Raw genomic sequence first — 144179 nt, 5'->3', positions numbered from 1 at the left:
GCTTGTCTGTATTTAGAATGCTATGTATGTCATAGAATGCTTGCTAAGAGATGGGTCTTCACTTGGTGATGGAAGGCTGAGCTTCCAGGAGGACAGCTCCTGGTGGGGCTAACTTACCTACTTACTTGACCATTTAACTACCATCTTGGTTCACCTATACCATCTGTAACTTCAACTACAATAAATACTAACTTGGAACTACACCTTGACTCCATGGAGATTATTACTTTATTTCATTGGCGACGTTTTGGACTTCAAACCCTGCGTGGATGCTACTTTAAAGGATTTCTACATTGATTTTTTACTCTTTCAAAGTCTTCAACTACATCTAAGAACTCTAACTCTACAACCCAAGCACTTACTTGCAATTATACATTGTTGGCTGCCCGTGCCCCACCAGTGACCAACTGTCAACGGTCAGCTTCACCTGGGCTTGCCAACATCAACTTAAGCTTGGTGAGTTCTCTGCTTATTTCAAAGTTTTAAATTATTTACTGCTGCACCTGATTTTAAAGCCGCTGCTCCTGTTTTAAAACTCATTCTCCTGATTGAAAAGAGACTGCCTGACTGTGCTTGATTAGCCTACAAGCTAATGTTTTATAAGCCATCATCACAAACCTGTTCCTGTTTTTAAAACGTTAATTCAGTTTGCACTGTGCTGATTTATAAGCCTGCAGTGTGTTTTATGTCCGTGGATTCCTGCAACTTAAAGAGTTAACTGCCCGGACACCGGCTTAATTTTCTAAAAAGGAAAGGCTTCATTATTACATTATTACAAGGCATTTGGAGAGCTTTTCACTTCGTGCGTGATATCTATTTCCTATTTGCAGCGTGATATGGAAAATGAATGTGCACTTCAACCATTTGGATTACGAACTTTTTTTTTTTTAGTTGATAAATAAAAGATTTATTTTTACCTTGCCTCTATAACGCAGCAGTTCAACGGTCTTATTTCCATTCAAAATTGGCTAGAGCGTGCAGCCAGCGCGTTCAGTAAGCCCGTGCAGCCTCCAAGTAGCGGAACATTCTTTCATGTCTTTGTGTGGTATGACGCTAATTCTACGTCAAAGACACTGCGCAGTAGCTTTGGGGTGCATATGTGTGCCTGTAACCACCCTGCACAACGCAGAAAACGTGCCGCCATCTTTATTTGGCACAATGCTTCAAAGTGTTATTTTACCATTCAGCACGACTTTACAATTGGTCATCTTCTCTACCGGATGTTACTTCATCAATTTCAGCGCCTCTGCTTAGTTCTGTTTTAAATCTTTGAAGGTTCAATTTTGTCTGCACAAAATAAATAAAATAAGGTTAGCGCCACATATGATCTTCATACTAAAATGTTGTGCTGTTTCTTCAATGTGTTTCATGGTATTCAGAATCACAATTTCTTCACGAGGAAAAATGCAAGGAGTGCTCTTATGATCGTCATATTTCAGCGCAGGTACTGTTTCAATTCTACTTGAACTACAATGCCAAGCATGTTTTCCGTTTTTCAGTTTACAGTTGTCAGGTTCTATCAGCACCAATTATTTATTAATATCATCACTCAACTGCGAAACCTCTGCGCTGATTCGCACAGCTTGTATCTTCTTTTAATGTGTTTAAGTGCTTTGACAATGGTGACAACTTTATTTATTTTAATTTATTGTTTAATTATTAATCATCACATTTTATAGTGAGATTTCTTCCAGTTATTTCTGCTTCAAATGTATTTGAGTATGATATGTTGTCATATGAACTAGTCTTCATGTGTGATGCCTTTTAAAATGAAATGTTGCATTGTAATGTTAGGTTGCAGCAGGTATAATTATAAATTAATTATATGAATTTTTTTCACGGTTTAACATAGTGATGTTTATTGAATTTCATGATGAATTCAGCTTTTTATGGGTGTTTTATGAGTGCTCGCTATTGGTTTACACCTATCAGTTTAAAATGATATGTTTTGTCATTATTACGTTTATGCATATTTTATGAGTGGACACTGTCTACGCCTATGGGTTTAAAATGATATTTATGTCATTATTCAATTGATACATGTTTTATGAATGGGCAATATTTTTGTCTACATTTACCGGTTTAAAATACGTTTTTTCTGATGTCATTCATTCAATTCAGTACTGTTTATGATAGTTTTGCTCGAGCTCTATTAATTTATTATCTTCTTTTTGCGCAAAATAGTTTTACTACTCCTGATTGTTTCCTGTGCGTAGACGTACGTCACATGGAATTTTGTTTTATTATATTCGTGATACTTAAGTTTTAATGTTTTTCTTATATTCTTGCTGATATGTTCTTGTTAGGTGTTATTCTTTCACCTTTACTTGAATTCCTTCTTATATTTATTCATTCTTGTTCTATCTTTCACTACTGGGTTTCACAATTACGCCAGTCTGGCCAATTGGTGTGGTTGACGATCCCGTGGACTTTGTGTTCGATGTTCATCTTCTTATTAATGTTTTTTTTTTTTTTCTTCTCTAGTGTAAGGAAAGGGGATGTGTGTCTTGTGTCTTGTGTTTTAATTCATTACCTTTTTCTATATTATTCCATTTCTAGACATATCTGTTCTTGATTCTTATTAGTTCTATTTTTCTACATTATCATTTCTTCCTGTTATTTGTATACCGTTATTTACATTTCTTATGCTTCATTCTTTTCTGATTCCTGCTTTTGCTTCTCTTCTCTAGTGAAAGGAAAGGGGATGTGTTGTAAAGTGTATCTTAATCTCCTTATCTGTCATCGGTCTTCTCATGCTTTCCAGCTTGTCTGTATTTAGAATGTCATGTATGTCATAGAATGCTTGCTAAGAGATGGGTCTTCACTTGGTGATGGAAGGCTGAGCTTCCAGGAGGACAGCTCCTGGTGGGGCTAACTTACCTACTTACTTGACCATTTAACTACCATCTTGGTTCACCTATACCATCTGTAACTTCAACTACAATAAATACTAACTTGGAACTACACCTTGACTCCATGAAGATTATTACTTTATTTCAGTTAGCAGCACAGCAACAAGACTGTACATCTCCAAAGAGCCAGCGCAACTGACTCCAAGGTGTTAAACATTTTTAAGCAGAGTTCCAATGGAACTGGAACACTGAATAAATACAAACACTTGTACATAAAAATGTTGGCAATATAACAGTACACTTCAGGAAAGTGGACTTCTATATTCACATCCTGCTTTTATTCTTACTGCAGTGGGTGATAATCACAGCAACTTCTCTGATGATTTTTTTTTTCCTACTTCATCAGTGTTTGAAGGCCTTTTATCGTTCACTACAACCTATCTTTGGTCTTCTCTAGTTTTATCGGTTTGGTTTTTGACATTTTCACCATCTGGACTCCTATCTAGTTTTGATACATTTTTGGGCCACATTATGGCTGCTGTAACTCTCACGAAGTAATGTTTAAAATTTACTGTAAGAACTTTGTTTATATAAACTATATGTATGATATTTATTGTTCCAGCCTTGAAAAAGTTTATGAGTAGACGAAACATGTGTTGGCAAATTGGCAAATTACATGCTGGAATAAATCTTCAATTTGAATTTTTGGACTTTTTGGGACTCTGTCTACTTTGTGCAAAGACATTATTGGTCTCCTCGGAGATACTGTCCGTTAAATTGATTCTGAATATGAAATCTGTGATGGTTATATTTATCCAATACACTCTGGATATTGGAATTACTAAGGGGAGTGCTGAGTATAGCTCTAAGTTTATATGTATGTACACATGTTAGTTTTTAATGTGTAAATAGCACTTTTGGTAGTAGGTGTGATTGAGCTAAGAGACCACCCCAACTTAACTATAAGTAAACAACTCATTGATTCACCCAACATTGATGTATTTTGACATTCTATATTTATTGATTGTGCTGTAATTTCCCAAATAGGGACCACTACTACCGACTCAAACTTAGTGAATGTTATGTGGTTACCAGCACTCAAGTTCTTTTGAGAATGTGATCTGATATTAAACTATATCAGAGTAATTAAAAAGAAAAGCTACTACAGGAGAATGGCAGGATTTGAAGATGACCGGGACAAAGCTTTCAATTACATCTTTTCAGGACAAAGTATTCAGAATAAGAAATCAACTGCAACGGAGGCTAAACCTCAGGGATTAAAACAATTGTTCATCCGACTAGAAAGGATACAAAAGCAGGAACTTTCACATTGGTAGGACTTAACAACATTGAAAAAATATATTGAGATATAACAGGTACCAAGAGGTCTCAGGGTCATTATCTTTCCCTCTATTGAGGATTTAGACCCAGATTTGTTAAGTGAATGGGAGAACCTGATACTATCATCATCCTTCGGTATGATGGATTTATTAATAAGGCATGCAAAAAGGAAAAGATCCAAATTAATGAATGAGATTGGCCTAATAGAGGGGGAGATGAAAGCCCTAAATCTTAAAGAAGCAACAGAAAAAAATTACAAGATTCTGAAGGAGTTACTCAGCACACATCAAAACTATATCAGAGACAAAAATACGTAAACTAAAAAGTAACGAGAATGACTACAAAAACGGCAGAATATTCATGTTCACAAAAAAATTTATGAATTTAAACCGAAAGGGGGGGGTTTGATAAACCAAGTGAATTAAGACCAGTAGTCTCATTATCGGCAAGCGAATCAGATTTGTCCAGCATTACTAGTGAATTAAGCGAAGCCTGAACTGAAACACACATACCCATAGGTGGAAATGAAAACACTATTTTGGCCTCGTCTTTTTTAGTGGAGCTCGAAAGATACGGGAAGGAAACCAGATCAGGGTTCTACAAAAAGAAGGTAGGAGGAAAAGAACAAGACAAGGGGGGAGAAAACAGGCACCAATCAGGAGAAAAGAGTTATACGGCCAACGTCATGCACTCAAAAGAACTGAATGCTGGAGGGAGGGGTGAATCTAATGATAAATCTCTGTTGACAATGTCAATGTCTATGACTACTACTGCGACTGATGATGTTTCTATTGTTAATTTGTCACAGCATGTTGTATCTTGTGCTGAGGAAACTGTGCTCAAGAAAGGCTTCAGTTTTTGCGCTATGTTGAAACCCAATTTCACACAAATTCATACTGATTTCTTCAAATTTGTTTTTAGATTGAAATTAAAAAAAGATACTTTGATGCAAACCACAAGTTGTGTCCAATGCTGATTTATACAGTCAGCACGAGCAACAAAACAATCAATGCTATTCAGGACCTACAATTACTACTGTCACTTGACGAGAGTTTGGGACCAGCACCCAGTATGGGCGATATCTTACAAGATCTCGATATAGCCACCAATTAAGTCTTGATAGTGGGCTTAGAACAAAATAAACAATTGTACCCATGTTACCACCAGAAAATATGATTGATTGTTTCTATAAAGCAGTAACAAATGATCTATATAGACTAGAAGACAAATTACAACGGAAACATGTTTCTATAAAGCAGTAACAAATGATCTATATAGACTAGAAGACAAATTAAAACGGAAATATATCGGATTTAAAGATAATCTCAGTAGGGAAGAACGAGTAGCGCTACAAAAACTAATGACCTACTCTGATGTAGCAATCAAGGAGGCTGACAAGGGGGGCAACATTGTCCTGATGGACATAGACTATTACATTAAGGAGATTTATCACCAATTGATAGATACTGGCTAATACATCAAAATATCCCACAACCCTATGAAAGAGGTCACCAAACTTATTGAAAAAACATTAAGGCACTGGCTCAATGCCTGTCTTCTGACTGATATAGAATTTAAATATTTGTTCATCCCTACAGCTGCATGTATTTATACTTTACCAAAGGTATATAAGAACCATGCAGCCCCTCCAGGAGTTTGGGGCACCAACTGAGCATATCTCAGATTAGAATACATTGATATTTTTCTACAGCCAATTGTAAGTAACCTGCTGGCATTTGTTGAGGACACCAAAGATTTTTTGAATAAGTTGAAGGACCTTACGTGGTCAGATGAGTTCACTTTTGTCTCCCTAGATGTCAGTGCATTTTACACCAGCATCCCTCAGAACAAAGGCATGGAAGCCCTAACATACTATCTATCTAAGCGAGAAGCCACCCTATATGAACACACAGAAATGATCCTAGAGCTCACACGTCTGACATTAGATAACAACTACTTTACACACAATGGTACGTGGTATTGGCAATCATCTAGGGTTGCAATGGGTTCTAAATTTTCCCCTTCGTTTGCTAACATATAAATGGGTTTCTTTGAACAGCACCACATTTGGAGATGCTGCCCACACAATATGACAGGATCCATCATCTATTGGGGCTCTTCATAGACGATATCCTCAAGATTTGGGGTGGTGACAATGACACTCCTATGGAGTTTTTAAGATATCGTAACACCAATAAATACAATCTGACATTTACACACAAGATCAGTAAAAATTAAATTGACTTCCTAGACATTACACTTTGTAAAGAGAAAGATAAGCTAGACTCTAGGCTTTACTGAAAACCACCAGCTTGCATCTCTGTGCTGCGTGCTAAGAGTGCACACCCTGATACACAATTGAGGGCCGTCCCCTTTGGGGAAATCACGCGTTTGAGGAAGAACTGTAGCAATGACGTAGTGTTCCAACAGGAATTGCATGAAAAAACGCTTCATGATCAGGGGTTATGACGGAACCACCTTAGAAAGAGCCCAGACCAGGATCAACAAAATACACTGTACGAGGCTTCTGAAAACGAACAGGAAGAAGCATAGACAAAGGAACAATATTGCGTTCATTACGCCGTACAATTCCCTCAGCCAGGATATCTTTAAAACCCTACACTACCGCTGGCACCTTTTGAAACTGGATCATAGTTTAGATCCATATGTAACAAAGAAACCTCATATTACATACAGTGGAGGAAAAACTCTTTGGAACATATTATGTCCATCCATTGTGAGCAATAACACAATAGGACAGGCACAAACTTATTTACCCAAGAAACCTCTGGGTTTCTACAATGCTCGACATGCAATGTTTGTCAATTTGCTGCAAACAAGACCACCAGTTTCAGCTACAATACAGGACAAACACGTAAGATCTGCCACTTTATAAATTGTAATACGAAATTTACAGTATATTGTGTGATCTGCCAGTGTGGTCTAATTTATGTGGGTAGCACTATCAGACCCCTTAGGGAACGTGTGCAAGAGCACATTAGGGCAGTCCGCAATGGAAACACAAACTACCCACTGGCAGTGCACTATAACAGTGTCCACACTACTGAAATAATAAATATCCGATATCAAGGTATTGCTGTATCAGAAGATAACCCATGAGGTGGGAATAGAACTTTAGCATTGAGGAAATTGGAAGCAAGGTGGCTAATACAACTCAGAGCTGTAGATCTAGGATTGAATATAGCTATAAAATTACGTTTTCCTACAGGATTAATAATCTGCATTGTGTTTTGTGAATATACTGGTTCTAACTGTGTAATATCAGCAGAACTGTGAGGCAGCCTAATTGGAAAGCTACACATTGTGCACTATGTACTATTTTGGTGTCCTTGCTGTGTTACTCCCTGTGTTCCAAATTGTTGAATATCAGATGTACTTAGAGGTAGACATACTGGTTGATTACGTATATTGTATTATGTATTAGGTAATATATGCGTGTTCATATATGCCACGCATCAGATGTACTTTGAGGTAGATATACTGGCGGAGTGTATATATTGAATTATGTATTATCTATTATATACTGTGTTTATATATGCTACGCTTTCTCTGGACTTTCTCTTAACCTGGTGATGGGGACACAGTTTACGATTTATTGACCCTTCATTTATGTTAGAGGTGTATGACCAGTTCACCAAGAGAACAAGTTTCAACTATAATATACTTGCATCGCTTACCCTCTTCTAAGGTGGCGACGTCCCTAGCACTTTTGAGTACCCTACGATCTTCAGGATTTTGTAACTGATCACATGCGGGTGGATCAAGTGACCCTAACCTGATGATCAAATTTTTTGGATCAGATAGTAAGTAAATTAATTTATTTGTTGATTACTTAAAATCATTACAAAAAGTACATATCTAAAACAAAATCTGAGTGAACATATACAGATACAATGCCTTAACATGAGATGATCAACATTAGTTTAACAAGTTTCCAATATCCAATAGCAACAAAAAGAAAGGTGCATTGTACTTTCAGCACCAAGACTAAAGTGAATTTTGCTAGCAGCAAATATTAACCGTTTTTTTCTCATTTATCAATAACAGTTAACCACAACAGAATAAAGTGCGTTGTGTTCGCGGCACCCAAACTAAAGTGCATTGTGCTAGCAGCAAATAATAACAGTTTTTCAATAACAAGTAGCAGCAAAAAAAATAAGTGCACTCACTTGCTCGCTACTCCCCGGTCCACCACAGCTGCTGTGCTGCTTGAGTGGAGGGAAATTGCAGCGTTAGTCACTTCCTGGTTGGCCCATTCTCGGGCGGCAATCTTGGGAGGTTGACGTTTCAGCTTCCTATTATCCCGGATTATTTAAATCTCGCATTCGCGCCGACGCTCAGGTAAAGGAAAGGAGATACTGCCTGTCTTACTGCGCTAGCACCAAACGCGATTTATAGAATTGACAGCCATAGAATTTTAAAAGCACTGTTTGTAATTAAGTTTTAATCTGTGACACTCACTTGCTCGCTACTCCCCGGTCCATCACAGCTGCTGTGCTGCTTGAGTGGAGGGAGATTGCAGCGTTAGTCACTTCCTGGTTGGGCCATTCTCGGGCGGCCATCTTGGGAGGTTGACGTTTCAGCTTCCTAGCATCCCGGGTTATTTAAATCTAGCATTCGCGCCGACGCGCAGATAAAGGAAAGGAGATACTGCCTGTCTTACTGCTCTAGCGCCAAACGCGATTTATAGAATTGACAGCCATAGAATTTTAAAATCACTGTTTGTAATTAAGTTTTAATCTGTGACACTCACTTGCTCGCTACTCCCCGGTCCACCACAGCTGCTGTGCTGCTTGAATGGAGGGAGATTGCAGCGATAGTCACTTCCTGGTTGGGCCATTCTCGGGCGGCCATCTTGGGAGGTAGACGTTTCGGCTTCCTAGCATCCCGGGTTGTTTAAATCTCGCATTCGCGCCGACGCGCAGGTAAAGGAAAGGAGATACTGCCTGTCTTACTGCGCTAGCGCCAAACGCGATTTATAGAATTGACAGCCATAGAATTTTAAAAGCACTGTTTGTAATTAAGTTTTAATCTGTGACACTCACTGGCTCGCTACTCCCCGGTCCACCACAGCTGCTGTGCTGCTTGAGAGGAGGGAGATCACAGCGTTAATCACTTCCTGGTTGGGCCATTCTCGGGCGGCCATCTTGGGAGGTTGACGTTTCAGCTTCCTAACATCCTCATCTATATTGGACAATGACAACAACGCGCAGCGGACGCGCGCACTGGGCGCACCGGTGGCGCCCCCGTCTGCGACCGGCTGGGTCCAGGGGCCACAAACCCTGGCCCTCGTACTGGCAGTCCCATAAAATATAGTTCTGCCAGTCCGCATGAATTGAGACCAGGTAGTAAAATTGAATGCAGTCACGTTCTAAATCCTGCTTAACACCCTCTATACTGTCGCTACTGCCATCAACACTTTAAGTCATCAGATCACTTAGACCGAGACTTTTCAGCCACCACACTACGAAACTTGGCTCTGCTAAATTTCAGATCTCTCCCAAAACACTGTATCGAAATAGCACTATTAATTGATGAATACAAATTAGATGTCTTGTTTTTGACCGAAACGTGGCTGCAGACTGAGAATGATCCCGACATTAATCAGGCTCTTCCCATGGGATATGGAATATGTAGAAGGGACCATGGGTCGGGTAGAGGCGGGGGCTTAGCTATCATTTACAAGGACATCTAAAAATGTCGACTGCTACCCTCCTCACCTGAGGACTGTGAAAGTCTGGCTTTCTCAATTGAGTTTTCACCTACCGACACCCTCTCCGGTCTACTGATTTATCGTCCTCCAGAAGCTCTAAAACAATTCATCCCCAAACTTATTGAAACGGCCACAGAATCGGCATTGGCAATGGCAAATTTTATAATATTGGCGGATATTAACATACATTTAGAGGACCAGTCAAATCCCATAGCCACTAATCTTTTATCGAGTCTTCAGGCATTAGGTCTCTATCAAAAGTGTTTTCTCCCAACGAATGACAAAGGCCATCTCCTGGACCCAGTCTTTAGCAATTTTGATAACCTTAGCTCCGGGGACCCTATCCCTCTTCCCTGGTCGGACCATTCTTTAATTCCTTTATTTTGGGTTACGAGGATTGCTCCACGTGCTCAGGTTCCAACTATAGCTTGGGACAGGAAATGGTGTAGGCTCCCCCTGGCAGAATGGAAGATGGCCCTAGAGGCCTCAAAGCCCCCAATGGGAAAGAACACGGAGGAAGCAAACAACAATTTGAATAACTGGATCCAGGACTCGCTTGATAAAACTCTCCCCAAGAACATTATACATAAACAAATTAGGAAAAATGCAGCCCCTTGGTTCAGTTCTGAACTCAGGGTTTTAAAACAACCTTGTCGGAAATCAGAAAGGGCCTGGAGACAGGATCCCACTCAGCACAAGAAGGAAGACTATAGGAAAGCCATCAGGCTATATAAAACTGAGATTAAAACTGCTCAAGCCCACTTTTACTTATTGAAAATCAGTACAGCTGCCAACTCGCCAAAAGAAATTTTTCGAATAGCAAAATCCCTGATCTCCCCGCCTCAAATATCTCCATCACGGGAAGGGGCTTTGACATGCTGCAATAAATTAGCAGTGTTCTTTCAACAAAAGATTCAAGCCATCTATACAATCTTATCCCTTAATTAGTCTGAGATAGATAAATCTGAGGCAACGGACCAGGTCCAGGCCTAAGTGCCGGAACAACTCTGTCATCTGGACGTAGATACGCTAGACCAGGTCATTGGCAGGGTGTCGTCGGGTTCCCCGTCGGACCCTGCACCGCCCCAACATCTTGTGGCAGTAATGGACTCCATCCGTTTAACAATCATGGAGATATTAAACTCTTCAATAACAACTAGCACTGTCCCCTCACAGTGGAAGTGCGTGATGGTTAGAGCCTTACTGAAAAAGCCCAGTCTTACCAACTACCATCCAATCTCGCTTCTGCCCTGGCTGAGCAAGCTGTTGGAGAAACATATCAATAACATCCTGGTCGACCATTTAGAATCTAACAGCTTGCTAGATACCACGCAGACCAGCTTCCGTCCTCAGCATGGGACGGAGACCGCTCTGTTAATGGTAACAGAAGAGGCAAGGAAGTTGGTGGAAGAGTGGGGAATGGCTGCCATCATTCTTTTGGACCTAAGTGCAGCGTTTGACACAGTCAATCATACCATCCTGGCCGACCGACTTGAGAGTGTCGGGTAAGAGGCGCTGCACTGGCATGGTTTTCCTCCTTCCTCAGCAACCGCCACTTCCAGGTTTTTGAGGGGGACGTGGCCTCTTCTAGCCTACCTCTAGAATGTGGAGTTCCACAGGGCTTGGCTTTAAGTCCGACGCTCTTTAATGTATACTTGAGGCCGCTGGCGAGGATTATCCATCCATTTGACATTAAAATCGTCAGCTATGCTGACGATACCCAGTTAGTGGTATCTCTCCACCACGTTAATTGTTCATCTAGCACCTTGGTTCCCTGCCTTGAAACAGTGGCCAAGTGGATGGAACGTTCCTACCTCCGCCTCAATGGAGACAAGACAGAGATCATGCTGTTGGGTAATCCCTCCCCCACTGCCCTTGTCCCCATCTGGCCAAAATGTCTGGGTCGTGCACCATCTCCAAAGCCACAAATAAAGAGCTTGGGCATTTGGCTTGACAATTCCATCAACTTTGGACACCAGGCCACCGTGCTCTCATCAACTTGCTATGGATTGCTAAGAATGCTCCGCAAAATTATCCCCCTTCTTCCATTTGAGGCTAGAAGGATAATGGTCCAGGCACTTATATTGTCCCGGCTGGACTATGGGAACATCTTGTATCTGGGAGCCCCTCAGGCCACAATAAACAAACTGCAGGTGGTCCAGAATAGTGCAGCAAGGATGCTCTTGCAGGTTCCACGGCGTCAATCAGCAAAACCAGCCCTACGACTGCTACACTGGCTGTCTATGGCAGCCAGAATACAATTTAAGGCCATGTGCCTGGCGCACAAAGCCATGTGGAAGTCCGGTCCATCAATTCTACACATTATTAACACCCTATATGCCACCTAGAGCTCTACGTTCTAGCTCCCTTCATCTGGCCACCACCAAGAAAATAAGGAAGGCAAGATGGGGAGGGCGCTCCTTCTCATTCACGGCGGCCAAACTGTGGAACTCTCTTCCACAAGCTATACGAGGGAACAGCAACCTATCGATCTTCCGCAAGCTCCTAAAAACTCACCTGTTTGGAATGCCTTCTCAGTGGTGAAAACTGGCGTGTCCTTTCTCCTTTCTGCAAGCGCTACGAGGCCTCCAGATTGTCAGTAACAATTAGCAGCAGGATAAATTGTGCATTAGATTTTCAACAACAGGGCTGAAGGGTAGCAGTATTACAGTATTAGCAATGACAGTATTAGTTGGAAAATATACGACGCCCGTACCGGAAATAAAGTGCACATGTGCTGATCTCTAGGATCATAGACATTGATTATACTTAAAGTGCCATCAACAGTTATGAGATTCCCTTTAAAATACAACATTACAAAGGGTAAACATACAACATAAATTATGCAAATTTTACACAAATTCAGAATGAATTAAAAATACAATAAAATAGCCCACCTACTCCCTAAAAGCTATTGATATCATTACCATAACAGATATATTAATTGCTTAAAATGTCAGCTCTACGTAATTTATTTTCCGCTATAAGGATAAACTTAACAAATTGGTGTATAATGCGAGTATTGACACCTCTCAAACAGAATATAGTTGCAGTCCTACAAGTTCTAAATCCCAATTCTTTAAAAATAGGCTTTAGAAAAGTCTTCCGCTCCTGAAACATTTTTGGGCATAAAGTTACAATGTGCTGTAAGGTTTCATCACACAGCCCACAAAGCCTACAAATATTCGACGACCATTTATTCTCCCATTTTGGGATTCCGTCTTTAGTTGGATATATGCAAAACCTTAGTAGCATGAATTTATTTTTAATCAAAGGTTTTAAATGAAAAAGCAGATAAGGTTGGACTAACAATTTATCAAAAGAGTTAGCTATGGACCAGAAGTGATTTTTTTTCCCTCAATTCGTCTTTATCTGTTATTTTAGACAGTAGAGCAACAGTTTGGTTAATTGATTTTTTATAAACCATTTTACTCCTCTCTTCATCTACTAAATGTGGGCATTCAAAATTGCACATACACTCGGTTAAATAGTTCTGCCAACAACTCAAATATTCGCTCGTCAAAATCTCAAGCCAGAATAGGTACATGCCTAAACCGACCCTTCTTTAACTGTGTTACAACTGACCCGCAAGTATTCGGGCGATGTTTTTCATTGTTAAGGAATAGGTGAGTGTCAAGCTCACCAAAGAGGTTATGCACTATGCTCCTTGCAAATATAGCCCTTTTCCTATATGGTGATACCTATAGCACTTTTGAGTACCGTACAATCCTCAGGATCGCATGCAGGTGGGTCTTGTGACCGTAACCTGCTGAGTTTAAAAAAAGAACTTGGCGACCGCACTTAGACACTCGGTACAGGAAGAAGGAACACACGTTTGGCTCCAGACACATTCTTGGTGATGTGGTGAGTGTTTGTGATGGGATTAGCCTAACCTGGCTTTGTTTGCGATACGCACTGTATTGCGTCCCATGTTATTGTCCATGGACTGGGTCTTATTTTACAGGATGGGAACTTATCAGGGTTTCCAACATAGAGGAACATGTACATTTTAAATTCACGGAAGAAGCAGGAATTGCATGTTCGGGGTAAGATGCTCCCCTGGGGGATCCTTACTTTGAATAAGCACTTATCGGAAGTACTTTTACTTTTACTCCGGCTGGTTGTTGGTCGGTTGTATGTAATATCTCTCTATATATTGTAGGTTTCAGTTAACGTGGACCGTCACAGACGGGCGTATGTTTGACGTGGATTCTAATCAACACACAAGCCGTTTATGACGTATTTCTCTAAGAGGGAACTTTACTGGAGTTTACTATGCTAATGTATGGAAGCATGATGCACTGCTTGGTCACTCCCTCAAATACCTTAGAGGGATCGCTTGCATTTATTTCTGTGGAGAGGTTTACTTACGGTCAGCAATTTTCATTTTTATTTTTATAGATATACTATTGCCCGGACGGAGGCAAATTACTTGAGACTGAAATGTGGATGTTACACACATCTTTGGACTAATTTTCACATTATAACACATACGTTTCCCGTACATTTTACGATATATTTGTCTGGACAATGTCAAACCTAGGGGACATATCTCAAGCCATGAATTTTAGAGCGTCATTTAAGAAAGCTCGGATTACTGATGCAATATGAGGTGTTAAAAAAATAAAAAAAATAAAAATATGCTCTAATCTAACTTCTGTTTACTCTAAACAGACTTCTGTGGATGCTTGCATAGTACCAAGCCCTTACAGGACATGCTTCACATTTTAAAGTTGACATCTTTTTTTTAACATTGACATTTGACACACATTTGTTTACATGCTTCTATAGGATAATATTGTCTTAAATGGATTTGCTTACATTTAAATTTATTTTTCGTAGGCATTTTATCACAAGCCTTGAACAATCTGTACAAGGGCTAAGTTTACTATGGCACAATGTTGTTGTTCGATATTGTACGCTTGGCGACAGCTCTGTGGACATAGAATCAATAATTGCAGCCTGACCAGGGCTTCGGCATAGTAACATGAGTGTCGTTTATTATATAAACAACATGGAGTAGCCGCGCACTCTACAAATACCTCATCACTTCACATCACATCACATTGTGCTCCTTTGATTAGTTAGAGGAGTACTTCACTGACACTGTTGTGGTCGCCCCATGCTGGAATTCCAACCCAGCTGTTTCCTTGTTTACCTCCTGAGAGGGAGGGTACCCAGCTCTACACCAAGATGGGCTCCCTGATGAAACACACCCACAGGTAACAGGGGAGTAAGGTCATCCTAAAGGGATTCTGGCACCCTAGATACACTAGTGTAGGGAGCGCTAGGGAGGGGCATAAGCATAACCACACACCTATGCAAATATATAATCTATGTATCAGCACGATGGTTGCATTGTTCATTTTCTTTACCATGCTTATGATGCTAACTACTCTGCTTTGTTTTCTTCTATTAATAATCGCAACATATTTATTTTACATGAGAATCATATTGATTCAATAAATATTTGAAATGCCAATTGGAGTATTTCTTGTGTCTCCCTTTGGAAATGCAAGAGTTACTAAATAAAAGGATTCTAGATCAGTTTCCACGATTTCCTTGGTGAGTCAGGGTTGTCATGTTCTGAGGGTGCACATTCCACCTGTTACCTTACTAGGTTAGGGGTACAGATGGTGCACTGTGAGCTAGCCAGGACTAAGGTCAACATATCATGATTGTGCGCACGCAGTTTTTATGTTTATGTTTTGTCCACAAACGCACAGTTTTACTAACAAAGCACAACATGGTGCCACCAACATTCTAGTTTGGGTACTTATTTAATGGGTCTCCAAAGTACTTTTCTTTTTTTGTGTTCCTAAAGCACTAACTTACTGGAGACGTCCGTGGTGTTAGGGAACAATCCTCCTCAGCTAAGTAGGGAACCCCTATTTTTGCTGCAGGTTGTTTAAGCTTGATCCTTTAAAGGGATCACCCGACAGAGGATCCATCTCTGAATCCCACATATTCAAATGACTAAGGCAGCACCAGTAAACATATTTGTAAACTGTGGATATTTTGAATGAGTTGGCCTAACGGCTAGGGCGGTCAAACTCAAATCTGAGGAACCGGGTTTGAGTCTAAGCAATGACGCTGAACATCCTGTGATTCTGGGCAAATCACTTAATCGCCCCGCGCCTATCAAAAATGAATGTGTCCTCATCTAATACAACTGGTGCTATGTAAGGGCTATGTAAAGGGCTCTGATACCCAATACCTTCGGGGCAAGTTTGTGATATATAAAACTCCATAATTTTTTTTAGATTAAATGTAGTCACACAGATGCTGCAACAAAAGGGGAGACGTTACCTTTGTGGTAGAGGCCCACAAAGCATAAAGAACAGCAGTATTCTATTCATGGGTCACATTCCCAGCAGTAAATGCATAATCAAGACACTTTCACACTTACAACGTAGCTGCAGCTCCTTAAAACTACACAGCTTATGAAGCATTAGAAATACCATTAAAATGTCAAGAACACCAAAATTGGGGTGAAGGCCCCCTACCACATACAAGAAACAATGTTAGACTGGGATCTCTCTGCAATGTAGGAGCAACATGGTCAGTCTTAGCTGGTCACACACCTTACCAAGATATAGTAAATCTTACATCACCAGAGTAACGTACCCTGGACAAGTCTTGTCAGAATATATAGATGTTTGACACAATACGTGATGTAAACAATAACCATAAACTTAGCAAGGGCTGCTCAAGCTGCAAAACCACAAGTGACCATTAATGCAATAATAGGTAAGATTCCCATCAGAAAGGAAGAGAGTCCATTCTGGATTGCTAAATAAAATGAATCAGCTTAAAGCAGTGTTTCCCCATATGGGACCCCAAGAAAAACATAGAATTCCCACAGTTTGCTTGCCAGTGGGGATGGCTACCCATGTGGAGGACTGCACCACTTGAGGCACAGTCCTTGCTCAGGTATATACCCGAACTCATGGTACACCCTCATTAGCTGTTTTGCCAGCAGTGCTTTAACAGATTTAAAATGAGTACAGGGCAGCCCCTACCCTGGATTTCGGAATGAAATTGTTTTTGCCACAGTATCCACAATCATACTAAGTAATATAAAAGGGGAAGCAGTAGTGTTGGCTATACACCAGCTGTTCACACAGGTTGTTCTGGTAGATCAGGTGCACAAACTACCTGAAATTATTGATGAAACCTATGCATCAATAGGTAGCGATAATTTGGGAGCCAGACATAATAAACCACAGCCTAAGTGTAATTCGGAAAAGGATAACTCAAAGCAGGCACCTAAGTCTTCTAATAAGAAGTAGGATACTAAGAAAAACAAAGAAAAGACTAAACGCATGGGGTGGATCACCTCAGGATACTGATACACAGAATGTATGATGTTACAACGCATACAATCACAACGCATACCATCACAACGCAACTTTTACAACGCAGGATCCATTAAAACGCATGCCATTACTACGCATGCCATTACAACTCAGATGCTATTTCAACGCCTGCCATTACAACGTAAGTATAGGTAAGTATATAACTTTATTAATATTAATTTGATTACAATTTTTGCAAAGGAGGTAACTAGGGCTTGCATGGCCAACGGGGTTCGGGCCATCAGGACAGCATCATCGGCGTACAACAATGCGGGCACTGATCTTTCTCCTGCCGTAGGCAAATCCCTACATTCCTTCAAGAGAATTTTCTCCACGTAGCTTATATTGAGTGTGCAGAGAAGTGGGGCCAGCACGCAACCTTGTTGTACGCCCCTAGCTATGCCAAAAGAATCGGTACATTCACTGTTTTTCCGAAATCTGATTCTTGCAGATGCGCCCTGATACAATTCCCTTAAGAAATTTATAATTAATATGTTTACCCCCATGTTGCTCAAGACCAACCAAAGTTTGCTGTGTGACACGCAGTCAAATGCAGAAGTTAAATCTATAAAAGTTTAAAATAGTTGACCCTCTTTAGCCTTTGTATATTTCTCTATTAAAATATAGGTTCAAACACTGGTCAATTGTACTAAGCCCTTTTTGGAACCCATATTGTAAATCGCTGATTATCTTGTTTTCATCCACCCATATTTGAAGCCTATTTAGGATAACCCTTCTAAAAACTTTGATAGTGCTATCCAGAAGTGAAATAGGACGGTAACATTGACAACTGAGTCTGTCCCCTTTTTTAAATATAGGAACGATTAGTGATTCACGCCATGATGGAAGTGGACCATTCTGAAAAGTAAAATTAATAACTCTTGCCAAAATCGGGGCCCAGAAGTCGACATCATTTTTATATAGATCTACCAAAACCCCATCAGGGCCTGGTGCTTTGCCCCCCAAACTTGCCTTGATGCTGGTGCTGACTTCTTCTACAGAGAAGTCATGTGCCAGAGTATTCTTTAAATGGAGCTCTTCTCTATTAGGAGTTTTAAGGGGTGAACAATCACTTGGCGGGCTTTCAACAGAGTATAAATCTCCAAAATGTTTCACCCACTCCGGTGCAGATATTGCTACCTCTATTGTGGCAGTACTGATATAGTTCGAAAAAGGAGAGTTTACAACTTTCCAGAATGCAGCTGAATCTCGTCTTAGCGAGTCCTCGCACAGAGCATCCCAAGTTGCCAGTTTTATGATGTCTTTCCTCTTTCTTAACGCCTGTTTATAGATATATCTACATTCCTTAATTAACGTCCTATCTTTATCTGGCGCGTGTAGCGCATGTTTTAAATTTGAGTATGCTTTAGTGCACGCTGAATCAAACCATCTTTCTCGGGGCTTTTTAGAACCTTTTATTTTAACCCAGAGTAGTTTTTTAATTTGTTTGACGATTAATCAAAATTATTCACAACCACAGCATCGTCAATGTTTGCGTCAGTGCATGCCTCGAACTGGGGCAACGTGCTCCTCACTAGTTTTTTAAGACAATCCTCCGGGACTATTTTTGACCATTTTAAGGAATAGCCATTTTTCCTGTTTATAGTGATGTTATCCACTCGTACGTTGGGAGTTCATAACAGACGTAAAGTACTATGAGTGCTTTGCAGTACTATGCTAAGAGGGTAATGGTCGCTCAGTGAATTATCAAGAGTACTAAATGACTGAATCATCCCCCCATGCCTCACAGTCCTGATTATATAATCAATCGTAGTTGTAGCACCTCTCCCGCAAAAAGTGGGGACGAATGGGCATTCTGAGCTGATCAAACTGTTTGCAAACCCCATATCTGACCCGAACATGATCTCATTTAGGTGGTCTCCACACTTTGTATGTTCAAAGTGGGACAAGATGATATCTTTGTTGAGTATAACACCACATGTGCCTCTTACGGCTCTTGCACATAGGGAGAAGTTAAAGTCTCCTGCCCAAATTACGCAAACATCTCTAGATCTTCGTGTCACCATGGTTTTTATGTTCCTTCCTAAACGTTTAAAAGTTTTATCCATATCCGCCATCTGGACATTATTATAAAAATTCACTATAACCAAGGAGAACATCAGAGTCAATGGTAATATGGAGAATATAATACCTGTCACTGAAAACAAAATCAATTTTAGTATATGACAGCATGTTTGATTTGTATGTGCTTTTATGAGTATATTCCTCGAATAAAGCCTTGAAATCGATATGTATTTGCATAATCCTCCTTTTGCCCTTCCATGGGGCGAACTAATGGCTGGGGAGAAATTGGTCCTAAAGCCGTTAACATGGTCTGGATCTATAGTCCAGGTTTCTTGTAAACACATAACGTCCTGAGCATTCACAAGATTAATCCAGTTTTCATTTCCCAACTTTGTCCTTAGACCAGCTATGTTCCAGCTCACCAATGCCAGTATGCCCTTCTTCTTTAGACTAGCCAGCATGTCCGGGGTACTCTCAGAATCCAGAATAGCCTCTCGGGCTAGATCTTTGTCTGGAGTACTAAATATGCTTTACATACTTGAGGGCTGCTCCTTTATCATGGAGTCTGTAGATCCTTCTTTATCCTTACTCTCTAACGCCTTTGGATCTATCAGATCAGAAACAGAACCTGTTCCGATTGAGGTTAAAGATGTTCCAGGATTTAGGGTAGTAGTAACTTCACGGAGTCAGTCAATGTCCTCCATCCCCTGCAAAGCAGCGAATTAATTGAGTGTTGGGACATTAAACCTGACCCCCTGCCTTTCCCAATCCCCTCCCTGCCAGGAAGGATTTGATCTAAATGCATTGCGGCTAGTTAATGGATAAAAGTAGGACAGATCCCGGGTTTGAATCCCTACATTCCCTCCAAATGGATTCCACCCACAAATGTGTCTAACAGTGCGTTAGTCTAAAAAAAATTACAATTATACAGTCCCCCGGTAAGTCTTTATGTGTATGTTCAATCCAGCCCACTCTACGGACATTTATGATTTCTGCTTGTACGTACCCTGGAAGGGGTCTATATGTGTTTAGCCAATGAACCACCTTACTTTTTTTAAGTTACATGGGATTCCTCTCCATCATTCTGCAACTCCTGGGCACCCGTCAGTACCACAGTGTAAGGCATTGACTCAGGTGGTAAATCTATGCGTGGATGTCTGACCTTCTGAATGTCGATACTGTTTTTAACTGTGTCTCTGACAGGGTTTTCCCCTGTTTTATCCATTAAGACCTCTCTTTCCACCGTTTTATTGGCAATATTATTAATTAACTGGGCTCTATTGTCTGGGACTAAAGGTTGCTGTTTTGGTCGGTTTCCACCCTCTATCACTAATGTATTATTATTTTGAGTTTTGTATAGCGCGTAGTTACCCTAGAGCATCCCAGCGCTTGTTCAAGAGCAACAGAAAGGTAGCAGTCAAGCGTATTCAGAGGCATCAGTTAGGAAAGAGGTGCGTTTTGAGGAGTTTGCGAAACCGGAGAAGACAAGTCTCCGAACGCAGACTCAGGGAGAGTGCGTTCCAAAGAATCGCTGTGTTCACTGAGAATCTTGCACCCCCCCGGTACGTGCCTTTTTAACTTTAGGAAATTTGAGCAAATGTTTCTGATCTGAGCGCAGCTCTATTGGCGTTGTAGGGCACAACTAAGTTCTTCAGGATAGGAGGTCCCTTGTCCTGAAGAATTTTATGCGCAATGCAAAGGGACTTAAATTTGACCCTTTCGCGCACCGGGAGCCAATATAGCGCATTCAATGCTGGTTTAGCTGACCGCGTCATTGAGGTACTCTTAAGAAGCCGTGTTGCAGCGTTTTGAATCTGTTGGAGTTTGTTGAACGTTGCTTCAGGGGCACCGAGAAAGATAGCATTTCTATAATCCAATATTGATACGATCAGCCCCTGAATAAGCAGCTTTCTGGATAGCGGTGGAAGGAGGGGCAGAACTTTCCGAGCTGAGCGGAGAAGACCAAAGCAGACTCCCGCCATTTTTTTTCGCTTGGGTCCTGAAAGAGAGATCTTGTTCCAGCCAGACCACAAGACTCTTAATCTCCTCCTTTGGACTCGGGAGCTCGCCCAAACAACTGGGCCAGATAGTCGGGGGGAGTGAGGGTCCTTTGTGTCCTAAAAGCATTATTTCGGTCTTTGAGCCATTCAGCTTCAATGCCGATTCAAACATCCAAGTATAGACTTTGGACATGCAGGAGTGCAGCGTGTCTGGACTTTTAGCAAGCTGGGATAAGGCGACCACCAGCTGAGTATTATCAGCGTAGCTCACGATTTTGATACCAAATGGGGCGATCACATCCTCCAGGGGGGCCATATACACATTAAACAATGTGGGGCTTAGGGATGAGCCCTGTGGCACACCACAATGGAGGGGGATTGACGCTGATCATGCGCTGCCTTCCCATACCTGGTAAGTCCGGTCGCTAAGGAATGACGTGAGCCATTTCAAAGCCATCCCTGTCACTCCTACATCTGACAGCCGTTGAATTAGCACTTGGTGATTAACAGTGTCGAAAGCCGCACTGAGATCCAGGAGGATCACTGCCACTGATCCTCCTGAATCCAAGATGCTTCTGGCTTCCTCAACGACTGCCAGAAGAGCGATGTCGGTGCCCTGACCCGGCCGAAAGCCTGTTTGCGAATTACGCAACAGGCCATTGGACTCAAGAAAGTGTGATAGATGTTGGTTCACCAAGTTTTCCGCGATTTTACTGAGTCCAGGAAGCAGAGAAATAGGCCTGAAATTCGCCAGATCCGATGGATCTAGGTGAGGCTTTTTCAGGAGGGCTTTCACAACTGCTCCCTTCCAGCTCGGTGGCACCAGACCCCGTGCAAAGGATGCGTTGATTAAAATCGGTAACAGGGGTGGCAATAGTGGTTCCTACCTGTTACAATGTAGATGTTTTTTGGGGAGGTTTAGAAACGCTACTGGCTGTAATATGAGTTTTAACAGGGCCTGTTGTATCCTTGTTTAGGTCATTCATATTGAGTTGTTTCAGTATGTCCGAATTGCCCAGTGCCAGTTTTTTTAGATTCTCTATTTTGTTGGTCAGAACTTTTGTTCTTTCAAACAGTGGTAAGATTAGGGATCTAAGCAACTATTATAAGTGAGTCATAAATCCTACGGGGTTAGGTGGTAATGTTTCCAGGTCAACCGTAGCACTCTATGCGCTATTATGAATCTCAGAGGTGGTTAAGTGTTAGTCCTTCCATAACCACCTATACATGTCCTGCTCCTTCCATGGCCTCTTTTACATGTACTCTTCCTTCCATGACCTCCTTTACATGTCCTGCTCCCCATGACCTCCTTTACATGTCCTGCGCATTCCATGACCTCCTTTACATGTGCTGGTCCTTCCATGTCCCCCTTTACATGTGCTAGTCCTTCCATGACCTCCTGTACATGCCCTCCTCCTTCCATGACCTCTTGTACATGAACCACTTCAGAACAGGTTAATAGGCCTATGGCATCGCTTGGACTACACTGAACAACCACAGTTTAGGAATTAGGAGTCTCACAGGATGCGTGTGCAGTGTCTAAACACACACGCGGGTTCTCATAGACTTTCAATGGGAACGTAAAAGTTAGAAACTAGTTGATTTCGGACAGTCTGGGTGGACTTGCGGGGAAACCCAGTTAGAACAGGACACTTGGATAGGTATTACCCACGGGAGCACCGGAGTACTTGAGTTACCTCACCCAGGGAGGCCGGGTGCATAGGTGTGAAGTTGTGTCCGGTTTCGTCGTCGATTCCTATGGAGAACTGCAAGAAGATGCTGCAGGCGTCCAGGAGGAAGATGTCCGGATGGATCCAAGGATGGATCGGAGAAGTGAAGAACCTGAAAGTAGAGGGGACAGAGTCTGGGTCACTAGCCAGTGACCAGGAAGGAACCAGGACAAAACCAGGCGATGTCGAGCTGCAAACAGGTGAAGAAGTGAAGCTTGTCTCTGCAGCCACATGGACCAGAAGGCGTCAACAATGACCAGGAGCTGGATACGGACTTTCCCACAAAGGCTCTCCCTGCTTCTTGTACAGACTAGCAAGGTGTGGGGAGCTCCCCCTTTATAGGAAAGCAAGAACAAGCATAGAGCAACCAGCCAAGTAGTGTTGTTTCAAAATGGAGTCTTCAAGATGGCCACTAGCCAGCGGGCTAACAACCGGGAACACACGTCAGGAGGAAATGCAAGAGCAGGCCCCACGTGGCACTCGTGGAGTGTGGAGGGCTGAGCTTCGGTGCACTTACAAATCGGTGTTGGGGCTTCTCAAGTCCCAATGCACAACTTCGAGGACACCTCCGAAACTGCACAGTTTAGCAAAGAGCAAAATGGCCAGGTGTCCGGTCCCACGTCTCTCGTGTCCGCCATGGGTCTCAGCTTTGCTGGAGGTGTGGGTGGGGTTGGAGAAGCCTGGAAGTCCAATCCTGTGAAGCAGGGTCGTCTGGATCCTTCGGGAGTGGCAACAAAGCAAACCGGCAATTCGCTAGGTGGTGCCTGTTTGCACATGGTGGTCACTCCTTGACCACAAGGGAGATTCTTCAGTCTTCTAGTTGCAGTAGAATGTCGAAGGTCCAGAGTTTTATGTCAGAGTTTCAGTTCAGGATAATCTAAAGTCTCTAGACTGAGCTCCTAGCTTTATACGAATTAAAGGGGCTGGATTACCTGCTAGGTCCCTCCTATGGGTGGGACCAGGGAAGGGGGTGGTTACACCCCTTTCCCTTTGTCCAGTTTCACAACAGAGCTGGAGTGCCCCAGCAACTGGTTTGAACCGGGCTATGCATGGAGCATCTTGTGTCCTCCAGGCAGTGTCTCATTTCATTCAACCCACCCTGCCCCCAATACACTATAGCCTGTCTGGGGAGGTGCTAGCACCTCCCAAGGCAGGAACCCTATTGCCCAGGCCTCCCTCGCTGGAAGGACTCCCAGCTGCAGGAGGTCAGACTTGTGTCTGTGGCAGCAGCATCCATTTTGTGATGCTGAGGCTCTGTTTAACTTTAACCGGGTAAAGCTACAACTACATGTCTTCTCCCTCTAGAAGGGTGGAATGCTACCCCCAACGCCAGAACTGGCGAGGGGGTAGTATTCCAAGGCGTATGACACCTTACACGACATGTTTTGAAAAAGCCAAACCAAAGTTAGCATTAACCGCAATGATTATACTGCACTTAAGAGTATATGGTATGGCTATATCGTAGAACAGCTATAAGGACATGGTGTCGAAAGCTGCAGATAGGCTCAGCTCATGCTATAGCACCATCTCACATAAAACCAAGCACTCTGCCTTCAGGATTGTTAAGGCCTGCCATAGGAGTGACTTATAGGTATATATGTGTCTATATGTAATGGTAGGAATAGGGATATTATACCTAAGCAAGGGGTGATTACACGACCTTGCCCCAGCTGAGTGATCAGCCAGTTGTGTCAATGTGGATGGCCAGCAAGGGGTGGCATAATACATGCTGCAGCCCCTATTAGGCCATGGATGCACCTATGCCCCGGGTACCTATGGTACTCTATACAGGGGCTTATAAGGGGAGCCAATATCCAATTGGAGATGTACCTAATGTACATGGAGTCCATTTTACAGTGAGAGCAGATAGCCTGGGGCCCTGATTAGCAGGATCCCAGGCCAACTAAGTCGAAAACCATCTAAACACTTGGCAAAAAGTTGGGGTAACCATATAGTCAGATATCCACCTTCCTACACTGCTCCTTCCATGACCTCCTTTACATGTCCCTGTCCCACTGCCCACCAAAACACAACTGAAATCTCCTCCCCACCCCATTTGGCATGATTGTAGAGGGCAGTCAGTTTTAACAGCGTATGATAATACAGTGTATGTTCTATGTTGGGACATATATGTGTACTAAAGAAACCTCTTGAGCATCCAGGACTCCAAACTGCAATAAATGTCTACCCACCGTATCCACTTCAAAGTCTGCTTTTTAGGAATGTTACCCCTGGTGCCACCGGGTCATTCCCGCTCTCATAATCAGGAAGTGCTCAATGCAGAATTGGCCTCTCCATTTGTATGTCTTTTCTGTGTGTCCTGTGGGAGTAGATGAATTCCCCGCAGCATCCTCCATGAGATCTCTAAGTCTGAGTGCGTCCTGTGCCCATGGCAACACTGTAATCTATATACAAGTATTGTTTTCAGACTCTGATGCCTTTACCTTTGTATTATTTACCTGCAAAAGGTAGTTTTTTTATTCAAACAGATTAGCAAGCTTCTGAAATTAAACATGAGGACATTTTTTGAACCAAATGTTGTACCAGCTGATCAGATCTGGGTGTGTATTATTAAAGTGACCGGTGGAAAAGGGGCAAAGGGCCCATGCATCTGTTTTATACACCCTGAGGGCACTTTGGCATCACTGAAGCAGCCGCTTCTGCTGCCCCTTCTGTAATATGGATCGCGGCAGCGCTTCAAGAGCGCAGTGTGATCCCAAGGACGTGCTCTCTCGTGAATGAGGGAATCCTTTGTGCATGTGCCGTATTACAGATGTGGGCACAGAGGCAGGTATCACTGCCCCCAGCAACAGCAGGATCTCTGTAGCCCCAGCCCCCCCTTTGAGACTGAGACTAGGCTGCTGCCTTCAATGCAAGGCCGACCAACAGCTTCACACAGTGGGTCGAACTTTTACTAATTCATGTTGAGGAAAACACAACAAGAAAAGGATACAAAATAGTATTACAGATTGATCAAATCTAACATTTCGATGAAACATATGGCCTGCAAGGGGACACAAAAGGTATCAGAGACAGATCCAGAAGGGAAGTAAAACTAAATATCAAACAAAGTTTCCAGTGACTCATATACCCAAGAAATGGATATAAGCAGGCAGAAAATATCACGCACCAAGTAAAGGAAAAATGTTACAATAGCAAACAATAGTAGGAATTACATATAAACACATAGTTATGCTTAGGAAAAATAGTAATAATTAATACACAATTAAGATAAGCTACTGAAAAGGGGACTGAAAGAGAATGTCTCCTGGTATCAGAGACTTTTTTAAAATATGAAATCAGGAATGATTTTCAATGTTCATGCTGGAAGATTTGCTACTAAGTGGGAATTTAAATGTAATAGTGGACTCCTGACTGTAATGGCATCTTTATTTTCTCTAAGGAGTCTAGAAAAACCTCAATCAGCTAAACAACAATCAGGTATAAACCCTTCCCATCCTCGTCGCCATAAAATTGTAGTTGTCACTCTATGCATGTAGATGAAGTTCAAGAGGATTTATTCAAGTAATGCAGCCCCACCAGGAGCAGCCAGCAAGGCGCTCAGACCGTCTCCAACTGTGGATTTCATACACCAACATTCTATGTTACGTCATCTGTAGAGGGTTCCAGTGTTGGAGCAGTGGATGACATGAAAAGCACAATAACCAAGATACTACAACCCCACCCCCACTACACCCAGGATACCCTTTATGTTTCAAAAGCTCATGCCAGATCATGCGCATCTACAGGAAATGTGTTATGATCTGACCTTTCACAGTAGCATTCATGCTGCCTCACTATTGCAAACATAGCTTTACCTGACACTGAATTGAGGGGATTGGGGAAGGGAAGGGGGTAAGTATACAAGGCGCAGCTGCCATGAAGGCAACAATTTCATGTCTCGCTGTATAAGATCTTAATTAAGAATCCCTGAGTAACTGCAAATGTAATGTGGCTGCATCATGTAAACATCACAAGTGCTGAGCAATTTTACACTATAGTCGAGCTTACAATTGCACCAACAGACTTGCATAAAAGATGGTTTTTCTAGTCTTGTTTTTAGTGTAAATGTATGGACAAAACTATCTGTCTCATGGGTAAAACTGCCTAGAAAGCTCAGCATTGCCTCGCACCACTGCAATATATGTGATGTGGCGGATTGTGTTGCATAGCTATAGAGTTGCAACAGTGCTGTTACGGAACACCTTTCGGTTACAACAGGCCAGTGGGCAACCTGATGACCAGTGTCCGAGCCGATGGACTTCTGCTAATTGCCTACGGGACAGTGCTAATTCCAGCATTTGAAAGGCATGTAAATGTAAAAGCCATTGATTTTGTAAAAATAGTGACACTTATTGGCTTTGCCAATGCTTCTTGCTGTGGGTATCAGTACACTTGTCGTTTTTGCATTGGCCATTGATGCAAATGTTGCAGCAAAATTGTCTCGGGTGCACAATTGATTACAAAGCACAACATTGTATGGCACCGCAGCAAAATATGTGATGTGTCTCATTATGGTACGGTGGCCATCGAGGACCATACTTCATAGTTTGCTCCTAAGCATGAGATTTGCCCCCACTCTGAGTATTTCCTGCAGGACAACATCGCTGGTCTCAAGGTCCTAACTAGAGCTGTAAGGACCCACTATAAAGAGGGCAAGACTCAATGATGGATGTCTCTTTGATGTGATCCATAATCAATAGGCTGGACATAGAGTTAATTGAATGCTATACACAAGGTAGGGCAGACGTTATAGGTCAAGAATACGTTTCTCGCCACCTATAAGTAGATAATATTAACTAGGATGTGTGGGTGGGGGGGTAACACCATGTGTAATTCTAATATAACGTTACTGAGGTTGTGATGTCATATGACTGGTTAATGGTGCACTGCTAACGTTTGATTAAATATTTGTTGCTTTCATCAATTATTATCTCAAATAAAATGTATGTGGTTGACTAGAGTTTGTCCCTCTTGTTGGCTTGCCCCTTCTCAGCTCTTCTGTTTTTAAACCTGTTGAGCTCAGCTTTGATTCAAGGAGGTCCCTGTGCGTGGAACGATTTCTTGGGCAGAACGAGCTTGCCAAGGGAGTAGAGGATCCTAGAGTACCAGTGCATGCCCTCTGACTGCACCCCCAGTCTGACAACCCTTTGGTAAAGCCGCAGTGGCCAGAAGACCAGCTGCGCTAGGTGATGGCTTTGGACCACGGCAAAGCAGGACACCACTACGTCATCTACTATCAACGTGCCATGACTAGTAAGAGGGGCATAGGCCCCAGAGTCAGTCTGGGTGGTGACAGAAACCACCCTAGCAGGCTGTGGAACAGGTGCTCCAACTGTGAGGATGTACTGTTCAGGCTGCACAAGGCTGGCAAACATAGGATTGAAATCCTTCGGTGGCACGCTAGAGTCATCCGCCACAAAGACCAAGTGGGATGCAGTCAAGCTAAGTCGGCGGGGTGGATTCTGTGTCTCTATTTTGCAAAACTCTCTCACAGCTGCGGAGTCTCTGTCCAGGTAGGTTAAGAAGTCACTGTGGATGAAGTATCCCTCCTCATCCATGCACAGGACCCGTTGACCACTCCTCAGCGCAGACACAGGGACCTTCTCGCCACTCTCTAGTGTTACCAGGGCCCTCGCGGGGAAGCATCCATCGTCCCATTCCGCAGAGCCAGGGTCTAGAACAAGAGATGGTAAGAGTCAGCCAAGAGCAATAATGCTTGGATTCATAATCAAAAAGACTGTCATTCTCAAGATTAACAGCGGGATTCATATTAAATCAGCTAATTTGTATTGATACCTGTGAGACTTCGGTGATATGCACATTTCAATATCCAAATAAAAATAGTGAGTAGTGAAGGGTCAGAAGCTCAGTGTTCAAAGCGAGAAAACATAGGGAGCTCAGTTGAATGTAAGCTTATGCTTATGGATGTGCCTAAACGTAGTTCGGCCAAATCTGCATTACATTAGTTGCACTGGCTTCCAGTGCAGCAAAGGATTTGGTTCAAAGCTATGTGCACTGTCCATAAGTCCATTTCTGACTCTGGACCTGCCTTGCTCCAACCCATGTTTCAGCTCCATTATATCCCACGTACCCTCAGATCAAACCATAAGAAGCTGCTAACAATCCCCAGGATTAAAAGGACAAGGATGGGTGGCCGCTGTTTCTCCCTTCACGCTGCAAAATTTTGGAACCAGCTTCCGGATGCCATCCGACGGGAATCTAATCATCTCACATTCAGGAAACTGCTTAAAACCATCCTGTTTCCTTGAGCTGGAGGAATGACTAGGTAATTAATGCGCTGGGATGCCTAAGGGTAGCCATGCGCTATACAAATGCGTAATCATTCATTCATTCAAGCTGAGGACATAGCACACCAAGGGCCAGATGTAGGTGGCCATTTACCGACCGGTAACGGCCGATTTCGGCCGTTACCGACCGATAAATGGTCATTCCTGATGTAGGGGGCCTATTTTACCGATTCGGTAAATTTACCGAATCGGTAAAATACCGCTTCGGTATTTATACCGATTCGGTAACTTCCATATTTAGGTGGGACTCTTCTGAGTCCCAAATGCCAGTCAGATTCGGTATTTTACCACCCAATCCTATTGGGTGGTAAAATACGGAATACAGGTGTGCATGCACATCTGTGCATGCACACCTGTGCAATGTGACACACAGAAATGCCCTTAGAGCATGTCTGTGTGCCACATGGCACACAAGTCCGGAATTGGGGTGCTAGAGGGTGTCAAAGTGACACCCCCTGCACCCTTGCAAAATTCGGAATTTACCGAATCGGTAAATACCGATTCGGTATTCCACATTGATTCCTATGGGCTTCAAGGCCCATAGGTATCAATGGGGGATACCGATTCGGTATTTACAGAATCAGTAAATACCGAATCTTACCGATTCGGTATTTACCGATTCTGAATTACCTACATTTCCCCCCCTCTAATTTACCACTTCTTAAATACCGAATCGGTATGATTCGGTATTTTAGAAGTGGTAAATTAGAATTACCTACATCTGGCCACAAGTGAGGTACACGGGGGTAGGGTATGTTTAGGAAAGCACGTAAACCTTAGCAGCTTGTTTGAGTCTCACTCACTGAAATGAGATGCCCTTTGTCAATCACTGAATGTGAGTCTTATGTCTTAGAGAACAGTCTCAATCACTGAAGCAAGATGCACTTTGTCAATCCAAGAAAGAGAGTCTTGTGTCTTGGAGCACAGTCTCAATCACTGGAAGGGAGATGCACTTTGTCAATCACCGAGTGCTAGTCTTAAGAGTAGGAACAAAGTATTGTTGCAGGGATTCTGCGCATACTCAGAACTATGCACAGGAAAACAGGACCTCAGTGTATAGTGGTGTACCATCCTACTACATTAGTGCCCAAAATCCCAATACCGACTAGCTACTGTGTCTCATTTGTTCTCCAAATATCACAAAGCTACAAATGATTAGACAACCAAGAACACAACACTCCCAACTCTCCCAGGAATCGCGGGAGCAAGACCTACTCGAAAAGCAACCCGTTCTCATGTGTAAGACACAAACAGAGTCCTGCAAAAACAAAGTCATGTAGAAGCGTGCGCAAAAGCAGCCTCATGGCAGCGAAGCTCATGCTAACTTAGCACTGTTGACAATATCCCTAAGGGCCATATAACACCCTCCCCCTGGTAAAGTCATAGGACACAGCATAAGGATCAAATCAGAGTTCAAAGCGCTGTCAAAAAAAAAACTAAATTGGGAAAAAAATTATATATATACAAAGTGTTCAAAACATTATTTGTTTGTAGTGTTAAAGCGTGATCTCCAGGATACTGTTGGGAGGGAGGAGGTGATTAATCTATCAAATTACATGAACTCAAGAATGCAATTCCCTCCAAAAGATCATCCCTGGCATTAGTAGAAATATGGGATGCCATCCAATCAAGTAGGTCGAAGGAATAAACGGGCTCCTCGTAACCTGACGCTTCCAAAAGCATAACAGGAGAACTTGTGTGATATTCGATGAAACTCCGATGCAGTAAGTTCTGCGCAGTAGCAAAGATATCCCATTCGGCCATCCCCAGAACAAGCCTGGTCATGAGCCTTTTAAGGGACCCATATACGGATTAAAATCTGGGACTGGGCGGGACGTATTGGAGAGGCATTTATCCATTGCCCAATAGATGAGGCATCACCGACAGTAAAACACTGGTTGCATGCAAGTAAAGTAAGGAAAGCGAAAAGTCAATCCATAACGGATGCCAAGCGTGGCGAAAGGCAAGCATCCAAAAACTTGTTGCATGCGATAACGGTACTGCTGCAACTGGCATGGTTTGTGCATTACCACAAGAAGAGCAGCCATTGCACAGCAGGGACAGAAGGAGCAGCATTCCAGCACCTAACACCAAAACTAAGGGGAACCCTCCGAAGACGCTGGAAAAAAATAGAATGAATAAAAGCCGGTATTACTCCAAATATCATCTAGAAAGAAGTCACAAGGCCAGATCCCAAATGTTTAATAAAATGTGCAAGGCCTTTGGTGTCAAACGCATTGAATATTTGATGGTTAAGCTCCCCAAAATGAAGTGGGAAGTTGGTATTCAGAAGGGACTGTATCGCCCTAGATGTACTAGCCACCTGTAACTCCAAGATCTTGCGAGCCGAAGTAGAGCTACTTCTTGTTGGAATAATATAGCTTTGAGCCTCCTCAAATTGTTTCCCATGCCTGGTGGGAAAAGCACTTTGCTACAAGTTACATTGTAAAAGTCCAAATAAAGAAATAAATCCTTAGATATAGGCTTGGTTTATGGTTTATTGTAAAAGAGCACAGTACATCTGTTCATGCTGAGATGCAGTTCAATAATGCCTAAACACATTCTGATAGTGATCTCATACAAACTGCAATGTCAGTGCACAGATTAAATGAATACACATTCTATATTAAAAGGGCAAGACAATAAAAAGGGAAACAGGAAAAATCGATTACAAGATATAACACACATGCTGGGAAACTGTTACTAAATATGGGACTTCCGCACGTAGACCACAGCAGTCTTGGTTGTTCAAAATAAGATAACTGCTGTTAGAAAGCAAACTAAACGCGGGAATTATTGACAGAACTGGCGTCCCTTTAAAAAACCAAGCTAGGTTAGGCGCTGAAATGTTACAAGCGCTGTGCAATTTAACATGTTTGCAAACCAGGGAATGTCCAAATTACAGACCTCCCCTGTAAGAAAAACTTCCTTACCCTCCCTCTGACATCTGTAAGTGAAAGATAGGGACCACAATTCATGTAGAAATGCACTACCTAATGGTTCAAAATGGCCAATCTGAAAATGTTGCATGCATGATTCAAATTGAAACAGTGAAAACGGGAGAGAGATAACTCCATGAATTAACCAAACAGCAGAGTCCGTTTCCGCTTCCGAGAACGGCAAGAGCTCCCATTGTTCAATATGCAAGAGTGTATATGCAGCATCTTTCATGGACATAAATCTCTGTTTATCAGTTAGATGAAATGGCAAAAACAAAGCAGTGGCATTCAAATAATCCCAGGGCACTTTTCCCATTTTAAAAAGTTTGCAAGTCCAAGCAAATTGCATAACAGATCTTAACTGATTTTGACAATGATATAACATAGATAGATCACTTTGAACAATATCAATAACAGATGAAACAATATTATACAACGTATAAATGCGTGAGGCAAGTGTGTTGATGCTAATGTCTACTACAGCAAGGACTTTTTCTAAATTGGCTTGATCAATTTGGTGCAGACGAAGACCAGCCTCAATCTACGAAAGTTTCCAAATGTAATTGTAAGCGGCATAAATAATCCTCTTAGATCTAGGATTCCTAAGTCCTAAGAGGAAATCAGCCAGATTATTCTCATTTGACAAAAGTGAAAGGTGTTGTTTCACTGATGCCAACGTGGCGTGTTCCAACTATTGTTGGTATAATTTACCCACCGAGTATCTGGTGACTGAATGTGTAAGGGGATAACGAGAATCAGGTCTCTTCTAAATGAAACCGGATGTAACATTTTAAAAACGTAATTGCCATGCATTTGTATTTGTTTGCCACACCAACCACCCGGAAGAATCAACTTCAGAGACATTGAAAGTGTCATTTGGAAGCTAAGCTTGCAGTGCCCCAATAGTATAATTTGTTTGAGTAAGCCAATCGTCGTATTCTGCTAAAGACGGAATGGATGGGGTATTCAAATTCAGTCGGACCTTGGATTTCGAAGGCTACTTGGACCCAAACGATGACATCTGCAAATGAGAATGCTGAAATGTTCACAAGTGTCTGCTCACGTTTCATGATATGGGACGATGTGTAAGGGGCCAGAATTCCACCACCCAAGTTGACATGAAGAAGAAAATTAGTATAAGCACCAACCAAATGTAGGTCCATGGAAAGACCAGGTATGTCTTTTTTCAACCAAGAGAAGAACATACTTAATTTAAGCGGTGGGTCTGCCAAACTGGATGTCGAAGAGGATGAGCGGAAGAGTGGCTGGCATGATCTCTATACTAGACACTCGTAGGTCTATTAGTCTGATGTTCTCGAGAACTGTTCAGCACCTCACTCACGGACTCATCAGCATGATATATATACACGACATCCATAGTGGAAGAGAGAGGTTGGGCGGGTGAAAGATCAATTACAGTATCCTTCACTTTCTTAGCCACACGCGGACCAATAGAAGTTGATGAAGTCAGTGGATCCAATGAAATTGCATTGCACTAAACTGCAGGCGTGACACTATTCAGAATCGGAACATTGGTGTAACTTGACATTGTCCATTGATATGTATCTGTGTCTTTGCGACCAGGTAACAGTGGTAAAATGACTGTATGAGTACCCTTTTGGCCAAGCACTGGAACTGGTGCACTATAAGAGGGACCAAATTCGTTTTTGTTCTCCAGTTTTCTCGTAACAGATATCAGATTTTTGGAAGCCAACTGGCAACAGGAATCAGCAGTTCTGCATCTGTGGAAGAGGGTAAATGTTCAGTTGCATAGCTGTCACATGTCTTATGTAGATCATGTTACACATTAAAATGATTATCTACATCAAAGTTTGCGGCAGCTGCCACAACATCTAGACCATCAAGGTCTGGCACAAACATTGTAATGCCAAAGAGCATTTCGTATGGGGTCCACCCACCAATAGATCTTCTAGGGAGATTATTAAGTGCACATTGAACCCCATACAAGTGGGCCAGCCTGTTCCTGTCAGTACCTAAGACTCTAGCCTTTAAGGATTGCTTTAAGTCATGGTTCATTCTCTCCACAATTGAATTGCCCTCAAGCCTGTATGGAGATGAAAACTGCACCAGCACCCCAATTGACTTAATCGCATCCTTGTACGCTTTAGAGGCGAATGCTGGACCTTGGTCAGAATCGAAGGTGCCACAGGCAAACATCCTGACAAAGGCATGCAAATCCCTGATGACATTTCGAGTGTCAGCACTGCGTTGTAGCCAAACCCAAAGGAATCTAGTGTACAAATCAACTGCAACAAATATATATTTATACGCAGTATCAGAAGAGAGAGGACTAAAGTGATCAAGATAGATGCAGCCAAAAGGTTGATTAGAAATACACAGCTGTGCTTGCAGTTGGTGTGTGACCGTAGACTGCTTAATTAGCTGACAAATGTCACAAGAAAGTACATAATTACGGGTTTGTTTGTATAAACTACGCCACCAGTAACGCTGCTGTGAAATAGAGACTGTCGCCGACACACCGACATGTGCAGACATAATGCCTTGGTGTGCAGCTTTGATCAAAGCAGGTCTGCGGGCCATTTTGGGAATCATCCGATCCCCAACTGAAGGAATGACAGTATAAGGAACCTGTTCAGGAGTTATATGATAAGAGTGTTTCGAAGGGAAACCCTGAGGATAAGCAATTTCCTCCCTCGTTCCAGCTACCCCTGCCAGAATATCATTATCTATTTTAGTCATGGACCTTGAAACTGCTGCTACGGAACACATGGCTACTGCAGATTTGGCTGCTTCATCACCGAAAGAATTACCAAGAGCATGTGCTCCCACACGCTGATGGCCAAGGTTATGTATAACATGTATGAGGGGCAGATGTTGTTTAAGATCTGCCACTCAAACCCAAAGCGTTTTATGCTTAATTGTGCTGCCTTTTGAGTCTCGATAGTCATTCCTAGACCAAACAAATAAGTTGTCATTAAAAGACTGGACACAGTAATAAGAATCGCATTCGATAATAGTTTTCACATTTGGATTAGAAAAACTCAAGAGCAGTAAAAAGAGCACCCAGCTCCGCCAATTAAGCCGTACAGTCTCCAAGTGCCTGAGTGTGCACAATGGAAGACTTACACTCTCCATTAACATTTGCGCAACCTGCAGAATGAGCATGTTTGGAATCTGTGGTCGGTTGAGACATGCCATCAGTATAAATGATGCAGCTGTACTCATGCAGAGAAAGCAGAGACAAGGGAGGAGGATGAATGTGTTCATGTTGCAAAAACTCCTGTGTCTGAAGAGCAGCGTCAAAGATAAACGTGACATCAGCCGATGTCAAAGAAGTAGCCCATTGTATCCAATGGGGGTGTAGTGCTTTCAAGTTAGACACTCTCCTTAGTCACTGCTTCAGAATCGCCATCTGCACTGCTGTAAAAAAAAATTCAACAGTGGTGAAACGCATTTCCGCTGCAGTGTATAAATGTGATTTGTATGCAATAGGTATCGTGTCTCCCTCATTGAACATCAAGTAAGTGAAACCCACTGTCCCGGAAGCAATACTTATTACCAGGTTTGTGTTGTTATTACGCGTCAACAAGTAATTAGTCGCAAGCAAGTCAGATTGCAGAGAATGTAGAATAGAGGTATGTTCTGGAAGCCAGCTGGCAGAAGAAAATGTGGGTTGTATCAACGCATAAAGGGGTTTGATACGCTGGGCATAATTGGAAATGTATGCCCTCCCGAAATTCAAAAATCTCAGCAAGGACTGAAGTTTCTTCAGTGTAGAAGGGGGTTACAATTGCGCACATTTCTCCAAGAAGTGGGGGACTAACCCCTGTCCTTCATTATTGAGCTCATAGCCCAAAAAAAGCACCGCAAAATGGGCGATGTGTGACTTTGCAAAATTAAAATTGTATCCATAGCCGGCAAAGGACAAAATAATATTTTTGACTTGGACTAGATGGACATAAACTCGTCTGTCAGGTAAATGTCCTCAAGGTACGAGAACGCATTTGGTTCTATGTCATTTAACAAAGAAACAATACATGCCGCAAATACCCCGGGGCTATCCTTAAACCCCATAGGCAAACGCATTACCGACTGCATTAAATGCGGTCAAGTCACGGCTCTCAGGAGCAAGATTATGACTGTAGAAACCATTGGAAATGTTTAGGGTAGTTTTGTATTTCTTACAAACAAGACTGTTCACCAGTGCAGAGCTTTGAGTGTTCTGCACAGCAAAGGTGCAACAATGACTATTCAAATTTTGGTAATCCAATACAATCTGATATGAACCCTCAGGTTTCGATACCATAAAGATTATACAACAGTGATGTACATGTTTCAATCACACCCTGATACTCTAACTGTGTTAGAATGTCACAAACGTGAGCCTTTGCCTCGTACCTGATTGGATATTGTGGTTGTGGCATAGATCGTAAAGGGATTTCATGAGCTGGTGAATCAACATCCCACCCACCTGATTACAATACACCGCCGGGGCAAGGGCCGCTGCCCACCCTGCTACAAAAGCGTTGGCATGCTCTTCAGGGATTTAACGCGATAGACTCATGAGTATCTGCCTCCGCTAACAAAATGTCATACAAGGAGGTTAAATTTTCCCAGAAAACCGCCTTGATTGGATGAGGCGAGATGAACGGATCCTTCGACCCCTCACAGTCTGGCTTCCGAGCCAACCACAGCACCGAGACCGCCCTCATCGGGGCCACCGATGACATCCGAGCCCTGATGGACAACGGAGAAACAGCGGCCCTCATCCTCCTAGACCTCTCCGCGGCCTTCGACACTGTCTGCCACCGCACCCTAGTGCAGAGCCTCAGCAACGTCGGAATCCAGGAGAGGGCACTGGAGTGGATCATCTCCTTCCTCGACGGAAGAACACAGAGAGTCCGACTACCACCGTACAAGTCAGAGGCCACCGAAGTCATCTGCGGCGTCCCTCAAGGATCCTCGCTGAGCCCCACCCTCTTCAACGTCTACATGACCCCCCTCGCGGCCATCGCACGCCTGCACAACCTCAACATCATCTCCTACGCTGACGACACCCAGCTGATCCTCTCCCTGACCAACGACCCCGCCGCCGCCAGAGCCAACCTTCACGAAGGGATGAAACACGTAGCCGAGTGGATGACGACCAGCCCCCTGAAACTGAACTCAGACAAGATGGAGGTCCTCATCCTGGGCTCCTCGCCCTCCGCCTGGGACGACTCCTGGTGGCCCCCCGCCCTGGGCACCGCACCCAAACCGACAGACCACGCACGGAACCTGGGCGTCATCCTGGACTCCTCCCTCTCCATGACCAGACAAGTCAACGCCGTCTCCTCGTTGTGCTTCAACATCCTGCGCATGTGTGGTCGTGGGGTGTCCGCGGGCCGGTAAATCAGGCGAGGAGGCCGGAGATAGTGTGCTATAGTTAAGGTAGTTTATTTGCAGTACAAAGTCATACAAGATGTGACGACAGGGGCTCCTGGTGTTCGGATCCGGCGTCTCTGGTGTGTAGCTCTCTTCGGAGGGTTCTTTGCCGGGTAGTAGGTCGTCGTGGGACGTGGAGAGACCTCGGAGGGCAAGAAGAGAGAAAAGGACCGTTAGTCCGAACCGCGATTCGGCCAATATGCCACTACCAACACCGGGAGGTGAAAGGGCGGAGCGGAAGCTAGTGAGGGAAGGAGGGAAGGGGTAAGAGGGACGATAGGCCAGGACCAAGATAGCGAATCCTCAAGGGTGTACGGGACGTGTTGGGGAATCGGTGATAAATGCTATACAATACGTTACAGTGTTAACTCTAAGTGCTTCGTGCCTATAAAGAGAGAGATTATTTACAGTATATACAGAGAGCACCTAACGCGCTCCAGGGGCGGTTTACAGGTACTCACGCGGTCTGCCGTAGCTCTCCAGGTGAGCTACGGCCGCTCTTCAGCTTCCTCCTTAAGGGTTCCACCACTCCTCCGACCACTCGTCTGCTTCGGTTGGCTCCTCTCCTCTGTCTCCAGCCTGAGTATCCTGCCACGATTCTCCGACACTGCTTCCAATATCCAGGATGCTTTTCACCGGTTCTGACGCTCTTTCCGTGGCGGGACTTCCGGGTTCACAGCGTAGTGCTTCCGGTATTAGCAGGTCCGTGATTGGCTCCTGTATTGAAGAGAGAGGCGGGGAACTGTGGGTCAATGTTATTTTTCCGGCTCGGGGGCGGACCCGAGGGATCGGCTGGCCAGAGTTCGTGTGGACGTCCCCGGTATGAGGTAAAGACCCAGGGGGAAAGAATCCTGGGGGGGGGAAGACGCCGGGACTCCGTCACAGCATGTTACGGACCGAGACCAGGAAGACGGTCACCCAGGCCCTCGTCACCAGCCGACTGGACTACAGCAACGCCCTCTACGCCGGATCCACCGCCAAGCTCCAGAAGAGACTCCAGCGGATCCAGAACACCTCAGCCAGACTCATCCTCGACATCCCACGACACAGCCACATTTCCGGACATCTGAGAGACCTGCACTGGCTCCCCGTCAACAAAAGAATCACCTTCCGTCTCCTCACCCACGCACACAAAGCCCTACACGATCAAGGCCCGAGCTACCTCAACAACCGCATCAACTTCTACGCTCCCAAACGCCATCTCCGATCAGCCAGTCACGCCCTCGCCACCGTCCCCTGCATCCGAAGAACGACAACAGGAGGAAGGTCCTTCTCCTACCTGGTCGCCAAGACCTGGAACTCCCTCCCGACCGACCTGCGCCTGACCCAAGACCACCTCTCCTTCAGGAAGAAGCTCAAGACCTGGCTGTTCGAGCAGTAGCAGCACCCCCTTCCCCACCCCACCCCCCCCCAAGCACCTTGAGACCCTCCGGGTAAGTAGTGCGCTCTATAAATGTCTTGATTGATTGATTGATTATCACCTTCAATTTGGAAAATAAAGTCATAGAGCCTATCTGGGGAGGGGGGGAAGGGGGCAACCCGGATATCAGCTGCTTCTACTGTAATGAATATGTCAGTTGCTGTCGCCGCCCGGCAGGGATCTAGAGCCTTACGCACTATGGTAACCCCGCTGCGCTGTCGCGTAAAGTCACCTCCTATGTCCAGTCCAGGAGTCGCGTTTTCACATATCTCGCTGCTAAAGTGGCAACTTTTTTCTTCTGAAACGGGGGTCGAAAATGAGGTAGATCCTCTTGTTTTCCTTTGACTTCAAACTGTCGAGGCTGATCTCGTACCTGTGGTGCAGGTTTCTTCTGCCATGATCTTGGCGTTCCTCTCCACTGACTTGAGAGCCTCATGTGTCCTGTGAAGAGTGAGGAGAACGCTGATCAGGGACTTGAAATCAGGAAACTTAATTTTTACGCGATCGTGCAAGTCATAAGTACGCTCAAAAGACTCAGGAGTCGGTGAACTAGTACGCGAACCTTGCATCTGTTGTTGCTTCCCCCTGTTTTTAGGTCTCGCCTAAGCCAGCACAAATGCGCTGCTCTAAGAGGCTTATTGTAATGCTATGCTTGTGGTTTTTTTTTTTACGTCTTTGATCTGCCATTTGCGTAAGAATTCCACAAAAGAAAGCGCGCAAATGGCCAAAGGCTTGGTATGTCCCGCCTTATCTTTAAATGTCCTCTCCCATGGCCTATGTGTCTCTGGAGCGAGCAGCGGTTCCATCGGTTTCCAATTATCGTGCCCATGCTTGTTTACATTTGCCTGTCTTGTGGTTGCTTTAATTGGAAACAGATGCCGTTCACTTTTGCGGCCACACGTCTATTTTTTCTCTTAACTTTGATGCCTATTTACCCCTCCCACCTGCTCGTCAGTAAAGTACTTGTTTAAACCAGGCGAGCAACTTCACTACAAGTCCCAGCATGCTCCGGTCTGCTGGCTGAAAAGCCAGGATTTCCTGGAAGTCACTTTCACAATACTATTTTTTCCAGTCCTACGCACACCAAACAAGTCATGCTTCATATTCTGCTTGTTAAATTAATATTTTGAAATGTGATCGATGAATGCTGCTGCGTGTAAAGTAAAACCAGACTCCAAAGACATGTCCTTTACCCGTAGAAATGCGACTTGAAATTAACACGTACCACAGTCTCTGAGCTAGACAAACATTAACAAAAAAGCAAATGAACCTACGTGCTCACCCGGCCTAAGGACCCCGCCAGCAAACACGGGCAAGCCTCGGGTGGGGGACTTCCTCAGGGTGCTGGGAAAGCAGCTACTATCGCCCTATCGGCCTTATCACGCGCACAGGCCCAGACTGCTGAGGTGGGTAACGAGCACCCCAGATAGGACTGCAACAATGCCCCCGCCACTCCCCGGCCATTGGGGAGCGCTGTTGCCGTCCGTATGCAGAGGGCCCAGAAGAGCTTTGAGCACACAGCAACCCTGTGGCGCTGGCGTGATGGCGCTGCAACCCGTGGAAACCCGGAACTATGCGCAGGAAAAGAGGACCTCAGTGAATAAGGGTGTACCATCCTGCCACATTAGTGCCCAAAATCTCAATACTGACTAGCTATAGTGTCTCATTTGATCTCCTTCAAATATCATGAAGCTACAAATGATTAGACAACCCAGAACACAACACTCCCGACTCTCTCAGGAATTGTGAGAGCAAAACGTACTCTTTCGCTTACTCACTCATACTTGTCCACTATAAGAATTAGCAGAGTCACTGAAAAATGTTCAAAATCTTTATTTTAACTATCATGCTCTACAATACAGTATACAAGACACTATTAGCAGCAAAATGCATAAACCCAGCACAGTTAGCATTGTTACAATTCCATAGAATACAAAAAGGGAGAAGTCAATATATAAAGACTGTGGGAAAAAGGCAATTAGACCTAACCACCATCCCCTTGACTAGAAGAAGTTTATCTATACTTATATAATAAAGAGAGAGCCCAAACCTTTGAGGCGGGTAATGTCAGGAACCACAGCACCAATCACAACACCCAATACAGCATTGGAAAGGGCAGTTGCAGCAGAAGGACATAGGCTATGCAGACGCCCACCATATACATTTAAAAGGTAAAAGAACCGTGCCAGCAAAGTAGTCCCTTGTGGGCGTGTCTGCGTTGTGCTGTGGGTGTGTGCTGGAGGTGTGACAAACACTGGGGGCTTGTGGTACGTTCCGCCCTTCATGCCATGTCTCATATCGTGTGCTGTGGGTGGGTGCTGGGGACGTGGGCGTGTGCGGGGCGCGGGATTACGGGAAAAAAAAGCGAGCGTTGTGCCCAATATTTCATTGTTTTTTCTTCCCAGGTTCTGTACATTCCAGCCCCGGGTGTCCACCCTGCTCCCTTTAAATACCCTTTCACCCCATAATCATAACCCGCCCTTACTTCTTAAATTACCCCAAAACACCCTTAAACACTAACCCATCTTAACCCTATAAATATACCCTGTACCCCAAAACCCAAACCTATCCCTAAACCCTAAAAATACCCCTGTACCCCAAAACCCAAACCTGGTACTGAACCCTATAAATTATTATTATTATATAGCGCCTGAATCGACCCCTGAAGGGGTATCTCCGCGCTTGCCTTGGGAACCCGTCTTGGCTTTTCCCTGTGAGATAGCCCCTACAGGGCATCCCCAAGGTGAAAGCCAGGCATCCCGCCGCGGGGGGCCGTTGTAGAGATTAAGCAAGCTTAATGCCCAGAGTTGCAGAGTGTGAACCCATGATTAGGTCAGGCACCGAAGCGAGAATTATCGAGTCCATGGACATTTGAGCTCAAGACCCTGCCGCGTCGGGAATTGAACCCTGGTCCCGGGTCTGACCTGTGCTTCAGGGTCTGCCTGCTCTAACCAGTGAACCACACTTCTCCACCGGTACCTCAAAACCCAAACCTACCCCTGAACCCTAATAATACCCCTGTATCCCAAAACCCAAACCTAGCCCTGAACCCTAAAAATACCCCTGTACCACAAAACCCAAACCTAGGCCTGAACCCTTAAAATACCCATGTACCACAAAACCCAAACCTACCCCTGAACCCTTAAATACCCCTGTACCCCAAAACCCAAACCTAGCCCTGAACCCTAAAATATCCCTGTACCCTAGGCATGGGCGGAAAATCCGTTCCGCTCGCGGATTTTGCGGATTTTCGGGAAATCCGCAATCCGCGAGATTTGAGAATTTCCTGCAAAATCCGCAAATCCGCGAGCAGCGGATTTTGCTCGCACTGCTCGCACTGTTCGCGTGAGTTCGCGCCCCGCGAATAAGTGCGAAATTGCAGAAATATGATCTAAGCAAAACTGAAAGTAACTACTTACCAGGTTCAAAAGTTCAGGCACATCATTAGTAGCCATTTCCTGTAGTGCTTCCTGAGGGGCCCCTCCAGAGTTCAGTTGCCAGTTGAAACTATTATGTGACCCTGCTCTGAACCTCAGAATAGTTACACATATGCCACAAAGGTCATGAATTACAGCTAAGGGAGACAAGCAGGAGCCAGGCTGGAAGTTAAAATCCATTAATCAGCCCCTAATTCATTATTGTCAGTTGGGGCAGGGCAGGTGTTGTAACTAATTTTGCAACAATGAAAGCACTTAGCAAGTGCAAAAGATCACTAATCAGGGCGCACTAAGGAAGCAGGTGCCAGCTAAAAAAATATTCTGTGACACATTAATCAGCCCCAAATTAATTCAGGTCACTTGAGGCAGGGAAGGTGTGCTTTGCTTTGCCGAAAATAATGTACACTGGACAACCAGAGGGTGTGGTGATGAAACAGAGGGTGGCATGGGTGGGCCAGAGGGTGGCATGAGTAGTCAGAGAGTGGCAGTGGTGACAGAGAGTGGCAGTGATGAAGAAGAGTGTCCCAAACAGGTTGGACACGTAGAAACAACAAGTTTGCAAAACTTGCGACCCGACAGGTAAGTTCGCAAATTGCGAAATTGTAAAAACCCTCGCGAACTGGCAGAAACACGGGCGAACACAAAAAAAAAAAATCCGCAAATTCGCGGGAATTCGCGGATTTTGCGGATTGCGAGTTCGCAAATCCGCAAATTCGCGGATTGCCAATCCGCAAAATCCGCTCATGCCTACTGTACCCCAAAACCCAAACCTAGCCCTGAACCTTAAAAATACCCTTGTACCCCAAAACCCAAACCTAGCCCTGAACCCTTAAAATACCCCTGTACTGCAAAACCCAAACCTACCCCTGAACGCTAAAAATACCCCTGTACCACAAAACCCATACCTATCCCTAAACCCTAAAACTACCCCTGTACCCCATAACCCAAAACTATATCTGAACCCTTAAAATACCCAAACACCCCAAAACATATAATTCAGTACCTCAAAACATATACCCCTATACCCATACTTACCTTATCCAAACATTACAAAAAAAAACATGCTTTTACCATTCATGCATTTACAACGAATTTCGTATGTGTGGTAAAAGTATATAAAATGCAATGCCATGCGTTATAATGGCATTGCGGAGTCATGGTACTTTCGTGATAAAAGGATGCGGAGTGATGGTATGCGGAAAGAGAGTTGCCGAATAATGGGTGTTTATCCTCCCCCGGTAAGTACATTGGTGGCACGGCGGCCCACATCTCCAGCAACATACTCATATTTTTTCACCACCGATTTGAAAAATGCACAGGTCTCTCTCATTGATGGCCAGCACCGACATACACTTTTAGACACACCTCCCGCCACAAGTTCTAGAATTGCGAACTTTAGAGCTGGGGAGCTACGTTCGAATCTCGGCATCAGCTCAACATCCTGTGATTCCAGGCAAATCGCTTTGTCTCCCCGTGCCTACCACAAATGAATGTGTTCTTCTGTAATGTAAATTGTGCTCATGCCATGTTGTTGAGTTCGCGCTACATAATATTGCAAGGAAGAATAAAGTAGGGAAACTCGAGTTCACACACTACTGAACGCCGCTCTCTTAAGTGCATCAGCAGTGCACTGTGAATCGGAGCGTTTCACAGGCCTGTCACCGATAAGAAATGCTATCAAAACAAAATCCTACAAAAGAATACACTACTGGCCGGAACCAATTCATACCCGGACAACGTCGGGACGGGCTGCTAGTTTTATATAAAGGAAGATCTCTGGGCTTTGACAGAGGACCCCATACTTTAAAGCCTGGATATAAGGTTTACATCATAGGAACAGAGGAGCTCTTCTCCCTGGAATATATTTCTCCAAGTGTGTTAAAACAACATGCAACAACGAAATATCAAAGCACGAGTCATTTAGTACTGCAGCTGTGTGTAGCATGTTATGTCTAGGTGCTAGGGACTGACCAGAACAGAATAACAAAGGGCATTGTTTATCGACCTTGCACATTGTGTTCTGACTAAACTCCAGGAAAGGCAGAGAACCTAGAAAAACAACCAGTTCTAATGTGAAACACACCGAGTCCTGCAAAAACAAAGTCACGTAGCATCATCATGGCAGCGAAGCTCATGCTAACTTAGCAATGTCGACAATGTCCCTAAGGGCCATACAACAGTCTCAATCACTGCAATGAGATCCACTTTGTCAATCAAAGAGTGCAACCCATATGAGTAGGTGCACAGTCTCAATCACTGGAACGAGATGCACTTTGTTAATCACAGAGTGTGAGTCTTATGAGTAGCAGTCTCAATCACTGGAGCGAAATGCCTTTTTTCAACCACTGAATGCGAGTCTAATGCCTCTGAGCACTGTTTCAGTTACTGAGAGTGAGTCTCACTTCTTGAAGTGCACCCTCACTCATTTGGTGCACCTCTAATGGTCTGGTGTGCAGTCTCTCATCAGGTGCTAGTCTCATTCCTTGATGCAAAGTTTCACCCATTGGTTGCGAGCTTCACTTCATGGAGCGCAATGTCTGTGGCTGCGTGTGAGTCTTGGAGCTCAGTCTCACTCAGTGGGTGAGAGTATTATGCCGTATTATCACAAATTTAATATGGGTCCCACATCTTGGTGTGAGATCGCAGTCACCTTGTGTAAGCCACACATTTTGAATAACACTCTTATACTCATGCTTCATTGACTTTAACACTCCCCTAGAAAACAGCCCTCGTCTCACCCTAAAAGGTTTGACAGTGAGACTATTGTGACTGTTCCCCAGGAGAAGGGGTTTTGAGAAAGAGGCCATGATGACTGTTCCCCAGGGGAAGGTGGTTGGGAGAGAGAGAGAGAACGAAAGGGACTACTATAACTGTTCCCCAGGAGAAGGGGTTTGAGAGAAAGACTATTGTGACTGCTCCCCAGGAAAAGGGGTTTGAGAGGGAGATTATTGTGACTGTTCCCCAGGAGAAGGGGTTTGAGAGAGATTATTGTGACTGTTCCCCAGGAGAAGGGGTTTGAGAGAGAGACTATTGTGACTGTTCCCCAGGAGAAGGGGTTTGAGAGAGAGACTATTGTGACTGTTCCTCAGGAGAAGGGGTTTGAGAGAGAGATTATTGTGACTGTTCCCCAGGAGAAGGGGTTTGAGAGAGAGATTATTGTGACTGTTCCCCAGGAGAAGGGGGTTGAGAGAGAGATTATTGTGACTGTTCCCCAGGAGAAGGGGTTTGAGAGAGAGACTATTGTGACTGCTCCCCAGGAGAAGGGGTTTGAGAGAAAGATTATTGTGACTGTTTCCCCAGGAGAAGGGGTTTGAGAGAGAGATTATTGTGACTGTTCCCCAGGAGAAGGGGTTTGAGAGAGAGATTATTGTGACTGTTCCCCAGGAGAAGGGGTTTGAGAGAGAGACTATTGTGACTGCTCCCCAGGAGAAGGGGTTTGAGGGAGAGATTATTGTGACTGTTCCCCAGGAGAAGGGGTTTGAGAGAGAGATTATTGTGACTGTTCCCCAGGAGAAGGGGTTTGAGAGAGAGACTATTGTGATTGTTCCCCAGAAGAAGGGGTTTGAGAGAGAGACTATTGTGACTGTTCCCCAGGAGAAGGGGTTTGAGAGAGAGACTATTGTGACTGTTCCCCAGGAGAAGGGGTTTGAGAAGGGGTTTGAGAGAGAGACTATTGTGACTGTTCCCCAGGAGAAGGGGTTTGAGAGAGAGATTATTGTGACTGTTCCCCAGGAGAAGGGGGTTGAGAGAGAGACTATTGTGACTGCTCCCCAGGAGAAGGGGTTTGAGGGAGAGATTATTGTGACTGTTCCCCAGGAGAAGGGGTTTGAGAGAGAGATTATTGTGACTGTTCCCCAGGAGAAGGGGTTTGAGAGAGAGACTATTGTGACTGTTCCCCAGGAGAAGGGGTTTGAGAGAGAGACTATTGTGATTGTTCCCCAGAAGAAGGGGTTTGAGAGAGAGACTATTGTGACTGTTCCCCAGGAGAAGGGGTTTGAGGGAGAGATTATTGTGACTGTTCCCCAGGAGAAGGGGTTTGAGAGAGAGACTATTGTGACTGCTCCCCAGGAGAAGGAGTTTGAGGGAGAGATTATTGTGACTGTTCCCCAGGAGAAGGGATTTGAGAGAGAGATTATTGTGACTGTTCCCCATGAGAAGGGGTTTAAGAGAGATGCTATTGTGACTGTTCCCCAGGAGAAGGGGTTTGAGAGAGAGACTATTGTGACTGTTCCCCAGGAGAAGGGGTTTGAGAGAGAGACTATTGTGATTGTTCCCCAGAAGAAGGGGTTTGAGAGAGAGACTATTGTGACTGTTCCCCAGGAGAAGGGGTTTGAGTGAGAGACTATTGTGACTGTTCCCCATGAGAAGGGGTTTGAGAGAGATGCTATTGTGACTGCTCCTAAGGGGCAGTGGGTTGGGAAAGAGAGAAGGTTATTTTGGTTCAGACTTCGGTAGGAGTCCCTCAGTACGGTTCTTGTGTTCACTCTTCTCTAGAATTAGGGGGAATCTCTGGAAAATAACCAGATGGGATTCACCTAAACATTGGCATCGACGTACACAATGATTCTCTTCGGATACTGCCGCCCTGCTAACCTGGTTCTTCTATTCAGTGCACTTGACAACCAGGCGCCTTTAATACTTTAATAAGGTGGGGGGTCTTGCTTCAACAAGAACTTCTCTTCGGTTTCTAATAAACAATTCTATCTCTTATTGACTAAGCCTTTTTTTTTTTTAAGGAGTTTCCTTTCGACGAAGATTGGTTGGTTAGCACCCCAAGAACTTAAGAGGGTTTGTGAGGCATATGCTGTCTAAATGCCATCCAATTCAATACTTCATGTTTTCTCTGAGCCCCCCACCTTCCCCACCCCCCTTTTGTCCTTGCAAACTCCTAGTGAGTAATCAGCGCTACTTTCAATGGATGCCCGGTTCTTTTTGCTCAATGCCTAGGGAATTCCCTTGTGGATCCAGTGCAATACATTGGTGCATTTACATTGGACCTCTCTACTTGTTGTTCTTGAGCTTTCGCCTCGCTTTACTTAAGGTGAGGTCACAGTCCTGATGGACATTTTTTTCCCTTTTTTCTTACTTCTGAGTAATGAGCGGGGGTTTTACTGGTCTTTCTGTTTTTTCTATTTCTCTAGTTTCACATTCTATGTCTGTCTGTCTCACAGTTATGTGATCTCAGAGCTTTTATGTTACAAGAATCTTTTCAAGAATTTTAATGTAATTGTGAGGTTTTTTTTTAAATAGGGTATTTAGCTGCTGTGATTTTTCTGTACAATGTTTTAACTTGCCACATGAGCAAATCTTTATGGCTTTTGTTAGCACTTTAACACGTTTGACAATTGGTATATGTGTCTATTGCCTTTCGAAACGTGGTGTTGTCTATAGAAGGAGGTTTTTTCGTTCTGGTACATGTTTTATTACAAGCGTCAATGAGTGTTTTTGATTTTTCATTAACCGTTTTATTGTGGTTCTTCGTTCAAGTCCTATGCCGTTTTTGTACTGTACTTGTGATTTTGTTTTTTGGGTTTTTGTTTGGTGTCTATTTACATGTCATTTTCAGCCCTGATGAAGTTCTCCGTGAGAGAACGAAACGCGTTGGCTGAGCTGAATGTGTTACTAACATATGGGAAATATTAATTGGAAATAAAGACGTTTCATAGAACAAGAGTGTCTTTGACTTCATTGCCTGGAGCACATCCACTTGTAGCTGCATTTTCAGGAGCTGGGACACACAGGCATCACGTGACGGCTGGTACCGCATCACGTGACGGCTGGTGCCGTGGTATCAGTGCACAGGACTTTTGAATTGAGGAAACTGGCGTGAGGTGATGAACCAAAAGTCCGCAGTTGAAGCTTTGTTCCTTGATTTACTACTCTGGATGCGGTCTGCGTAGCGCCAGGACGCCCTCAGAGGCAGCTATTTCATTCATTCAGGTGCTGTGTACAGCCAGTATTCCATTTACCCAGGGTAAAATCTATTAGGAGATGGATCTCCCGAGTTATATACAGGCTATTGTGGGTTCCAAACCTGCGAAGGGTCAACTGGATCAACTAGTGGACCAAATGGGCTATGCTTCAGTAGAAAGATCTTGAAAGCTAGCATCTTTTTTCATCCCTCTCAGTTAACAATACATTTTACACTGTTAGCTTTCCGACAAGACAGCTACTTGTATGGAGAGATGGCTGCGGGTATGATCCATTTCTCACAGAGGTCTTCCAGGCTGTAGGACGACTTCTTGGTCACTTTGGGCAGTTGTGTATTTGGAGAGTGGGCCTTGGATGCAGGAGAATGAATGCCTGGCAACTTAGCATTTTAGGGTTTTGTGCTGTATATTTAGTATACTCACTTGCTTTACTCATCCAACCCCATTGTTTTGGGCCATTTTAGGGTTTTCTGCTGTCCATTTAGCATGGTGACTGGCATTTCTCATCTAGCACTTTTGTTGTTTTGTGCCATTTGTTCCTCTTGGTATGGGGCACTTTTCAATGCGACTCTCTCACTTTACTGGAGGTCTTTACAACTGCACGCTTCCTTAGAGCATCAGCTCTCTCATGGCATTTGATTTTCCTTCTCCGCTTTGGCCCTAGGTTTCCAGTAGCTTGGAAGCAAACATGGATAAGGGACTTCATAATATAGGTATTTGCATATTTTTGAACTCTGAAGAATTATTTGGGGCATTCTTTTACTAAAGTCCATTATCATGTCCATGCTCCTCCCATTCTGCTATGTGTACCCAATCCAGTAAGAAGGGATCTCCATAGCTCCTCAGTGGCCAGTTCCAATTATTTTTTTACTGACTTGTTGTGCCAAATGTGGTCACTCAAACCAATTTTGAGTTCTGTTAGTTTTCTTCCGCAGCCATCCCTCCATACAAGTAGCTGTCTTGTCGGAAAGCTAACAGTGTAAAATGTATTGTTAACTGAGAGGGATGAAAAAAGATGCTAGCTTTCAAGATCTTTCTACTGAAGCATAGCCCATTTGGTCCACCAGTTGATCCAGTTTACCCTTCGCAGGTTTGGAACCCACAATAGCCTGTATATAACTCGGGAGATCCATCTCCTAATAGATTTTACCCTGGGTAAATGGAATACTGGCTGTACACGGCACCTGAATGAATGAAATAGCTGCCTCCGAGGGCGTCCTGGCGCTAAGCAGACAGCATCCAGAGAAGTAAATCAAGGAACAAAGCTTCAACTGCGGACTTTTGGTTCATCACCTCACGCCAGTTTCCTCAATTCAAAAGTCCTGTGCACTGATACCACGGCACCAGCCGTCACGTGATGCGGTACCAGCCGTCACGTGATGCCTGTGTGTCCCAGCTCCTGAAAATGCAGCTACATGTGGATGTGCTCCAGGCAATGAAGTCAAAGACACTTTTGTTCTATGAAATGTCTTTATTTCCAATTAATATTTCCCATATGTTAGTACCACATTCAGCTCAGCCAACGCGTTTCGTTCTCTCACGGAGAACTTCATCAGGGCTGGGGACGGGGTTAGAGTGTTGTACAATAAAATGCTCTTTTTGCTAGCCATGGATGTACTTCCGATTACACAACCTAGAGGCTAAGATTTTAGCTGGTAGTTTTGGCCTCTAAGTTCCCTCACTTTGCACTGTATGTTTGTTGACATGTTCTCAGCATTTCTACCCCTTCAACGAAGGTGCTTATAGTTATATGCCTCTTTAGAGCTGTATCTGGTGCTCACACGCTCACGGTGGCATCCCGTTTTATTTATCTACTTTTGCGCTAGGTTTCCTTAAAAAAGAAAAGGTGGGTCTGCCAAGCAGAAGTGGGTAAGGGAGTTTATGTTGCATGTCTATAAGTGCATATATATATATTTTAAAGTCTGAATGATTATTCAGCGTATTATTTACTAAAATCCATTATCACTTCCTAGCCTTCATATTTCAGACATTTTTACTGCTTCCAATAAGAAGGAATATCCATAGCTTTTCAGTATCCTATCATCTGCTTGAATACCTAATGCTTTCTGATGAAGGAGTGAGAGTGCTGAGGCTCCTGCTGTTGGTCAGTCTCTCTCCATCCATTTACTTCTTCCCCTTGGAACTTTTACTGTGGTTTAGGTTTCTCCTATTTTCCAGCACAGGGGCCAATTCGGATGTCGTTCAGAATGGCTCCAAATTGGATTTGCCTATACCAATCCGGAGCCCTTGTTCCTGACAGATTCGTTCCCAGTTCCAAACAACAAAGTACAATGACCGGAAAGCCTTTGCACTGACTGAATTGGTTCCAGTAGGCATTCGGAGAGATAAAGCCCTCTGGAGCCGAATCAGACAGCTCTATGGAGTAGGTTTTCCAAGCGAGCAAGTACGATGATTGAATTGGACAGCCTTTCTGATTCGGTTTGCCCTGAGCTAAAAGTCTTCTGGATTTGGTCTTTAGGGGCCCATAGCAGGCCCCCTTCACTCAGGGCCCTCCGAATGGGACCCGTGGGGGTACCCATGGGTCCTCCCTTTCCAACATTGCACAGTGTGGCAGGCACCAAGGGGTGTATGCATTATGTACGCAGGCTCCCATTGAAGTCAATGGGATTCAGACTGAATCGTATCCAGATGCATTCAAAAGCATTGTGCTTGTTCGGCCTTACTACCCGGACCCGAGTCGTCCAGAAAGCATTGCAGACATAAATTGCTTGGTTTGCTTTCCGAACAAGACCTGAATCTGACCCACACTGTCAAGCGCAAAGGAGTGGTTGGATCACATTCAAACTCAACCAAATTCTGGCGATTCATCACAGAAATAATCTTTGTTAAATTAGCAATTCCTTCTTAACTGCAGAAAGAGCCGTTAAGATAAGTTGTCTGGTAGCTCCTGGGGTGATGACTGTCATACCTCATCTGCTTATTATGTTCCATCTCTTTCCTATCAAATCACTTGTACAGCTCTCTCATGATGAAATAGCCATAGATCCAAAAAGTTGAGGTTACATTTTCTGAAGTCAAGAGTGAATTTAAGGTCTAGGCTCCGATGGATCAGCCACACTAGACAATGCTGAAGTTCTTAGTCTTGTAAGATTAACAGGAGTATAACCCTTAGACCAAGTCAGGACTGGGTAGGTAAGATGCAACTAGAACACAGTGTCCTGAAGGTGGGAGTCGATAGACAATTATAAATAGCATGCACATAGCATTACTTGGGTGGACAAGAAGGAGATTACTCGTTTTTTAGTCAAAAGATAGTTATTCATCTTTATATGGTTACATTAGTTCCAAGGTCGGACATATACAGTTCAAGACAGCACTGCATAGATTGTAATGATGACAACCACATGGAACTTGGTGCAAAAAAACGTGTACAAAAGGTGCAGGTGGCGACCCAAGTGGAAGGTGAACAGCGTTGGTGGCGCACTGTGCATGAAGTGTAAACTATTTACAGTGGGTGGCTTAACGGCGCATGTGACATTGTGATATCACAGTGGGCACAATTGATTTAGTTTGAATGTAGAGACACAAGGAAGAGGTGCGCCTATTGATCAGGCTGTTAGGTCGACGGCGTTTCGATCCGGATTAGTTCGGATCATCATCAGGACTGGTTGTCTGAATGAAGGAGTGCTGTGAAGGAAGGAAGGAGATGTTAGGGAAGGGGGCCTGAGTGCTCGAGTGCAGAGCAGGTAAAGGGGAGGGGGGGTTGAGGGGTTACCTGGTAGGATCCTGGTTGAGTAGAATCCTTGAAGCCAACAATTGGAGGGGATCTCAGGGCGACTTTGGGAGCCCTAGAATGAGTCGATTCTGGGCTGCGGGAAGGAGCTGGGGAGAGAGGAGGAAAGGGCATGGCTGGGTGAGCGGATGGAGAGCGTGAAACTCATCTCGTTTGGCATGGGAGACTAGCACCAGGGTGGATTGAGAGTATCGATCACGTACCTTGCTGGTTGCCTCAGCGCTCTCGCCGGCCGTAGGGGTTAGCCGTGCTCCGCGTGCACTGGAAAGGAAGGGGAGGTTAAGTATTAGCAACCATGCTGGAGTATGGGAAGTGGGGCGAAGGAATGAGGCCGGTGCCGAAGGTTACCTGAGTTAATCAGCGTTTTGCGGCGTTCACGAGTCAAAGGCAGTTGTGAACTGGGCTGATCGAAGACTGCTGTTTAACTTCTGCGTGGAGGCGGAGTCAGGACCAAGGGTTTGGGGCGGGGAAATGACGTCAGCAGTGGAGTGCTGGCGTAGGGCAACAGGGATAGGTCAAGTGGTGGAAGGGAGGAGTAAGGGTGGTTTGCGGTTGCTGTGGTGACGCGTCTCGGTAGTTGACCGGCACAGCGGCTGCATTCACGTATGCAGGTGGGTAAAAGAACGTGGAGCGTCATAGCCATGGAACGAGATCTAGTTATTGGAGAACTAGAGTCACGAAGTGGTTAAAAACATTCGGCCTAGGAGTGATAGCAGATCATTGGTCTCAAAGAAACGTGCATGGATAGAATTAAAACATTCGGCGCATAGTAGACAATAAAGTAGTGATAAACAGTTGCAAATTATAATCATTTGGCAGACTGAAGGGAGAACATTTCTTTTCCATTTTCAAGGTAAATACAGTTTTATAAGTCAATTATAACGTTAAACATAACTTGGATGGTGTCTGCTAAGTCTGATTATGAATTAACTGCTAGGGAAGGGGTGAAAAAGAGGGGGGGAGGGGAAGGGTTTAACAAGAGGACTGGGGCAAATGGCTATAAGGTGTTGAGTTCAGTGAGCCAATGGCAGAACAGAAAACACAGTTCTATGCTCGATCAGGGTTTAGAAGAGCTGAGGTAAGTTCAGGTAGTGACAGTACCATTCCATTCATGGATAGTGTTTAGTCCTTTATTGATGGAATCACAAATTGTCATCCATTTGCATTCAGCCTTGTTGAGGAGAGGTCTGATATCTCCTCCTCGAATGGGCAAAGTGGGTTTTTCGATTACTTGCCATTGCATGTCCGTATCAAGGTGGTCGTGCTGTAGGTAGTGTGATACCAAAGGGGCTGACATGGTTTTGCAATTAATTCGGCTTTTGTGCTGAATGATGCGTTGCTTAATCATTTGTGTTGTCTGTCCGATGTAGATCAGGTCGCACGGGCATTTAATTGCATAGATAACATTTTGTGATCTGGAGTTTGTATGTTTTTTCAGTTTGTGTGAGCGACCGTTGGCAACAAATTCTTTTGTGTTAGTGGTTAGACTGCAGACGCTGCAATTTTGGCATTTGTAGTGTCCTACAATTGGGTCAAGACCCCAGGAAGCTGTAATGGTATTCCTTTCACGTTTGGTTTGAGGACATGTGATAGCGTGTACCAGATGGTTGGCTAGATTACTGCCACTTTGATATGAGAAAAGGGGTTCATCTTTGAATTGTTCATGTGAGTGTAACAGAGGCCAATTTTTTCTGATGATTTTGTTTATTTTGTTGCTGTGAGGACTGAATTTCAAGACAAAAGGGATCCTGGACATCAATTTCTTGGGTTGGACAGTGAGGAGGTGTACTCTATGGCAATACCACGCTCTTTTGTTTGCTCTGTTAACCAACCGTCTGGGGTATCCGCGATGTATGAGTTTTTTTATGAGGATATCCGCTTCCCTGAAATAGTCTTTTCTCCATTTGCAATTTCGGCGGATTCGGAGGAATTGTCCGTATGGTAGTCCGTCACGTAATCCGCGGGGTGGTAGCTGGAATAAAGCAAAAGGGTGTTTTTTCGGTTGGTTTCCGGTATAGGGTGGTGCCCAGAAGACCTTCTTCCGCATGGATTGTCACATCTAGGAAGGGCAGATCATGTTGTTTGCAGTCACTAGTGAATTTGAGGTTTTCCTGGGAGTGGTTAAGCCAGTCAATGAAGGGCTGTAGTGTATCAGCCGTGCCAGTCCATAGTAATAGAACGTTGTCTATATACCTGCGCCACAGATTGATGTTATCAAAGAATGGATTTATTGGGGTCAGAATCAGTGTCTTTTCAAGGTGATGGACAAACAGAATGGCGAAGTTCGGGGCGAAGCATGCGCCCATGGAAACTCCTTTTATTTGTAGGAAAAAAGCTACCACCCCCGCAGATTACGTGACGGACTACCATGCGGACAATCCTCTGAATCCGCCGAAATTGCAAATGGAGAAAAGACAATTTCAGGGAAGCGGATATCCTCACAAAAAAACTCATACATCGCGGATACCCCAAACGGTTGGTTACCAGAGCAAAGAAAAGAGCGTGGTATTGCCATAGAGAACACCTCCTCACTGTCCAACCCAAGAAATCGATGTCCAGGATCCCTTTTGTCTCCAAATTCAGCAACAAAATAAACAAAATCATCAGAAAAAATTGGCCTCTGTTACGCTCACATGAACAATTCAAAGATGAACCCCTTTTCTCATATCAAAGTGGCAGTAATCTAGCCAACCATCTGTTACACGCTATCACATGGCCTCAAACCAAACGTGAAAGGAATACCATTACAGCTTCCTGGGGTCTTGACCCAATTGTAGGACACTACAAATGCCAAAATTGCAGCGTCTGCAGTCTAACCACTAACACAAAAGAATTTGTTGCCAACGGTCGCTCACGCAAACTGAAAAAACATACAAACTCCAGATCACAAAATGTTATCTATGCAATTAAATGCCCGTGCGACCTGATCTACATCGGACAGACAACACAAATGATTAAGCAACGCATCATTCAGCACAAAAGCCGAATTAATTGCAAAACCATGTCAGCCCCTTTGGTATCACACTACCTACAGCACGACCACCTTGATACGGACATGCAATGGCAAGTAATCGAAAAACCCACTTTGCCCATTCGAGGAGGAGATATCAGACCTCTCCTCAACAAGGCTGAATGCAAATGGATGACAATTTGTGATTCCATCAATAAAGGACTAAACACTATCCATGAATGGAATGGTACTGTCACTACCTGAACTTGCCTCAGCTCTTCTAAACCCTGATCGAGCATAGAACTGTGTTTTCTGTTCTGCCATTGGCTCACTGAACTCAACACCTTATAGCCATTTGCCCCAGTCCTCTTGTTAAACCCTTCCCCTCCCCCCCTCTTTTTCACCCCTTCCCTAGCAGTTAATTCATAATCAGACTTAGCAGACACCATCCAAGTTATGTTTAACGTTATAATTGACTTATAAAACTGTATTTACCTTGAAAATGGAAAAGAAATGTTCTCCCTTCAGTCTGCCAAATGATTATAATTTGCAACTGTTTATCACTACTTTATTGTCTACTATGCGCCGAATGTTTTAATTCTATCCATGCACGTTTCTTTGAGACCAATGATCTGCTATCACTCCTAGGCCGAATGTTTTTAACCACTTCGTGACTCTAGTTCTCCAATAACTAGATCTCGTCACCATGGCTATGACGCTCCACGTTTTTTTACCCACCTGCATACGGGAATGCAGCCGCTGTGCCGGTCAACTACCGAGACGCGTCACCACAGCAACCGCAAACCACCCTTACTCCTCCCTTCCACCACTTGACCTATCCCTGTTGCCCTACGCCAGCACTCCACCGCTGACGTCATTTCCCCGCCCCAAACCCTTGGTCCTGACTCCGCCTCCACGCCGAAGTTAAATAGCAGTCTTCGATCGGCCCGGTTCACAACTGCCTTTGACTCGTGAACGCCGCAACACGCTGATTAACTCAGGTAACCTTCGGCACCGGCCTCATTCCTTCGCCCCACTTCCCATACTCCAGCATGGTTGCTAATACTTAACCTCCCCTTCCTTTCCAGTGCACGCGGAGCACGGCTAACCCCTACCGCCGGCGAGAGCGCTGAGGCAACCAGCAAGGTACGTGATCGATACTCTCAATCCACCCTGGTGCTAGTCTCCCACGCCAAACGAGATGAGTTTCACGCTCTCCATCCGCTCACCCAGCCATGCCCTTTCCTCCTCTCTCCCCAGCTCCTTCCCGCAGCCCAGAATCGACTCATTCTAGGGCTCCCAAAGTCGCCCTGAGATCCCCTCCAATTGTTGGCTTCAAGGATTCTACTCAACCAGGATCCTACCAGGTAACCCCTCACCCCCCCCTTTACCTGCTCTTCACTCGGGCACTCAGGCCCCCTTTCCTAACATCGCCTCCCTTCCTTCACAGCACTTCTTCATTCAGACAACCAGTCCTGATGATGATCCGAACTAATCCGGATCAAAACGCCGTCGACCTAACAGCCTGATCAATAGGCGCACCTCTTCCTTGTGGCTCTACATTCAAACTAAATCAATTGTGCCCACTGTGATATCACAATGTCACATGCGCCGTTAAGCCACCCACTGTAAATAGTTTACACTTTATGCACAGTGCGCCACCAACGCTGTTCACCTTCCACTTGCGTCGCCACCTGCACCTTTTGTACATGTTTTTTTGCACCAAGTTCCATGTGGTTGTCATCATTACAATCTATGCAGTGCTGTCTTTAACTGTATATGTCCGACCTTGGAACTAATGTAACCATATAAAGATGAATAACTATCTTTTGACTAAAAAACGAGTAATCTCCTTCTTGTCCACCCAAGTAATGCTATGTGCATGCTATTTATAATTGTCTATCGACTCCCACCATCAGGACACTGTGTTCTAGTTGTAGCGAAGTTCTTAGTCAGCGCCTCTCTATACTAGCAATAAATTGGCTAACGCATGTATTCAGTTCCTGATAGTTCGCTGGGACTGATTATTCATATAATAATAATTCTTATAATATGGATAATAATTGTTTCAGTAATTTGGGCCAGAAAGTCTGTTTCAGAGCCAGTTCTGTGCATTGTACAATGAACGATGGTAGTAACTTTTGTGGCCAAGATCTTAATCGCTATATTTCACCATAGGGAGACCACCATCCCGTTGGCGGAGATCTCGCTAAGTTTAAGTATAAGAAAAAGTGAAAAGTTTATTACAATTTAGAAACATGAATGCAAATATTTTTCTGTTAAATATTAATGTATTATAATTGCATATTTGTATTTTAAATGTAAAATAAAAGAAAAATGCCACAGCACTATTCATTTAAATGTAAAATGTCTTTATTTTGAACATATTAAATTAAACTACATTTTCTGGTCACCGTAAATCCTTATTTGGCATAACCGCCATAAAAGCATATTAAAAATATAAATTCGATAAGATCAATACAACAGGCAAAGGGATAAATAAAAAACTACATACAATTCTGTCAACAACAGCACAAAGGGCATGGTTCAATAATTGGCCCAAAGTGGCAGTATAATTAAGATTTACATTAAAATGGAATGGCAGCACAGAAGAACCGATTCAGACATATATCTAAATTGGAGGGACACTCCCTCCCCCTTGTCGTATATATCTAAAATTAGTTTTCTGAAATTTAAAAGAAAAAGAAAATCCCACCTAGTGTCAAATATATATTTATTATGTATTGATAATTTAAAATGATGGAATTAATTAAGAGTAATTTAAATCTTTTGTATACAAAATGAATGTTGCTTTAATTTTTAAAATGAAAAAGGTTATTCAATGTTTTAAAAAATATAGCTTTATTTTTAGAAAAACCAATGTCAACATTAAAATAAGTGTATTTACATTTTTACCTACTTAAAATAGTTTAAGTCCCACCCTCCATTATTTTCTAAGGGTGGGTATTGCAGTATCTGTTGTTGGCCACTTGTGGTGCTGGACTTACTGTAGCTCTGAGCTGGAGTACATTTACTGCTGTTTTTGGGCCTTTGGGTAATCGTAACTTTAGAATTGCAGTTTGTGAATAGGAATCGGCTTACTCTTTTGTGGGTGTGTATGTTCCTGCGTAGACCACTCCTTACTCCTTCCTAAATCCCTGCCATGTGTGAGGATCTAAGGAAGGGTGGAGATTTACACTAGTAGATTTATTAAACTGCATTTGCAGTTAGTAAGTACTACTACTCTAGTACTACATTACACACTACAAAATGCAGTTTTCGATTCTGGCTACAGGAATTCTGATGATGTACTTCTCCAGAGTCACATTCTCCATGTACCCTGTCTTTGTGGTCTCCTATGCCCTAAACTATCTGGGGTCCTGACACATGGTGCTTCAAGGACTGGCTCCGTAGTATTTTAGGTACTTTTGAGTGAGTGTATAAAAAACGAAAGCAAAAATATATTTAGTTTGCTCCTCTATATAACTTTCCCCAGTATTAAGGGGTCTGTAGAGTTAAGAAATAAATACACACTTCACTACAGTCAAAGAGAGAGTGTGTTACCCTGCCCTGAGTGCCAGAACATATGTGTATCTGGTATCATGACTTTTATTTTGGCCCCACCATCACACAAATCTAAGTGTGAGGGCAGAGGGTTAGGCTTGTCCCCGTCTATGGGAGGTCCTTGTTAAAATCTGGTTTGCGATGTCAACATAATCGGCGCCACCTTTTCCCCACTCAGGCCCGTACGCTCTAGTATGCAGCAGCCATTTTGAAAGCGCCATGGCCCCTCTGCCCCTCGCCGATCACCAGCGTGTCTCCCTGGCGCCGCAAACACCCCCCGCACTCTCTGACCACCCCCGCTCTCTCGTGCATTGACCTTACACCCCTACCCAGCGCGACCCGACCTAGGAAGCGAAACCCCCCCCCCCCGGCCAACACCTCCCCGGCCTTTGACGAACCCCCTTCCTCTGCCCTGCCCCGCTCCCAAGCCACCACCTGGCCCTACAGCTGCCATTTATTGGCCCCCTTCCTGTAAGCAGTTGCCCCAATTCAAAGGATCTCCGACTAATCAAAGGCCTCCCACCCTGTGCGATCTGATCAGATACACCCGTTCCGGGAATCGACAGAGTATCCTGCTGTGGAATAGCTATCACTTTCTGTAGATATGTGTGGGAACGAGCTTGAAGTGGGGATTCCAAGGATGTCTTTCCGTACATCAAAGTCTTAACAAGAATGTGTCACGTATAATAAAGCAATAAACCTGTGTATAAGAGGCCAGGCCTCAGAGATGTGGTTAGAGCACCTCCCGAAGACATTCTGTGTGCGTGTCCGAAATGACAGGCTCTCCTCATGAGAAATAAACCCTGTTCTTGCGTTCCAGCGCCTGTCTCTTTATTTGGTAACTATTGCTATGGGAAATTAGAGGCGTCCTTGCGCCAACAGCCTGGGCATTCAACAGTAACTGGCTGCTTTTCCTCAATTGGCACCCAAAGTGGGGCCCATCAGCGACATGTGGGTTCAGTAAGAGAGGTCCTGACGACGGGGTGAACGTCTAAACGATTGGAGTATACCTGCCTTGAGAGGACCCTCGTCCGGCTGCCGATGGAGTGAACTTCACCGATTCTGAACGGACCTCTCTCGAGTGACCTGCTGTCCTGACTGGGACCCCACAGGAGTGCTGCGGTAAAACTGGAGTAAGAGGACGATCGGGCGCTGGAAGGGGAAGGCGAAGAACTGTCCACGTGGTCCGGGTAAGGTTAAGTAGGACGTTTTATACGTCTGATGGACTATTTGATTGTTTGTATCAGAATTGTTTGAAAATACTAGTATTATTCATTGATTGGTTCATTTAGCCTTGGTCGCTACTTGATACATTGGTTCTCTTTGGAGATTCTCTGTCGGCAAACAGAGAAGAATACAAAGATTCTCTCTTCCTTTGCAGGTAGTAAAGGGTAGGTAACGCAGACTTTTGTCCCCCGTTGTAACCCGTCGTGCCTATCTCTTTCTCACCATTTGATTGTTTGATTGTCCGAACACTGGTTGTTTGATATTGGCTCTTTGGAGGTATTCTCTGGTTACAAATAACGTGGAATAGAGATATTCTATCTAGTCTTTGCAAGCAGTGAAAAAGATAGGTAGTGCGGAACTTTGTCCCCCTTTTGTAATCTGTCATGCCTATCTTCTCCCCACCGATTGGTAATTGGTTCTACCCGGACCATTTATTAGAGGTAGCTCGTCCGGCCCCACCGGAGGGCACCCCTAATAAAAAGGACATATATATAAAATACGGATTAGCCGCTGTACCTTCCTAGCAATTTATGGCAAAACGAAAGGAATCGAACAAAATCAGTAGGCCACTGATAGGATCCTTTTGACCCTGCTAAAACAAGAAACACTAGGAAATAGCCCTCCGCGAAAGGTATGAAACTAGGGGGAGGAGCCAAGCTCGCGGTCGAGATGGCCACGAGGTAGCTCGACTACGCCGCCCTCGCTGCCTAAGCATGTCTGCCCTACCACCCACCCCGCCCAATAAACGACAAAGCCTATACAAATAATAGTCTGCTGATACCCACTATCGGCGTCACCAGATTGGGCTAGATCACGCACAATTGGACTATGTCTTTTTCTGGTTATACAGTAACATCTTTGTGCTCGTTGCCAGACTACAAATATATAACACTCCGACAAAGTAGTATTATTAAAACGCTTTAATAACTTATAGATATATACAACACTCCAACAAAGTAAACACGTTAAAACACATTTTTAAACAACTATTTACATGGCAGCCTGTTGCAACATCCATCCCAAAGCATTCACCATCCGCTTGACACTGTCCTTGTCCCTCCTTCCTCGGAGTAGCAACATTGGGCTGCTTTGGGCTACTTTTAGTCGGCTTTGGGCTATAAAAAGCCTACAAAATCCATCAGCCCACGAGGTGGCATCAGTGGTGGAAGACCGTTGTGCGAATAGGCCGGAGGCAGCACAACACGCTGAGGCCCGTCCCCGGATTACCCAGGGGTGGGGGCCAGCAAGATGTGCGGGGGATGCCTTGGATGATGGCTCCCCCCTTGGTTGCCCGGTCCGGCCATCCTACAATGCTGCGCCGAAATACGGCGTGGGGTGCCCTGGGGGAGGCGACGCGAACGAACCTCCCCCGCCTCCCCAGGTGGAGGCTCCTTAGTTGCAGTAGGGTGCCCCTTAGCGTTTCACTCGCCGACCAGCTGAGAGGGCGCCCCTTAGCGTTTCACTCGCCGACCAGCTGAGAGGGCGCCCCTTAGAGTTTCACTCTCCGACCAGCTGCAGTGGGGCGACCCTTAGCGTTTCACTCGCCGACCAGCTGTAGCAGGACAACCATTAGCGTCTCACCTGCCGGACGGCTGCACCAAGATTGCCGTTTACGTCTGACTCAAGTGGGCCCCCGCAGTTGGTTGGTCGGGGGACCCACTCCGATGGCTGTGGTGGAGAACTGCTGCTGCCACAGGACTCTCAAAATGGCGGCCGGCTCTTCGGATTTGGGCCTGGTCCACTAAGATGGCCCTGGGATGGTATACACCTGTTACAACGCAACTTTTACAACTACCTACTATTACAACGCAACTTTTACAACGCATACCATTACAACGCATTGCGCTGGGGGGCGCTCTAGGATAGGGAATAAGTATAATTTACTATCCAACACCTTCCCTAGTGTCCACGGGGACTGGAGTTAGAATAGTAAATTATACTTACCACTATCCAGCACCTCAAAGCGCTATGCATTGTAATGGTATGCGTTGTAATGGTCGCGTTGTAATAGTAGGTAGTTGTAATGGTATGCGTTGTAACATGGTACATCCCCCTGGGATACCTTGGAACTTGGAAGCTTGCCTGATCGGGCATGGGCCCCACCCTGGAAGACGTCCTCTCAGCTTTGCAGAGTCTACGGGAGTCATTGGCCCTCGACTCCCACAGACTTCCAGTGGGGGCAACCGCTACTATTGCTCGATCATTCCGCATTGACTTGTATTTTCCCTGGGCACCAGCCACCTTGTCCCCATTTGGTGCCGTGAGAGAGGCTGATTCAGGGCGTCGGCAGAAGGACACGCCTGTTGTCCCGCTCTCCGGAAGGACCACGGCGTTGCTGCGAGATGGTGGTGCCCTCATGCTGACGCCAGCTTCTGTTTGAATTACCAGGAGACACTGTAGACTACCAACTCGATCAGTTCCGGCGGAACCCCAACGTGACCCGGTAGGGAAGACTTTGCTTTCCCCACCTTTGAGTCACGGTTCATGCTGTCTGATTTTTTTTTTCCTGTTGGCATTAACGAAATTTTTTTGAAACTGCCGAAAGGGGTTCTGGTCCAACCACTAGTCATTGGAGACATTTGGACTGTACCCTGGACCCGCCCGACCTCGCCCCAAAATGGCGCCGATGTAGGCGGGACTCACAACTCCTTATGACGTTACTTGGCACTGTTGTAGGCGGGACGTTACTTGGCACCGATGTAGGCGGGACTCACAACTCCTTATGACGTTACTTGGCACTGATGTTAAGGGATATGTGTACGGTATTTTCGCACATGACGGGGGGTGGGATACTGACTGGGCATGCGAACAACCTTATTGATGCTGGTCTTTTTATTATTGATTATTTTTTATTGTCGCGTTAAAGTAGTGTTGCTCATGATACTCGACGCCTCTTGCACCGTGGCCGGCCTATACGGTTGTAGGCCCGTATTTGTATACTGACATTCTTACAATAAAGGGTTTTCGAAGGAATTATGGAATCAGCGTCATAACAATCGTCTAGGTTGGTAGGGTTTTTGAATAATGGCTGTTATTCCCAAACAATAGAAGACAGATAATGCAGACCCTTTGCCTGAATTTTGGATCGATTGAAATTTGTATCCGTCACTCCTGTCTTTTTCCAGAATTGTTAGAAAATGGTTGACTGTAGCTTAAGGTATCTGCCGAATGTAAGGTATGGTATTTTGTCCCATGATACACGACTAATTGGGAAACGAATACACGAAGAGGGACCTCGAATTTAGGGACAAATAAAATGAAGCATTTTTTTATAATAAAAAAAGGGAAGGATATGGTACGCAGAAAATAACGCGAAAGGGATAGTCAAGATCTGTTGTATCATACGTTCCTGCAGCTAGTCTGGTACGTGGTAAGTAGAACTCTTTCGTGTTTATGCGCGCTATTGTGCTTTGAATGCTGCCCCACCCCTTCTTTTCTCCTCTGTAGGTTACATCGGAGTTCCGACCGAAGAATGGAATGGACATGGACCGCCCCGTGCTCCATGTAGGGAAAGACATAGACAAGCGCTGTGAGATATTGCGTGGAGTGCAGACCATCACTGGGAACGCGAAAAATTGTATGGTATGACTGTGCGTGCGTGCCCTGATTGTATGGTATAAATGTGTATGTATTGCATATGCCTGGGTCATTGGAGAAAACGTCTTTGTATGACTGAAATGCTGGTTTATCGATCAAGGGAATGGGAAAATAAGCCCGAATATGGTAACTCCTCGTTTGAAGAAACGACCATCCCCCCCCTCAGCCCAGAAGTTAGGAATGTTGGCGTGTGTTAGATTCACTACTTCTTCTTCCATCCACATAGAAAATAAGAGTGGTACAATTGAACGTCCGACCGATACCCCTCCGTTGCCTCAGTTTGGATCACCGCCTACCCAGAGGTTGGAAGGCTCCACCGTGAGTATAAGCACAACTGGACTAATGTTCAACCGGGAAAAGAGGAGTAAGTATTTTTTGAAATGAGGCCCCCAACAAATTGCCCAGAAAGGGAGGGGAGTAAAAAGTCCGACCCCCTCCCCCCCCAAATGAATTACGGAAAATACTGAAAAATACGCAGCTCGCATAGAAAAAGGAAAGGAAAAGAAAGGTCCCCTTACTCAAAATAGCTCCCTGTCTTCGTCTTAGATTTCTGCGCTTGATGTATGTACTGTCACACCCTATCCGGTATTTGTGTGAACGTTGAATTTATGTTTTCCCTCAGCTTGTGTTTTTATACGTAAACCTGACCCGTGTTGCTCTATGTTGTGTGTGCATCAAGTAGCCTATTATCGTACACGTTTGTCTCTCTCTCTCTCGTTTTATGTCGTACGTGTACCAAATAGCCTACTTGATGCGCACGTCTCTCTCTCTCTCTCTATCTCTCTCTCTCTCTCTCTCTTCCTCGCTGAAGGCTCCCTTGTCCTCTTTTGAATAAATGACGACACTGTACCTCCCCGGTATATGTATAATTGACCTAAGCACGACAGTGTTTGAACAAATTAACAGAAGCAAAACGACTGTATTTTGCCACACTACTACCTCTCCTTTCTGTAAAATGATGGAACTTAATTGGCTGAGAAAGAAAGGACAGGTAAGATGACTGATGTCCCCCAATCTGGCCCTTATAACGGGAACTATATGTCAGTGGTTTTTGTTGTTTTAGGGCTCCAACGACCCCACCTCCATCGTCCAGATCACCCCGCCCATTGCACAAAAGTAGAGCGTCTAAACACCCCCGTTCCTCCAGAATAGTCCCGGTTCTGTACTACCCGCCCCTGGATATTTTAGGAAATATAGCTGATGACCTTGTTTTTAAAGATGCATCGCCTAAAACTGATAAAGGTTAACCATTGTCTCCAGCAAGAAACATGTTTAGCTTGTGTTCCTCCCCGTAACAGATACTTGTGAGCCCATGACAGTAGCAACTCGCACTTTTTCACAAACTTAGCAGTCCCTGGAGAAAAATATGAATCAACAGGACTTGTGTCAGAAAGACGAGTCTCTACCGGAGAAGCCGGTTGGAATTTTGATAAGCCAGGTAGTTGATAGATGTTAGACTCTTTGCGACGTTTGTAAGGTACAGGAATCAACACCTAGCAGACCGGATGATGGAAAGTTACAGGAACACTCGCAAACCTGCACGACAGCAATGATTTATGAGTTAGTAGCATACACCGATGTAAGATTTGATAGACATCCACCATAGAGTGACTGATAAACGTTTCCCCGACTACTTGGGGTTGGGAGAGAGAATGAAGTGTGTAAACATCTTCCCTACCAGTTCTCTAAGATTTGTTTTTTTGTACTTATTCAAAGATAACATGCGGTCATCGGAGGAGAGGGGTCGGACGTGACGCACAGCTTGGCTGCGGATCACGGAACATCTATGGCCTCGACCAAGGGGGAGCCACGGAGCAAAGAGATGCGGGACGAGGCACCATTCTCAGCATGGAAAGTGATAGAAAGAAGGGCTATCCAGAAGCCCCCTGCTCATTGATCAGCTCGTGCCTGAAGTCCCAGCCCGTCGAGCCCGATTGATGGGCTCGTTGCTAAAAGATTCTGCTCTCCTTGGTCCGCTTTTTGATCCGATCCCACTCCACCCCCTCTTCCCTCGGCCTCCCAAAGCACACCCCTACCCCCCCCCCCTTTTTTTTCATATGGGATTTTGAACTTGACTTGACGAAAGAAGAACGAAATGCGGGTACCCTGCCTAAAGGTACCTATGATGAGGTTAGTTAGAGAACAGGATAAAACAGGACTGTGATCCGAGAGCAAAGAAAGGTCACACCCTGCAACGTGAAAACCTGGATTCGAGCTGGACCTTAGCTTCACCGCCGGTGCTCAACAGTGCCAACGAAAGAAGAAGAACAATGAGAGCCTACCAGTGATGGCTCGCTGTAATAGGACACTGGAAAGAAGAACTCCCTTTTGGCCATTACCCCCCCCCCCCCCCCCCCCCGCCCCCCCCTCTGACTGTACCTCATGTCGAGTTGAATTCCTCTCCCAACCACTTTCGTATTGACTATCTTCCAATCGAGTTTTCGAGATATTACATCGGTCACTTCCAACTGTACACTGATGGTTAAGAAACATTAACTTTGTATAATGACAATTGTATAACATCAGCCGTGCACATGAATATGCTGTCTAGTTTGATCCACACGAAGTCTAGGCCTTAAGTAATGTACGTAATATCCCTTGTTCTGCCAGAACGTTTTTTTGATATCATGTTTGTGTTCAAGCGAGCTTCCCTCCTCCTACCTCCGGGTCTGACATATGACGCAGCTGATGTAATTTTGTATGCGCTACCTCCTCGCCTATCACATCAACTACATGTAATTATGTACAATTCTGTCAGATTATTTCTGTCTGTCCTAAGACTCTGTACTGAAAAGAGAGAATGCCTGAAATCATTTACGATGTCGAGGTTAAGAATTTAACGAAGGTGGGTGGCGGCTAGACAAGCTGGCTAGATATGTTGAAAAGGGAGGACTGTTAAAATCTGGTTTGCGATGTCAACATAATCGGCGCCACCTTGTCCCCACTCAGGCCCGTACGCTCTAGTAAGCAGTAGCCATTTTGAAAGCGCTATGGCCCCTCTGCCCCTCGCCGATCACCAACATATCTCCCTGGCGCTGCGAACACCCCCGCACTCTCTGACCACCCCCGCTCTCTCGTGCATTGACCTTACACCCCTCCCCAGCGCAACCCGACCTCGGAAGCGAACCCCCCCCCCCCCCCCCCCCCCCGGCCAACACCTCCCCGGCCTTTGACGAACCCCCTTCCTCTGCCCTGCCCCGCTCCCAAGCCACCACCTGGCCCTGCAGCTGCCATTTATTGGCCCCCTTTCCTGTAAGCAGTTGCCCCGATTCAAAGGATCTCCGACTAATCAAAGGCCTCCCACCCTGTGCGATCTGATCAGATACACCCGTTCCGGGAATCGACAGAGTATCCTGCTGTGGAATAGCTATCACTTTCGGTAGATATGTGTGGGAGCGAGCTTGAAGTGGGGATTCCAAGGATGTCTTTCCGTACATCAAAGTCTTAACAAGAATGTGTCACGTATAATAAAGCAATAAACCTGTGTATAAGAGGCCAGGCCTCAGAGATGTGGTTAGAGCACCTCCCGAAGACATTCTGTGTGCATGTCCGAAATGACAGGCTCTCCTCATGAGAAATAAACCCTGTTCTTGCGTTCCAGCTTCCAGCGCCTGTCTCTTTATTTGGTAACTATTGCTATGGGAAATTAGAGGCGTCCTTGCGCCAACAGCCTGGGCATTCAACAGTAACTGGCTGCTTTTCCTCAGTCCTGGACCTGTCCTGTGGCATTGAGAGGTACACCAAGTGTGCCCTCATAAAGGACAGAGGACTACTATCTCTGTCCTGGGTGCAGCACATAAAGCAGTGGAGGCAGCATACCTAGTTTTCAAGATGATTAAGTGACAGGACCCTTTTTATTTGTGTCACTGAGAGTGTAGTCTACGGGCCTCTCTTCTGTAAAGTTCCACTGTTATGTGAATGCCTAGAACCACCTACTAACGTCCTGGGACAAGTGAAGCACCAACGATGTGGGAGTCAGTACATCATGGTCATTACACCCTTTATTTATGCTGAATGCCTGGCTTGTATAGTATGCCTGTAACAAATGTGGATTCGTAGGACTCTGTGTCTGAATGAGTCCAAGTACTGAGGCCATGAAATAATCTTCCTATAATTTATTCAGATGTACGTTTGTAAATGCACAATTACCAATGTTGTTGAAGCATGTGAATTATTGCAAGTTGAGGACTCCGCTTGCTTGAATATATTGTTTATTTTAGTGCAGCTTGATTTTGATTTGCTAGTTATTATACTAAGCAATCAATTCGTTTTGAAAGAATTTAACCCGTTTCGTGCTAATGATGAGCTCAGCTCGTCATGAGGCATGGTTGAGCTGCACTCATGACGAGCTGAGCTCGTCAAGACCGTTGGAACGTTCACACGCGGGAATAATTTCCGCGCTGTGCTGAACGTTCCAAAACGGGTGTGGTCGTGACGAGCTCCGCTTGTCATGAGTGCAGCTGAACTGTGCCTCATGACTAGCTGAGCTAGTCACAAGCACAGCGGCACAGCGCGCGGCTCCCCTCCCCCCGCACAGCAGGTGAAAACGCCCGCAGAGAAGGGGTTAATAACTTTTCAGATATTGTTTTTAACAGTAAACAAAATTTCACAGAATGTAAGTAGGTGAAAGTCTATAAGGTTTTTTAGTGCTTATTTTGAAAATATTCAACAATGTTTAGACAAAGTATATAAACAGGAAACAAAAGTTGGCTAGTTAAAAATAAACTTCAATCCAGGAACTGAATTCTTAGCTTCACACAGTAGCTGTAAACACTCTTCCTTGCTGAAGGCCACAGAAAGCAAACACAAGGAGATGATGGATGGAGAGCTGAAACTTTTCAGACACTCACCCCCAGTCACAGATCTGGGTTTAATCCATCATCGTTCTTTAGCTCACTTCGCCACCCCAGTTCAGACCCAGCTATATGCAAATCAGTCTTGACCCTGTGCCTCATTGGAACAGTCTAGCCCGAACTGCCAAGCCATGTCTTCCCTGGACCGGAAACAAGCAACCTTGTTCGTTTTTTATAATACCAACAATTCATATTGTTTGCACGAGCAGAGGATTTTGATTTTATTAAATATGTAACCAGCTTCCTATTGGCCTCAAGTGTATCAATTCATGATAAAAAAGGATTCGGGTTTCATTACCCATTCCTGTGAGTCTTGCTCATGTGCTGCTTAGTGAGTTTCGGGTGTTTTGAGTCCATTGGATTCTCTGTATCACATTGGTACACTGACAGGGTTCTTAGTGCCAAAGGGTCTAGAGAACCCTCTTGTGGCCCATGTTCTGGAAAAGAATTTCAGAAATTGTATCATCCAGATGAATGCGTTATGCATGCCCGTGGCTTGGCATGGCACAAAAAAGAGCATGAGGACTGCTTTCCCAGACACTGGAGGTTTCTTTTTTTGTTTAGTTTTGTAGAGTGAGCAAATCGACCCGAAGGAATCAGAGCACTTTACATGAGCACCAGTTTTGTTACAGATGGACACATTCATTTTGTTAGGCACAGGGAGATAAACAGCGGTGGCTGCTACCCATTAGCAGCAGAGGGTGGGGTGGGCGGGAGATAGGTTTAAATAAATCACTTACCTTCCAGCCGGCCACACCTCTCCTATGTCCTCTTCCTGGATTCTTGGGTGAGGGAGACTGGAAGCAGCGTTGTGATTGGTCTGAGCGCCGTGACACGGCTCTCAGCCAGGCGCTGGAGGGGTGGGCATGTTCTTCACGCAGGCTGTAATGCAGCCTGCATGGAGAACACGGTATGTGCGCATGACTTATGGGCTGCTCGAGAGGGCTGGCCAAGCACTCCTGCTCACATAGGGAGTGCAAACTACTCCTCCTCCTGCTCGGAGAGCAGCCCCGCCTCACAAAGACGCCGTAACGGGGAAAACTAAATGATAAAAACCGCTGGTTATTTTAAATTTTATTTTTCCTTTTTTTTACACTGCAAAAAGCAGTGGGGCAACGCTCCTCCGCCATAGTGGAGGAGCTGCCACTGGAGATTAAGTGATTTGTCCAGAATCACAGGATGTTGAGTGACCCTGCTGAGACTCGAACCTGGTTCCCCAGCTTCGAGGTCGACCGCTCCAGCCGTTAGGCCACATCTTCTTGCCGGCATTCCAGCAGCTGCAGAGTGTAGCTCCATACACTGAAGTGAGATGGAAATAGACAGGGCTACCTTTTGATTTGTGTTAGCAAAGGGCATACAATTATTTCTTCTTGAGCACTGCCATTTGGTGTATGGTACGGGTGGGACTAGAGGTTCTTTTGTGAAAGGTCAGACCTCCCCTTTTGTCTATCCTGGTTTACTGCTTTAGAGAGGGTGATGAGAGCCAGGTGCTGAAACCTTACACTTTATTGCGCCATGTTGATGGTGCTCTGATTTGGAAGCCCCTGTGCGATCTGCTGCAAGAAGCACCAATGTACACTAAGGCTGCATTTGGGGAGTAGCCTGAGCAGAACATTTGGAAAAAGAACCTCTGCAAACTGCTTCTGAAGGTTGAGACTGGCTCCACATCTCCTGTCTAGACAATGTGGATAAAGTTGAGACTCAAATCATCCCCACTTTTGTCCAGTTCAAAGTCCTTCACAACCAATGGCGAAAGTTCTCTGCAGAGCACTTGAAAGACTGTTGAGTGACCAGGGCTAGTGTCTGCCTGACAGCCAGTCTCCCAGAGTTGATGGGACATCACCTGAAGTCTGCATGTTCCACTAGAGGAGCTGTGGACTGCCAGTGCCTAGAAACCAGTCTGCCTGGTGAGAGAGGGACGGAGTCTGCCGGGCCCTCCAGGGCGAGAGGTTATCTGAGAGGAGGAGAAGCCCAGCAGGTCCTTGGATCAAGGGACATCCAGAAAAAGGTTAATGCTGGAGAGGTAAACTGGGAGTACACTCTGCTGCAGAGGGTCCCCTGGTCTCTCTGAAGGTTCCTGATGGGAGCCGCGACAATCCTATGTGAACGTAAGCCCGGCCAAGGCTGCAACCGGCCTTATGATCATGTTGGCCACAGTTGGGGATGTAGCTGCCACTGTGTTTGCATTGGTCCAGTCGGGCTACAACTTTCTTGGAGATTGTGTCAGTCCTGTCGATGCTGCAACTACCTTTCGTGAACGTATCAGCCTGGTTGAGGATCCAACTGCCCTAGTGATCATTGTGGCCCAGTTGAGACAGTATCTTCTTCATCGTTATCCAACAGTCCAAGCGGAGCTTCATCCATTTCTCCATCCAGACAGGGGCCCATTAGCAGGCCCCACACCTGTGAAAACTGCTCTACCCTTAACCCTAAAAATTCCTTACAAGCCTGTACACTAACCAATCCGGCACTTTAAAAACGCCATTACTATCCCTTAGTACTACCCACTCCTGAACCCTTAAAACTCCTTGCTACCACTTACACTACAGATCTCTGAACCCTAAAACGCCTTTCTACCCCTTACCACAGTGTTTCACAAAAGGTGGGTTGGCCACAAAGTTGAAAGCAATAAATAAAAATGCTTTCAAATTCTGTGTTGATCGTGTCACCTTTGCAGTGTTTCAAAGACAGAGGTCAAATGTCAGGCCATGTATTCTGACACATTTCTGCTTATTATTTTAACATGGGGTTTAATGTTTACAAAGTCCTCTCACTTTGCAATCAGAGAAAGAAAATTACGCAAATGGTATGACAATATTGCTGGGGTACAGCAATTGTGAAAAGAAAGGCTGTGAGATGTCATATGTTTTGTTTTGGGAATCACCGCCTTAGCACAACCCCTCCCTGTACCGTAAAACCTCCTCACTAGCCTTACTCAGGGCTTTAAGTGGGATGAAAAAAACTGGGGGTTCTCTCACAGGATGTGGCCGATGTAATTAAGGGTGAGGCCTAAAACATTAAGCAAAAAATCTGTACTTAGTGTATTGTGCCGCCGCACTGGTATTTTCCTGTTTCTGTCCGTATCTATCTATATCTATCTATCTATCTATATATATATATACTACTGGCGGTTTCCAGTAGGTAATTATAGTTAGGGTCCGGTCTTGAAAGTTCTGGGTTGATTCTTCAACCGGGGGCTGAGAAAAAAAGGGGCTCCCAAAACATGTTTTCCCCATGTTAATTTCCATAGGAAAACTTTATTACAGGCTACAGCCTGAACTGCTGTACGGAATTACACCAAATTTGGCAAAAAGATAGTTCTTGGTTCAGAAAGCGACTTTTTTGTTTTTTAAATGGTGTAAATCCGTTCAGTAGTTGCTGAGAAATTTAAAAAAGATAAAAAAATCGATATCTGAGCACCGAGGAAAGCTAGCGAACCCTTCCGAGCACAATTCTGATTGCCTGCCAAAACTCCAAACTAAAATGTGTTGGCAGTCATCCTGTGACATGGTAACCAAGTCACAAGAAAACCGTACAAAAAAAGGTGAAAACCAAGAAAAGGGAGCAGGGTAGAAACCCCCTAACCCCCTAGGCCTGCTCATGGGGTCCTATGAGGACCCCCAGGCCAATAAAAAGCATTATTTTTTTTTTAAAGCAAACCGGCCGAGTTTGCGCTGGATTCACGAATCCTGACTAAAAAAGACAAGAAAAGAAGCGTGGGCTCCCGCGCTTTGTTTTTTTATAAGCCAGGTCCCAGGGCAATCAGTAATTAATTTGCAGGGACCCCCACCTCCCCAGGGCTTCATTAGTAAATGCGTGTTGGGGTCCTAACCCCCCCCCCATGCTGCCCCGGAGACCACCACCTCCCCGGGGCATTTTTAATTATGAGGTGGGGGGGCGTTGCTGGCCTCCCAAGCCCCGGGGACCACCACCTCCCCAGGCTTCAATGTAAATTAGGGGGTGGGGGGCCTCCTGGGCCCCCCAAGCCCCGGGGACCACCCCCCCCCCCCGGGGCTATGCAAATTGAGTGAGGGGGCCACGCAGCCCCTCTCCAAGAGCCCTTGATGGCCCTGGGTGCCGCCAACCCCCAGGGCCGGCTCCTGCAATGTCCCAAGCTACCCACCCCCGGGACATTGCCGTTTGCTTTGACAGGGCGGGAGCACGGCTCTTGCTTCCAAAAACCAAAGCAGAATTGCTTTTGCACAAGGAGAGCTGCATGTTAGCAGCTTCCCTTGTGCAAAAGCAATGCCGGCTCCCGCAGGAGGCAGGGAGCCGGCTGGGACCGTGGGGGCAATTGGGCTCGCCGCACGGTACCCAACAGTGAGGCCCGGCCCCGGGGGATGGGGTCCCCGGGGCCAGAAGTGGCCAGGGAGAGGGAACGTGCGGCCCCCTCCCGCGATAAAAAAAAAAAAGAGGCAATGCTCTAGGGGATGGGGTCCCCGGGTAGATAAAAGCATCAGGAGGGAGGCCACGCGGCCCCCTCCATTAAAAAAAAGTGTTTCTGGCCAGTCCCCCAGATGTGGCCCAGAGGAGGGCGTCCACGCAGCCTCTTCCCTTTTTTTTTTAAAGTAAATAAAATGCTCAGCCCTGGGGGATGGGGTCCCCAGGGCCCAAAAATAATTAACGGAAGGGGGGCCCCACTACCTCCCCTTCCAAAAACTAAATACATTTAAAAAATGACATCTCACTGAGGCCCCGCCCCCTTTCTGCAGCACTCTCCAAACGCGCCCACTGGCATGTTCTAAGTTGGGGAATTAAGTCCCTTTGAATACTGAGGGTCCCTAGGGGCCAACTAGCCCACTAGGTACCTCCACAATGCGCCACAGAGCTGCGTTGCAGAGAAGTGGGGTACGAAGCCACGCCCCTTTTTACACCACGCTGCAAACGTGGCTTCTGGTGCACTGCTGGTGCTCCTTCCATCATCTTCTTGGGTTTGCTTTGTTCGCCCTAAGTTGACAGGGTATACCCAGACGTGGGTCCCTTACTCGCTTTGCCACTGGATTCAAGCTAGCCTGGCTGATGAGGGCTGTTAGCCCAAAACCAGTCCCAGGATGCTTGATTCCGGTCCAGGAAAGACATGACTTGGCAGTTCGGGCTGGACTGTTCCTTGAGGCACAGTGTCAAGGCTGATTTGCATATGGACATGTCTGAACTGGGGTGGTGTGGAGTGCAAAAAAACGATGGATTTAGGCCCAGATCTCTGTACTGGGGTGAATGTATGACATTGTTCTGCATTCTGTCCATCAACTGTTGTTTTTGCGTTCATTAATATAGTAGCATGGGTCATAGGATTTATTGAACTCACCGGCCAGAATTAATTTTGTATGCGGATGAAAACTTTTGTATTAACTTCTAGGATTGACAGGTATTGCCTTACTTGTAGATAGTATTCCCAGTACAGGTGGTTATGGTTATAGATATCGACGTTTCCAGGACATCCAGAGATCAGATCCTGTTGGACCATTGAAGAATTACTTGCTGGTCTTCTGGCCTCCAGGAGTCACTCCGCCCAATGCAGAAGGTCCTCCTCTAATTACCTATTGGTGGCGTTTAAAGGAAACGGATTAAGTCTCCCCTACCTCCATTTTTTCACAGCGTCCTCCTTATCTGTCCTGATGAATCCCGCCCGAAGGAAAGAATGGCCTCCTCACCATTTTGGGGTTGAAACGTCATCATCTATAACCATATCCACCACCATATCCACCTGTACTGGAGATAGTATCAACGTTTTAACTAATTTGAAAACTATAGGGTGTACCATAAGATTGGGGATGAAGTCATACGTGGAAGTTCCAGCCAGGCATTCATTGTTCATATTTTTTGTATAAGTTGTATATTGGCACTCAAGGCCTGCCCTTTCTTTATCTTATCATGAGCACCATCCTAATCACCTTCCAATTTCTCACTCACCATTGAGCAAATTCTGTATATGAATGAGATTTGCATACATTCATTTGTTGTTTAGAACTAATTATAAAATTGTGATTCATTTGCATTTTGAGTGTGCACTATTAATTTCTGGGTACTAGAGAAAAGCAGTTCTATTGGGACTGACTTTCTGGGTTCCCCCATGGTTGGTTACGGCTGACAGGGCAGCAAAAGAATTAGAGAAACCATCTGTGTGAGATTTTGTTATGATTATGACATGCCATGGTAGAGAGGCCTATTTATCTCAGATCAATACAGTGTGGAAAGGTCTCTTGTAACGAGATTTCGTTTGGGCACTATTAGTGTAATCTCAGTATCCTGTTCGGCCAATTTGATCTAGTATCTCTTCATGCCCTTGTGGCAGTAATTACCTTCAAACTCTGTTGTACTTTATTTCGTAAATTTTATTAACCTTTTGGGCGAAGATTTCTACTACCTTTCCTAAAAAATCAGGGTGTTTCACAGTGTAAACCAGCTTTTTACTTTCTTCGTGTGGCAACAGACACTGCAGTCTGCCTTGCAGTGGGCACCTTTTTTAAAAGTTCAATATGTTTGCTTAATTCTGTGGGTTTTTTAATGACCAATGTATTTATGATCTTGTTTTTATGCATTTATGGGAATGGAATCATATTTTATGTATGATGATTCTGGTTCATCTATGGTTATCTTCTTAAATAACCAAATAAAGATACATTGAATTGAACCATAATATCCTTAAAGTGAGTATTAATACAACTTGCTAAGTTAGAGTGCTAAGAAAGGCATATGTGCAGTAAGAAGTAATAAAATATAATTCAATTAAGTAATATCAACTTATGCTATTTACAGTGCTCAAAAAAATGCCTAAGTGCAGTGGGACATACTATATTATTATAAACCTGCGATAGTAGTAACACCTGTTAGGTAAGGTGGTTAGAAAAGGAATGCAAGCATTAAGAAGCACTATAATATCCTTAAAGTCAGTAATATTAACACCCATTAGTCACAGTGCTCAGAAAAGGCATAAGTGCAGTAAGAAGTACTATTATTAAATGAATTCATTTTAACACCTGTTAGTCGGAGTGCTCAGAAAAGGCATAAGGGCTGTAGGAAGTACTATAATTGAATTGAGTTATAGAAACACCCATTAGAGTGCTCAAAGAAAGCATAAGTGCAGTAGGAAGTAGTGATGGAGCAAGGACTCATAGAAAAGAGACTTGCTCGGAAGCAATCCTCTCATTTAACTCCCTAACAGGTTATTAATTATGTATTGTGTAAAACTAATATGCACCACATAACACAGGGGTTAGAGAAGCTTGCGTATGTGTTTGTTAACAGGAATAACTCAAGTTGCTTTCTAAAATGGCTGCAAACGGGAAATCTTTATTGCGCATGCGTCAATTGCATCCACGCAGTATGACAAGCTGTCGCTTGGAGGGAAATTCTTGCGCATGGGCAGTAGATACTAATGTGGAGTCCTGAAGATTCACGTGCTTTGCATCTGCTTGCTTGAAACTAAATGGAGGGAATTTACTAAGGCTAATGCGGGGAAAGTATTAATGAGTAAAGGGAATTAGACTAGAGATGGGTGGTATACAGTGAAACCATTTATTCTTGAAAATAACATCTGTCCTTCTGACTTTATTACTAGTGTGCATTTGGGCCTCTTGGGTATGTCTGGAGGGAGCCGTGTCACATGGGTTTTTGCGCATGGCAAGTGGAATTAAGCCCAGAAGGATGACGTGTGGTTCAAGAAGAGTGCAAGGCCACAGCCTGCCTGAAGCCTGAGAACCGGCAATACAAGACCCGAATGAATAGGACCACATATTAAAGTTAAACAATTGCATCAGATGTATTGTGAATGCGGGTGGGAAAATAAAACATGAATAAAAATTAAGGGGATGGGTTTTTAAACAAAGGGCTGACTAAAAAGAATGATATGTAGGCATGGTGTGATGATCTTCTCCCCTTGCCTGACCAATCAGAGTTAGTATTTTTATGATATTGAAACATTAATGGGTGGTACATGAGGAACAAAAAGGTATAATTGACGTAGCTTTTTAATTCGTTAAGAAGGAGATTTGCTGAATGCTGCAGAGCTCGGGATGCTGTCAGAGTAGCGAGTGATGCTAATGAAGCAGCAAATGCAGAAGCTTAATATCCTAAATTATTAGGCTTATAAAGAAGATCGCTGAAGAATCACGAGGAGGAAGAGAGTGTCAGAGAGGGGTGCGACGTGATCGTCGTTGTTAGAGAGGTCATCTATCCTGTCCTGAATCCTGTCCTAAAGTCTTTGTCTCCTGATCTATCCCGGGGGACCCGTACCAGCCCTTTGGCCAGGGGGTTGGTCTTCACACCATCCTAGGTAAATATAAATTTTGTGAATGTGCAGGTGTTCTTTTCTCTCTGTCCTCTCCTTTTCTGAGCATAAGTCATGGCAAGTCTGAAGTATGTGCTGATGATATGATTAATTGATTCTTCTCTCCTACGAGTTTTGGTGAATGTTCTGTACTTTGAAATGAATCACATGCAAATAATTTAGATAAAGATTTAAAACTTTCCAGAGTCTGTGGTTATTTACTTTAAATATAAAGGTTAGAAGTAAGTTACAATTTTCACCATCAACTAGTTCAACTAATGGTCCGACCAGAGGAAATAACTTTTTGATCAGTGAAAGGTTGGTTAGGAATAAGGAATAACCCATCTTGAAGTATGAAAATAAACAAACCTTGACTCCAGTGATTTACTCAAATTGTGTGTTTATGGGCCCAGGTGAGCATATGGTTTTGGAGTATATGTTGCTGGTACGCCGCTGGTTCAGTAGTACACCAAAACAAGTTATCGTTACATCTTCCCTTTAGCCAGCAGTTGGGTAAATACTGAGGTTTATCAAGTTACATGGCTGACAGCCAGACAAAATAACGTTTCTGCTATTTATCCAGAATTTCTTTAGTTTCTGCTGAGCCGTTGCACAAATGGTACACATTATCTGCTGCTCAGCCTGAGGCCAGGTAAACACGAACGTGTCTTTGCTCTTTGACCAGACGGCTGTCCAACAGTACATAATCTGAGCTACACAGAGCCGGAGATATGACCCAAAAACACTGGTTGCTCATTGGCTAGCTTTTTCAAACCTTGGAGAATTGGCCCCAGAGAAGTCCACAGGGCTCTCATGGGGCACCTCTACTGCCTTGTATTATGCTTTGGCAACACAATTTGGAGAAATATTTGCCCAAACACATTTTTGTATTTTGAAAAAGTAGTAAAATACATCCTGACTGTAGGAAATTGGGTTATTAGATGGAAGGGTAAGTACCCACCCCAAGTAAAAATGACAATCTTTGTCAGGATGAACTACTAACGTCACTAAATAGACCTGAACTCGGCCCCGGTAACTATGGCTGCGCAGACAGGCTTCACTTAGTGGCAATGTGTAAAGTATTTATGCAGTACCAAAACAGTAATAACGTTAACATGCAAAACAAGAAAATCCTAAACCAAATTAGGAAAATTGTGTAAAATGTACTAAACAAATTCACACCAATCCAATAAGGGGACGCGGAGTGCCAATGATAGTCATTGGTCATGGTAGAACAGGACCTAGGAGCAATTTAACGCTGACCGGGATGGAGCATGGGTCAGATGCACCAAACAGGTTAGTCCTGGGCGACAGGTTTTATCTTGTGACTTTAGTCCTTTAAGTCTGAATCAACCACATGTGTGCACTTCCAAAGCCCCCAAGACCTCAGGGGAAGCACTCAGAGGCTCACAGGGTGTCAGACAGAGTCAAGTCCAGATCCAGTTGCCACTGATCAGCTGGTTGCAGTAATACCCTCTTGCTGTTGTACTATATATGTAGCATGAACAGGAGGTCAGCCTTATGACCCTTGGATTCCACCTCTTTGTCCTGGTACAAGAGAGAGCAGGTCCAGTCCTTTAGGGCTCTTCTCTGGTTGTGGACAGCAGGTACAGCCGGTTCAGCCCTCTTCTGATTCTCCTCAAGTTCAGGAGTGTACTGAAGTGGTCACATGGAGAGTCCACATTTATGCCTGGCATAAGCTAGCGGCTAGAAATGACACCTGGGCATGCCCTAACGTATGGAGTAAAAGGTTCTCAGGGCCAACCCTACCCATTTTGGCCATTTTTAATACGGCAAAAATCTTCGGCCATACTAAACTTGGTCTGTGAGGAGGTTTGTGGGGAGAGGACTGTGGTAATCCTAGTGCCTTCCCACATCTAACAATAAAATCCAGTTTGGGGGGTGATGGGGCGTGGCTACGCACCAATCAAGACAGCAACATCCTTGTGCAGCTACGCACTAGATTTTTGATATCACTAATCATCCTGCACAAAATATGACCACCAGTGCCACTGAAGGTCACAGGGCCAAGATGGGAAGCATGGCGTTGTGGATCCGTGCGAGAGACTGTGGATGTCTTCGGTGTGCAGTGGTAGTCTGTTGCAGCCGGGGATGTGAGGTGGTTGCAGTGTCCTAGAAATCCAGTCCACAAATGAGATGCCTGGCGGGGGTGCATGCAGCCAGTAGGTGAACTGGTGAAGCCCGCTTTGCAGCCCCTTTTACAGAGGAGCAAGCGGTCCATGTTCAGATCTATGGTGTGGTCCAAACGATCGTCACTGGCTGGCCTTGGCCTGGAGTGAGAGAGAGAGCTCAACGCCTGGACCATAGACAAGGGCCCTGGGGTAGTGGGGAGCAGAGAGGTGATGCCTAAATACCCACTGCACAAACAGTGTAGGTGGCTGTGATCGGGCCTGAGGCATACAATGGAAAGGAAGCTCCTCCCGCCTGTCTAGCGACTTCGGGAACAGCTCTTGCTCTGGTGGCCGTGAGGGGGGAAGGCGAGTTTTGTGGCCATAGTGGTCCCTTCTCCTTGGCCCTGTGTTCTAGTCAAGCCCAGTGAACTCATCATGAGTAAAGATAAACTGGCCAAAAAGCCACAACACAACAAGCTTGAAAACTATACTTTGCTCAAACCACCTATGGGGAAATAAGGGGACGAGAAGCTTTATGGAATGTGCCACTTGCAGCCTTGATGCGCAAAAGGAGCCCATATTTATGGACCTGATGCAGGGGGTACAAGATTCCAAAACCACCTTGAAGTCCAAAATTGATGACATATCAGTGGAAATGGTCCTTTTGCAAGGTCAGCAATAGAGTACAATCAGAAGAAATGTCTATTACCGCCATGTCTATTACCACCATGAAAGGCGATGTAACAGCATTCAAATCCACGATCTCCACACTCAAGCAGGAACTGATGTGCTTGAGGCCAGAGTGGAAGACGCAGAAGGGCGCTTGTGATGCGCCAACCGCCATATTGTTGGGGTGCCGGAGAGGGCGGACGGCTGCACAAAGAACAAGCCTTCGTGGAAGACTTGATCATAAACCCCCTTGAGACAAATGCATCTCCAAATTCTTTTTGGTAGAACTCGCCAACAGGGGCCCGTCCCCCTTCCAAGATCTTGGCAAACATCATGTACAATAATAGCCAGAATATTCAACTATTGTGATGGGGATGGATGATGTACTACAGGTGAGCCGCCGTGTGAGAGGATTACATTTCAAGAACTCCACAGTCCGCATATTCCCAGACTTAACTGTTGCCGTGCAGAAACAACACTGTGCCTAATATTCTGTCAAGCGTTGTTTGTGGGATTGAGAGATTAAGTACATGATGCTCTTCTCTGCCGAACTGCGAATCGTAGCAGATGTGAAAATCTGGCATTTCTCTACACCTGTGGAGGCATGGGACAGGCTCTAGGGATGGTGACCAGTGGAACATCAGCCACCACTGAGGGACATTGGTGGTGCCCGCTGGCAGGGCTCTGCAAGAGGAGGTCAAATGATGAGCTAGCCCAGGGCCCGAACCTCAGCCTCAACCACACCAGATGTTCCTAAGCCACCAGCCGTAGCTGACAACTCCACCGTGATGAAAACAGCCATAAAGTGATGACAACCCGGAGAAACAGATATTCATAAGACCCATCTTATCTTCAGTGACTCAAGCCTAGGGCGGGGATCCCCTCCAGGCCTAACTGCTTTCATCTCATGTTCTGGTATTCCTCACTGAAGGGGTAAAACAGGGGAACAATTAAAAACAAGAAAATTCTTTGGTTATTTTCGGTGTCTGCTGGGTTTAGTTTAGAATATTTGGGGTGACAGAATTCCAGCAAATTGGGGTGGCAGAGAGATCCAGCCTGCTGTACTGTGAGGTGGGGAGTGATATGTTGGGGAAATTGTGGGGGCAATGTTGGATGGCGATGATTGCTGCGTTACTATTTGGGACATCTTGGTGTAATGGTGGTGGACAGGATTGATGATCCTGTATGGTGCGGGAGGACGGAAATACAAACACAACTGTTAGTGTTTTTTATGGGAGACGTAGACCACAGGGGAGGGACATTTCACAGCCCTTTCTTGGAAATGTAATGGGATGGGATGTAAATTTAAAAAAGAGGAATCATCTACCAATTTCTCAGGCGACAGTCTTCAGATTTGTTGCTCCTCCAGGAGACTCACTTGATGGGAACCAAGTGCAGAATGTTAACAAGGGGGGGGGGGACTGCCGATTGGTAGTGTATGCGCGAGGCACCACGGGCTCCCGGGGGTGGCCATATTGCTGTGACACACCTTACCAACGGAGGTGATGAGAGTGATTAGGGATGACCAGGGACGCTATGCCCTTATGAGTGGTAGATGAATGGACTACAGATGATAGTCATATTGATTTATTTACCGACCCAACTGCATTTGAAAAGATTGGCAGATCAGGGAACTTGACTGTTGCAATTACCATATGGTACAAAAGGGGGTGGTGATGGACGGAGCATCTGAATCAATCACACGCTCACACCCAGTCAAAAGATCTGGGTTTAATCCATCACAGTTCTTTAGCCCACTCTGCCACCCCAGTTCAGACATGGCTACATGCAAATCAGTCTGACCCTGTGCAAAGTGAGCAAGGGACTCACGTCTGAGCATACCCTGCCACACTTATGGTGGCCAAAAGCGGTACAAAAGGGGGTGCTGATGGTCCCTTGCTCACTTTGCCCATGGATTCAAGCAAGCCGGGCTGAAGACGGCTGGAATGCCAGAAACCGTTCCTCGGAAGCTTGTTTCCGGTCCAGGGAAGACATGGCTTGGCAGTTCGTGCTGGACTGTCCCCATGAGGCACAGGGTCAGACTGATTTGCATATAGCCATGTCTGAACTGGGGTGGTAGAGTGGGCTAAAGAACAGTGATGGATTAAACCCAGATCTTTTGACTGGGTGTGAGTGTTTGATTGATTCAGATGCTCCGTCCATCACCACCCCCTTTTGTACCGCAATTACCATATGGGCAACTTATTTAAGGGGAAGACTAATCTGGTGATTGGCGAGACTATTGACCAACTTACTCAGAGTGAAACTAGGGGGGTGCAGACAACTGCAGCAATTCCCATAGATATCTGCCTTGGCAGATGTCAGGAGAAAATGCAATCCCACTGCATGCCAATACTCCTTTTTACTCTGGGGCTCATAACTCCTACTCTTGCATAGACTACATATTCACGTAAAACTCAGACTTACCCTGGGTCAGGACCATGCGTTTTTTTGCCAGCAAGATCTTGGATCACTCAAAGCTTTGTACAGACTTGGGTATACCCAGAGGGGAGACCACATAGGATTTAGACCCCTGGCTACTGAAACAAACAGTAGTGAAGGAGGACCTCTGCCAGACCATGGAACAATATTTCCGTGAGAATGAGCTCTTGTCCTTTCAAAGGTGGTACTATAGGAAGCATACAAGGTAGTGGTAATGAGGCAGACAATTTCCTTAACAGTGGCTAAGCGTAAAGATTGGTGGCAAAAAATGCAAAATATCAAAAATCACTTTCTTCAATTACAAAGGCTGAGCGCTATACAACCTAGCGAAGATTTGAACCACCACATAACACAAGCCCGTAGAGTGTATCACAACCTTGTTACTGACACTGCACGCAAATATGCTGTACAGAGGTGAACTTATGAGTTTGGTAATAAAGCAGGGAAATTACTAGGATGGCTAGGCAGGAGGGAAGAAGAAGACAGGTGGGTTGGGAGCTCCAAACTGAGGCCCAGGGGAAGATCACTTATAACACTAGCATTGCACAGGGATTCACCTGCCATTATGTGAAACTTTACACGTCGACATTGACTCATACAGCGGAGGAGATACAGGCGTCCCTCAACTTTTGGGTGCTATTAGAATGGTGCTTGATGCACCTCCTACCATTGAAGAGATAGAGGATGTGATCGCCGCCCTCAAATCGGGTAAAGCCCCTGGCCCAAACGGCGTACCCATAGAAATATAGAAATACCCAGCTATTGAACTATCTAACTACCTCCTCCAGATGGAGAAGGCGGCATTGAGGGAGGGCTGCTAAGCAGAAAAGACGTGAATGGCCATGATTCTGGTCAATCACAAAGAAGGTAAACCAGGGGACCAATATAGCTCCAATAGGCCAATTTCTCTCCTAAATACTGAAGCCGATACCTTAGCCAAGGTACTTACGAGTCACCATTCGCAAGTAATATTGGTCCTGATACATCCTGATCAGTCTGGCTTTATGTCGAGCAGAAGTACCAGGCTCAATCTCCGCCAGTTGTTTGGCTGCCTTGCCAGGAAGGCTGATGTTGCAGCTGTGGCTGTGATTGTCTCACTTGATGTGTCAAATACATCTTGCCTTGACTGGCCCTACTTATTTCAAATCCTAGAGCAGGTGAATCCAGGGCCGAGATACCTACACTGGGTGAAACAGCTCTATGCTGTCCCCTGGCATGCGTTCGAGTTAATGGCAAATGCTCTACCTCGCTCCCTCTGCAGAGAGGCACCGGACAGGGCTGCCTGCTATCCCCTATGTTATTTTCTCTAGCGTGCGGGTAAGAGGTGAATCCCTGATTAGTGGCTTGCAGTGGGAGGACAATTGGGTAGACAAAATTGTATTATATGATAATGATGTCCTGCTATATGTTAGTGATCCAGAATTCTCAGTTGATAGAATAATACAGGTTATGCACATATTTGGGAAATACAGTGGCTTTCTCATCAGTTGGTCCAAGTCAGTCCTCTACCCACTCATGACATGGACACCTGCCCTACCCATTAGGAATAACCTGGGAATCTCTAGACTTGGATTCTGATACTTGGGGATCCAATTTACCCGCTCTTGTGAGAGCTTCCTTACAGATAATCTATACAGTATACTGGAAAGATTCAAGAGGGATTCTGCACACTGGTAACAATTCCACTCTCATTGTTGGGTAATGCTGGGCGATATAAAATGATCATTGTACCCAATTGTTTAATGTGTTACAAAGCAGCTCTTTTGTCATTCCGGACAGCTTCTTCCAAAGCGTGGACCACAGATTGAGTTGGTTCCCCTGGATTTCGGGTACCCTGTGGCTTGCTTTGACTAGGCTCACCAGGGGGGCATACGATGGGGGCATAGCCCTCCCGGACCTCTGACAATACTATTGAGCGATGCAACCGGTTGTGGTAAATGATTATATGTTTGTGGATCTGCTTGACCCCTCTTTGAGAGGAGACAGGGCATTTAAGGGACCCAGAGCCTACTTTGCAGCCCTCCGGGGGCAACACAAGAGATTATGCTGGCCATCATACATCAGAGTAGTTTTGCAAGCTTGGGATAAAACTCTCTGCCAGATAAGATGCTTTGGGACCAATATAGGAAGCGCCCGGCTGTGGCACTCTTGGAGGCTACCCGAGACATGGGGCTTGTTGGGCTTTCAGTGCTGGGGCCTCCTAGGAATTGGCGCTTCATGGAGTTTGGGCATGTGAATCCATGAAGGAATTTTGTGTCCATGAGGAAGATTATCAGATGCCCAAGGGGGCGCTCTTTGGCTACTTGCGCCTCTGACATGCGCTATCTAAAGACCTCGCGGATGGCGTTCAGATATCAGAAGCTGATCCACTAGAGGAGAGGATACTGGAGGAACCACTGAGGCACAATGCGGTATCGCTCATTTACAGAAAAATACTGAACAACATACCAGATGTGCTTGAGTTGCTGAGGGTGGCTATGGGAATGAGTTCTCAGAGAATTCTCTGATGATGAATGGACTGAGGCGCTCGGGGTGAGGAAATATAAATTCTATGGTCAAGTAATGTTCCCTAGCGTGTCCCCACCGTCTCCATGTACCAGCTTAAAGTGCATGTAACTTCCCTCCTGTGCCAGCTATGAAGACGCAAATACATTTGCGTCCAACGTTAACATGTCCTTTTTCAGACCCACCCTGAATGGGTTGAATATTCCGTTTCCAACTCTACACGTTTTTAAGCTCTGGCAAACTAGGCCCTGAATTCTGCCATCGAGCCTTTTTTCCTCTGCTTTCTGACTCTGAAAGTCTCAGCCCAGGCTGTCTCTGTACTCGTGACCTCTGCCTTACTCCCTGTGCGGCTCATGGCGCTTAGCTCAGCCTGCTGCCTGCCAAGACTGTATTCAACCTTCGAATTATCTGTTCCGCTCCTCGAAACTGCATTCCTGCCTACTAGTTTAAGTAAACATCCCCCCAGCTGTAGAGCAAAGGGCCCGGCCTCACTGTCTCCATGCAAGTAATTCATAGCCTCTGTTACCATGGAAGGCCCATGCCCCTCGCATCTCATGCAGACACTTAGGCGCTTATACACGCATTCACAGTCAGTATAGAATAGCTTCTGCCCCAGAGACCTTTCCCGCTAGATAGTATGGTTCCCAAACATCAGATATCAGATATGATAGAAGTACGAGTTGATCTGACATGCCAGACTTCTGTCTCTTTTCCGCCAGTGTAAATGTCAAGTCCCCTGCACCCGTCTGTTTCACGTCAATCATACATCATGCAGCTGCGCGCGCATCCATGCTTCCGATTTCTGCTGACATTACAAAATTCTGCTTTGTTGCCACCCACTGTGACACCTATCTGTGACGTTTCTAGTACACACCTCCATGTGCACGCCCAGTTCACGCCTTCTAATTACGTATCACTATCACGTGGATGCTGTTATCTTGTTTCTCTCAGCTGTTACGCCTACTATATTGGTTTCTATAATGCAAGTCAAGTATATAAGCTATGTATTGTCAATAAAATATTGCTCTATCCCTTCCTGAACCCCTGTGGTTGCAGGAACATGATATCCAGGTCATGACCATTCCTTTTTAAGGAATAAAACCCCTAAGAACTCTAACACCACGGACTCTGCCTCTTTCTTTCCGATTGAGTTATTATTGATTAAGTACTTACCTGCATAGAAATTAGGACGGTAAATCAAATATTTACCACAGGGGGACCAGGGTAGTTGGCAAGTAAGACAGGATTTCACCTTGTGCAGCTGAATATTTTTCACAAGACTTACTATACCTGGTTGTTATTGGCTAAAATTGGGAGGGCTGAGGGAGAAGACTGTGTCCGGGAATGTGGACAAAGAGGGGCCTACCTGCATATACTGTGGGATTGCCCAGCTATACAACCATATTGGGAAAAGGGGAGTACGCTCCCTAGAGCACGATGTTGGCCACAGAAGGGAAGTGCTGTGTGCTGGGTATATGGGCAGCCACAGAAGGTACTAGATACCAATGCCTATTCTGTAATTTGGGATTCATGGTGGTTAACGCAATACCACCCAACTATTGGGGTCGTCCACCCTACGCCTACTGGAACGCTGGGGTGTGGACCTGGACTGGAGTATGGCAAATTAGTTCTATAAATGAAGCGATACGCCCACATAAATTCCTAAACACATGGAGCCTGTGGAGAGAATACTGTGGCCTGCCATAGATGTATGATGCATCCCATGAGAAACTCATATTACCCCATATTAGAACATTGGTATGTTGGGAGCTCCATGGAAAACAATGGAGTGCTCCGGGCTTCTAATGGCTGGTATAAACCTGGAGCTCCAACATTCCAATGTTTCTTTGTTCACTGCTCTGGCTGTGAACAAAGGCTTCAGGGAACCTGAGCGGATTCCAATTCCCTCGCGCTCCCATAAGGTTTTGTTTTTGTTTATTAGAACATTCTGCCCTCTAGTGGCAGAATGTTCTAATAGCCTTATAGCCCTTCGTAGCTGGGCTATACCGGCTATTAAAGTCCCTCTCACTTGTTAAAGGGCCTTTAATAGCCGGTATAGCCCTCTACGGTGGGTTATAAGGCTATAATATCTTTGAGGGGACTCCCGGATTCATGTCACTGTATCAACTGTCTAATGATTAATGGATGTCTGTTTAACAACATGCATTACCACCCACCTGCACACTGGGCAGCATATTGTATGAAATGGGCAGCATTGTTGTTTGTTTATTTTAAACTAATAAAGAGATTTATTACATTTAAAAAATCCAGTTTGAAGCAGGTCCTGTGCCCACATCAAACTCAGAGAGAGACATCTGGTAGAACAAAAGCTACGTTTTCCAGAAAACAGAAAGTGGATACAGAAGAATTATTCTGATGTCCTGTTCTCAACCTTTGACGTGCACCCCAACCCCAGCAGACCTATCGAGCAGATTTTGACACTCCAGCAGGATTATGTAGTGTAGTTCCTATTTTCCCAATAGGCCCTGTGCATTGGAATAATATAAACAGTAGTATCGACGTAGAAGTGCGGATCTTCCAGGCCTCTACTGACTATGCTAAACTTAATTGGGTTTGTTACCAACTAGCTCAGAGGTCACTGGAAACTTTCTTGACTGAATAGGAAGTGATCAGCTTCCCTGGCACAGCCAAGAAGGGATTCAGTTTTCCAACAACCGTGCAACATGACAACTTTGCTCCTCAGATAAGAGTCAATCTCTAGAGTCGTGTGAAACAATAGACAGTAATTTTACTCAGTCAGTTGTTGTGCAGATTACTTTCACAATATGTAGAGAATAGAGAGATGGGCGTTTTCAATAAAAGGTATTATTTATTGAACAGTCTTTCTTCTCATACAAGAGAAATTAATTGCCACAATTGCAAGACTTGTTATTATAAAAAGTGCGTACAGTAAAATGAGTATTGCGAAATAATACTGTAAAAGCATTGATATGGTTTCTTAGCCATACAATGGTTTAAAATTAATAAAACATATATACATTCATATATACATTTGACTAACATACTCAACTGGTGCTTCTAACTACGCCTACCCCAGTGTACCTGACCTAAGCCTAATACTTGGGAGGGGAGTAAGTAAGTAGCTTTAGTTAAGTTGGTTTTGCCAAGGTTTGCTTCAAGAATTCTCTCTACGGGTTTAGTCAACACCATACCTCTGGAATAGAATGTTGGAGGGCTTGTATCTCCTTCAGGACTCGATATCCCAGTCACTCGCAAGAGTAGGCTGGAAACGCCGGAGCTGTATTTTCTCGGCAGGAGAAAAGACAGCGTCTTTCTCAGCGCGTCAAAGAGGAGGAGGAGGGGCAGCGTCCGTGGGCTGGTTGCATCTGCTGGGCTCTGCAAGGGACGGCTGTTCAGCTCCTCTGTTCACCACACCATCGTTCGCTCGTTCGCAGCGATAGCATCAGCAGCGATGTCTATGAGGCAGCTAGCATTTGCTTAAGGCAACGTTGGTAATATTTATACCTGAAAGGTGCCTTGTTTGACGTAAGTTTTTGGACATAAGACGTCAATAAAAGATGTCACTAGGAAGTGATCGTCTCTCAGTGCTCATTAGAGTTCTATTACTAATCAAAACATAGCAAGCGGGGCTTTCCCAGGTTGCTGAGTTTTTATCTTGTTGAAGAACTCGGAGTGTAATCTAGGAATCTTAGAAAGTGGCTTCTGCTGTGTCATTTGCACTAATGAGCTGCAAAGGAAGTTGCAGAGGAAGAGATTCTGAAATGTGGCTCTGATCGTGTGAGGCCAGAGACGAGTTTCTGAATATTGCATTTGATCGGTTATGCCAATATAGGGGTACAAAGGGATTATAGCCGTATAGGGGCATAAGGTCACAGTATCGATCAGGGTCCTAGATTAGGACGCGACAATTTGACACTGTGATGTCAATAAAAAGGGCACAGGAATTGGAGCCTGCCTGACGCGGGGGTGGGACAAATGAAAGAGGCAGGCTTAGGTGTAAATCTACATCTGCTTGTGACACTGTAGGCGTCTTTGACATTTAACAAGTTCCTGGGCCCAGCCCAAGGCCATCTTGTCAAAGTCACAGCACCACCTCACCACAGCCAAGGGAAATTGTCCCTGGAAGCAAGTTCACACCTCATTAAGGGGCTATTCAAAATGGGCTGGCAAAAATGGGACAACACAATGCAGAATAGTCTCCAGGAACTTTAGGTAGGAAAAAGGTAACTTTCTAAAAGTCACTTTCCCAAAGTATTTAGTAAACATTCAACTTCACCATTAAATTGGAATTGTACTAACTATTAAAGATAGCTGTTTAATTATTTTTCTAGCTAGTCCCATCCTGCGATACAGTATTAGTATTAAATATTGCAGTGTTATCCAATGAAACAGCTTTGAGGCTTTTTCACTGTATAGGCATGTGTTACATTAAACTTTTACATGGCCTACTTTTGAATATCATCCACCCTGCCTTATTGACACTAAGGTTTACTTAGGGGTGTATTATAAACATTTCAAAGGAAGGTTTTTGACCTGTCTAAAGGGGTCATTTTGACAGGTCAAATTTACAGTTTCAAAACTGGAACCGCTATGCTGCACATGGTCAGACTGCAGCCAGGATTGCACTCTCACTGTAGTGAATGGCCCTATAGGTTCTGCAGTTCACTAGTGACATTTAACTTACAGGGAATGGGTACACTTTCTACTATATACTAGGGACTTATAGGCAAGTCAAATATGCCAATAACGAGTTTCCCAATGTTACCATGTTGAAAGGAGGAGCACAAGCACTTTATCGCTGGTTAACATGAGTAAAGAACATAAAATTCTGCAGCCAGCAAAATGATAGGGTCTAGCAAAAGGTGGAAAATCAGGGTTGACCACGCAGAAAAGGCAAATTTTGACACTTACAGACAAATATTGTATAACATTACATGTTGTATATATAGTACATAAATATACCATGGGGATATACTCTGCGATCATAATGAAACCAGAATAAAGTGACCCGTTGTGGGCAGTTGGTCAATAAAGCCTAATCAACAGACATCTATCCCAAATACGAGTAGTGCAACTTGAACACATTTTCAGTGTGAGCATGTACCGCTTTCTGAGGAAATAGCGCGGTGGTCAGTGCGCCTGTCACTGTGATCTTTGCACCACAAAACTTTAAATCCTACCCAGGCCGAGTCGCTCTTTCATCCTTATTGAGATGGTAAAATTAGTAAAAGTGAGTTTTGGAAATAATGCATCCTAAAAAAAGTTCTACCTTGGGTTCATTCAGTTTAATGCACTATATGAGCTGTTCTTAACCTTTGGTCCGGGACCCCTGGAGGTCAGTGAAGCCTAATTGAGGGGGGTGGGGGGGTAAGATGTGACAGCTTAGAAAACTTAATATTAGCACATCATATATTAGCAGATTATATATAAATAAAGACACAACATATTAAATTGAAAATGTTATTACGTTGTATAAATGTGAAGAGATTAGAAATTAGACACTGAATATCAAGGTAGCATTCCTGAGATGTATTCGTGGGATAAAACAGAATTAAGATGAATTTAGAAATGTTCCATCCTTCCCATTAAAAATGTTGATTTTTTAAAATTTGCCTCTTATATAAATAATATATTTCATTTGTGTATAGGTTGATAAATGCTTGTTTTTGTATTTTTTGCAAGTCATATCATCAAAAATGCTTAGACTGGAGTCCCTGGATTCCAATAATGACTCAGTGTGGGTGGGAGGGGGGGGGGGGGGACCTGGAATCTAATATGCGTTCAGTGGGGGTCCCCAGGTTTGATAATGATTAAGGATGGGTCCACATAAGTCAAAAGGTTAAGAACCACTGCACTAGGCCATTTCCGTCTGCATCCACCACGTGCATATATATAGCAGTGCATGGGCTGAAGGGGAGCGGGCCGGCCCCAGGCCCGGTTCTAGAGGGTGGGCCGGGTGGGCCTGGCCCACCCAAACCTGAGCCTTGGCCCTCGCAGTGAATCTGCCACCGATGTACAACAATAAAAACTGTTCAGATAAACTTGTGATTTACGATCCTGCAGCACGAGCAACCATTTGTCTGTTGGTAGTTTTTAAATGCAGATAAACTGAATTTTATGGGAATAGCTCAGTGGGTTACTACCTCTGTCACAGATATCCTTGTGTCACTTGCGGTTCAGAAGTTATTATCCTAACATAGGACAGTGACCTATGAACTGTCATCAAAGAGCTGCACACAAACTTCGCTTTTTTGTTTTGTGATATAAATAGAACTTCTCCATCCTTTCATTATTATAATGTTACTAAAAAGAGTTTGTTTGGGCAGTTATACATTTGGTAAAGCCAACCCCCAACCACTGGAGTACTCTTTAAATCCTGAGTTTGTGCTTCTCCAAACCAAACCCCCATAAAATATACCGCCCACCAGGATGGATGGAGTGATTTCTACACCTTGTAATCCTTATTTGCTTATGTGACACTCCCATAAACTGATTTAGCGTCTCTGTATAATGTGTGATGTTATGTAAAGTACTGCGACACCCTACTCTGATATGAGTAGCGCTGTACAACGAATGGAATGGATATGAGAGAGGGGCAACGGAGAGATGAGGGGCACTAGTGGAGGGTGGCAGTGAGGGAGTCCGAGGAGGAGGTCACAGGGTGGCGGGGGGGGGGGGGGGACTACGGAGAGATAAGGGGCGCTGGTGGATGGTGGCTGTTGAGCTATCTACAGAGAAGGGGGTCAAAAAAAGAGGTTAAAAAACGTTTGCTCCAGCACTAAAGCCGTCCCTGTTATTGCCTTTCTGTTTTTGTTTATTTAATTAACAGTCTGGTGATTAGGACAACTGTGGAGCATATTTTAACATGCATGCTAATTACATTTACTGCTATATTCAATGTTTCAAGTTTGAAGGAGATTTTACGATTGTTTTTACTGGGAATAATGAAAGTGGAAGTGAATGGTGGCTGATAAGGGACTGGGGCCCAAGGCCAGCTGTGAGATAAGGTGTAATGGAGGGGGGTGGTAGAAAAGTGGATAATCACGCCTGTAAGGGAGTGAGTGCGCTGCAGAGTCTGGGGTCAGCTGGAGGTAGTAATGAAGAGGGATATTCCCTGAAGGCTCGCACCGAGGGAGCCCGAGAAGTGTCACTTGCCTTATACTCCCACCTCAGAAACCTCCTCTTCCCATCAAAGGGACATTACATGGAAGAAAAGCATTTTCTGAGAGTGATTACATTTAGAAAGAGACTTGGAAAAGAGTGTGTTTTACTGTCCCTTGTAAGACTAAGGAGAGATAAAAGGAGGGCCCAGAAGCAGTGGCGTCACTAGGGGGGTGCGGAGGGGTGCGGGGGGGGGGGGGGGGTGCGGACCGCACCGGGTGACACCATTACATGGGGTGACACCCTGACACCAAAATATTAGTCTGTCGAACCTTACCCGGCCAAGATTATTGTCCAATTAGGCTACAATTTAAAATGTAAGCACTGCACGAGCCGTGATTCACGCCAGAACTAAGGAGAACCGACATTATAGTAGTTAGAACTCGGAATCAGGAAGCGGCTGGGAATTTGAATGGAGTTGGGTGCTCATGACTGCCAGCCTGAGATGTGTTCAAGACAGACTACTAATGAACAAGAAGTAAGTATTTTGGCCTGCCACTGAGTGACTCAACACTGAGTGTTGTTGTCACACAGCGTATCATACACAAACACTGCTCCGTGAAGATGGTAAATAACAGCGGCGTATGATGATGATGCAAATGCAACCGCACATTCATTAGCCCTAGTAGCGGGGGCCGGGGCACACCGTGCCAGTAAGTAGTTAATATTGTTGCCGGCTCCGGCTGCGCCATCCGCCTGTGGAGCCTGTATGCCCTGCTGCACAGCAAGCAACACAAGGCCAAATCAGATAAGTTCGGGACTCACTTTAAATCTTCACTGTATTGCTTTTATGTAGGGCCCACTGTAAAGCAAAGTGAATATACATATAAACTTTAAAAAAACGGAATTCCTTAAAGTAACTGATTATTGCAACAGCATATTTTAATTTCGGGAAGTGATGGCTCGTTATGAAAACATCCAGAGACAGCCCCGCTTCTCTCACGCTCAGCTTGTTTCATACTTGAGGCATGTATTTAGAAAAGTAATGAGGGTCATGTCTGCAGTTTTTTGTTATTTGAAAGTTGGTGAAAGACAAACATGTAGAATACTCACCTGGGCACAGAGTGTGCATGGCTGCTTATTAAGAATCAGGAGGCCTGGTTGTATTTTGTTTAATATTGGGCCTCACTGCTACCATTTACTCCCCTGTATTGCCGTGGTGCCTTTTTTAGTTTCACTGATATTGCTGTTTTTTGTTGTTGCTTGAGAAGCCTATTGGTATTTGCGTATTTTTGTTATGTTTTAATTCTGTAGGACATACTGTGGAAACAGTACACCCCACAGGACAGTAACCCACCGAGCACGATGGTAATGGAAACATATCAAATCTATCTTGTAGTAGTCAGGGCTGGTCAGGGTTTTATTGCACATCCCTGCTATCTGAGGGGAGGAGCTGAGGCCGGAATAGAACAAGTTGGTGGGGATGGGGTTCATGGTGACTGCACAGGAGAGACAGAAGGTAATAGTGGGGAGAGTGACTGTCACAGAGATATTTTATCTAACTTCCTGAGCCAGAAGCCTGCAATGTAAGTAAAGTTACAGCGCCTGAGCTGAGCTCAGCATTGCAGTCACTGTCTGCAATCTGCACAATGTTGAGTTCATCGTGAGTGAGGCTGGCTCAGGCTCCACGCTGTAGCCTCTCTCACGTTCTAGGGCACTTTCATTCCTGGTGCTTTGCAGCAATTTAAAGATGTTCCTAGAGTTCGTCCTTGCACAAATGGGTATATTTCCAGATATTGATATGTTTCCCTCATCTTCATTGCTTGATTTTGCTCGCAAATAAGTGTCATAGCCGTTGAATGTCACTCATAATTTCACTGACTTTATGAAAATGTCACATAAGCTATCTAAAACCTTGGCAGCTATGCCTGAGGCAGCACAGAGCTAAAAGATAGAACATTTTAGCAGGCTGAAAGTTCACAAGATCTCTTTATTGAGCCTGCTGCAAGTCTTTGCAGGGAGCAGCAAAGCCCTTAGCCGGCGCACAGGTGTCACAGGGGCCGGCCCGAGCTAGCAGCCTCGCGTAGCCAGCTTCAGTGCTGGTATAGGGGAGTGAGACAGTGGCATTTAAATGCGTGACAATGCATTTCAGTGCAGTGATGCGGATCACCCCACTGAAATGCGTTAGAGTCAAGCCTCATACGTGATACTTGGCAGGCCTGCATTCTGGGTATGCACTCTTTGGTTCCTGCCCTGCGGTGAGGGCCACAGTTTCTTCCTGGGAAGGGTTTCCTTTAAGTCCCGCCAATTGAAGCCCTACATGCAAGAGCATTGAATTACATTGTATGCAGCGGCATTTAAACTTTCACTATTTACTGCGAAAAGATGGCTCCCGCTCCGGGTGTCTGTTCCTCGCTCTCGAGGGTTGTCATTGAAGATGACAGGTAAGAGCGTGGGGGCTTTCGAAGAAGGCATGTTAACTACTCACCTTCTGACACAGAAACCACTGCGATTTTAGACCTCACGTTTGGAATGCCGGGATGAGCGCAGTCTCAGCCTTCTAACACACTGGATCCTGGAAGTGACGTACACATTCTCAATCCTGGGATCTGAATAGTGCACAGTTTCATGCCTGGCATTCAGGGCAACCCCGGTCTTTTGTCATAAGTGTTACCGTGCCTGGAACCAGAGCTGTCTGAGAACATTCCTGAGGAATTTATAATAGTAATGAGTGTACCAGGAGGGGCGGGCGGGCACAGGTGTCCAGCTGCGGGCAAAGGTTTCCATGCAGAGGAGCTGCTTGGGGCCCATCGTGTTAATGAGAGAAACAGGCAGAGGTATAGAATGCCCTTTCACTTTGACATTCTCACCCTAATGTGTTTTCATACTTCAAACCAATCCAGGCGCTTTAAATAGATATATGTCAGCGGTTGTAGTGCATACAAGTTTGGGAACGGTCGGTGATCCTAAGTGCAACGGCAAATGGCTAGTAATTGTGGGAACGGGGTCAAAGACGGAGCAAAAATGGGCAAAATAATCTGTAGCTTCTTTAATTGGTCTTTCACTTTCAGGAAACTGGACATAAAATAACCACACACCTTCAGTGAAAAATAAATACAAATTAAATGAATCTGTGGAAAATGCACTCTTATACATTAAGAAACCTCAAGTGGTGAATGCAATCGCTGCAGATGTCTGTATGTGTAACCAGAGAGTCACAGACTCAGTGGCGTCACTAGGGGGGTGCGGGGTTATCGGTTGTGGACAGATTTTCCATGCTTGCTTCCTCAATTAATATCGCCCTCGGCCTCCATGATGAATGCAGCCTTGAGCCCCTCAAGTAAAGACCACTCAGTGCAGTGGGAGAGGTGTGGTGCAGCGGCCAGGGCAACGCTGATTTCATGCTCAACGTCAACAGTGGGGGCACAGCAGTCCATGCTCTCATGAAGCACATTGTAATGTGCATCAAGCAGGGCTCATCTGAGGGTAAGTCCTAGTCCTTTCTATTTCTGCTGTACATCACCCTGTCCCTGTTCACATTACCTTGTGGCCCCTTTCACGCATATCACTATATTTCATGCTGCATCTTGTAAAGAAAAGCGTTTAGTCTCTGTTCAGCTGTATATTTGTTGACCTGCACATATGGATGATTTTATATCTGCTGCATGTAGTGAAATGTATGCCTGCCAGTGTGTGTGTTCGGGACTAATGTGCGCATGCTCGATGTGTGCAAGTAAGCATGAATGTTGAGTGCCTGCACAATTCGAAACTCAACCTTATGTGCTATGACAAGGCTTCGGGATGCCCCTATTTTAAATCATCAGCTCTGGCTGGCATTATGACAATAGTGGCAGTGGCGTTACTAGGGTTGGTGTCACGCCAGACTGGAGGACAGGTGAATGGAAGCGAGAGAGACGGAAGCATAGCAGGGAGGGTAGTGATAGCAAGCTGGGGTGGACAGGAATGTGGCAACACTGCAGGGAAGACCGAAAACAAGCAGGGAAATACTTTGAGAAGAACGCATGGCCTCCAAGGAGCAAGGGGAGGAGTTATGAAAGGATCGGTAACACCTCTGTAGTGCTTTAGACTCTGGTGTAGAAGAAGACCCCAGAAGAAGAAGTACCCCCTCCGTGGGTGCTGCACAGATGACTACATCTCCTCGAGGAGGTCCATCATGAATTCATGGGGTAAGTCGTGAGGGGGTGACACCATGAGTTACCCGCACCGGGTGACACCAACCCTAGTGACGCCACTGCCCAGAAGCAGGCCTGGCTTGATATATAAGCGATAAATCCCTTGGCACACCCAAACAAAAATTCCTGGAGCCGGGCCTGGCCGGCCCTACAACACATGGAGTGCATCCCGCTCTGAATGAAAGGCCCCCAACATGTGCAGGTTACACTGATCACTTATAGATTGCTCTGTAATACGGGGGTCACCTAATCTAACCCCTACAAATGAGGTCTGGGTTGCAAACCCAGCTGGGCGCTCCGGAGGTGAGTTTGCCTTGACGGCTTTTTACACTTGTTGATCTCTAATACTTTTTCATTTATTCATTCATTCAGCTGTTAAAGGAATTCAACCTGCAGCTCACGCGTGAACCCAGCCGTGTCGATTCAGCGTTTATCCTTCCGGAGTTGAGAAAAGAAGTACCGTTGGAGGAAGTACCACCTGCTGGTACATTGTTTGGATACCCCGGGGATTTTTTCGAACGAGCCGAGGAAGTAAATTACATATCAACGCTGCAATTATGTTTCTAAAATTCCATAGGTGCCTCGAAAAATGTTCAAGCTGCATAGCAGGCTCCGTGGAAGGCGCTAGCTTTACTGTCTCACGAAAACTAATGCAGTACAAGAAGTGCTGCCCCCCCCCCCTCCTCAAATAACAGTCAAATACACACTGTACTCTTGACCCCAAAAATATACACCATTAAGTACAGACATCACTGAAACGAGAATGCTTAAGGTGACGCGCACACTTCCCTTTCCCTCCCGAGACCGGAAGGGTCTTCATTACAGGCAGGACTACAAGTACCAGGATGCAAAGGGGGGAAACCTGGCTTGGGTAAGGAAAGTACTGAGATATGGCGGCAGGAGCCGTCAGCGCTCGGAGGCGGGGCCCACACCCACCTGCCTTGAGGCCGAGGGGGTCCTCCTCGGGCCCCTGGATTGCGTCGTCTCGCTTGGCCTCCGCGCCCATGGAGCCGGGTCTGGGAAGGATGGGGGCCCTGGACAGCCGTGCCTCCGCCGCGCATGTAGGGGTCTGCCTCGGGGGCGGAGTGCTGCTGCTTTGGCCGCGGCTGGGCCGGTCAGGCTGAGCCCATCCTTCCCTCTGGCACACGCTTTCCCTTTCGGTGCCCGCTGGTGAACTTCGAGTGCAGGGATCTGAAACCACGCACTGGGGCAGTCCCCGAATAACCCGTCCCTCAGCTGACCTGGGGCACATCTTGTGACGGAGGCACTCAGACAGCCTTGCTGTCTCTACCGACCAGAACCGAGCATGCTGGGACTTGTAGTCTCCCGCAGAATGAGAGTCCAAGTGCCAGCACGCACCTCCAGGACTCTCTGACCGGCTCATCGTGTTGAGCTCCGGGGGTGACATTTGATGCTCTGATAGCCGCCTCAGTGCCGGATTGCTTATATGTGACATCCTTACTGTTTGGGTGTACTTCTGGGGGAGGGGAGAGGGCGTGAGGTTGACATATTTAAGAGTTGAGATAACACGTGTAAGCATGCTGAATGTATGACGTTGGATGCGACATCAGCCGGATGTAAACATTCTCCCCTTTCCAATCAGGGTTGACATTTTGTGCGTTCAGTGTCCAGTCTCTCTGAACATAAATCGCACACCTGAAAAGGGATTTTGACACTTGTTGCAACCTGCCACTCTTTTTGTTCTATTTAACATGTCCCATAAATGCGCGCCTCCGGAGATCAGTGACACCAGGAACATTAACCCTATTGGCAACTTAATAATGAGTGAAAACTGCTTCTTAATTAAATGCGGACCTTTCTCCACAAGAAACATTATTCACCACAGTATGTGTAGTGCGGTTAGCGCTCTAGTGGACGCACGCACGCATCCATGCATCCGCAGGCCAGGCGTGGCCTGCGGGGGTCAATAAAAGGAAGGCGCGCGCTCGGCCACGTCACTTCCGACCAAGACGAGTGTGTGGTTAACTGGCTGTCGCTGCGCGTCAACACCCCTGCGCAAGCGGCCATACATGCCTGACTAGGCCCACCCACACCCGCACAACATTGGCGACGAGCGGAGGGGGCCCAACCCTCGCCCGTACACCGTGCTGTGAGCGGAGCGGTCCGCTCACCCCTGCGGTGCATACCGCGTGTGTTCCGACGCACCCCCCTGCGTCCTGCAAGCCAGCATGCTCCTGCCTGCCTGCCCGTGCCTGCTGGAGGGCGCTGATCATCCGCCCCCACTGCCCTGCCCTGGGAACGGTGCTCTGTGCGTGTGCCTGCACCGGCGACTGCCGAGGGAGCGGAGCGGAGCTGTTCGACACGGCACACGTGGTGCCAAATTACACGCATCTCGCGTGGTACGCGAGAGAGCCGCCCCATGCCATATCTCACGCATTTGGGGTGAGAAATCGACGGATCTCTGCAAGAGGAGGATTTTCCCTGCCCTACCTCATCCCTGCTGCACGTGTGAGCCGGCTGCTGCCTGGGGCTGTCCCTGCATCTGGTACCTGCTTGATTGAAGCTCCCTACGGCCTCAGTGACCACCCCTCACCCAGAAACCACGTAGCACAACGAGTGGAGCAACGCCACTGCCAAGGTACACCTTGCTACAAGCCTGTGCGAGGGCTGGGGGATTCAGAACATTGCATTAACTGCCCTGTGTACTATCACTATGGGGGACGGAGATGCGGTGGCCCCTGTCATCAACATCCCTTTCCAGCACGCTGCCGCCGGGGTGCTGCCGCCCTTCAGTGAAGCGAGCGACCCCTCTACTGCCTCGCCTCGCTGGAAAATTTGGTTGGAAAGGCTCGAGAACTACTTTGTGGTCACAAGGGAAACGGACGATGCAGTAAAAAGATCGCTACTTCTCCACTACGCTGGGGACGAGGTCTTCAGGCTCTTCAAACACCTACCCAACCCGACGGGGGTGACCACCTATGCTGCCGCTGTTACCGCCCTGAACAACCATTTTGACCCTCAATTAAATGTGGACTTTGAGGTCTTCAAGCTAGGGCAAGCCCGTCAACGCGAGGGTGAGTCCATGGACCAATTCCACACCCGAGTCCGGGAGCCTGCTAGCTCCACGGATGAAGACTAGCCAAAGGCCATACGACGCCAGCTAATACAGGGGTGCCGAGATAAGACTTTGAGGGGCCATATCCTGAGAAAACCAGGAATCTCACTGGAAGACATCCTCATTCTGGCTAGAGCACATGAACTCTCTGATGCCAGAGCAACAGCCATGGAGCAGGCTTTACACAAAACTCCCGCCAAACCAGAAACCGTCAAGGTTGAGCGTGCTGACGCGGTACGCCCACGACCACGTGGCCAAGGAAAGAAGGGATTCCGAAGAGACACACCGCAAAGCCGCTGTGGATACTGCGGACATGAACCACATGCAGCTAAAGACTGCCCAGCTCAAGGGCAAACCTGCGGAAACTGCGGAATTCCCAACCACTTCGCGTCAGTCTGCCGCAGAAAGAGCCAACCCCGGAATGCCAAGAAGTCATGGACACCCACCAAAGCTGTCCGCCAACTATCACTCACAGATCCACCCCCGGAGAGAACAGACAAGTTCCTGCCAATGACCTATGACGAGTCGGATTCAGAAGACGAAGAGGCGTATGTAATCTCTTTTGCCAGGGAACTAAAGCTCAGACGTCGACCACAGCCAACGTGTGTAGTACAGGTGGGAGAGACCGAGGTGAAAGCCGTCATTGACACGGGCGCCACCGTCAATGTCATGGGACTGCAAGAATTTAACAAGCTACGCCCTCGTCCGGAGGTCCTGCGCTCCAAGACCAGAATTTTCGCCTACGGAGCAGACACTCCCCTCCCTCTGAAGGGAAAAATCGTAATACCCATACGAGCTGACGAGACTGAAGTGACCGCAACGATACACATCATCGACCGGGAGGCCGACACGTTGTTGAGCAGCCACACGGCGGAGGACTTGAAGTTGATCGCCTTCGCTAACCGCATCCGGAACCACCAGGTAGAGGAACTACTGGAGCGTTTCCCTGAACTGTTCAAGGGCCTGGGGTGCATCAAATGTGATCCGATAAAGCTCCACATCGACAAATCCGTCACCCCTACAGCCCTACGCCATCGGCGAATACCATTCCACCTGCGGCCGCTGGTGGAAAAAGAACTCGAAAAACTAGAAAATATGGGGGTCATCGAGAAGGTAACGGGACCCACCCCCTGGGTCTCCCCCATGGTCATAGTCGAAAAACCCAAGCAACCGGGCGAGATCCGACTATGCATCGATATGAGGCTGCCGAACACCGCAATCAGAAGGGAGAGACACTTAACACCCACGATGGACGACATCATAGCTGACGTGAATGGATCGAGATGGTTCTCGAAAATCGACCTCAATGCGGGCTACCACCAACTGCCCCTTGCTGAAGAAAGCCGCTTCATCACCACATTCAGCACCCACCTTGGCCTCCGGCGGTACAAACGTCTCAACTTCGGAATATCCTCGGCAGCGGAGGTATTCCAGAACACCATCAGGGAGCTGCTGTCAGGATTGCCGGGGGTCATCAACGTAAGTGACGATATCCTCATCCATTCCGCCACTGCATCTGAGCATTACAAACAGCTACGGGATGTGTTAAAAAGACTAAGCACCTATGGAGCAACCCTCCATAAGGAAAAATGCCAATTTTTCCAATCATCGATCGAGTTCTTTGGTTATGTGTTCAACCAGGAAGGGGTCCAAATCGACCCAAGGAAGTCAAAATCCATCAAAGATGCCCCAGCACCGAAATCCCCAACGGAGGTCAGGAGTTTCCTCGGAATGGCCACGTACTGTGGCCGCTTCATTCCAGGACTGGCCACCCGCAGTGAGCCCCTCCGAGCACTAACGAAGACGGATGCCACGTGGACATGGGGCCCAAAGGAGCACGACGCATTTCAGGGCATAAAAGACGCACTCCTGGAGAACGCAACACTTTCATACTTTGACCCGACCAAGCGGACCGAGGTCATCGTGGACGCGAGCCCAGTGGGCCTAGGAGCGGTCCTGACACAAGAACACGAACCAGGAAAATGGACGGCTCTGGCGTTTGCTAGCAAGGCGCTAACCCCGACCGAGACCAGATATGCACAAATAGAGCGAGAGGCCTTAGCCATCAAGTGGGCCTGCAGCCACTTTCACTTCTACTTACAAGGACAATCGTTTGTGATGGTCACCGATCATCAACCCTTAGTGCCGCTCTTCAAGGGCACTGCTCCCCATCCGCCACCGCGCATTGAGAGGTGGGTGATCCAGCTGCAAACGTACGACATGGAAGTGGTCTACAGACCGGGAGCCAAAAACCCCGCCGACTACCTATCGCGCCACCCACTACCTCAAGAACCAGCGGCTGCTGATGAAAATTGCGAAGAATATGTCCAGTGGGTAGCGCTCACATCCTGCCCCCAATGCATGACCATCGAGGAAATCAAGGAGGCGACAGTGGACGACAACCCGTACATGCGGACACTGCAGGCGGTACAGGAGGGATCCTGGACCGACTACCTACACCCCCCCAACACCTGGACAGCATCGGATAAGGAAGCACTCACAAAATTCTGGCACATTCGTCACGAGCTCAGCGCCACGGAAGAGGGCATACTGCTGAGAGGGGCACGCCTAGTGATACCAACACGCCTCAGATACCGAGCTACCCAGCTCGCACACGGGGGCCACCAGGGTGCCACGAAAATGAAGGCACGCATGCGCGAGAAGGTATGGTTCCCCGAACTAGAAAACACCGTGGATGAGTATGTTAAGAACTGCATGTCCTGCCAATTGACCAGCGATCCTGAAAGGCCGGTCCCCATAATCACTGAAGAAGCATGCACAACCCCGTGGTCAAAAGTCAGCGTGGACTTCGGAAGCTTCCCCGGAGAGGGTCACACCCTGGTAGTCATTGACTCTTACTCCAAATACCCCATCGTAGAAAGAGTGCCATCCACGGCATTCACACACGTGGGGCCAGCGTTAGAAAAAATATTCTCCCTGTCTGGACTGCCTGGCGAAATCAAAAGCGACAACGGGCCACCATTCCAGGGAACGGACTTCGCCACGTTCCTGAAAACCAGAGGCATCATCCACCGGCGCATCACTCCCCAGTGGCCACAAGCCAATGGGGAGGCAGAAAGATTTATGCGGACCCTCAATAAAATGTTCAGGATTGCAGTAGTAGAGGAGGCCGACCCGGAGCAGAGACTACATGAATTTCTGAGAGAATATCGCGGAACGCCCCACTGCACCACTCAGAAGAGCCCGTGGTCCTTAATGTTTCAAGGTCAACGCAGAGACCTCCTCCCCATGTCCACGAGACCGACGCCGGCGAGGGACGACATGAGGGAGGTTCAGGAACGCCGGCGAAGGAACAACATGCGAGCGAGCCACCGACGCAGAGCGACACCAAAACAGCTACACCGAGGAGATCGGGTCGTCATCAAGAACAGACACCCTGGGGGAAAATTTCAAACATTCTATGAACCAGGACCGTGGACTGTCACCAACACGAAGGGGACCATGGTGACTGCCAGCAAGGAGGGAGAAGAAGTGTCGAGAAACACCTCCTGGTTCAAGGTGGTCCCTTCCAGCTCAGTATTTGTATTGTTGCCGAAAAACTCCCTGACACACAAGAAACTTAGCCCCCCACCCCCCCACTGTCAAGTGGTTTTAAATTCATTTTATTTATACAAAGTACAACTTTTACCAGTAACACAAAAGGATCTCTGTGAGAAAGTAACTCCCAGATATCCAACCTGATAAAATACAGGTAGCGAATATGTATCATGGGTCGTGCTACACAGGACACGCTCTGACTTTACAGCAGGTCATTAACCCTTTCACAACTGCCATGTTTTTAGATTCCTACAATTCTATGGTGTTAGGGTGTGAAGGAGTGACATTCTACTGCTGAACTGTGGCCCTTTGCACGGCACTTCCCGGGAGTACATCAGAGCAGTAACGAGTATTTGCGTGCATGTGAGCTTCCTGTTCTTGTAGTTGTATCCAGACATACAGCACAATCAACAAGGAACCGTGTTCGAAGGAAGAGCTGGCATCATTTCTGGGTATGGCTGAATTTTACAGCAAGTTTATAAGAAATTTTGCGGTTAAGACTAGCCATCTAAGAAGTTTGATGTGAAAAAAAAATGAGTTTGTGTGGGATGAGGTGTACGAAGGAGAATTTGCGAAGGTCAAGTTGGATCTCAAAAGTGTCCCGGATTTACAAGCTTTCAAACCAGGTGATTTGACAAACATTGCAACAGATGCAAGTAAGGAAGGGCTAGGAGCCTTGCTGATCCAGAAGAGGGATACTCCAGAGTGTTTGGTCGCATGTGCCTCAAGATGCCCAAGAGGTGCTGAGGTTAATTACTCAGTCATCGAGAAAGAGGCGCTAGCCATTATCTGGCCATTGAATAAATGTAAGAAATTTGTGTGGGTTACAAAATTTATGGTCAGGTCTGATCACATACCTCTGAAAGGGATTTTTGAGAAAAAGGATTTGGATGCAATTTCTTCTAGGATCAGAAATTTGATTGTATAATGGAGTATATTCCAGGAGCAACTAATGTTTCGGCAGATTGTCTCTCTCGTTTGGTAGACAGTGTGGAATGTGAAGATGAAAACAGAGAAGATGATCTGGTGGACGAGTTTGATGTGAAAGTGTGTGAAATTACTTTAGGTGCCATAAAAGAACATGAATGGAAGGATGAGATAAAGAAGGACAATGAAATGTTGAGAGTGATGGATATGATTTCACAAGATAAAGGAAGCAGGCTTGAGAAACCTTGGTCGTTGGTGTGTGATGAGTTCAATCAATCAATCAGAGTACTTGTAAAGCTCGCTACTTACCCTTGAGGGTCCCAAGGCGCTGAGGAGAGGGGGGTGCCGCTACTGCTCGAAGAGCCAGGTCTTGAGGAGTCTTCTGAAGGCGAGTATGTCTTGGGTCTGCCGTAGGTGGGTGGGGAGGGTGTTCCAGGTCTTGGCAGCGAGGTAGGAGAAGGATCTGCTGCCGGAGGTCGTTCGTTGGAGGCAGGGGACGGCGACAAGGGCGAGGCTGGCGGAGCGGAGCTGGCGGGTGGGGGTGTAGAAGCTGAGTGTGCTGTTCAGGTAGGCTGGTCTGGTGTTGTGGAGTGCTTTGTGTGCGTGGTTGAGGAGGTTGAAGGTGATCCTTTTGTCGACGGGGAGCCAGTGTAGGTCTCTCAGGTGGGGGGTGATGTGGCTGCAGCGGGGGACGTTAACGATCAGTCGGGCAGAGGCATTTTGGATGCATTGTAGTTGTCGTAGGTGTTTTTGCTGGGATTCCTGCATAGAGTGTGTTGCAGTAGTCCAGTCTGCTGCTGACGAGGGCCTGTGTCACAGTTTTTCTTGTTTCGGTCGGGATCCATTTGTAAAGCCTGCGGAGCATGCGGAGGGTGTTGTAGTAGGAGGAGGAGATGGCGTTGACCTGTTTAGACATGGAGAGGGAGGAGTTGTGGATGAATCCTAGGTTGCATGCATGGTAGGTGGGTGTCGGTGCTGTTCCCAGTGTGGTCGGCCACCAGGAGTCGTCCCAGGCTGAGGGGGTGGGTCCGAGGATGAGTACCTCCGTCTTGTCCAAGTTCATCTTCAGACGGCTGTTCCTCATCCAGTCGTCGGCGGCCTTCATTTCCTCGTAGAGGTTGGTTATGGCGGTGTGCGGGTCCTTGGAGAGGATGAGCTGGGTGTCGTCAGCGTAGGAGATGATATTGAGGTCGTGTTGGCGGGCCACTTGTGCAAGGGGGGCCATGTAGACGTTTAACAGCGTCGGGCTGAGTGATGAGCCCTGGGGGATGCCGCAGTTGATGTCGGTGGCCTCGGATCGGAAGGGCGGGAGGCGGACGCTCTGGGTTCTGCCGCAGAAGAAGGACGTGGTCCAGTCAAGGGCCTTCTCTTGGATTCCGGCTTCTAGGAGGCGAGTCTTTAGAGTGTGATGGCAGACCGTGTCGAAGGCGGCTGACAGGTCCAGGAGGATGAGGGCTGATGTTTTGCAGTTGTCTAGTTGGCACCTAATGTCGTCTGTTGCGGCGATGAGGGCTGTCTCGGTGCTGTGGTTTCGTCTGAACCCGGACTGGGATGGGTCCAATATGTTGAAGTCTTCCAGGTGGCGGGCCAGTTGCATGTTGAAGATTTTCTCGATGACCTTCGCCGGGAACGGGAGCAGGGAGATGGGGGAAGTTCATGAGATCCTTGGGGTCCGCCTTGGGCTTCTTGAGGAGGGCTTTGATTTTGGCGTGTTTCCAGCTTTCCGGGAATGTCGCTGTTTCGAAGGAGATGTTGATGACCTTCCGTAGTTGGGGTGCGATGGCAGCGTCTGCTTAGTTGAGTTAGCCATTATTAATGACATTCTTACCAGAGGGACATTTGGTACCTCCCCTGAGTCTGAGAGACAACATTGTAAAAATGGCTCATAAAGGACACATGGGTATTTGTAAAACAAAAGAACGCAGTAGGCAAGATTTTTGGTGGCCTGGTCTGGATCTCATGGTGGAACAAGTAGTGCGTGATTGTATCCCCTGTTCTTTGAGCGACAAGATTCTTAAGCCCAGACAATCTCCACTGGTTTGTAGGAGATTACCCATGCGTCCTCGGGATGAAATAGCCATTGATATTGTTGGACCTCTTCATGGTGAACATCAAACTCCGTATTTGATAGTTTTACTAGATCTATAATCACAATGGATTGAAGTGAGTTCAGTGCGTGACATCACTACTCAGTCTGTAATTAGATTTCTAGATGCAATTTTCAAGAGAGAATGTTTTCCTGGTTCATTGCTATCAGACAATGGTCCTCAATTTTGTTCTTGTGAAATGGAGGAATATTTAGCAAAATGTGGAATTAAACATAAGAAGACCTCTCTTTATCATCTTGAGTGCAACGGTGCCTTAGAAAGGTTAAACAAAACCTTGAAGGACAGTATACAACTGGCAAGGGTCAACAGTTTGAATTGGAGGGATGAGTTGCAAAATAGGATTACAGTTTATGGGTTCACACCTCACTCCTCAACAGGGCAGACCCCTTTTGAGTTATTCTAAGGAATATCCGCCAATACCATCATCTGTCCTTGCTGGATGATTATGGATAAAGGACTTAGGAATAATGAAATTGGTCAGTGGGGAAATAAAGAATTGGCTTTGCAAAGGAAAAGGAAGATTTATGTTGACTCTCATAAATCAACTAAGACAGTTGAATTTGAAGTAGGAGACAGAGTTAAAATTAATGTCCCGGTAGGCTGTCTTAACTGGTCTAAGTTCACGGATGAAAAGACTGTGGTGAAGTTGTTCAAATTGTGCTGTGAAAACAAAGGATGATCGCATCTGGAATCATAGCCATGTAGTTCGTAATAAGTCAAGATATGGTGATGCAGGTGGAGGAGAAAGTTCAAGTGGATCTTCTTCGGAAAAACCATTTTTGGAACCCATACGCAAAAGTGTCAGATCTTGCAAGATTCCAGTTTAATTCAAAGATTTTGTAAGGAGTTAATTTGTTTTATTATTGGGGAGGAAAGGTTTGGGAACTTTACAAATTGGTACTTCACATGTACTTGGAAATGTATATGTTATTTCTTCTGTAATTATATTTAAAATTGTAAAGAGGAAGAAGTGTGATGTGGCTTGGTTCCATGTTCCAGCATGGAGCGTGTGGGATTCTATATGAGTCAGTTGGCTCAGGTCTACGATGGATGGGGTTGATTAATAAAACCTCTCTTACTTTATCACCTAAACCAGTGCCTGAACTTTATTACAGACGCGCATTTGTTCCGCTCAGGTCCTAGGGCTGCTCACCAATGCCTTATATCCAAAGGCACCGCTGAGGTTCATATGCTTTTTGGGTCCATTATCAGTGATGGCCCTTCTAAGTATAGCACAAATGGTTATAGGATAGTAAGCGATGAAACGTAAACACGAATAACATACAGAAGAAACCCAAAGGAGAGAAGCATGAATCATCTCTGTAAGTCTGGCCCAGGCCCCTCCTAGAAGGTGAGTATCACAAGGTCACTGCAAAACACTGGAGAACACACATCCTAATGATGTCCATTGGCAGCTGTGGTTCTCCTCTCCCTCACCCATACATCTATGGGTGAACCCCTCACTTCCTCCTTTCCAGCGAGCCCACTGCACGCCACTGGCACGACGCCTGGATGTGGCGAGGTGCACTGAAATGGCACTCAAAGCAGTTTTGTGACAGGTCAGAGCCCAACATTGCAGAGAGGCTGGGATCTGACCTTTTAAAAATATCAAATCTCGCAAGAGCAATAGAGCCTCGTAACTTAGTTATATCTGCAGTTTCCTGACATCACGACTCTGAACCCATGTGCCCCCAGGGCTGGGGGTGGGGGGGAGGGGGAGGGTTAGGAGAATTCACGCGTTTAAATGCAGTTAGTAAGGTGGGCGCAGGTGAATGTGCTGTGTGGCTGGGAGGGAGGCAGGGGAGGTCACAGTTCTCAGAGGTCATCTCAATACCACATAACAATGTTGACAAGGTCCATGTATTTAATTCTGTATTTAAATATACAAAACCAGGGATTTAGGCACCTATGGGGCAGTGAGCCCAGCGGCATCGGGACCCTGAGGTTTGAGGGGTACACTGCACCCCAACTATGTCTCTCTTTCACTACCTACTAAGTGCACGTGGGGGGGGGGGCATAGGGCACGCTTGCCACAGCAGGAAAGCTCCTGCCAGCCGACGGATGCCCCGCCCCCTTCATTGACACAGCGGGGTCAGTGCCGAGGCCGCTCGCGCTGCAGGTCACAGCACAGATTATATTTGCCTTTCAGTTTCCATCTGACTGGTGAAATGATGTTTTCCACTTCCCTGGCACAAGGGTGCAGTCACGAGAGTATGTTGGCAGCAGCCCAGAGACCTCTCTCCCTTTCACTTTCAAGATGAGGACCCCTCAAGACTGAGCTATTCTGAGACTGGTTTGTGCTCGTCCTGTCCCCTCTCTTTCTGGCAGCGCAGAGATACCCGCACGAGGGTGATTCCATTTTATAAATCCATGCTCATGGAATTCCCCTCTGGGTCCAGCAGGCACAGTACTGCAGCAGTGCAGTTCTCTCTGTTTTTAGGTCTCGACTATTCTATCCCGCAGGGATAGATAAGCGAGTATATAGTAGGCAGTTCAAAATCTCTACCAACTGCGGATCACGTACAGTTCATGTGGACACAATCACGCGCATTGTCAACAGCTGCCACAACCACGTGCATTTTTTTAAGAGCTTCAATTTGCTCCCAGACACTTTGTGCGCACTCGCCGCGCTCTCCGTCTTTTGCCACGGGCATTACACACACCAGGCAGCACAACCCCTCCCTCTCCATATGGTCGCTCGAGTTCACGTCGGAGTGCTTTCCCCGACAGGCTCTGCCCCACTGCCCGATTTGTCTGTGCCTCGCATCATACTTCAAAGGCTGCCGCTCCTCCGCCCCCCGCATCAGACTTCAGATTTCAAAGACTTGAAGCTGTGGCCGTAATGAAGCTCCTCTGCTTGCTGTAACTCCTCCCTTTTCCCCCTCCCTCCTGGTCAGCCTCACTCTCCCAAGCGCCTCGTTTAGGCACGTACATACGCCACTCACATGCTCCCCCACCCCCCATCACTTTCGCTTTCACGTCCGCCGTAACCCCTCTCTTTTCCCCCTACCTCCTGGTCAGCCTTGCTCTCCCATGCACCTCGTTTTTTTTTTTTTTTTTTAGAATCCCATGTTATTATGTGTGCAGCATTGGCTTCCCGGTTGTTTATGTCACTGCATCTTTTCAGCTGACATGGACACCACTTTTAAACCAGATTATAGAATGGGTTCAGCATGCTCAGCCCTCTCTCTTTGTCAGTGACTCTATGCTTCTCATCGGAACTGCGATGTTGATACTTGTTTTTTTTTGGATCCATTTCACGAGGCGGTGGACGTTGCCCAGGTAGTCTGCAGCGCTTCAGTGGACTGCGTTCCCTGTGTTCTGCCGTGCTTTCTGTGCACCGTCTCCAGCTTCACCCTCCCCTCATGAACCTTACTTCAGTTTTGAACGTTTATGAAGTGCATGAATTGTGTTTTTGCATCTCTTGTGGTGGAGAGTGGTGCAATAGGTCTGTGGCACTTTCACTTCAGTTCCTCCTGCTTTGTCTTTGTCTCACTCCTGTGCCTGTGTTCTAGGATGTTCACACCGTGGTCACTTTTGCTGGTTTCATCGCTTGCACAAGTGCAGCCACTGCTGACTGTTTCCGTGCAGGGTCCCCAATGAACCCTAAAGTTGCCACCCAGTGGTATCTTTATAATTTGTACTGTACTTGCGACGGTTTATGAACATTGTAAACAAAAGATGTTGCGGTTACCTAGTATTCCATTAATCGACATTAGAAGGAATAAGTGCCAAGTCCGCCCCTTGTACCAATTGCATGTAAACTGTAAATCCCACGAGAGGTCAGCGAGTGATCGTTTCGTGCGTTGTGTCACTCTAGAGTTAGCAACACAATTACTCATTTTCACCACCACTTCTATGGACGTCGCCATCACTCGAGCAGCAGCCGGCGCTGAGGGCCATGGCACCCCGAATTTACTACCGAGCCCATAACCACGAGGGGCACTTGTAGTGCTCGCATCCGTACCACTAAACTGCCTCTTCCGCTGGGAGGGCGTGCAAGCCACCGCTCCCCCCGGGGCCCATCTGGTATAGATCCTTCCGGCTACTGTTTGTTCTTCTCCCAGCTCTTCAGCTGTAAGGCAGTGCCAAGCATCTGCTATTCTTCCAAGGAAGAAAAGAAACAAGGAGAGAAAACATGTACTCATCTCTGGTACGTGGGCTCGAAGAAAGGTTTCTGCTCACAAACACGCGCGCTGAACTACCACTGGTACTGGGGTCACATTTTATATTCAGACATGTAGACCACACAGGTGTGTAGTCACAAACATACACGCTATGCTTCTGTGGCGCGGGGGCTCCCAATCAAAGCTTTTATTCGCAGTCATACACACCACATTCCTCTCTGGCAGAGGGGGCTCCAAAGAAAGGTTTTTATTCACAAACAAGCACAACGTACTCCTCTGGCACAAGTCTCTCACAAAGGTTATACTCACAAGCATGTATAATACACTCCTCTCTGGAATGGGGAGGGGCTCACACGAAAGGATTGTATTCACAAACATGCACACTACACTCCTCACTGGCACCGGGGGCTCCAAAGAAAGGTTTTTATTCACAAACATGTACACTACACTCCTCTGTGGTACAGAGCTCACTAAGGTTTACACTCCCAAACATGCACACTACGCTCCTCACTAGAATGGGCCATACATTCCCTTCACCCTAGAATGGGCCATACATTCCCTTCACCCTATGCTTCTCATCGGAACTGCGATGTTGATACTTGTTTTTTTTCGGATCCATTTCACGAGGCGGTGGACGTTGCCCAGGTAGTCTGCAGCGCTTCAGTGGAGCGCGTTCCCTGTGTTCTGCCGTGCTTTCTGTGCACCGTCTCTAGCTTCACCCTCCCCTCGTGAACTCGTGGTGCACAATAAAGTATTTTATTCACAAACATGCACACTACACTACACTCTGGTTTTTTCTTCTGAGCGCACTATTGATTTGGTAAGTAAAGATATTTTCACGTTTCATCCTCTCTTCACACGACTTTTCATGTTTAATGACAGATGAATAACATCATAAGGCACGCTGGGTACGTTATGATTCCCTAAAGAACACAAGCGATGAAGGCGTGAATGAGTGGGAAAGTCTAAGTGTAAGTAATCATGAAACAAACCTTGCCAAAGCCAGAAGATCTAACCATGTCAACCTGCTGCGATGGTTAAATGTTATTTTTTTTTATTACAGCATAAACCACAGAATAAAATAAACAACATTCCACTTAAGCATGTTATGCTTGCAATTAAAATATAAATTACAAAACACTGCATATAATTATAATAGAACACTAAGGGTGTTTCCCATCAGGCATGTGTAACTAGAACAGGTAGAAAAAACGTTTGACACCACCACATCACTCAGGGACACCACCACATCACTCAGGGGCACCACTCAGGGGCACCTCCCCACCACATCACTCAGGGACACCACCACATCACTCAGGAACGCCACCACATCACTCGGGGACACCACCACTTCACTCAGGGACACCACCACATCACTCTGGGACACCACCACATCACTCGAGACACCACCACATCACTCGGGGACACCACCACATCACTCGGGGACACCACCAAATCACTCTGTGTCACCACCACATCACTCAGGAACACTACCACATCACTCAGGGGCACCACCACATCACTCAGGTACACCACCACATCGCTCAGGGATACCACCACATCACTCAGGGACACCACCACATGTCTCGGGGGCACCACCACATCACTCAGGGGCACCACCACATCACTCAGGGACACCACTACATCACTCAGGGACACCACCGCATCACTCAGGAACACCATCACATCACTCAGGGACACCACCACATCACTCGGGGACACCACCACATCACTCGGGAACACCAACACATCACTCGGGGACACCACCACATCACTCAGAAACACCACCACATCACTCAGGAACACCACCACATCACTCAGGGGCACCACCACATCACTCAGGGACACCACCACATCACTCAGGGACACCACCACATCACTCAGGAACATCAGCACATCACTCAGGGACACCACCACATCACTCAGGGGCACCACCACATCACTCAGGGACACCACCACATCACTAAGGGACACCACCACATCACTGAGGAACACCACCACATCACTCAGGGACACCACCACATCACTCGGGGACACCACCACATTACTCAGGGACATCGCCACATCTCTCGGGGACACCACCACATCACTCGGGAACACCACCACATCACTCTGGAACACCACCACTTCACTCAGGAACACCACCACATCACTCGGGGGCACCACCACATCACTCGGGGACACCACCGCATCACTCGGGGACACCACCAAATGACTCAGGGACACCACCACATCACTCGGGGACACCACCACATCACTCGGGGACACCACCACATCACTCGGGGACACCACCACATCACTCAGGGACACCACCACATCACTCGGGGACACCACCACATCACTCTGGGACACCACCACATCACTCAGGAACACCACCACATCACTCAGGAACACCACCACATCACTCAGGGGCACCACCACATCACTCAGGTATACCACCACAGCACTCGGGGACACCACCACTTCACTCATGGACACCACCACATCACTCAGGGACAGCACCACATCACTCGGGGACACCACCACATCACTCAGGGACACCACCTCATCACTCAGGGACACCGCCACATCTCTCGGGGACACCACCACATCACTCGGGGACACCACCACATAACTCAGGGACACCTCCACATCACTCTGGAACATCACCACTTCACTCAGGAACACCACCACATCACTCGGGGACACCACCACATCACTCAGGGACACCACCACATCACTCAGGGACACCACCGCATCACTGAGGAACACCACCACATCACTCGGGGACACCACCACATCATCGGGGACACCAACACATCACTCGGGGACACCACCACATCACTTAGGAACACCACCACATCACTCAGGAACACCACCACATCACTCAGGGGCACCACCACATCACTCGGGGACACCACCACATCACTTGGGGACACCACCACATCACTCGGAGACACCACCACATCACTCAGGTGCACCACCAGATCACTCATGGGCACCACCACATCACTCAGGGACACCACCACATCACTCAGGGGCACCACCACATCACTCGGGGACACTACCACATCACTCAGCCCAACCACATCATCACTCAGCACCACAACAGGACTGTCCTTGCTTGCTACCAACAAGCATTGCCATAGCCCAGTGGGTCCCAAAGTGTGCGCCGCGGCACCCCGGTGTGCCGTGATGAGAAGCGAGTGGCGCCGAGGCGCCGCACAGGATGTGGGGGGTTTGAAAGAAATGCCACCTTTAATACGCATCACAATCGGGCCCTCCGTGGTGCCTGTAAATCAATCGCCGCAGGCTATAGCCAGTCTCTCCTGGGCGCTTGACTTTGGAGAACACGCTGCTATCAGAAGACCTGGACCTACCAACACGAATGTTAAAGGATATACAAAGATGAGGAGTTATGGTAAAATACATTCATGTTTGTTCACTCTGAGTGCCGGGGCTAAATCAAAGCAACATTGCGTTACACACTTTCCAAAGTTATTTTATTTGCATGTGTAGTGGAAGGAGTGAAGGTAGTCCACCTCAGGAGGATGAGCAGGCGCGGTTATCAGACTGTCTTTTCAAGAGATAGGTTGTAAGGAAATCTTGAGGAGTAGGAGCTCGGATCTGACTAGGAAAGGTATTTCATAGGAAGCGCTTAACATCGATTCAATTCCTGACAGCTGTGAACCAGTACGATTTTTTTCTGCTGTTTATTGTGAAAGAATGTAAGATTATGTTTTGTGAGGCATACCACTGCCCTAAAACTTGGACGTCATCTTTCAAACACATAAGCACCATAACATTCAGAACCATGACCCCTGACTCCAGAGTCTTACACTGCATCTATCCTCCACACACACCCTACAACATTCATAGGGTAAAAATGTACACATTGTTTATGTCTCACATTGATGAGGTGAAAGACTAAATTTTGGGTGGAGGAAAGATCAGTTTAAAAACTAGCGGCCCAGTAGGCAACTCGCCCTGGCAGGTGACCGGTAAAAACACCTGTCCTGCTACTACAATTTGTGGCTGCCACCACTGTCAGTCTTCCACATTGTGAGAAGTTGGCCTGGTATATGATGTTCACTATTCTAGTGAGCACCTTGCACCAGTCCAAACAACCCTTATGGTGATGGTTGTAAAGTCAACCTTATAGACCAGCTATCCTAGAGGTAGCATGGACAGAGCAGTCTTAGGCTAAACTCAAGAGGGCATGTGAAGCCAGCTGTTTTACCATATGCAAGCCCTTTAATACCAAATGAAAGGACACCACACAGGATATATATTCAAAATATATATGTATTTATTTCTAAAGAAATCCCCTGAACTCTTTATGAGCACAGAAGCACAAGCGCATAACAAGTAACTTAATATAACAAAGTTGCACAAATATGGATAGGGCCGGGTGGCCTGCTAAACCATATACTAAAAAAATGGTATAAGTACCACGTCACGAACAATGGTAAGGCCTAGGGCCTTGGGAATTGCTGGGGCTACACTGGACTAACAATGGTTAGGGAGAAGGAGGCCCACGGGATGCGTGTGCAGTGTCTAAAGACACACGTGTGCACACATAGAAGTCAATGGGTGCGTAAAAGTTAAAAGTTAAAGGTTTGGGAGTCTTCCCACTAGACTAGAACTTAACCACTTGAAACTAGGACACTAGGAGTGCAAACCTTTACAGGAGCACCGTAGTACTCGCGTTACCTAACCCACAGGAAGCGGGTGCATAGGTCCCAAAGTGTGTCGGGTTTCGTCGTGGAGATCTATGGAGCCTTGGAGAAAAGATGCTGCAGGCGGCCAGAAGAGAAGAGTCCGGTTGGATCCAAGGGTGGATCGAAGATGTAGAGGACCTGAAAGCAGAGGGGACAGAGTCTGGGTCACTAGGCAGTGACCAGGATGGAACCAGGTGATGTCCCTTTGCAATCAGGTGCTGATGGGAAGCTTGTCTCGGCAGCCACATGGACCAGGAGGTGTTGACAACAACCAGGAGGCAGGCAGGGACTGTCCCACAAAGGCTCTCACTGTCGGCAGTGTCAGCTTCAGGATTGGAGTCAACAAGCCTTGGCAAAGGCAACCCACGCAGAATACGATGTAGGCTTCTTACTCAGACCAGCCAGGTCTGAGGGGCTGCTTCTTTTGAGGGAAGCAAGTGCCAGTCTGGAGCAACCAGACCAGCAGTGTAGTTTCAAAAGATCGTTGCCAAGATGGCCACTAGCCAATGGGAAAGTGACCAGGCAGACGCATTGAGCAGGAAAATGCAAAAGGGCCCCACGCAGAACTAGTGGAGTGTGCAGGGCTGATCTTTGGTGCAGATGCTGCTCGGGGCTGTGGCTTCTCAATCCCCAATGCACAGCTTCAAGGAGGCCTCGGGGGCTGCACAGTTAGCAGGTCACAGACTTTTCAAGATGGCCAGTCCCACGTCTCTCGTGGCCTCCACAAGTCTCAGCTTTGCAGGGACTGTGGATCGGGCTGTTGGATGTCTGAGAATCCGGTTCTTGTCAGGCTCTGGGCTCGGGCTCCGGCGGGAGGTGGCGGCAAAGCAAGTCATTGATTGCTGGATGGTGCCTGCTTGTGCAGGGTGGTCACTCCTTGACCACAAGGGAGATTCTTCAGTTGTCTTCTTCTTCCAAAGTAGAGTGATGTAGGTCCACAGTTTCGTTTCAAAGTTTCAGTCAGATAATCTAAAGTCCTGTGACTCAGCTCCTACCTATATACCAATCTTAGGGGCTGGATTACCTGCTAGGTCCACCCTATGGGTGGGACCAGAGAAGGGGGTGGTTACACCCCTTTACCTTTGTCCAGATTCACGCCAGAGCTGGGGCTGGAGTGCCCCAGCACCGGTTTGAACTGGCCTATGCATGGAACTCCTTGTGTGCCCCAGGCAGTGTCTCAATCCTTTCAGCCCTCCCTGTCCCAATACACAAAGTCCTGTCTGGGGTGGTGCTAGCACCTCCCAAGGCAGGAAACCTATTGTCCAGGCCTCCCTCGCTGGAAGGACTCCCAGTAGCAGGAGGTCAGACTTGTGTCTGTGGCAGCAGCATCCATTTTGTGATGCTGAGGCTCTGGTTAACTTTAACCGGGAATAGTAGGAACAACATGTCTTCTCCCTCTAGAAGGGTGGAATGCTACCCCCGTCACCAGGACTGGTGAGGAGGTAGTATTCCAAATCATATGACACCTTACTCGACATGTTTTGATAAAGCCAAACCATAGTTAGTCAAGTCAAGTCAAGTCAAGAGATTTATATAGCGCGCTACATACCCATAGGGTCTCAAGGCGCTAGAGGAAGGGTGGGGAATTACTTGTCGAAAATCCAAGTTTTAAGTTGTTTTCTGAATGCTAGGTGGTTCTGAGTAAGGCGAAGGTGAGTGGGAAGTGAGTTCCAGGTTTTAGCTGCCAGGTAGGAGAAGGATCTACCTCCCATGGTGGTTTTGTTGATGCGAGGTACAGTGGCAAGGGCTTGGTTGGAGGATCGTAGTTGACGGTAGGGGGTGTAGAAGGACAATCGTGTGTTGAGGCATTCGGGTCCAAGTTCGTAAAGTGCTTTGTGTGCGTGGGTTAGGAGGCGGAAAGTAATCCTCTTATTTACGGGGAGCCAGTGGAGGTTTTTCAGGTGACCAGAGATGTGTTCTTTACGCGGGATGTCTAGTATGAGCCTGGCTGAAGCATTCTGGATGCGTTGGAGTTTTTTCTGGAGTTTTGCGGTGGTACCGGCGTATAGTGTGTTTCCGTAGTCCAGGCGGCTCGTAACCAGTGCGTGGGTGATCGTTTTTCTAGTTTCGGTGGGGATCCAGCGAAATGTTTTTTTGAGCATGCGAAGAATGTTGAAGCAAGATGATGAAACGGCGTTGACTTGTCTGGTCATCGAGAGTGAGGAGTCCAGGATGACGCCCAGGTTCCGTGCGTGGTCCGTCGGGGTGCTTTTCCAAGGGCTTCTGGCCACCAAGAGTCATCCCAGGCGGAGGGGGAGTTGCCTAAGATGAGGACTTCTGTTTTGTCTGAGTTCAGTTTCAGACGGCTGTGCTTCATCCACTCGGCTACTTCTTTCATTCCTTCGTGTAAGTTGGTTTTGGCGGTGTTAGGGTCTTTGGTGAGTGATAGGATCAGTTGAGTGTCATCCGCGTAGGAGATGATGTTGAGATTATGTTGTCGAGCGATGGCCGCAAGGGGGCTCATGTATACGTTGAAGAGGGTGGGGCTGAGTGACGATCCTTGTGGCACGCCGCAGATGACTTCAGAGGCCTCTGACTTGAATGGTGGGAGGCGGACTCTCTGGGTTCTTCCGGTGAGGAACGAGGTGATCCATTCCAGTGCTTTTCCTTGGATTCCTACGTTTCTGAGGCGCTGTAGAAGGGTGCTATGGCAGACTGTGTCGAAGGCAACGGAGAGGTCGAGGAGGATGAGGGCGACTGTGTCTCCATTGTCCAGTAGAGTTCGAATGTCGTCTGTTGCTGCGATAAGTGCGGTCTCAGTGCTGTGTTTGGCTCGGAAGCCGGACTGTGAGGGGTCGAGGGATTTGTTGGTTTCGAGGAAGGAGGCGAGTTGGTTGTTGACAGCTTTCTCGATGACTTTGGCCCGGGAATGGAAGAAGCGAGATGGGGCGGTAGTTTTTGAGTTCGGTGGAGTCAGCGGTGGGTTTTTTCAGAAGGGCGCTGAGTTCTGCGTGTTTCCAGCTTTCCGGGAAGGTGGCGGAGTTGAGGGAGCAGTTGATGACATCTCGGAGGTATGGTGCTATGATGGAGTCTGCTTTGTTGAAGATGTGGTGAGGGCATGGGTCAGTTGGGGATCCTGAGTGGATGGAGTTCATCAGGCGGATGGTGTCCTCAGTGGAGATTGGGTTCCAGTCATTAAGGATGTTCAAGGGGGGTGAAGGTCCTGCAGAAGGTTGGGTGGGTTGGTCTCCGGGTCGGTTGTCGAAGCTGTTGTGGATGTCTGCAATTTTGTTGTGGAAGAAGGAAGCTAGGGAGTCGCAGAGGGCTTGGGAGGGGGTGATGTCGTTGGAGTTGGCTGATGGGTTGGTAAATTCTTTGACGATGTTGAATAACTCCTTGCTGTTGTGGGCGTTGTTATCTAGACGGTCTTTGAATGCGGCTTTCTTGGCAGACCGGATTAGTTGGTGGTGTATGCGGGTGGCGTTTTTGAAGGCGTCCCAGGTGCAGGTGTTTGGGTCTTTTTTCCAGGCCTCCTCGAGGGAGCGACAGTGTTTCTTCGATTTCTTAAGATCATCGTTGAACCAGGAGGCGTTTTAGCTGCCTGGTTTGCTTTGACGTTTTTTCAACGGTGCTAGGATGTCAGCGCTGTTGGATATCCATTGGGTGAGGTGAATGGCTGCTTGGTCGGGGTTTGAGGAGTGGGCGGGGGGGTTTAGAAGAAGCGATGAGGAGATCTGGTCGATGGTGATTTTGTTCCAGTTTCTTCGCAGGGTGGGTTGAGGATGGTTGTGGATTGTGGTCTTATTGTAGGTGAAGTGAACGCAGCTGTGGTCCGTCCAGTGAAGAGCTGTGGTGTGACTGAAGGAGACGTGTTTGCTGGAAGTGAAGATAGGGTCGAGTGTGTGACCTGCAATGTGGGTGGGGGTAGTGACCAGTTGTTTGAGTCCGAGGTTGGCAAGATTGTCCAGAAGGGTGGTGGCGCTGCTGTCGTTGCTCTTTTCCAGGTGAAAATTGAGGTCTCCCAATAGAATGTATTCCTCGGAGGGGAGGGCGTGTGGGGTGATAAAGTCAGTGATGTCGTCACTGAATTGTGCACGGGGTCCTGGAGGCCGGTAGAGGAGGGTGCCTCTGAGTGTGGTCTTGGGGTCGGTGTGGATCTGGAAGTGGAGGTGTTCGGCGCTGGCAAGGTTGACGTCTGAGCTGGTTGAGATGCGGATGGAGTTCTTATGGACGATAGCGATGCCTCCTCCTGTTTGCTCGATGCGGTCCTTACGGATGATCTTGTATCCTTCCGGGATGGCAATGGCGATGTCAGGGGCTGAAGAGGCATTCATCCATGTTTCTGTTAGGAAGGCGACGTCCGGTGAGATGGTGTCGAGTAGATTCCAGAGGTCGATGGCGTGTTTGTGGACCGAGCGGATGTTGAGCAGGATGCATTTTAGGTGGTTGGTGTCAGGTCTCTGATTGGTGTTGGTAGATGAGGAGCTGGTTTTGGTGCCGTCGAACTTGCAGGAGTTGCAAGAGAAGGGTCCATGGGTGAGTCCAGGAGCGGCTTGGACGCAGTTGGGGGAGCGGCCGGGGTTAAGGGCTAGGAGGGTGGAGGCGTCGTAAGTAATGCGGGAGGGCTGGGCAATGAGAGGGCCAGGGGGTCTGGCGCTGGGCGCGGTCCAGGCGCGGACGGGCGTAGACGGGCTTACCTTTGGCGCACCTTCGGCGGGGCCAAAGCGCGTGGACGCTGCGCGTAGGGACATGTGGCATATAAGGAGAGTGGAGGGGGCGGAGCGTGGGAGGGGCAGCAGGGAGGCGGTAGTGTGGCTGAGGGGCGGGCCAGGGGATAACAACAACAAAATGGAGGGTCAAAGGGAAAGGCAGACAGGGGCAGCAAAAACAAAAATACGTCGAGTGAGCAGCACAATCAGAGCAAATGCGCAGGCACAAGTAAAAACGATCGAGTGAGCAGTACTCTAAAAAGCAAATGCACAGACAAGCCAAGAATGATCACAACAGCCTGAGCGAGGTCGCGCTTATGGTATGGCAATATCCTAGAACAGCTATAAGGACATGGTTCCGAAAGCTGCAGACAGGCTCAGCTCATGCTAGAGCATCATCTCACATAAAACCAAGCACTCTGCCTCCAGGATTGTTAAGGCCTGCCGTAGGAGTGACTTATATGTCACGGTGATGCCTCCTCGGGATCAGGATGATGCTTAAAAGGGGTCCATCTCCAGATATCCCTACACTCTGACTGATAACATCCACAGAGCATAAAGGAAATCAGGCGAGGGAAAAGGTAAGGAAGGGGCTGGAACGGGACGGGATGCTGAATACGAGAAAAAAGAAACACAGAGGTAAGTACATTTAATTCTAACTACTCTCAGTAGAGTCTCGCTAGTATATTACGTACCAAAAACAGCTAGCTGTAGGCTGTCCTTCTCCCTTCGGGTAGGTATCAGATATGTCTCTCTATACCCTATCATAGTATTCTATAATACAAAAACCAGAACAAATGATCATTCATACATTCTACATCCAAGGGATGAAAGTCATAACACTCTCTGTTTCAGACATACCTTCCAGCCTTCCCAACCAGAAATGATGAAAAGAAAACAACCCTTCTCCAATAACCAAAGATTAGGGTGTTTAAATCAAATAGCGAATGATCCAGCAACTGTCATAAATGGCAACAGTCTTGCACCAAAGGAATATCCAAAAAATAAGAGAATTACTAATCCTCCTTCATAGCACCAAGATCCAGGAAAAAACAAAGAGTCTCGAACATCACGTTCTTAATGTTACTATCAAAAATAGCAAGCACAGAATACTCCAATCCCAGTGATACGCGGTGCGTCTCCTCCGAGAATGCAAGGTACTGACAGATACCACGGAACTGCTTGTCCCTTCTAAAAAGCACGATCCGGAATACTCCCACTGCAGCCACAGATCAGCTGAGTACGAAGATTCAGGGAACAACCGTCCAGCAGCCGCCAGACTTACGATCCTCCCAGCAGCAGAAGCCGACACCACAGCGTCTCGTCCAAGAATGCTAATTCCCAATTTGCTGAAGCTTGTGTCTCAGCCGAGAACACAAGAAGCCAAATTCTGCAGACGCTTCTGTCCACGGCAATGATGTATCTCCTAAGGAAATGCGTTCGGCAGCCGCCGAACGAAAATGAAAGAACGGAAATAACAGGAAATACTGCCGCAACAGCGTCTCAGCCGAGAACGCTGTGGGTCCTCCAAGGTGAGTCAAACCATACACTGACTCGGGTCCAGATTCAAACAACGAATCACGTAAGACCCGCGAGGCGTTGTGTCTTCCTAAATGGTGTTTCCGGCTCCTCCCAGACGCTGAGCCTTATGGGACTTGTGGTTCTGCAGGCGCAACTGGCAAGTCATGACATTATAGGTTTATATGTGTCTAGATATAAGGTTAGATATAGGTATACTATATCTAAGCAAGGGGTGATTACACCACCTTGCCCCAGCTGAGTGATCAGCCAGTGGTGTCAATTTGGGTGGCCAGCCAGGGGTGGCATAATACATGCTGCAGCCCCTGGTAGGCCTTGGATGCACCTATGCCCTGGGTACCTATAGTACACTGTACAGGGGCTCATAAGGTGACCCAGTATCCAATTGGAGATGTACCTAGGGTACATGGAGTCTATTTTAAAGAGAGAGCAGATAGCCTGGGGCCCTGATTAGCAGGATCCCAGGCCAACTAAGTCGAAAACCAGCTAAACACTAGGCAAAAAATCTGGGGTAACCATAGTCAGGTATCCACCTTCCTACACACATCCTGGTGAGCTGACACAAGTAATTCTTCATTAAGGATGTTGCACATGGCTTGTCCCTTCAGACCTCAAACCACAGTTCTGGGTCGCATTCTATGCCACAGAAAGTTTTTAGCAAACACGTATACTGCGACCACTGCGCCCACCTCGGCCTGGTCGCCCCCACACCCCCTGCCTGCTCCTCCTTACCTGCTGCCAGAATCCGAAGCCGTTTATCACTGGAGGGGTTTTGTCCTACGGGTCCTGGCTGGACAACATACGTTATATCAAAAAAGAGAATGCCAGGGCTCGAATTCAAGTCACAACAGCTTATTTATTCAGCTGGTGTGTGCCTTCTATAAGTTACTTCAAGAAGGTATTATGCGAACATTTATCATTTTTTGAAATTTTCAACACATATTTACATTTTATGCAAACTTCAGAGGATTAAGCATTCCTTTTGCTGGGGAAACAATACATACAATGTTTCATGCATTTACAATATTTACAAACAAAACAAATAAGAAAACATTCATGTGTGGTTATACTTTCACTGTTTGAATACAAAACAAACATTAAATCATATACACCTAGATTACTTCAGGTACTGATCCTTATGCGCTAGTAATAATTGTTACATGGATCAGACACATTGGGCAACATGACTTTAGTTGCATCGCCCTATGCTTGTGTGTCAACCCCTAATATTTGGGTTGCATCATCTTTAGAACAGCCGTATAGCCTACGCGTTTCCAAACCCTTCTTTCTGTCAATAGGGTTCTTCTTCAGGGCTGAGCTGTGTACCTGCGGTGTAGAATTGGGGGACATTTAGTATCTCCTGTTCTCTAAACTGTTTAACTGTCTTCTAACATAGGTGAAACCTACGGAGGATTTTTACCTTTTTTAACGTTGTTGTGGGCTGTGGTTTTCAAAGGCTGGGCATCAAATTATCCATAATTTTTCACCATTGCCTAAATGGAATTAAAGGATGGTGGGTTGATGAGTTTATGGATTTCTAGCACTTATTAACACATTTTAAATCCATGTTCGCGATGCGCTATAACTTACTTGTTATGTAAGTTCCTAATCACTCGTGGAGTTGAAGTGACCGTTTGTGGAAATCTAGTTGTAGTTCCGCGGTGTTGGCGAAGAACCCTATTGACAGAAAGAAGGGTTTGGAAACGCGTCGGCTATACGGCTGTTCTAAAGATGATGCAACCCAAATATTAGGGGTTGACACACAAGCATAGGGCGATGCAACTAAAGTCATGTTGCCCAATGTGTCTGATCCATGTAACAATTATTACTAGCGCATAAGGATCAGTACCTGAAGTAATCTAGGTGTATATGATTTAATGTTTGTTTTGTATTCAAACAGTGAAAGTATAACCACACATGAATGTTTTCTTATTTGTTTTGTTTGTAAATATTGTAAATGCATGAAACATTGTATGTATTGTTTCCCCAGCAAAAGGAATGCTTAATCCTCTGAAGTTTGCATAAAATGTAAATATGTGTTGAAAATTTCAAAAAATGATAAATGTTCGCATAATACCTTCTTGAAGTAACTTATAGAAGGCACACACCAGCTGAATAAATAAGCTGTTGTGACTTGAATTCGAGCCCTGGCATTCTCTTTTTTGATATAAAGAATCCGAAGCCGAGCCTACGCCCCAGCCGCCGCAGGGCCGCCAGCCGACCCCCCAGCTTTTTCCCGCCGTAGCAGTTCTGAACCCGCCCCCCCCGCCTGCCGATTGGTCCCCGCGCTACCCGCCTCCCAGCGGACCCTCCCTCCCGGCTCCCTTCTTAAGGGGACCCACACCACTGTCCAGGAGCGACCACTGCGCCCACCTCGGCCTGGTCGCCCCCACACCCCCTGCCTGCTCCTCCTTACCTGCTGCCAGAATCCGAAGCCGAGCCTACGCCCCAGCCGCCGCAGGGCCGCCAGCCGAGCCCCCAGCTTTTTCCCGCCGTAGCAGTTCTGAACCCGCCCCCCCCGCCTGCCGATTGGTCCCCGCGCTACCCGCCTCCCAGCGGACCCTCCCTCCCGGCTCCCTTCTTAAGGGGACCCACACCACTGTCCAGGAGCGACCACTGCGCCCACCTCGGCCTGGTCGCCCCCACACCCCCTGCCTGCTCCTCCTTACCTGCTGCCAGAATCCGAAGCCGAGCCTACGCCCCAGCCGCCGCAGGGCCGCCCCAGCGCCCCCGCCGCCGCAGGGCCGCCAGCCGAGCCCCCAGCTTTTTCCCGCCGTAGCAGTTCCGAACCCGCCCCCCGCCTGCCGATTGGTCCCCGCGCTACCCGCCTCCCAGCGGACCCTCCCTCCCGGCTCCCTTCTTATGGTGCCCCCAGAGCGACCGCGCAGCGGACGCGCGCAGCGGGAGCACCGATTGAGCACCGAAGGTGCGCCAAAGGTAAGCCTGTCTGCGCCCGTCCGCGCCTGGACCGCGCCCAGTGCCAGGACCCCTGGCCCCCGCAGACCCCAGCCCGCCCGCCGGACGTACGACGCCGCCACCCTCAACGAACTCAACACCGGCCGAATCCCGGGATGCTACCGAGCCACCCCGAGACGAACCCACGGTCCCTTCAGCTGTCACGCCTGCAAGTTCTCCTGCATCCGGACCTGCCCCGCACCAGCACCCGCCAAGCCGAACACCAGCAGCAACCACCTCAAGTGCATCCTGCTCAACACCCGCTCCGTCCACAGACACGCCATCGAACTCTGGAACCTCCTCGACACCACAGCTCCTGACGTCGCCTTCCTCACGGAAACCTGGATGAACGACTCCTCAGCGCCCGACATCGCCATCGCCATCCCAGAGGGCTACAAGATCACCCGAAGAGACCGCGTCAAACAGACGGGAGGAGGCATCGCCATCATCTACAGGGACACCATCCGCATCACGACCAACACCGACGATACCCTGACAACCGCCGAACACCTGCACTTCTAGATCCACACGGACCCCAAGACCACCCTCAGAGGCACCCTCATCTACCGACCCCCGGGACCACGCACACAATTCAGCGAAGACATCGCCGACTTCATCAGCCCGCACGCCCTCCCCTCCGCTGACTACATCCTCCTGGGGGACATCAACTTCCACCTGGAGAACAACAACGACCGCAACACCACCACCCTGCTTGACAACCTCGCCAACCTCGGACTCAAGCAGTTGGTGACCACCCCCACCCACCTCGCCGGACACACACTCGACGCTGTCTTCTCTTCCAGCAAGGACATCGCCTTCAGCCACGCCACCGGACTCCCCTGGACGGACCACAGCTGCGTCCACTTCACCTTCAGAAGATCCACGATCCACCACCACCAGCAACAGGTTGCTCGAAGAAACTGGAACAAGATCACAGCAGACCAGCTCGCCGCTTCCCTGAGCCAGCACCCTCCCGCCAGCTCAGCGAACCCCAGCCAGGCCGCCGACAACCTCACGAAGTGGATCAGCAACTGCGCAGACGACCTCGCCCCACTGAGGACCCCGCCTAGCAGACCCGGCAGCAAGAAGGCCCCATGGTTCACCGACGAACTCAAGAGCTCCAAGAAGAACTGCTGAGCCCTCGAGAAAGCCTGGAGAAGGGAGCCAACACCGGACAACATGACCACCCTCAAGCTCGCCACCCGGAAGCACCATCAACTGATCTGCGCCACCAAGAAAACAGCATTCAAGGACCGGCTGGACAACAACGCACACAACTGCAAGGAACTCTTCAACATCGTGAAAGAGCTCTCCAACCCCAACGCCGGAAACAACGACATCACCCCGTCGCAAGACCTCTGCAACTCCCTCGCCTCCTACTTCCACAACAAGATCGCTGACATACACAACAGCTTCAGCCCACAAACAACGCTCCCCACGACCGCACCAACGCCCCCCACCACCACCCTCAGCGCCTGGACCCAGATCAACACAGAAGACACCATCTGCACGATGAACTCTATCCACTCCGGATCTCCGACCGACCCCTGCCTCCACCACGTCTTCAACAAGGCCAACGCTGTCATCGCACTCCACCTGCGGGACATCATCAACACCTCCTTCGACACCGCCACCTTCCCTGAGAGCTGGAAGCACGCCGAACTCAGCGCTCTACTAAAGAAACCAACAGCGGACCCCTCCGAACTCAAGAATTACCGCCCCATCTCGCTCCTCCCGTTCCCAGCCAAAGTCATCGAGAAGACCGTCAACAAGCAGCTGGCCGCCTTCCTCGAGACGAATGGATCCCTCGACCCCTCACAGTCTGGCTTCCGAGCCAACCACAGCACCGAGACCGCCCTCATCGCTGCCACCGATGACATCCGAGCCCTGCTGGACAACGGTGAAACAGCGGCCCTCATCCTCCTAGACCTCTCCGCGGCGTTCGACACTGTCTGCCACCGCACCCTAGTGCAGCACCTCAGCAACATCGGAATCCAGGAGAAGGCACTGGAGTGGATCATCTCCTTCCTCGCTGGAAGGACACAGAGAGTCCGCCTACCACCGTTCAGATCTGCAGCCATGGAAGTCATCTGCGGCGTTCCTCAGGGCTCCTCGCTCAGCCCCACCCTCTTCAACGTTTACATGAGCCCCCTTGCGGCCATCGCACGCCAACACAACCTCAACATCATCTCCTACGCCGACGACACCCAGATGATCCTCTCCCTGACCAACGACCCCGCCGCCGCCAGAACCAACCTCCACGAAGGGGTGAAAGACGTAGCCGAGAGGATGACGACCAGCCGCCTGAAACTGAACTCAGACAAGACGGAAGTCCTCATCCTGGGTTCCTCGCCCTCCGCCTGGGACGACTCCTGGTGGCCCCCCGCCCTGGGCACCGCACCCAAACCGACAGACCACGCACGCAACCTGGGCTTCATCCTGGACTCCTCCCTCTCCATGACCAGACAAGTCAACGCCGTCTCTGCGTCCTGTTTCAACATCCTGCGCATGCTACGGAAGATCTTCCGGTGGATCCCCACCGAGACCAGGAAGACGTCACCCAGGCCCTCGTCACCAGCCGACTGGACTACGGCAACGCCCTCTACGCCGGAACCACCGCCAAGCTCCAGAAGAGACTCCACCGGATCCAGAGCGCCTCAGCCAGACTCATCCTTGACATCCCCCGACGCAGCCACATCTCCGGACATCTGAGAGACCTGCACTGGCTCCCCGTCAACAAGAGAATCATCTTCCGTCTTCTCACCCACGCACACAAAGCCCTACACGACCAAGGCCCGAGCTACCTCAACAACCGCCTCAACTTCTACGCTCCCAAACGCCACCTCCGATCGACCAACCACGCCCTCGCCGCCGTCCCCCGCATCCGAAGAGCGAGAACAGGAGGAAGGTCCTTCTCCTACCTGGCCGCCAAGACCTGGAACACCCTCCCTCCCGACCTGCGCCTGACCCAAGACCACCTCTCCTTCAGGAAGAAGCTCAAGACCTGGCTGTTCGAACAGTAGCGGTATTCCCCCCCACCCCCCCCCCCCCCCCCCAAGCGCCTTGGGACCCTCTGGGTGAGTAGTGCGCTCTATAAATGCCTTGATTGATTGATTGATTGTATATTTGTGTGTGCTACACTGGGAATAATTTCTAAGAGGTGTTGCCTCACTATGCTATTAGAATTACTTTTAAAAAATTGATAGCATACTTCATTATTTTGTCATTTTTACACATACTAATTCTGTCTGGACAAACATTCCACCTCATTACTCCCAGCTAAACAGCCAAACACATAAATAAGCCATTGAAAGACCTTTGCCATGTGGTGGGGAGCCACGGTCAACTGCCAATTTGGTCAAGGGAGCCACGGGTCAAAAAAAGTTTGGGAACCACTGCCATAGCCAGTAGGACAGTAAAAGCTAGTGACTTTGTGAATAACAATGCTATTAATTTATATATTTTCAAAGCCAACACATATTAAAAAAATGTGTCATTTACAATATTAATAGCTCACACTTTCCTAATGCGAGACCTATTGCATTGCAAATGCTTGTTCTACAAGTAACATTGTGAATACTTTGAAGTCATGACCAACTCCGTTTTGTAGAGTGTGTGTCACACGTGTTCCAAGTGATGTGGGCCAACAGTGATACTTTCACAGCCAGCAGCTAGTTGTGTGTGATACTGATACACACAGTGACGTCACGCCTATACATGTACAGTTTCCCTTTCTCATTTTGTTGTTTTTTTCACCCATATGTACACTACAAACTCATTTAAACTGTAGGTTAGGTACATATGAGCGAGTGCCTTTCACATCTCAGGTGTGAGTTTGTTTCTGATCAGCTTTCTTTGACCTGCAGACTTACCTGCACACCGACATGCAGTGTTGCTGCCCCGCCTCTCTGTCTCCAGACACCGGTGACCCACCTAGTCCATAGAGGTATTGGTATAGCGCTTTCACTCAATATCTTGACGCTATCGGAGGCAACAGTTATTGTCCAGAGAGGAAAAGATTAGTGTTAGAACAAAATGTGGGTTTTGAGGGACAATCAATATATGAGCTTTTGACAGCTTTGTTATAGAGAAAGAACTGTAGGCTTGTTGTTTTGGCAGTTGAACGATTTAATTGTTTTATGTGGGGGGAGGGGAATTCTCGCTCAAAACTGATCACAAGCCATTGGCAAACATTCTTGGATGCTCAGAGATCAAAGATCCCACCCCATGGCTGGCCAGACCGAGCTCCAAGCTTTTGCAGTATAATTTCAATATTGAATTGATTCTGAGAGAAAAAACACACTACAGCTGATTATTGATCCCGTTCCGCGGATCCTAATCAGGAACAATCCATGAACTGGGAGGAGGAGGATGAGGAATGCCTGATCACTACGGTTGATGTGTGTCAGGGCAATGCGTTCGCTGAGGATGAATGGTTGATTGAAATGTCAGTTGATGAAGATCTAGAGAGTGTCAAAAATATATCAAAGAGGGACGACCTAAGGAGAGAGCGTTACCAGTGGCCATTCAGTCTTATTTCAACGTAGCAGATCAGTTGTAGGTTGGGAGAAATGGAATGTTTATGAGGGGTGGCACATTGCAAGCGTTAAAGCTTGTGTTGTATGTGCCACCAGGGACAAAGGGATGAAGACAGAGTCAGTACCTTTGCAGACTTATGCTCTACCCAAAGGGCTATGGTTGAAGTTGGTGATAGATTTTATTGGTTCTTTCAATATCCTACCAGAGATGTACATTCGCAGTGCTGGTGGTAGGCTACTACAGCAAGTGATGAGAGGCACACTTTACGGAGGAGCCTGATACCAATATGGTCTTATAATTACTCAAGAAATTGCTTTTGAGAGATGGTGTTCCAAAAGAAATTGCATACAACAATGGAGTGCAATTTGTTTCAAGAGATGAAGGATTTTCTTGAAAGAAATGCAATAATACACAAGTGCATTGCGCTATATCACCCTCAGGCAAATGGACGCGTTGAGAAAACGAATCGCACTTTGATGGATGTTGAGACTGTGGCCAATAAACCAAATCTTTTACAATCAACTGCCTTTGGTGGGATCTGTGCCAATATCCCCACACTACTGTACTGGAGGATCCGTGTGGAATACAATAAGCTGCTCCAGTGGATTGTGGTACACAGTCTATTTTCACTTCATGAGGGCTGTGGAAACAACAGCAAGAGAGGTAAAGCTGTCACTGGAACCTGTTTATGTTACTGTTATCCACACAAGGTCTTAGTTGCACTGTGCACCTGCCGTGTGCCGACTGATGGCAGGGGATAGCAGGGGATATCTTCTAGCACTAGCACGTGCACACTCACACGTGGATCAAGGTCCATGGCTGAGCTCACTGCCATGACAACTCACGCACTCACGTGCATGTGCACGCGCTGCAGGCTCCAGGAGGAGGATCAGGCTGTGCAGCACATTGAGTGACCGGCTGTGAGAAGTCGGCCTGGCATATGATATCCGCTATTCTAGTGGGCGCCTTGCACCAGTCTAAACAACCCTTATTGATGGTAGGTTTAAAGGTAACCTATATAGAAATCTATCCTAGTGGTAGCTGTGGAGAGCAGCCTTCAGGCTAAGTCTTGAAGGAATGTAAAGCAGCTTGTTTTACCAGTCTATAATCTCATGAATGACCAAATGGAATTAGAACCAGACCAGGTATATATATAAAATATATGTATTTATTCTAAACAAACCCCTCTAGTCTCTTTATGAGGCTAGAGGCAAAAGTACATACAGGAAATGTCATTAGCACACAGTAAATTAACACAGTAAATGTTTTGCCCTAGCGGCCTCACAAACCATATACTAAGAAAGTGGTATAAGTACCACTACAGTCATAGAGACACGGCCTAGGGCCTGTATAACTGCTGGGGCAACCAGGAACCACCCAAGGAAGGAGAACCACGGGGGACGCTGCAGTGTCTAAACACAGGCGCGAATCACCATTGACTTCTATGGAGAAAGTTGCAGTTAGAATTTTAAAGATTAAGAACACTTAGGAGTGGACTATGAACAAATCCCTTCAGTACTGGACAGTTCGAGAGTCAAGACACACGGGAGCACTGAAGTACTCGTGTTACCTCACCCAGGGAAGCCGGGTGCATAGGTGTCTTTTCGTGTCGGGTTTCGTCGTCGTTTCCTATGGAGAGTTGCAAAGAAGTGCTGCAGGCCACCAAATGAAAAGTGTACGGTTGAATCCAAGGGTGGACTGAAGATCTGAAGAACCTGAAAGCAGAGGGGACAGAGTCTGGGTCACTTGCCAGTGACCAGGGAGGCAACAAGAAGATGCCCACCGATGTTGGGTAATTTCAGGTGCAGGAGGAAAAGCTTGACTCTTTAGCCACAAGGACCAAGAGGCGTCAACGACAACCAGGAGCTGGATTCGAGCTGTCCCACATTGGATGTCGAGTGCTGCGGTGTCAGTATCCGGATTGGACCCAACAAGCCTTGGCAACAGCAACCCACGCAGAATGCAAAGATCTGCTTCGGAGCAGACCAGCAAGGTCTGAGGGACTCACCCTTTGGAGGGGAGTCAGGGTATGTCTGGAGCAACCAGAGAAGCCCAAGAAACAAAAGAGTTCCCTTGGGAGGGACCCACCAGTCAACGGACCAGGGATCGCGAAGGGGCCTCGAGCAGAAATGCTAGAAGCAGGCCCACGGAACACTCGTGGAGTGTAGGCCCACATTCTTTGGTGCAAATGATGCACGGGGCTTGGATTACAAGTAGCCCAGTGCACAATTTCAGGAAAGCTTGGGAAGTTGATGCACTAGCAAATGTGCACGGTGTCCAGGGGTACCGGTTCCACTTCACTCGTGATGGCTGCGGATCTCAGCTTTGCTGTGATCTCATGTCGGCCTCAGAGATGTCTGGAAGTCCATGTCCTGTGTTGCAAATCCTTCGGGATCCGGTGGGAGCCTTGGAAATGCAGACAGGCAAGATGCTTCTTTGGTGCCTGTTTGAACAGGGGAGTCACTCCTTGACACCAAGGGTGATCCTTCCATCTTCTAGTCAAAATAGAATGTCTAAATTCCAAGATATATGTTGCAGAGTACATTTCAAAGGTTGGTGAACAAAGTCCTAAGAGGCTGGGAGGATCACCTGGTCCACCTGAAAAATGTTTTGGAGGCCCTGCAGAAGGCAGGCCTAACTATCAAGGCTACTAAGTGCCAGATAGGGCAGAGTCAGGTTGTGTACCTGGGCCACCATATAGGTGGAGGACAGGTTCAACCATTGCAGAGCAAAATCCAGACCATAATGGACTGGGTTGCTCCAACCACCCAGACTCAGGTCAGAGCTTTCTTGGGCCTGACCGAGTACTATAGAAGATTTGTCAAGGGGTATGGATCTATTGTGACACCCCTGAAGGACTTAACTTCTAAAAGAATGCCTAAGAAAGTTCAGTGGACAGTCAGCTGTCAAAAGGCATTTGATGACCTGAAGCAGGCCATGTGCACTGCACCAATTCTGCAAAGTCCTAACTACTCCAAAGAATTCATGGTTCAAACAGATGCATCTGAGTTAGTGGTAGGGGCTGTGCTGTCACAATTGAATGAAGAAGGTCAGGACCAGCCAGTAACTTTTATTAGCAGAAGGCTGACCCCCTAGGGAGAAACATTGGTCAGCTATTGAGAGGGAGGCCTGTGGTTTTGGCTCTGAAGAAGCTGAGGCCATACTTGTTTGACACTCACTTTACAGTTCAGACAGACCAAAAGCCCCTCGTATGGCTAAAACAGATGAAGGGTGAAAATCCCAAACTTTTGAGGTGGTCCAATTCCCCACAGGGGATGGAATATACAGTGGAACACAGACCTGGGAGTAACAATGCCAATGCAGATGGACTCTCCAGATATTTCCACTTAGAACATGAAGACTCAACTGGTCAAGGTTGGTTTAATGCTCCTGTGTTGGGGGGTGGGGGGGTTGTGTAGAAGAGTAGGATCTGCTTCCTACGGTTACCCCCCATTTTTGATGTGTTTCACTGGTTTATCGACTTTAGTCTGGCTGTGGCCCTGCTAATCAGGACCACAGCCTACCTGTTCTCTCTCTACATTGGTTACCTGTACATTAGGTACACTCCAGATTGGTTACTGGGTTACCCTTGTGAGCAGAGGCCTACCGGGGACTGAAGCATGCATTATGCCACCCCTGGAAAGCCTTCCCAAATGGCACCTCAGGTCTGCGCTTGCAGCCTGGGTAAGGTGGTGTAAGCACCCCTTACTTAGATATTGTATACCTATATCTACATATATATATATCACTGAAAAAACCATAGGTTATAGACCATATATAGTTAGGAATTAGCATTTACAAAACCTTAATTTACTCACACAAAACCATAGAAATTCGCATATATAGTTAGTTGCAATAACTATATTTCGCGCACCCGCAATCCACTGCTGATGATGTCACATATTACATCATTCATGACATGGTCAGTGACATCACTGATGACATCCCTGATGACATCTCAAATGACATCACTGATGACAACATCCAGTGACTGTATGTTTCTGTTAAGTTAAAATATGTCTTACATATTGAAGAATGAGTGGATGTATAAGTGTCTGGATGAAGGATTTAGTAGGTGCACGACTGACTGTATGAGTGAGTGATTAAATGTGTCTCACTGAGTGCATGGGTTAGTGACTAAACTGTCTTCATTTGTGCATCATTATGTCTGTTGTTCTGTAAACTGCTGCATGTGTTGATCAGTAGCTATATGAGTAACTATATGGGTTATTGATTGGTTGCCCAAGTATTTGTATGGGAGACTGAGTGTGTGTGTGGGTGGCTGTGCATAGATGTGTGAGCAGTTGATTCACTAGATGTATGAGTTCAAAAGTGCATGTGGAAACAGCTGTATGGGCGGTTGACTGTGTGCATGAGTGTATTGGTGAGTGAATGGATATCTCAGTGCTACATGTCAAAGTAAGTACATATGTAAAACACAGTACATGTGAGAGTTGACATATATAAATTACTGTGCATAAGAGCCAGTGAATGTGTAAGTGGCTGTATGGATCATTGTGAACTTGTATCAGTGATTGTATAAGAGAGTAAATATGTGTTCGAATATGTTTGAATAAGTAAGATGTATATAACTGTATAGTTGAGGAAATGGAGGTGTGATTGATTCTTTGCATGACTGACTAGGTGTTTGAGTAACTCCATGGATGACTGACAGTCCGTAAGTGTCTGTTTACACTGAGTGTATCTAAGGTTATATTAGAGTCTGAAGAGGTTCATCGTATTATCACATGAATGATGTCATCAGTGATGTCATTTGAGATGTCATCAATGATGTCATCAGTGATGTCATCAGTGATGTCACTGACCATGTCATGAATGATGTAATATGTGACATCATCAGCAGTGGATTGCGGGTGCGCGATATATAGTTATTGCAACTAATTATATATGCAAATTTCTATGGTTTTGTGCGAGTAAATTAAGGTTTTGTAAATGCTAATTCCTAACTATATATGGTCTATAACCTATGGTTTTTTCAGTGAATTTCAATGGTTTTTTAATAGCAAATATGAAAAGCTGTAAAATGTCAAGTACGTGGTAGGTAAAAACATTTTCGTGTCTATGCACGCTGATGTGCTTTGAACGCTGCCCCCCCTTTTTTTCTTTTAGGAGTATTCTCTCTTTGCAGATAGTGAAGGGTAGGTAACACAGGTCTTTGCCCCGTTGTAATCCGTCGTGCCTGCTTCTCTCTCCATTTGATTGATTGTTATCCAAGCATTTACTGTTTTAGAATTGGTTCTCTTTGGTTCATTCTCTATTTACAAACAAGCACAGAGTCGCAATACTCTGTTTAGTCTTTGCAGATAGTGAAAAATCGTTTAAAAAAAGAAAAGGAATCGAGCAAAATCAGTAGGCCACTAATGTGATCTCTTTTTGACCTCGCTAAAATAGAAACATTAGGAACAACCCCTCATGAGAAATACGAAACTAGTGAGATGAACTGAGCTCGACGCCATGATGGCTGCAAGACAGCTCGGCTCCGCCACGCACCCCGCCCGAATTCGATCAGTTCCGGTGGAGCCCCAACGTGAACAGGTAGAGAAGAACTTGCCCTCCCCTCTTTGACTGAAGGTTCTTGTTGCCTGTCCCTTCTGTTGTCATTTAACAGAACTTTTTTGACTACTGAAAGGGGTTGTGTTCCGACCGCTGGTTGATGGAGACATTTTGACTATATTCTGGACCTGCGTTGTCGCGTAATGCGTCATATGACGCGCCGCGTTAGCGCACCCGGAAGTACTCCGGTGCGCGAGGCACAGCTTCCCGGAAGCGATCCAGAGCGCGGCGCGCAGCGCGTAACGTAAGCATAACAGGTCATGTGACTTGTTAATAAAACTTTTCATTGGTTCATTTTACTTTTGTTATTCTAATGATGAAAGGCTTGGTCATATGACTTAAAAATAACGCTTTTCATTGCTTTCGAACATTTTTTTTTCTTAAACATATATGTTATAATGTTCCAGGCTAATGTATTTTCCCGGAAAATTTACAACTGTCCTGCAAGTAAAATATATTCCTTTTTCGAGAAAAAGGGCGTTTCTTCGTCCCATGAGGGAGCCATTGAGCAAAAGAGGATATCAGATTCTTATCGATCACTTTATGTTGCAGGAGTAGAAAACACAACAGCCCTTGACCATTTATCTTTACTGCGTTCCTGCGTATTATACCTTTTAACCGTCATGTAATTGGACTGCTTTATTTCACTTGCCTTTTACTGATTCGAAAACAGTGGCTATTATTCAAAACTTTACCAATGTAAGTACTACTACCATGTTTTGTTTTAAAAACCTTTATTGTGAAAATGTCAGTATACAAATACGGGCCTATAACCACGTAGGCCGGCCACGGAGCAAACTGGAATCGTATATGATGAGGGGACATTTACACTGTAGAACAACGTAACGGGCGACCCATTAGGTTGCAAGAACTAAGGTGTCTTACATTTGCGGAATCGGTGGACGTACATTTTATAATTAAAGTACGACAGGGCCAGTTACAATAAAATTATCTAGATATACATTTGCGGCCAAGTACCATGAGTGACGTTAAATCGAACTTTCAATAGTACAGTAATCAATAACACATTAGAACTTAATATCAATAGGGATGTCCAAATGTTCAATCAGTACTCGTCCCCGCCCGCCATGTGCTTCAAAACTGCATACGTATCTCGTGATATCAAGGTTGGGCAACCAGTACACAACAAGGAGTTACGAGCCCCATTTATACCGGCGCCATTTTGGGCGAGGCCGGGCAGGTCCAGGATATAGTCAAAATGTCTCCACCAACCAGCGACTATGATGTTGTTCATAAGCTCTATTGATTAGAATAACAGTCCTCTCTCCACATGAAATTAATTTGCCGCAAGTTAAACATGTCATTTTCATTTCTCCAAAGTTCTTCTGAAGATTTAGAACCGTTTCCCTTGCCTCTGATTCTGTCACTGCCACTTCATTGGAGGATGTACTGGCAGGTCGGGGATTATCCACCAAATCAAAATGTCTCCACCAACCAGCGGTTGGACCAGAACCTCTTTCGGCAGTCCAAAAAGGTTCCGTAAAATGACAACAGAAGAGATAGGCAACAAGAACAATCAGTCAAAAGAGGGGACGCTTACGTGAATGGGGCCCATGCCCTAGCAGGCAAGCGTCCGAGTTCCAAGGTGTCACAGGGCCATTTTAGTGGACCAGGCCCAAATCCAAAGAACAGGCCGCCATTTTGAGAGTGCTGTTACAGCCGCCTATCGCTGCACCACAAGAGTAGCCGCAATTCAGCTAGATGGCAGGTGAGTCACTGTACCGCAAAAGCGGGCGGAACTCAGCTGGATGGCGGGTGAGTCACTGTACCGCAAGAGCGGGCGGAACTCAGCTGGATGGCGGGCGAGTCGCTGTACCGCAAGAGCGGGCGGAACTCAGCTGGATGGAGGGTGAAGCACTGTGCCGCAAGAGCGGGCAGAACTCTGCTGAAAGACAAGTGAAACGCTAAGAGGCGCCCCACTGCAGATGAAATGCCTTCACCTGGGGAGGCGGAAGAGGTCCGTTTATGCCGCCTCTCCCCCCCCCCCCGGGCACCCCACGCCGTCTTTCGGCGCAGCAATGTAGGATGGCCACACCAGTGCGGCAACTTGCTGGACACCACCTCGGTGCCATCCGGATCTCGGCGCGTTCGAGTCACTGTACCGCAAGAGCGGGAGTAACTCAGCTGGACACGCCGTCTTTCGGCGCAGCATTGTAGGATGGCCATACCAGTGCGGCAACTTGCTGGACACCACCTCAGTGCCATCCGGATCTCGGCGCGTTGTGCTGCCTTCGGCGTACTGTAGCAGCAAGAGTGACCGCAACTCAGCTGAACAGGCCGTCTTTCGGCGCAGCATTGTAGGATGGCCACACCAGTGCGGCAACTTGCTGGACACCACCTCGGTGCCATCCGGATCTCGGCGCGTTCGAGTCACTGTACCGCAAGAGCGTGAGAAACTCAGCTGGACACGCCGTCTTTCGGCGCAGCATTGTAGGATGGCCACACCAGTGCGGCAACTTGCTGGACACCACCTCGGGGCCATCCAGATCTCGGCGCGTTCTGCTGCCTTCGGCCTACTGTAGCAGCAAGTGCGGACCCAACTCTGCTGGACGGCGTGTGAAACGCTAAGGGGCGCCGCACTGCAAATGAGGTGCCTCCACCTGGGGAGGCGAAAGAGGGCCGTTCGCGCCGCCTCCCCCCGGGCACCCCACGCCGACTTTCGGCGCAGCATTGTAGGATGGCCACACCAGTGCAACTTGCTGGACACCACCTCGGTGCCATCTGGATCTCGGCGCGTTGTGCTGCCTTCGGCCTATTCGCACATCGGTCCGCTACTGACGCCGCCTCATGGGCCAACGGATTTTGTACGCTTTTTATAGCCCAAAGCCGCATAACAGGTCATGTGACTTGTTTATAAAACTTTTCATTGGTTCATTTTACTTTTGGTTTCCTAATGATGGAAGGCTTGATCATATGACCTAAAAATAACACTTTTCATTGGATTAAAACATTTTTTTTCCCAAACGATGAAAGACCCACCTTTTTTTTTCTCACTCGGCAATCAAAAAAGGTTCCGTTAGATGACAACAGAGGGGACAGGCAACAAGAACCATCACTCAAAAAAGGGGAGGGCAAGTTCTTCCCTACCGGGTCACGTTGGGGCTCCACCGGAACTCATCGAATTGATAGACTACAGTGTTTCTGGATGTTTCAGACTGAAGCTGGCGTCAGCATGAGAGCACCACCATCTCGTAGCTCCGTCGTGGCCATTCCGCAAACAATCATGGCAGCCGCTCCCCACCGGAAGCCTGCGGGAGTCGGGGGCCCCCAAGACTTTTGTAGAATCTTCAAGGCTGAGGGGACGCTTTCGAGAATGGGGCCCAAGCCCTAGCAGACAAGCGTCCGAGTTCCAAGGTGTCCCAGGGCCATTTTAGTGGACCAGGCCCAAATCCGAAGAGCCGGCCGCCATTTTAAGAGTCCTGTGGCAGCCGCCTATCGCTGCACCGCAAGAGTGGGCGCAACTCAACTACATGGTGAGCGAGACGCTGTAGCCGCAAGAGCGGGCGGTAAACAGCTGAATGGCGGATGAGGAACAGTGTATCAAAAGCGAGCGGAATGGCAACTGAAACGGAAAAGGGGCGCCCCACTACAACAGACGAGCCTCCACCTGGGGAGGCCCGTTCACGCCGCCTCCCCCCCCCCCCCCCCCCCAGGGCTCCCCACGCCGTTTTTCGGAGCAGCATTGTAGGATGCCAAAACCAGTGCGGCAACTTACTGGACATCACCTGGGTGCCGTCCAGATCTCAGCGCGTTCTGCTGCCTTGGGACTATTCGCACAACAGACCGCTACTGACGAGGCACAGTGCAGCAAAAGCGGGCGGAAAACCGCTGAATGGCAAGTGAAACGCTAAAGGGGCGCCCCACTACAGCAGACGAGCCTCCACCTGGGGAGGCCCGTTCACGCCGCCTCCCCCCCCCCCCACCCCCCCGGGGCGCCCCACGCCGTTTTTCTGAGCAGCATTGTAGGCTACCAAAACCAGTGCGGCACCCAGGTGACATCACCTGGGTGCCGTCCAGAACTCAGCACGTTGTGCTGCCTTGGGACTATTCGCACAACAGACCGCTACTGACCATTGTTGCTTCTGTTTTAAAATATTTTTTTTAACGTGTTTACTGTTTTTGTTGCGTTGTATATATTTATAAGTTATTAAAGTGTTATAATCCTACTACTTTGTTGGAGTGCTATATATTTTTAATGTGACACATAATTGTGAAGACTTTGATGTACAAAAAGGCATCCCTGGAATCTTCCGCTTCAGGCTCAGTCCCACACACCCTCACAGTGAGAATCCCCTCCTCAATCACAATACAGGATGGATATCAGATAGTAGGAACGCGTGTGGTGTGACGGATCTCATCGGGTGGGGGCCTTGATCTACTGTAACTCCTTTGAAGAGGGGTGATTCTTTACAGTTGAGACCATAAACTACATCCGCAGGGCTAGGTGATAGCCTGGGACCGGCCTGCAGAATCAGACACAAAGGAAGAGGAATGTCAGAGGGTGCGGTAGTGAATAGGGTGAAAGGGTGGTGTCGGGCGGGCACAGAGTGTGATTCTCATGGATGTGCAGCGCAGATGGGGGGAGGTTTATGGCCCATGCATAAGACAGAGAGCGGGGGTGACCAGTGCGTGGGAGAGATGCTTGCGAGGGTGGGGAGCCATGCTGAGGATCGGCGGCGTGCAGAGAGTGGGTCTGGTCAAGGCATCTAAAATGGCTGCCGTGCACGACAAAAGTGTGGCATTGAAAAAAAGCAAGATGGCGCAGACAATGTTTATCAATACGAATTAATTTAGAACAATTATTTTTAACAATATATTTACTCGCAGTGTCAAAATGGCGGTCAACACTTCCTGATTTCCTTCGAATCGAACGTTAACAGACGTCACGATCGGCGGCGTGCAGAGAGTGGGTCTGGTCAAGGCATCTAAAATGGCTGCCGTGCACGACAAAAGTGTGCCATTGGAAAAAAAGCAAGATGGCGCAGACAATGTTTATCAATACGGATTAATTTATAACAATTATTTTTAACAATATATTTACTCGCAGTGTCAAAATGGCGGTCAACACTTCCTGATTTCCTTCGAATCGAACGTTAACAGACGTCACGCAGCAAAAAAAAAAAAAAACGCTCACGCGCAGCCGCTGCAAGACAAGTATCAACATATATGAGCATCCTCAGTCACCCTCAGAAAACATAGGGGGTCAGGATACGTCTCCCGTACCCCCTTATACCCATTTCTCACATTGTTTTTCCTCCATCTTGTAATTTAATTAAATCGAAACACAAAATAGCGAATTCCCGTTTGGCGTCCCGGTTCACTACCCGGTTCGCGTACCGGAAAGCGCTTCTACCGCAAAAAATCAATATTTTTTTATTTGCCCCACGGGACCCTTTAATAACCCCAACATCATTCCTAGTGGGTCAAGAAGGGTCTACCTTGCCCCCTTTCATTAAATTCCCCCTTCGTTTTTCTCCTCCTCTTGTCTCTCGATCCTACCGAGAAACAAGATGGCGGCCGCTCCGGACTGTTTAGAATGTTGACAGACACCGGAGAGCCAATCAGCTTCGCTACGCAAATTTCCGTTACGCGAAAAGTTCGCGAACCGGAGCGCTATCCGGGACGCTGTCACAGATATATCTGTTTTTTAAAACGTTAATTTCTCAAAACCCACTGGAGCACATATATTCAGACCCAGCAAAGGCACATCGGGCTAACAGTCCCTACAATTTTGCCAAGTTTCGTGCAAATCCATTCAGCCGTTCGAGCTAAAAGTGAGGCCAAACGCCCTATGGAAAACTCAATGTTAAAAACGCGTTTTGGGACCCCCCTTTTTTCTCGGCCCCCCCTTGACGAAACCCCCCCAAATTTTCAGGGGCTGCTCAGAAACAAAATGTAGGGGACACTTCTCTCCTGCGCCCATCTGTTGCACTGCGGTTTAGGAAATCATTCCTTAGTGAAACTTGTCTTCAATAGTCACATCTTTTTAACTTGGTTATGAGCATTAATCCAAACTCTTAATTTATGTATCCTCCTTAAACACATCACTGCGGAGACATCATGTTTGTGCATGGAATTATTTATTCCTCATTTTCAAGTACCACACGTTGCCTTTCTGGGCTTTTACGAGGGCATGTGAAGACAAACATTTTTCAACAGCAATAAAATGACATCAAAGTACTTCCCAATGCATTTGGAATTATAAAATTCTTCATCAGGGGTTTAACTGAAAGTGAAATAAAGAAACAATTAAGCTAACTACTCATCATTGTTCATAACTAAAACTGTAAACTTAAACTGCCCCTCTACCAAAGGTCAAAATAAGCTTTATTCGGCTTTTGAGATTAAAACCATAAAAGCAGCAAAAACAAATACATAAATACAAAAATAACTCAACATAACATTGCATACTTAAAAGGGAATACATTTAACCCAACTAAAATAGTTTAGCAAATCAACGATTCAAAGCAAATCAATAACCCAAGATACACAAAATCCCCCTTTTTCATCCAGTGTTATGGTGATTTGATACTCGGGAACCAGGGTAAAAGTCATGCAGGTCCCAAATAGAGATGGAGCCATCTCCAAGTTTGGGCTGGGTAGATCGCAAAAAGGGGGTAATGTTCCTGCGTTTGAATTTGATTAAAATCAAGTCCCCCGGAACATTTTTGGGCAGATGACCAAGCCACCCCACCCTTCTGACACTCAGTATCCCACCGTCTAGCGCGGATGGTAATGGTCTATTGTTTTTGAGCCAATAAATGGCTTTATTCAGTAGGTCCTGATGTAATTCACGTGTGCCTGGGCTGAGTGCAGGAACCCCAGAAAGAACGGTGACATATGGGGCGGCTTCAGGGGGTAGATCAATACGATGCCCTCTTTCTAGTGGGATAATAGGAACTCTATGTGGGGCATATACAGGATTCAGAGTATCACTGCGACCAGATTGAATGGGTGGTATAACAGGAGAGTCACAGGTTTGAGGTATCCTGGGAGCATTGTTGATAGACCTTTCCTGGATGTTAGTGGGGATAGAACATGTAGATATAACAGCGTTTCCAGGCGTTGGAATTGACCTTATTACAGATTTTTCGATCCTGGACAGCCTGTCCCCCAAATCATTGATTTTTGCTATCAATGGAGATAGAGCAGTGTATAATAGGTGCTCGATTTGGGCCAAAAGGGTCAATTGTAGGGGGGATACAAAGTCATTTGGTCGGGTCTCAGCTTTATCCAACGTTGATGAGGCTGGGTTGGGGCCAGGTACAGAGGGGCTGCAGTCATTGGATAGAGAGAGGGTAATATTGGGGGAAGCCTGGGGAGTGCTAATTGTTTGATCAGTGACTCTGGTCACTATGGGGGGGGTTGCAGTATCCGGGATATAGTTTGTGCCACACAGGGCATTCAGCTCTTCCCAGATGGACATAGTAGGTGGAAGACAGGATCCCGGGGACCAGTGTGGGTAGTTAGAACGGTAAGGGTTGAAAGGATAAAAACTGGCTGTACTTTCTCCTATGATGGGGCCAAGAGTGGTGGCCCGTCCCGTCCTCCTTGTGCCTCCGAGGGCCACACAGGGCCCGCCCTTTGCCCGGGGCGGGAGGCGGTCCGGTGCTTTGTAGCACCTCCGGTCGCTGGTGGTGGCGTGTGGAGTGCGCCGCGGGTCCCGGGGCACCTGGGGTTTGTAGTTTCTCGCTGCCGTTTCCCTCACGGCGCGAAAGTGGACCCGCTGTCCCCTGACAGCAAAGAGAATGCTCCGCCCGCTAAGCCGTTGCCCTCACGGCTGGACACAGTCACTGGACCTCAGGTAGGTCCTCCCACGATTCGCTTGGCTGTCCGGTGCTTTGTAGCACCTCCGGTCGCTGGTGGTGGCGTGTGGAGTGCGCCGCGGGTCCCGGGGCACCTGGGGTTTGTAGTTTCTCGCGGCCGTTTCCCTCACGGCGCGAAAGTGGACCCGCTGTCCCCTGACTGCAAAGAGAATGCTCCGCCCGCTAAGCCGTTGCCCTCACGGCTGGACACAGTCACTGGACCTCAGGTAGGTCCTCCCACGATTCGCTTGGCTGTCCGGTGCTTTGTAGCACCTCCGGTCGCTGGTGGTGGCGTGTGGAGTGCGCCGCGGGTCCCGGGGCACCTGGGGTTTGTAGTTTCTCGCGGCCGTTTCCCTCACGGCGCGAAAGTGGACCCGCTGTCCCCTGACAGCAAAGAGAATGCTCCGCCCGCTAAGCCGTTGCCCTCACGGCTGGACACAGTCACTGGACCTCAGGTAGGTCCTACGAGTGGGGGTGGTGACTTGTAGCTAGATCGCTCACAGGTGTGTGACCTTTCTCTTTAAATAACGACATGAGCCTGAAGGAAAAATTTCCAGCACTTTTGATACGCACGAAGTGAAATGAGGTCTTGCTGCCGGTTGCAGCGTTGAAAAGGTAAAAACTTGAGAGAAGGGTGGTTTGGTTTCTAATGAGAACTGTCGAGCAGGGAGTGAGTCGTATTGTATTACACAGATTGAGCCATATGCCGATTAACATCTTTTGGGAGAGAGCAGGTTATAAACACTAAGAGAAAGGAATGGGAAATATAAACAGTTAATGGTTTCAGTTTAGCACGGTAGAGGGGCAGTTTAAGTTTACAGTTTTAGTTATGAACAATGATGAGTAGTTAGCTTAATTGTTTCTTTATTTCACTTTCAGTTAAACCCCTGACGAAGAATTTTATAATTCGAAATGCATTGGGAAGTACTTTGATGTCATTTTTACGCTGTTGAAAAATGTTTGGCTTCACATGCCCTCGTAAAAGCCCAGAAAGGCAACGTGTGGTACTTGAAAATGAGGAATAAATAATTCCATGCACAAACATGATGTCTCCGCAGTGATGTGTTTAAGGAGGATACATGAATTAAGAGTTTGGATTAATGCTCATAATCAAGAAATTTTAGCCCCACATATAAAATCTAAAGAAGATTTTTTGCTTCTAGGTGATTTTAATATACACGTCGACCAGCCAATGTTGACCGAATCCACGGCTCTAATCACAGATTTATTGAATCTGGGCTTGGAATTAAAAAATCATGGACCTACTCATATAGGAGGACACATGCTTGACCTTATTTTCTCTAATTCTGCCAAAATAAACTGTTTCCTGGCTACAAGCATATCGTGGACTGACCACTCTATGTTGGAATTCACACTACCAACCCCTGCGAAACCCATAAAGAATGCCCCTTCCCCCCCCTCTTGGAGACGTCAATGGCACAAAATTAATGCCAATACGGCTCAAGTGGCATGGACAGATCCGATTTTTTTGGAATCTGATACAGCAGACACTGCCTTAGCCAAGCTGAATGAATCTATCATAAAAATGATCGACACCATTGCTCCTCTAAAAAGACATAAACAACATCCAGTGTCAAAACAAGAAAAATGGTATACAAAAGAATTGAGAGCAGAGAAACAAAAATGTAGACGTATTGAGAAAGCCTGGAGGAAAACAAAAACTGAAAACAATCGACTGATCTTCCTAAAGGCCCAATCAGAATACTATAAAAATATCAAGTCAGCGAGGAAACTACAATTGACACAACAAATAGCAGAAGCAGGCAACAGCCCAAAAGAACTCTTTAATATCCTGCAAAACTTTATAAAACCTACGGCTTGTGAAAGTTCAGATGACTTCTCACAGGATCTGTGCGACAAAGTCTCGCTGTTTTTCGAGGATAAAATCAATGCCATCTATGAAAAAATATTAGTCGCCAACAATTCCAGCAAAAATCAAACTAAAATATGCCTCACCACAACCCCCGTGTCAGACAATAAACCTTCTTTGACGTCTCTCCCCTCCATCACTCATACAGAACTTCTTACTCTCTGTAACCATATAAAAACAGGATCCCCCAATGACCTTGTACCAGCCAAAATGGTTGGTCCTCTGATCCCTCTATTAGGTCCCCATATACTCGAAATGATAAACATCTCCCTTAGAACAGGCCAGGTCCCGGCAGATTGGAAAAAGGCAGTGGTGAACCCGATAAGAAAGAAGGCATCATCTCCCTGGACAGACCTATCCAACCTTCGCCCCATCTCTCTCCTACCTTACCTGGGCAAGATCACGGAGAAGCACGTGAACACCTATCTCTCTCAACATCTTGAAGCGACGGAAGGCCTGGACCATTCTCAATCTGGGTTCAGGCCGAACCACAGCACAGAATCAGCACTTCAAACAGTGACCAATAACATCAAAATGGCACTGGATGATGGTTGCTCTATGATTCTGGTGCTGTTGGACCTTTCCGCCGCTTTTGATACGGTGTCTCACAAGGTGCTTCTCCATCGCCTAAAGGAGGTGGGAATAGAGGGAGAGGCTTTGGCATGGTTGGAGAGTTTCCTGTCCGGGCGTTCCCAAGAGGTTAGGCTAGGCTCCCACAAATCCACCCACAGGGAGCTCAATAAGGGGGTGCCGCAGGGCTCTTGTCTGAGCCCCACACTTTTCAACATATATGTGGCCCCCCTTGCCAGCCTAGCAAGATCTTTCGGGTTCACCCCTGTATCGTACGCTGACGACACCCAACTTCTTTTTCCCTTTAAAACTCTTACACCTGCAATAAAAAAATCTTTTACAGATGGCATGAGAGCCATTGCAGACTGGATGTCATCAAATTGTCTGCAGTGCAATGTCGGGAAAACCGAAGTTATGTTGTT

General features: G+C 46.6%; 1 protein-coding gene across 1 annotated transcript; it reads right to left on the bottom strand.

Moving 5' to 3' along the window:
- Positions 1-25930: 25930 nt before the first annotated feature.
- On the bottom strand, positions 25931-97001 carry LOC147729537 (indian hedgehog protein-like). The gene is made up of 2 exons (XM_086954438.1): positions 96655-97001; positions 25931-28717 (listed from the first exon to the last, which is right to left on the bottom strand). Exons 1-2 carry the CDS (start codon positions 96968-96970, stop codon positions 28074-28076), a joined length of 960 nt encoding a protein of 319 aa, XP_086810564.1. The 5' UTR covers positions 96971-97001; the 3' UTR covers positions 25931-28073.
- Between the last annotated feature and the right edge of the window lie 47178 nt (positions 97002-144179).

Source organism: Lissotriton vulgaris, chromosome 2_1 (assembly GCF_964263255.1).
Source record: "Lissotriton vulgaris chromosome 2_1, aLisVul1.2, whole genome shotgun sequence".
NCBI classification, from domain to species: domain Eukaryota; kingdom Metazoa; phylum Chordata; class Amphibia; order Caudata; family Salamandridae; genus Lissotriton; species Lissotriton vulgaris.
The sequence above is the reverse complement of the archived record's forward strand: the minus strand, read 5'-3'. Positions and strand labels throughout refer to the sequence as shown.

Bases quoted from the DNA above. Each gene is read 5' to 3' on its own strand.
- LOC147729537 (XM_086954438.1), bottom strand. From the start codon at position 96,970: ATGTGCCCCAGGTCAGCTGAGGGACGGGTTATTCGGGGACTGCCCCAG. The intron at 28,718-96,654 runs GTGGGTGTGGGC...CTCTTGTTCTAG, and splicing joins CCCCCTCGGCCTCAAGGCAG to ACCCTGGCTCTGCGGAATGG.